General features: G+C 42.3%; 16 non-coding genes and 56 pseudogenes across 16 annotated transcripts; 69 read left to right on the top strand and 3 right to left on the bottom strand.

Annotated features, from left to right (window-relative positions):
* Positions 1-7,211: 7,211 nt before the first annotated feature.
* Positions 7,212-7,326, bottom strand: LOC136742592 (U5 spliceosomal RNA). The gene has a single exon (XR_010814963.1). It is a non-coding gene; the product is annotated as a U5 spliceosomal RNA (small nuclear RNA).
* Positions 7,327-50,498: 43,172 nt separating this feature from the next.
* LOC136742588 (U5 spliceosomal RNA) lies at positions 50,499-50,613 on the bottom strand. The gene has a single exon (XR_010814960.1). It is a non-coding gene; the product is annotated as a U5 spliceosomal RNA (small nuclear RNA).
* A 30,485-nt stretch (positions 50,614-81,098) lies between these two features.
* LOC136742384 (uncharacterized) lies at positions 81,099-81,217 on the top strand (annotated as a pseudogene).
* Positions 81,218-81,436: 219 nt separating this feature from the next.
* On the top strand, positions 81,437-81,555 carry LOC136742436 (uncharacterized; annotated as a pseudogene).
* Positions 81,556-81,773: 218 nt separating this feature from the next.
* On the top strand, positions 81,774-81,892 carry LOC136742552 (uncharacterized; annotated as a pseudogene).
* Positions 81,893-82,101: 209 nt separating this feature from the next.
* On the top strand, positions 82,102-82,220 carry LOC136742430 (uncharacterized; annotated as a pseudogene).
* Positions 82,221-82,429: 209 nt separating this feature from the next.
* Positions 82,430-82,548, top strand: LOC136742540 (uncharacterized; annotated as a pseudogene).
* A 216-nt stretch (positions 82,549-82,764) lies between these two features.
* On the top strand, positions 82,765-82,883 carry LOC136742492 (uncharacterized; annotated as a pseudogene).
* Positions 82,884-83,109: 226 nt separating this feature from the next.
* On the top strand, positions 83,110-83,228 carry LOC136742467 (uncharacterized; annotated as a pseudogene).
* Positions 83,229-83,438: 210 nt separating this feature from the next.
* Positions 83,439-83,557, top strand: LOC136742356 (uncharacterized; annotated as a pseudogene).
* Positions 83,558-83,765: 208 nt separating this feature from the next.
* On the top strand, positions 83,766-83,884 carry LOC136742476 (uncharacterized; annotated as a pseudogene).
* Positions 83,885-84,093: 209 nt separating this feature from the next.
* Positions 84,094-84,212, top strand: LOC136742547 (uncharacterized; annotated as a pseudogene).
* Positions 84,213-84,433: 221 nt separating this feature from the next.
* LOC136742364 (uncharacterized) lies at positions 84,434-84,552 on the top strand (annotated as a pseudogene).
* A 215-nt stretch (positions 84,553-84,767) lies between these two features.
* LOC136742451 (uncharacterized) lies at positions 84,768-84,886 on the top strand (annotated as a pseudogene).
* A 225-nt stretch (positions 84,887-85,111) lies between these two features.
* LOC136742317 (5S ribosomal RNA) lies at positions 85,112-85,230 on the top strand. Its single transcript, XR_010814910.1, has one exon. It is a non-coding gene; the product is annotated as a 5S ribosomal RNA (ribosomal RNA).
* Positions 85,231-85,786: 556 nt separating this feature from the next.
* Positions 85,787-85,905, top strand: LOC136742433 (uncharacterized; annotated as a pseudogene).
* Positions 85,906-86,120: 215 nt separating this feature from the next.
* On the top strand, positions 86,121-86,239 carry LOC136742542 (uncharacterized; annotated as a pseudogene).
* A 212-nt stretch (positions 86,240-86,451) lies between these two features.
* On the top strand, positions 86,452-86,570 carry LOC136742549 (uncharacterized; annotated as a pseudogene).
* Positions 86,571-86,784: 214 nt separating this feature from the next.
* Positions 86,785-86,903, top strand: LOC136742613 (5S ribosomal RNA). Its single transcript, XR_010814984.1, has one exon. It is a non-coding gene; the product is annotated as a 5S ribosomal RNA (ribosomal RNA).
* A 211-nt stretch (positions 86,904-87,114) lies between these two features.
* LOC136742458 (uncharacterized) lies at positions 87,115-87,233 on the top strand (annotated as a pseudogene).
* A 214-nt stretch (positions 87,234-87,447) lies between these two features.
* Positions 87,448-87,566, top strand: LOC136742341 (5S ribosomal RNA). The gene has a single exon (XR_010814933.1). It is a non-coding gene; the product is annotated as a 5S ribosomal RNA (ribosomal RNA).
* A 222-nt stretch (positions 87,567-87,788) lies between these two features.
* Positions 87,789-87,907, top strand: LOC136742407 (uncharacterized; annotated as a pseudogene).
* Positions 87,908-88,133: 226 nt separating this feature from the next.
* LOC136742519 (uncharacterized) lies at positions 88,134-88,252 on the top strand (annotated as a pseudogene).
* Positions 88,253-88,471: 219 nt separating this feature from the next.
* LOC136742383 (uncharacterized) lies at positions 88,472-88,590 on the top strand (annotated as a pseudogene).
* Positions 88,591-88,800: 210 nt separating this feature from the next.
* LOC136742377 (uncharacterized) lies at positions 88,801-88,919 on the top strand (annotated as a pseudogene).
* A 208-nt stretch (positions 88,920-89,127) lies between these two features.
* LOC136742456 (uncharacterized) lies at positions 89,128-89,246 on the top strand (annotated as a pseudogene).
* A 545-nt stretch (positions 89,247-89,791) lies between these two features.
* On the top strand, positions 89,792-89,910 carry LOC136742504 (uncharacterized; annotated as a pseudogene).
* Positions 89,911-90,466: 556 nt separating this feature from the next.
* Positions 90,467-90,585, top strand: LOC136742363 (uncharacterized; annotated as a pseudogene).
* Positions 90,586-90,800: 215 nt separating this feature from the next.
* On the top strand, positions 90,801-90,919 carry LOC136742502 (uncharacterized; annotated as a pseudogene).
* Positions 90,920-91,131: 212 nt separating this feature from the next.
* On the top strand, positions 91,132-91,250 carry LOC136742576 (uncharacterized; annotated as a pseudogene).
* Positions 91,251-91,465: 215 nt separating this feature from the next.
* LOC136742602 (5S ribosomal RNA) lies at positions 91,466-91,584 on the top strand. Its single transcript, XR_010814973.1, has one exon. It is a non-coding gene; the product is annotated as a 5S ribosomal RNA (ribosomal RNA).
* A 210-nt stretch (positions 91,585-91,794) lies between these two features.
* On the top strand, positions 91,795-91,913 carry LOC136742465 (uncharacterized; annotated as a pseudogene).
* Positions 91,914-92,134: 221 nt separating this feature from the next.
* Positions 92,135-92,253, top strand: LOC136742464 (uncharacterized; annotated as a pseudogene).
* Positions 92,254-92,473: 220 nt separating this feature from the next.
* Positions 92,474-92,592, top strand: LOC136742457 (uncharacterized; annotated as a pseudogene).
* Positions 92,593-92,815: 223 nt separating this feature from the next.
* Positions 92,816-92,934, top strand: LOC136742376 (uncharacterized; annotated as a pseudogene).
* Positions 92,935-93,155: 221 nt separating this feature from the next.
* On the top strand, positions 93,156-93,274 carry LOC136742391 (uncharacterized; annotated as a pseudogene).
* A 226-nt stretch (positions 93,275-93,500) lies between these two features.
* LOC136742586 (5S ribosomal RNA) lies at positions 93,501-93,618 on the top strand. The gene has a single exon (XR_010814958.1). It is a non-coding gene; the product is annotated as a 5S ribosomal RNA (ribosomal RNA).
* Positions 93,619-93,834: 216 nt separating this feature from the next.
* LOC136742360 (uncharacterized) lies at positions 93,835-93,953 on the top strand (annotated as a pseudogene).
* A 219-nt stretch (positions 93,954-94,172) lies between these two features.
* LOC136742398 (uncharacterized) lies at positions 94,173-94,291 on the top strand (annotated as a pseudogene).
* Positions 94,292-94,506: 215 nt separating this feature from the next.
* LOC136742357 (5S ribosomal RNA) lies at positions 94,507-94,625 on the top strand. Its single transcript, XR_010814935.1, has one exon. It is a non-coding gene; the product is annotated as a 5S ribosomal RNA (ribosomal RNA).
* Positions 94,626-94,834: 209 nt separating this feature from the next.
* Positions 94,835-94,953, top strand: LOC136742362 (uncharacterized; annotated as a pseudogene).
* A 213-nt stretch (positions 94,954-95,166) lies between these two features.
* Positions 95,167-95,285, top strand: LOC136742434 (uncharacterized; annotated as a pseudogene).
* A 216-nt stretch (positions 95,286-95,501) lies between these two features.
* On the top strand, positions 95,502-95,620 carry LOC136742485 (5S ribosomal RNA). The gene has a single exon (XR_010814947.1). It is a non-coding gene; the product is annotated as a 5S ribosomal RNA (ribosomal RNA).
* A 210-nt stretch (positions 95,621-95,830) lies between these two features.
* On the top strand, positions 95,831-95,949 carry LOC136742517 (uncharacterized; annotated as a pseudogene).
* A 224-nt stretch (positions 95,950-96,173) lies between these two features.
* On the top strand, positions 96,174-96,292 carry LOC136742355 (uncharacterized; annotated as a pseudogene).
* Positions 96,293-96,852: 560 nt separating this feature from the next.
* LOC136742395 (uncharacterized) lies at positions 96,853-96,971 on the top strand (annotated as a pseudogene).
* Positions 96,972-97,182: 211 nt separating this feature from the next.
* LOC136742449 (uncharacterized) lies at positions 97,183-97,301 on the top strand (annotated as a pseudogene).
* A 224-nt stretch (positions 97,302-97,525) lies between these two features.
* Positions 97,526-97,644, top strand: LOC136742387 (uncharacterized; annotated as a pseudogene).
* Positions 97,645-97,853: 209 nt separating this feature from the next.
* LOC136742442 (uncharacterized) lies at positions 97,854-97,972 on the top strand (annotated as a pseudogene).
* Positions 97,973-98,542: 570 nt separating this feature from the next.
* LOC136742432 (5S ribosomal RNA) lies at positions 98,543-98,661 on the top strand. Its single transcript, XR_010814942.1, has one exon. It is a non-coding gene; the product is annotated as a 5S ribosomal RNA (ribosomal RNA).
* A 224-nt stretch (positions 98,662-98,885) lies between these two features.
* On the top strand, positions 98,886-99,004 carry LOC136742527 (uncharacterized; annotated as a pseudogene).
* A 215-nt stretch (positions 99,005-99,219) lies between these two features.
* LOC136742335 (5S ribosomal RNA) lies at positions 99,220-99,338 on the top strand. Its single transcript, XR_010814927.1, has one exon. It is a non-coding gene; the product is annotated as a 5S ribosomal RNA (ribosomal RNA).
* A 216-nt stretch (positions 99,339-99,554) lies between these two features.
* LOC136742583 (uncharacterized) lies at positions 99,555-99,673 on the top strand (annotated as a pseudogene).
* Positions 99,674-99,892: 219 nt separating this feature from the next.
* LOC136742439 (uncharacterized) lies at positions 99,893-100,010 on the top strand (annotated as a pseudogene).
* Positions 100,011-100,226: 216 nt separating this feature from the next.
* LOC136742573 (uncharacterized) lies at positions 100,227-100,345 on the top strand (annotated as a pseudogene).
* Positions 100,346-100,569: 224 nt separating this feature from the next.
* LOC136742526 (uncharacterized) lies at positions 100,570-100,688 on the top strand (annotated as a pseudogene).
* A 215-nt stretch (positions 100,689-100,903) lies between these two features.
* On the top strand, positions 100,904-101,022 carry LOC136742373 (uncharacterized; annotated as a pseudogene).
* A 220-nt stretch (positions 101,023-101,242) lies between these two features.
* Positions 101,243-101,361, top strand: LOC136742361 (uncharacterized; annotated as a pseudogene).
* Positions 101,362-101,917: 556 nt separating this feature from the next.
* LOC136742379 (uncharacterized) lies at positions 101,918-102,035 on the top strand (annotated as a pseudogene).
* A 218-nt stretch (positions 102,036-102,253) lies between these two features.
* Positions 102,254-102,372, top strand: LOC136742428 (uncharacterized; annotated as a pseudogene).
* A 219-nt stretch (positions 102,373-102,591) lies between these two features.
* On the top strand, positions 102,592-102,710 carry LOC136742550 (5S ribosomal RNA). Its single transcript, XR_010814953.1, has one exon. It is a non-coding gene; the product is annotated as a 5S ribosomal RNA (ribosomal RNA).
* A 210-nt stretch (positions 102,711-102,920) lies between these two features.
* On the top strand, positions 102,921-103,039 carry LOC136742535 (uncharacterized; annotated as a pseudogene).
* Positions 103,040-103,263: 224 nt separating this feature from the next.
* On the top strand, positions 103,264-103,382 carry LOC136742318 (5S ribosomal RNA). The gene has a single exon (XR_010814911.1). It is a non-coding gene; the product is annotated as a 5S ribosomal RNA (ribosomal RNA).
* A 224-nt stretch (positions 103,383-103,606) lies between these two features.
* Positions 103,607-103,725, top strand: LOC136742321 (5S ribosomal RNA). The gene has a single exon (XR_010814914.1). It is a non-coding gene; the product is annotated as a 5S ribosomal RNA (ribosomal RNA).
* A 221-nt stretch (positions 103,726-103,946) lies between these two features.
* LOC136742389 (uncharacterized) lies at positions 103,947-104,065 on the top strand (annotated as a pseudogene).
* A 215-nt stretch (positions 104,066-104,280) lies between these two features.
* On the top strand, positions 104,281-104,399 carry LOC136742561 (uncharacterized; annotated as a pseudogene).
* Positions 104,400-104,626: 227 nt separating this feature from the next.
* LOC136742507 (uncharacterized) lies at positions 104,627-104,745 on the top strand (annotated as a pseudogene).
* Positions 104,746-104,968: 223 nt separating this feature from the next.
* On the top strand, positions 104,969-105,087 carry LOC136742534 (uncharacterized; annotated as a pseudogene).
* A 216-nt stretch (positions 105,088-105,303) lies between these two features.
* LOC136742460 (uncharacterized) lies at positions 105,304-105,422 on the top strand (annotated as a pseudogene).
* Positions 105,423-105,636: 214 nt separating this feature from the next.
* Positions 105,637-105,755, top strand: LOC136742578 (uncharacterized; annotated as a pseudogene).
* Positions 105,756-112,249: 6,494 nt separating this feature from the next.
* LOC136742594 (U5 spliceosomal RNA) lies at positions 112,250-112,364 on the top strand. Its single transcript, XR_010814965.1, has one exon. It is a non-coding gene; the product is annotated as a U5 spliceosomal RNA (small nuclear RNA).
* Positions 112,365-134,105: 21,741 nt separating this feature from the next.
* Positions 134,106-134,220, bottom strand: LOC136742587 (U5 spliceosomal RNA). Its single transcript, XR_010814959.1, has one exon. It is a non-coding gene; the product is annotated as a U5 spliceosomal RNA (small nuclear RNA).
* Positions 134,221-141,088: the final 6,868 nt, after the last annotated feature.

The raw sequence follows: 141,088 nt of genomic DNA, 5'->3' as shown, positions 1-141,088 counted from the left end.
TAAGCACCTGATTTACTCTCCTCATTTCTTCACTGTCCCTTTTTAAATGTATGACCTCGCCTTCGAGTATCTCCATTTTTACAGTGCCCAAATCTTTCTCCCTGACTGTTTTGCAAAGACGCATTTCCAAAACATCCCGGTCCTTCAAAACTATCCTTTCATTTTCAACCGCTTTACATCTGTCATTTTGCAGACCTTTTACTTGGATCAGAGTTGTTTCCAATTCAACTTGACATTGTCTTAAATCATTTCCTAATTGCTCTCTCTGTTCAATTAAGTCCTCTTTTTCAGCATTCAACACAATGACTTGTTTTCCACAAGTATCTAGCTTTCCTTCAAATTCTAAAACCATTCCATGCCGTTTGGCTCTTTCTTCTTTCGCTTTAGCATACTTTTCTCCTAGCTTTTTCAGTTTTTCAAACTTGCTTATGATCCAGTTCACTACCCTTGAGCTCGCAAGTGCTAAGCTAGCCATAACTTTCATCACCTCTATCGACTCTTTTTCGAGTTGCGTCGTAGTGTCGTTTACCAACTGAGTTCGACGCGACTCTACTTCAAAGTCCAAACTGCCTAGGCGTCCAAGGAATTCAGGAATCTCTGTTCCTGGTACCTTAACAATCAATGCTTCACATGGGGACATTTGGGTAATCATTGTTTTGGCTATTCAGTAACAACCCAACAGAACAGTACTCGATTAATCACCTAATGACTCTAATGCCAACGCTTAGGATATCAACAATTTATCACAAGTAACTAAAACAGACTTAATCTTTTGTGACTTTGGATTTATGACTGATGTCAATCCATGCCATCTTTTGGAAATGCCGGTTGGCCTGGGTTCGTAGCTCTATGTCGGGATTTCGGCTCTCATCCACTTCAAAGAGTTTTTATCACCCACAGGCCCCTTTCTCCAGACATCTCATAGCAGAATAACAAACTATTTGGCCTCTTCTCGGTGCCATCCTCCCCAAAACTGTCACTTTGATGCAAACCAGTTCCAAGCTGATGAGCTAAGGAAATCTGATAACTTTGGGGGGGAGAGGTCTTCTTTAGATCCGTGCTTCAGCTCAGAGCCCAAATACTCTTATCCAAATACACCCAACATAACGCTACACACCACATCCCAAAGATGCTCTATTGGGTTGAGATCTGGTGACTGTGGGGGCCAGTTTAGTACAGTGAACTCATTGTCATGTTCAAGAAACCAATTTGAAATGATTCGACCTTTGTGACATGGTACATTATCCTGCAGGAAGTAGCCATCAGAGGATGGGTACATGGTGGTCATAAAGGGATGGACATGGTCAGAAACAACGGGCCGTGGCATTTAAACGATGCCCAATTGGCACTAAGGGGCCTAAAATGTGCCAAGAAAACATCCCCCACACCATTACATCCACCACCACCAGCCTGCACAGTGGTAACAAGGCATGATGGATCCATGTTCTCATTCTGTTTACGCCAAATTCTGACTCTGAAATCGAGACTCATCAGACCAGGCAACATTTTTCCAGTCTTCAACTGTCCAATTTTGGTGAGCTTGTGCAAATTGTAGCCTCTTTTTCCTATTTGTAGTGGAGATGAGTGGTACCCAGTGGGGTCTTCTGCTGTTGTAGCCCATCCGCCTCAAGGTTGTACGTGTTGTGGCTTCACAAATGCTTTGCTGCATACCTCGGTTGTAACGAGTGGTTATTTCAGTCAAAGTTGCTCTTCTATCAGCTTGAATCGAGTCGGCCCATTCTCCTCTGAGCTCTAGCATCAACAAGGCATTTTCGCCCACAGGACTGCCGCATACTGGATGTTTTTCCCTTTTCACACCATTCTTTGTAAACCCTAGAAATGGTTGTGCGTGAAAATCCCAGTAACTGAGCAGATTGTGAAATACTCAGACCGGCCCGTCTGGCACCAACAACCATGCCACGCTCAAAATTGCTTAAATCACCTTTCATTCCCATTCAGACATTCAGTTTGGAGTTCAGGAGATTGTCTTGACCAGGACCACACCCCTAAATGCATTGAAGCAACTGCCATGTGATTGGTTGGTTAGATAATTGCATTAATGAGAAATTGAACAGGTGTTCCTAATAATCCTTTAGGTGAGTGTATATGTATGTATGTATGTATGCATGTCCAATTGCTTTGACAATTCAAATGCACTGAATTGAGAGAGAGAGAGAGAGAGAGAGAGAGAGAGAGAGAGAGAGAGAGAGAGAGAGAGAGTTGTAGTCCAGACCACTGCAAAATTCCTGCTGAAGTGATCTGGATCACCACCCAATGGCCCAAGGACCACTGCAAACTTGGATTTCAATGTATTTGTGTAATCTGTGTTGCAATAGCACCTACCATGTTCCTTTGTGGTGATCTGGTTAATTCTGATCTGGGAAAACCACAATCCTGCAGGTTTAATAAGTCTCTCTACACATCAGTCCCTGAGTACCTTCAACCAATGGTCATTTTGACCAATTAAGCCCAAGATTTGAGTCAATTAAGTTGTCAAGGACTACCCAGTGAAGACGTGAACTCACGACTAGGTCACACTGTGAGCTCACCAGAGCAGACATTACACTGAGCTCACTGTGAGCTCACTTAGCGCTTTTCCAGCGACATGGTGACGGTGCTGGAGCCGGAGCCGCTGCCCGTAGCCGGTGGCTAACCCACCTCTATGTTACAAATGTTCCCTAAACACTTATTTTGCAAGATCAATAAAAATCCTTTAAGAAATTTAAACTTTTACTGACACACATAGTTAATAGCAATGTATTATAACTTTACCAAAAAAAATAATCTGTATATCTTTAATTGTTTAGACGTTATTAAGATATAATGCATCTTTCACATAGGGAACATTTGTAACATGTTAGGAAAAACAAACAAATGATTTGAAAATATTCATAATTACAGCATACAATTTGTCAGGCTTCATAAGAATGGTATTTATAACATACTCTGTAAAAATCAAGCAAATAGCATTTGTGGTTCACGAGAAAATATATATATATATAATCAAAGCTATCAGACTATAGCAGCCGGTGTATGAAGACACATACGATTATACAGCATTATTTGGCAGCTTCGCAAGACCTAATTTGAAACGTTGTTGGTAAGTTAGATAATTAGTGGGGACCCTCTATTTGCAGTTCTTCCCCTCCATAATTGCTAAAATAAAGTTTTACTGACATTTTATTGACCCTACCACTGCATAGGGCACATCTGTAACATGAACGCTACTGAATGGCACATACATTGAAAACTACGGAGAACTGAGACAAATCCACTTTACACTTCATAAATAATCTTAAAACGTTTCCAACCAAGGCAACACCCACTTGAAATACGTTCATTCTCATTTTTGGTAAACAAAAAGAGAGATTGTTACATATGTTCCCTATGATGCATCTACAGAGAGAGAGAGAGAGACAGACACTAACTCTCTCTCTCTCTCAGCTGGGAGTGTGTGGGAGGGGTCTGCAGTGAGCGGGAGTGCTGCTGAGAGCTCTGTCCTTTGGCTGCGTTTTTTTGTTGCTTTACTTTTTTCAGTTTGTTTATTTTGTCTTCTGTTTTCAGTGCTTTTCTTATTGTGGGGGAACAGGGGAGGGGAGGGGGGAGTACCGGTAGTTCTTCCCGGGTCGGGGGGTCGGACCCCCTGAATGCGTCTTTTGAAAAACTGACCCGACGCCATGGAGTCAAGATCGCTCCGGTGCAGTTCTGCCCCCTAGAGCAGTGTGTGTTAGCGGTTGGGGAGGTAGCAGGGTGTGAAAATATCAAGTCTGCTGCCATTGTTATCTTCTTAAAAACCACTGATCTGCTCAATCAGCTAGTGGCTAATGGCACAGTGTTAGACGACACTTTCACCCCGGTGTTGCCGCTCGCTGCTCCTGCCCGGAAGGTAACGCTGTCTAACGTCCCTCCGTTCATCCGCACCGGCTCGGGCAGCTGATGTCCGGCATTAAGAGGGTCCCGCTGGGCTGCAAAGCCCCGCAACTGAAACACGTCGTGTCCTTCCGAAGGCAGCTGTATATGATCCTCAATAACATCAATGAGGATCTTAATGTCTCCGAAGTTGGATCTCTCTTGCTGCCACCACCACGAAGATTGCTCTTTAGTAATGTTGGAAAGTCAAAGACAGCAACCGTCAGGGTTCTTGCATATGACGTATTCGTGCTGCACCTCTCTGCAAGGATCCAGGACAGTTTGTCAATGTAAACTCCAGTGCCTGGGAATATTTCCACCTAAAAGACAATGGTAAATAAAAAACAAGTTTATCCCCAAACTATTCTTATATTATGTTAAGTGGAATACATTATCAGTAAGGCTGTGATTTTGTTACAGAAATGTGTTATTAAAGACCACAGTATGTCTCAATTCTAAGTTTATTAATTTACAGACATAATAAAGTCAGTGAATCTGTGACACCCATAATTCAATTACATTCTTATTATCAACTATAACTATGAATATAACTGATAATGTAGCATCATTAGATTGTTTACAACCAATATTTGTTTTCAATATATATATTTTTACCTTGTCTTTGTAATATTGTAGACCAAGAGTGTTATACCTGTTTTGGTGATTCTTTGTCAGATTCAGAACAATTTGCTGTGGGGCTGTCAGAACCACTTGATGGTGACACACTTTTGTCTTCATTGCTGATAAATGTGGCTTTTGTTACAATTTTTTTCAGATTGTCCAAAAGGTCTGGAATCTCTGGAGAAAAAAACCTTAGTATTAAATGATAATCATTTCTAGTAATATATTTAATACAAAGTGAAAACAAAACCATCAATGCCTGCAATTATACTTGAGAGACTTGCTCTATGTTATTGGCAAACTGACCTTTTTGTGGGTCATTAACATTAGCTACGAAAAAAATAAAAGAGATAAAATACAAGAATTACCAGGTCTAATGTAATGCATATAGTCATTAATGTAGGATTATGAAGTTATGTTGAAAAACTTTATTTAATAATCAGTATTATTAAACTATTAGACAGTGCACATTAAGAGTCTGTATTGTGGTTCTAGATTACTTCAGTATGATCAACTATAATACATTACTCTGGAATCTAAATTACTGAAGAATAACATTTATCAAGGTAAGGAATTATTTGCTATAAATAAAAAAACTTACCATCAACCATACGGTTTCGAAGACATTGGTTTTCATTTTTAAGTCTTGTGTTTTCCTTTTCGAGCTGCTTAACTTTTTGCTGTAGCTCAACTTCACTGGACTCTTTAAATGTCTGTAGAATATGACGGGATCTAATTCTTGAAGCTCCATCGGTTTTCTCTTATTTTGTGCTGTATTCAGAGAGAAAAAGAGTTTAAAATGAATATATATATATATATATATATATATATATATATATATATATATATATATATAATGAAAATGATTTAAAAAAAACAATCCTGCAATACATTTATTTAATATTTGCAGTAATTATCTCACCGGTAACTGTGGTTCATCAAGGTCACTATCATCTGAAATTTGAAGTTTTTTGTTTGGTTTAGGTACTGTCTTCATTTTAGGACAGGGCATTTTTGTTAGGTCATTAAGTTTTCTTCTTAGTTCGCCTTCTTTTCCTAAAATAAAAATAAAATAAATAAAACCCTGCATTATGTCCACAGATATTTGGGGATTATATTTATTTGTCATAAAAATACTGTGCTTTGACCATACAAATTAAGATGAACAGCCAACACTGAATCAAAACTGAAGTTAAATTATATCTGGTTTAATTTATTTTGTGATTTGGGGGATTTTATTGTAAAGCACAACACACAATAAATCGTTCTTACAAATGCCAGTCAAGTATGACGAGTTTTAGCGCCCTCACCACCACCTACCATGTTATAAGAGTATGTTAGAAGTACAACACATTAATAACTTAAACATTCATTTCAAATATACTGTGATTGTATATATCAAATAGCATGTAAAGACTTTAATGTTTTTTTTTAAATAAACATTGTTACCAGTCATAATGATCTGCGCTTCATGGACAGGCCATCCACCTTTTGGAGGTTTGTTCGTGTCTCTCCACTCTGCTCTGAAGTTTCGAGTCGTCTCTTCGTCATCATCAGCAATGCTGAATAAATCAAAATTGCGAAAGCAAGCAGTGGGAATCACGCTGTAAGAGTCTTTGTCGACCCCACTTTCCCACTTCACCAACGCGTGCATCACCGCCAAACTACCTTCACCTTCTCGTCCGTTTTTTCTGCGCGTTTTTCCCCCGACAACTCACGGCACAAAAAACAGTCCCGCTCTGCATTCTGGTACTTGGCGTTCTTAATAACACCAACAGGGTGTAATCGCATAGACCACTCGAGTATAAAGTACTACATATCCCATCAGTTACTGTTTTTTTTCATCTTCTGAAACTGCAATTTAGCACTTTCAACTGTTTCTTAGTGATTCCTAGAATTACTAACCGGTATTGTAGTCAATGTGTTTATAACCTTTTTTGTTTAACGATTTGTGTGTTATCCTATGTGATCCCATGGTCTTTGATTTGGTCACGGAAGTGATTTGTCTTTGATTTGTTGATCTAGAGTTGAATTTTAATTAGTTTTTCCCTTTTGTATAATTAGTGTAGTGCTACATTTAGTCTTTGTTTTTAAATAAATTTGACAATTTATATCTTTGGAATTGGTGTCTGCGTCCAATTATTACAGAAATTGAGTTCTACAAGACTCCAGGATTCGTGATAAGGTGATACTATGAATTCACTTCTTTAATTGAAATTTAAAAGTGTACCTTATGCTACATACATATATATATATATATATATATATATATATATATATGTATGTATGTATGTATGTATGTATGTCCAATTGCTTTGACAATACAAATGAATAGAATTGAGAGGGAGAGAGAGAGAGAGACAGACAGACAGACTGACAAACAGAAAAACAGACAGACACAGACACACACACACACAGAGCCAGCCAGCCAGCCAGCTCAGCGATGACATCACGAGCCTCTCTCAGCTGACTGCTATGACATCACAGAGCACGTACATTCCGTTGCTTGCCGTCTGTCAACCACTCAGTCACTGCCAGCCAGACTGGCTGGCTGGCTGGATGGGGGGGGCTGCTTGCTGCTGCTGCGTACCTTAGCAAGCTTATTTGCTTGACCGGCCTTCCTACTCCTCTGCCCACATGCCCACCTATGCCCGATCTGCTGTTCACCTGGATCACAGCTCCGCCCCAACAAGGCAGATCCTCCCAAAAATGGTACAAACTCACCCACGATCCCCTCCACGGAAAGCTTTAGCAAAAGGCAAAAGCGTTATACGTAATGAAGAGGAACCCGAGTCCAAGACGCATCCGACCAGCCATACATATTTGTGTGTATTAAAGATCACATTTTCTTACATTTAGTTTTTCTGTACTTTATTACATCTTATTGTGATTTATAAATGTATTGTTTCTTTTCCATATGTATGTATGTATGTATGTGTGTGTGTGTGTGTCTGTCTCTGTGTGAAAGTGAGTGTGTGTGTCTGTACGTGTGTGTGCCTGTCTCTGTGTGAAAGTGAGTGTGTGTGTGTGTGTGTGTGTATGTCTGTCTGTGAAAGTGTGTGTGTGTGGGTGTGAGTGTCTGTCTGTCTGTCTGTCATGTAACTCGCACATCTGTGAGGGCACCATTTTTGCAGAAGAGATGTACACATTTTGGAGCAACATATGCTGCCATCCAGACATCATCTTTTCCAGTGACGTCCCTGCATTTTCAAACAGATCACATTTTATTACATTTTGTTTATCTGTACTTTATTACATCTTATTGTGATTTATACTTGTAATGTTTCTTTTCCATATATATGTATGTACAGTGGGGGAAAAAAGTATTTGATCCCCTGCTGATTTTGTACGTTTGCCCACTGACAAAGAAATGATCAGTCTATAATTTTAATGGTAGGTGTATTTTAACAGTGAGAGACAGAATAACAGCCAAAAAATCCAGAAAAATGCATTTCAAAAAAGTTATACATTGATTTGCATGTTAATGAGGGAAATAAGTATTTGACCCATTTTCAATGCCCTGGCTTAGGGAAGGAGGTTCTCACCCATGATTTGACGGTACATGGCCCCGTCCATCGTCCCTTTGATGCGGTGCAGTTGTCCTGTCCCCTTAGCAGAAAAACAGCCCCAAAGCATAATGTTTCCACCTCCTTGTTTGATGGTGGGAATGGTGTTCTTGGGGTCATTCCTCCTCCTCCAAACACGGCGAGTTGAGTTGATGGCAAACAGCTTGATTTTGGTCTCATCTGAGACCACTTTCACCCAGTTCTCCTCTGAATCATTCAGATGTTCATTGGCAAACTTCAGACGGGCCTGTACATGTGCTTTCTTGAGCAGGGGGACCTTGCGGGGGCGCTGCAGGATTTCAGTCCTTCATGGCGTAGTGTGTTACCAATTGTTTTCTTGGTGACTATGGTCCCAGCTACCTTGAGATCATTAACAAGATCCTCCCATGTAGTTCTGGGCTGATTCCTCACCGTTCTCATGATCATTGAAACTCCACGAGGTGAGATGTTGCATGGAGCCCCAGACTGAGGGAGACTGACAGTTATTTTGTGTTTCTTCCATTTGCGAATAATCGCACCAACTGTTGTCACCTTCTCACCAAGCTGCTTGGTGATGGTCTTGTAGCCCATTCCAGCCTTGTGTAGGTCTACAATCTTGTCCCTGACATCCTTGGACAGCTCTTTGGTCTTGGCCATGGTGGAGAGTTTGGAATCTGATTGATTGATTGCTTCTGTGGACAGGTGTCTTTTATACAGGTAACGAGCTGAGATTAGGAGCACTCCCTTTAAGAGAGTGCTCCTAATCTCAGCTCGTTACCTGTATGAAAGACACCTGGGAGCCAGAAATCTTGCTGATTGATAGGGGATCAAATACTTATTTCCCTCATTAACATGCAAATCAATTTATAACTTTTTTGAAATGCGTTTTTCTGGATTTTGTTGTTGTTATTCTGTCTCTCACTGCTAAAATACACCTACCATTAAAATTATAGACTGATCATTTCTTTGTCAGTGGGCAAACGTACAAAATCAGCAGGGGATCAAATACTTTTTTCCCTCACTGTATGTATGTATGTATGTATGTATGTAAGTGTGTGTGTGTCTGTCTCTGTGTGAAAGTGTGTGTGTGTGTGTGTGTGTGTGTGTGTGTGTGTGCGTGTGTCTGTCTGTGAAAGTGTGTGTGTGTTGTGTGTGTGTGTGTGTGTGCGTGTGTCTGTCTGTGAAAGTGTGTGTGTGTGTGTGGGTGTGACAGTGTGTATGAGTGTCTGTCTGTCATGTAACTCGCACATCTGTGAGGGCACCATTTTTGCAGAAAGAGATGTACACATTTTGGAGCAACATATGCTGCCATCCAGACATCGTCTTTTCCAGGGACGTACCTGCATTTTTCAGCAGGATAACGCCAAACCACATTCTGCCCAGATTTCAAGCGCATGGTTGCATAGGCAGAGAGTGCGGGTGCTAGCATGGCCTGCCTGCAGTCCTGACCTGTCTCCGAATTGAGAATGTGTGGCGCACTATGAAGTGCAAATTAAGACAACGAAGGCCCTGTGCAGTTGCGCAGCTGAGGAAATGCATAATGGATGAATGGGGGGAAATCCCACTTGCTAAACTTAACCAAGTGGTGTCTTCAGTGCCCAAGTGCTTAATAAGTGTTATTAAAAGAAAAGGTGATGTTACATAGTGGTAAACAGTCGACTGTCCCAACTTTCTTGGTTTCTTTTCACTGCTAATGAGATGCTGTAGAGTGAGTTTTCATGAGCTCTAATCGTATTGATGAATTCATGCAGCATTTGTAATTGAATTTCAAAAAGAAATCCTTGCTGTCTGGCCTGTGTGTATGAGATGTACTCTGTCAATCTTTGGCTAACAACTGAAACATTGGTAGAACAGAAATGGCAACATAAAAAAGAAAAGTACATTTTAAAAGAGCACATTAAATAGGATGAATATACAGTTTTTTACAATCACTTTGTCATTCATTTCAGAACCTTGATGTCATTTTTCAAAACTAGACACAAAACTCAAAACGGTCATCACTTGTAACACAGGCTGTCCAATGTTCAAAACATTGTATTGTGCATTCATATCTTTAAAGAAACCTTGCACTTGCAGACTTGTTGGTTCAAATAACTCATTTATCATGAAATACCATAGTAACATAGTAACACAGAAGATACCGATAGTTTCACTGTGTAGTTGTTCGTACAATCATTAAATATTGTAGTACAAAATATGTGATACATGTTTTATTATGGTACTACACATAAATACATCACTGTAAAAGGACTAGTAGAGAGAATACTACAGACACAGTGGAATCATTGAACAAAATCTGAAATGTATTGATGCAATACAATCAAATCACACCATAGGTTTCTTTGAAGCCATGCAACAATAATTAGCTACAAGAAAGAACAAAACTACAGTAAAATGTCAACTGCAGTGTTCCTCACCTGGCTTAGTGTAAAACAAAGGATTGATTACTGTACTTCTGAATTTCCATCAGCCCTGTGTTCAGGTTCAGGTTCTCACAACCATTTTTCACAAGAGGCATCTTGAAACTGAACATACCTGAACATACTCAGTCATCAGCTGCTTCACTCTGTCTGCATTTCTTTCAAAAGGCACACTATACTCTGTGCTACACATTGGTATGCAGTATACAGTCATTTGACAATTGAGAGTAGCCTAATGTTTAGTGCATGCTGAAGACTTGCCGCTTCTCAGTACGGAAATTTCTGATGATTGAGGCCACAGTTGATCCTGAGTTGATTCTGAGGTTTGATTGAATCATTGTAGCTGCCTCAGTCATGGTCATGCCATGATTTACAACATGCTCTACAACTATTTCTCGGATTTCACTGGACACTATTTGCTGTTGCTGCCGCTGTCTGGTCCGTGGCCTTGTCCTCTACCACGTTCCCCCAACACCTCTCAAATGAGGCCCATGGCTGCCTCTCTGGTGAGGCCTAAGCCCTCCTCTATGACGAGGCCCACGACCACCTCTCAGAAGGGGTGCATGTCCCCTTCCATTCCTTTGACCACCACGTCTTCCTCCTCCCACTGCTTGACCTCTATTGTGACCTGGATGACTTGCCGGCTCCATGTTATCACTGTGTTGCTGGGGTGGATAGCACTCATTTCACTCGATACTCGTACCACAATGTGAAATCAATCATCAATAACCAGTTGGCAGTATTGGAAAAGCAATTACAAGGGCCTGCATACATACAGTAATGTCAAATCTGATGTGGAAGAACAATCATCTTCAACCAGGTTGGAGCGTTAGTTGCAATGCCTTTAATACACGCAGCGTGGAGAGGAACAGTGACTCAAGTAGATCCCAAAGTCGCTCTGCCTTCATTTTAACAGTCAGAGCTTTTATACACAAAAATCAAAGAGCTGGTTATAATCAGAAAGTCATTACTATGTTATCTTAAAAGTTAGCTAAGCAGAATTTATATCATTATAGGACAGAGTTCATAGATCAACACATGGATTAGGGAGCAGGCACTTCAATCATACTGTTTGACATTGTCTCCAAGATTCTCATCGTAAATAACAAACAGAAATCAAACTACCTTCTGGCCTGACCTTCTAGCTTGACCTTATCTTTCTTAAGTATACAAGAGAGAAAAACAGGTATTAGAGAAAGAATTTCTAACTTTCCTTCCACACTGAAAACATGGTGTGGAAAAGTGCTACATGATGATGAATGATGATGAAATATTACATCCATAGATAATGTAGTCCAACTGGTTCATGCTCCTCGGTTATTGGTGTCAATGGATCTCATTATCCTGAAACTTTCATGATCGAAACATGGAATATTGTTTGTCAGTTTCCATAAAATTATGCATTAAGAGTAATGCAACAGTCACTTATCATTTTGAGCAGCTGTATCAATTGATAATTAGATCATTGTAATGAAATGAATAGACAGTGATCTCAGATGTAATGTGTGAATTGCATTTTGAAATGGTAATACTTTGATGTTAAGTTGTGTCATTTTAGTTCAATGAACAAATGATCTGAGGTTGATGTGTATTGTATCCAAGCAATTGTAAAAAAGTGTTAGAGTTTTGAAAAATGTGCATTTTGATCATCGGGTGTGAGTTTAGTGTCTAGAGTTTTGAAAAATGACATCAAGGTTCTGAAATGAGTGCCAAAGTGATTGTAAAAAAGTGTAATATCAGGGGACAGTGGCTATTAGTGATCTGGCCTTCCGTGGCCTCTGTATTAATGTAACAGGTCACATTGTATGTGTACACTGATACTTGATAGTATAATATATTACAAGTAAAAAACATACATAGGTATCATAGAAGTATTTTGCAGAAATGATTATGGATAGTTATCAAAATGGAGAGGAAATGCTAAATCCAGTCTCCCCAGGCTGAGCTTCTATTGCTGCACCTGCTAAGTGGCTGCTGGCCCCACTATATGGATAGAGCCACACCAAGTACAAGAGTCTCCCCATTGCTATTTATATCTCCCTATCCAATCTTTAATACGTGTCAGGGTGGGGTGCCTATTCCCCTGCATGCTTTGAAACCTATAGCACCTGGGACGCACACTTGGGATCCGGTTCCTCTGCCCCTCACATACACATGAGGAATCCTAGGTGCTCAATACGTCATACTGTCTCGTTCATCTCATGTGTAAACTATGGACAAATACATGACTAAACGTGTTTAGTTGCTTTTCCCAGAATGCTTTGCACGATATGCAAATAACGGGGACTATGATTGGCTCCCTGACATTACCCACACTGCGACTGATGCTACCCATTTCACTACCCAACAAAGACCCATAATATGCGTGTGTCTGTCTGTCTGTCTGTCTGTCTGTGTGTGAAAGTGTGTGTGTGTCTGTCTGTCTGTCTGTCATGTAACTTGCACATCTGTGAGGGCACCACTAATGCCGAAAGAGATGTACACATATTGTTTATTTTCCATATATATGTATGTATGTATGTATGCATGTCCAATTGCTTTGACAATACAAATGAATTGAATTGAGAGGGAGAGAGAGAGAGAGAGAGACAGACAGACAGACAGACAGAGAGACACACATACACACACACACACACACACACACAGAGAGCCAGCCAGCCAGCCAGCTCAGCGATGACATGACGAGCCTCTCTCAGCTTACTGCTATGACAGCACAGAGCACGTACATTCCGTTTAACAAATCGTTAAACAAAAAAGGTTATAAACACATTGACTACAATACCGGTTAGTAAGACGAAGGTGAGTCTCTCGTTAGTATTATTAGTCAGACATTAAATAACTACGCAGGTTAGTATTTATGTCGGGTAACTTCTCGTTATATATATATCAGTCTCATTTACGTTTAGGTGCCGAGAAAGATCCTATTTGTTACCACAATTTCCCTTAACTGATTATTATTCAATGATTAAGGATAGGCAGGGCCACCAATAATCTAATGTCTATTAACTTGTGTCAATTTCAGACTAAACAGTTAAACAGGAATGAGAAGATATTTCTCGGGGTTGACAGATTTTATTTCTAAAATTATCAACAAAACAGTTTAATGCAACACACATTTATATTTAAGAAAACTAAATGATATTACACATTCTAGAGTTATGAATCACAGATTAACATTTCTAATTGATTTCTCAAATGTCATGAATCACAAACTCCAAACTGTTAAACTTATGTGAACTTCGTCGCAGAGAGGCCTCTCTGCCTTCGGGCTCAGATAACAGCACACGGCACGAGGTCTGTGTGGTTTGGAACAAAGGCAGTCTGGTTCGGCTTTGTCCAAGAACTTCCACTCAGTCGATGCACCTGTAAGTTGGGGTTTCGGGAATGTAGAGTCTTTTCCAAACAGATTTTCCACTGGTTTGAATGCTCCAAGGTTGTGCACAAAATCTTCTTTGTAAGCAGGGTTCCACCGTAGTTACTTGAAGACAAAGTCTTTGAGGAAAGCAGGGCCCTGTTTATTCCAAGGGTCAAGTTTCTTAAGACTCAAATAGCTATTTAAGTGACTGACACTTTCGTATTCAGTCGACTTAGTCAATTGTCCAGCTGTAAAACTCCACTGATCAGGTGGGTCTGTAAAGTTATTTATTTAATAAATTCCTTTAAAAGAATTCTTCGTACGGCTCAATCTCCTTCTCCCAGTTTAACTCTTCTGTTGCCGGCAAAGACTTGGTTGGTTTCTGATTCCGGTTCTGGCAACAGAGCTACAGGTTGAGCTGTGGCAGCGAGTTTCTGGTTCAGGTGAGAGAAAGAGAGAGAGAAAGACTGTCCGCTGTTCCTTAAAGTCTGTCAGATCAGTAGGTGATTGGTCCCTGAGTTCTTGAGATTGGATTTCGGTTTCAGCCCCCAGTGTCCTATTGGAGGGGGGCTTGATTTATGACTGATGTCAATCCATGCCATCTTTTGGAAATGCCGGTTGGCCCGGGTTCGTAGCTCTATGTCGGGATTTCGGCTCTCGTCCACTTCAAAGAGTTTTTATCACCTACAGGCCCCTTTCTCCAGACATCTCATAGCAGAATTCCAAACTATTTGGCCTCTTCTCGGTGCCATCCTCCCCAAAACTGTCACTTTGATGCAAACCAGTTCCAAGCTGATGAGCTAAGGAAATCTGATAACTTTGGGGGGGGGAGAGGTCTTCTTTAGATCCGTGCTTCAGCTCAGAGCCCAAATGCTCTTATCCAAATACACCCAACATAACGCTACATATGTATGTATGTATGTATATATGTGTAGAAGGAAAATTAGAAATTATTTTCTTACACCTGTTTTTCTCTCTTGTATACTTAAGAAAGATACGGTCAAACTAGAAGGTCAGCCCAGAAGATAGTTTGATTTCTGTTTGTTATTTACGATGAGAACCTTGGAGACAATGTCAAACGGTATGACCTACGAGCCTGTTCCCTAAAACCATGTGTTGACCTATGAACTCTGTTCTATAATGATATATGTTCTGCTTAGTTAGCCTTTAAGATAACATAGTAATGACTTTCTAGCATGTATGGATGTTTGTATGTATGTATATATATATATATATATATATATATATATATATATATATATATATATATATATATATGTATGTATGTATGTATGTATGTATGTCCAATTGCTTTGACAATACAAATGAATTGAATTGAGAGGAAGAGAGAGAGAGAGAGAGAGAGAGAGAGAGAGAGACAGACAGACAGACAGACAGCTCAGCGATGACATCACGAGCCTCTCTCAGCTGACTGCTATGACATCACAGAGCACGTACATTCCGTTGCTTGCCGTCTGTCAACCACTCAGTCACTGCTAGCCAGACTGGCTGGCTGGCTGGATGGGGGGGCTGCTTGCTGCTGCTGCGTACCTTAGCAAGCTTATTTGCTTGACCGGCCTTCCTACTCCTCTGCCCACATGCCCACCTATGCCCGATCTGCTGTTCACCTGGATCACAGCTCCGCCCCAACAAGGCAGATCTTCCCAAAAATGGTACAAACTGATCCACGTTCCCCTCCACGGAAAGCTTTAGCCCAAAATAAGGGACACATTCTGTAACAACATAATGGATGCCCACCCAACCTGTGACAAAACTTAGAAAAAAGAAAAACGGTCAGTCCTCCTGGGGGAGGGACACACAGCCACCCTGGCTGCCCAATATGTCAGCGCCTACCACAGCCTGAGGGACACAGTGACACACGAGCACCGGCTGTAAATATAATGTAAATGCTCATTTGTAATGCATGTCATTGTATTTCAAAAAAGGAATCTGGAAATAGTAAACCAATTTTCTTTATTTGTATGTATTTAAGATCACATTTTATTACATTTTCTTTTTCTGTACTTGATAACATCTTATTGTGATTCAAAATTCTATTATTTATTTTCCGTATGTATGTATGTATGTATGTATGTATGTATGTATGTATGTATGTATGTATGTATGGAAGGAAAGTTAGAAATTCTTTTCTCACACCTGTTTTTCTCTCTTGTATACTTAAGAAAGATTAGGTCAAGCTAGAAGGTCAGGCCAGAAGGTAGTTTGAATTTTGTTTGTTATTCACGATGAGAACCTTGGAGACAATGTCAAACGGTATGATGGCAGCATCACTTACAATTTTGACAGCCGGAAGTCCCGCCCTCCCTACGTACCATAGACCGGAAGGCCCACCTCACCTTCCGGTTACCCCCACCTTTGAACCGGAACTTCTCTCTCCTTCCCATCACCCCCAGGGTTACCCTTTTACCCTCCCTTGTCAGCCATCTTGGATGATATCGGCCATATTGGATGTCAGCCATTTGTAAGGTCATAGGTCATCTGGTAAGATGGGAGCCATTTTGTTACCATTTGTAAGGTCATAGGTCATTTGGTAAGATGGTAGCCATTTTGCTAGGGTGACATCCATCATGGTGAGGGTCCGAGTGTACCTCACCCTGCTTGTGTGGAGGTGTAATGTTTTATAGCATAAACTGTGTTTTTAAGGTTATATTGTCTTATGATACTGTTTTAGTAAATTAAAAAATACAAGTTTTAAATACACACATATATATTGGACTTGGTCATGATAGGGATGGTGTTTCCAAAAGAACTCTGGAGAACTTTTTGAACAGCTGTAAAAGCAGGTACACCAGGACGTGGATCTTTATACAGCATTCTCTTGAGCATGTTGGGGAGGGCATCCACTGTTTTCACAATATCCTCAACCAGCAATGTCACATTAGGATTACCAGTGTCATACAAATCACCAAACTTGTGAGCTATTAGAGTGAGGATGGCATCTTCAAGCAGAGATTCCTCAAACATACGTATACATAAACCCACGGCAGCAGGAGTTTTCTTTCTCTGGAAAAAATATATATAATGTCTTATTGCAAAACAAATTTGTAAAACATCTTATAAGGCTTGTTATTTATAACCTTCTCAATTAATTGTATCACTTACTCATCTACACTTTCCAACAAGTCACTTAACCATCTCGAAGGTAGAGTGCATGTTTCTAAGCTATGCAAAAGAGATTTCACTTCTTTCTCAGTCTGTCTGGTGATGCATAGCCCACATAGGGCACGTGCAACACATAACACAACATTTAGAAAGTGGGTGACACTTATTTTGTTACATATAAGAGCGACACTACTCCAGACACTCCCTTGCTCGTGATCTAAAGTTAGACAGAGATGCTGTGCTTGGCTGGGGTCACCTATCAGACAGGCCTCACACTTATCAACTAATTCACGGCCAATACAATGTTGTAACACTAGCGCAATAATGCCCTTTATGGTGTGTGTCATCACTAGTGTTACATGATCATCATAGTTTTTACAATTATATCTCGGAACTTCCCTGTCTGAATCAAAACTCTTGTGGGTTCTAGCAAGGCAAGAACAGAAGCATGCAATGTTCAATCTTGTTCGGGGTCTTAAAGAGTTGACAGAGGAATCCATATCACTGGTGTCTGGTACTCCACTATTCTAATGAAGAGAAAAGAAAATAACACTTAAAACTGTAATGTGTGTCGGTCAGTAAAGAAGTACACAACTATACACAGTTGTAGGACCTCTATATTTACCTCTCTTTCCATTGATGGTCCAACTCCATCATCAGTGTCTGAGGTTTTATCCTCCCTGCCATGTTCATGGTCCTTGTCATCATCTTCAGACTCATCACCAGTGTTGACACCTTCGTCTTCATCAGACATTGGGAGAGCATCCCTGGGGCTCGGAGGAGGAGCGCTGACACTATTCTTTTGATAAACATACAAAGAAGAAAACATGCATTTAAATTCACTTTGCATTGAAATGTATATATACACACATACGGCCTAACAGCATGTAAACACCGGCATACGTTTAAAATTAATAATAATATTCTAAACACGTTTTTAAAGTAAAATAAAGTGTTACCTCTTTTGGGTCCCTGTCTTCCGACCATCTTAATTTTGTGTTAGGTGCCCCCGCATCTTCATCAGCAGCGTGGTCGCTAGGGGGTGTCTTCTTAGCTGGTGTAGCCATAGTGCGCTATGGGGGTTTCCACCAGTTACCGCAGACCTGTTCTGTCCCGAACGGGTGACATGTTTTCTGTGTTTACCAGCATGCTCTTTATACTGTAAATGGTGGCCGGCGGCTCTACAGAGGAGGCGGGGTGTGGGTGGGGTTGGGGGCGTGTGTGGGGACACGTGGGTAAATGGGGGGCAGTGGCTCTACAGAGGAGGAGGAGTGTGGGCGGAGTTGGGTGCGTGTATGGGTGCCACGTGGGTACAGTCATTTGTACCCATTAGGCTCGTGTCCATAACAAATATGTGATAACAATTTATCTCTCCAAATGGTCACCTCACCCAGTGTGTACACGTTGTTTTGAACGTGAGACCATGACCATAGCACGCATAGATACAGATGTCTGTTGGAGATCAACTTTATCGGAGTGAAATAGACACCCCAACATACCGCCCCAACTGAATTCTGTAATAAGAACAACATTTTTGGCGGTTTCCTGGTATGTTATGTGGAATACAATTTTGTGTGATTCTTAGAAAAATTATGAAATATCATTTTGCCCCCCCATAAATAAGCCGCTCCAAGCAGTTAATTTTACACATCCAATATAATATATGAAGGGACACACTCTTCATAATGGCATCTGACTGGGGTCCATTTGATGAGGAAGAGCTAGTAAATGCGTTATCATGTATTGATGGTAAGAATGTTTTTTATAGTAATAGAGTTGGGTTTAAAAGTGTTAGTATATCATGCATAGTTCATGGTTTGTATAATTTAAGGTGAGAGAGAACCGAGATATTACAGCACAGAATAACAGAGCCGAGACTGTCGGGCCGAGCACCCCGCAGGGGACCACGGAGAGTGGAACTCACAACCCCCAACGCCTACGTCCCGAACAGCGCCTTCCAAACCGCAGGAGACACGTGTTCTGAAGGTGGGCCAAAGCAATGTGTTTAATGGCCAGTTTTATTCAGATTTCATGGTATGCCATAGAACAAGTTGTTACATATTATGAATTAATTACATCTTCTAAAACATAATATCGTGTACATTTATGTGACCAATGTTTGTTTTTTGATTTGACAGTTGTTTAACCCACATAACTACACACTCCCCCACCCACCCCAAGTCACAGAGCAAACTTTGAATGGAGGTGTGTAACATTCACCGTTTTTACCAATGTTATTAATAATAATAATAATAATAATATATTTTGTATTTGTTCGAAATGTAGTGAAAAGTCACTGTATAAAGTGTAATTGACATGTTTGTTTTATTATAGCTAAAAATGCGGCACAGCCTGCATTGCCCTGCTTGAGAGGCTTGTCAAGTGGAAAACAGGTGAAGAGATCCGATCGTGCTGATAAAGGGAGGTCCGTTCTACAGCGGGGGAGACAGCCACCAGTCACACAAAGGGGAAACACAGCGCCCAGAAAAGCCCTGAGTAAGACAAACCGGGTGGCACACGACACCACCGATGTGGGGGTGCAATGTGTGAAAGTGAACCGACCGAGCTCCGCTACTGTAAAAAGAGGTAAACGGGGTAAAAGCACGGTTAAAGCCACCACTAGTGGGGATACTGAGATGAAATGTGATCAATCACCCTGTGTTGACATACAGACCCCTGGTGATTGTAGGACCCTGGTGTTTAGCAAGATATGCAGTCAGCTTGTGGAGGCGTTAAACACCGCTCAGTGCATAATACATGTTTTGACAAATTTGTTAAAACAAATAGGGAATTGCCCCGTTTCTGATGAGAGTTTGATGAATCTGTAATTCACACTGTGAATCAATCAGTCTCTGCAAGATCGAGAAGGGTTGTTACAAAAAACAACCAATTCTGAAAACAACAATTGACAAACAATGAAAAAGGAGAAGCACAAAATCTGTCAGTCTGCTTGTGTAATTAGGGGGGTAATGCGAAATAAAATTAATGCTGCGAAAAGAATGCTGCGTAGGCTTAAATTTAGAACAAATGTGTCACAATTAGCACGGTCACAGACACTGTTGCACACTCTCCAGACGGGAGGCCATCCGGTAAACTTGGAAATTCAGGAATATATAGATCAGGATGTATCTAAGGAACTAGCATCGGTAGCTAATAACAATGATAATCAGATCGGGGGTGGTGATGCTGCAATGTTAGAGATGAATAATGAAAATGATGAACAAATGGCTGAGGGTGGCGTTGGCGGGGACCCTCCTCGGGGGTTTTTGGAGATTATTCGTCGCTATGACCGAGAAATTAATAGGTTTCGGGGTATGGAGTTTTATGAAGAATTCAGGTTTGTGAACCTGGATCTGGTACAATCTTATATGAATGCTGTCTGTATTGTGCATGGAGCTGTGCAAGGATTGCTAAATGAAATATCACACAATGTGGGTCCTAATGATTTTGTACAGCTGAGACCGAGCTCGGGGTCATTAAATAATCCTTTCTAATCGAGGAGGCGAAATGTGGGGGAGCTGGACGCTGCAGATTTCTTAGAGAGCATAGCTAATTTACTACAAAGTCACAACAAAATTCTATCACATTTGAGTTTGCGAATAACGGTCACTGTGATTAGAAATATGCAAGGTGGTGGTGGTGCGCGGAGGCGCTTAAAAGGTATTTTATTTAGTAAAATAATAGACATAAACCAAGGTAACAATTTATGTTTTGCTGCCAGTGTGTACCGCCTGTGGAAGGGTAAAGAATGCAGAGATTCCGAAATGTTAGATGGTGCCAAACGAATGCATAGCCAGCTAGGGTTTTCAATTCAGAAAAAAAAAATGTTTTTCAGATATTCAGGCATTTGAAAGACTATTGGGGGTCATTATCAAAGTATTGTACCATGAAAACGGATGGGAATATTTTACTACGGGGCCTACACCTATAAATTCTAAGTATCCGTTGCTCTTATCCTGTATCAAGTGTTGCTCATTGCTTCGCTGTCCTCGTCCTGTACCCTCAGTGTTTTCAGAGCCCGTTCTTGATCTTGTAGAAATATATTGCAGAAGAGCAGAACTACAATCACACTTTTTCAATGCTATTGCTTTTTTCTACCTCCCTGGTGAGGTACCAATGCGGGAAGTTTGAGAGAGTATTTCTAAAATGTGTATGATCCAATACACACAGTTATTTAAAAAGCTGACGTCTTGTACATGCTCACCAGAACCAAGCCTAATTAAATAACACATTTAATATAAAATAAGTACATGTGCAGTAGCCACTTGGACAATTACAGATCCCCAGGTCAAAACACAACAGAAAGACATGGAAGATCGTATTTTCAAATCACACCTGTGGCCCCCCTAACTGTAATTTGGTATTAGTGGGTCAAAGGATTTATTTAGTTCAAGTCATAATAAGATTATATTTTGAAAGGAAACACTACAGGATGTAATATTTAAAATGACTGTGAGTACCTTTCATTAACATTGTTTTAAAGGCTGGGACCAATATGGTGGAATATCTCCAACACACGGACATTGAGAGACTCGACCCCTTTGTGCTGCTGCTCAGAGACCAACTCTCAGTTGTCTCTGAGTAGGCTATGGATCAACTTCCTTTCCTAATATGAAGGAGACAATGGATACAAAACCTATAGGCAACTATGAAAAACAGGTGATTATTGTTATTCTTCTCATTATAAACTACTTAATACATCTCTCCCATAAAGTACAACAGGATAGTGGTGACGTCATTCAGGATTGGATTGCCATTGGTCAAAAGCCCTCTGAGAGAAATTGTGTGGCGACACTCCACACTCTTAGAAGAAATTGTTCTGCACAGAACCATAAAGGGTTCCTCGAGTAATCGCTCTGGTGGATCCCTTTATGGCTCTATGTAGAACCCCTTCAGTTAGTAGACCCTGCTTGATATGATACTTTACAATTTTTACATTCTGCCTTTGTTGTTTATATTATCAAAATGCATCCAAATGCTACTTCGTTTGTGCCTGTCACTCATCTTGTTTTCTGACCCGTAATTAAAGATGAACTTTTCGCCACACTGCTCGGCCGCACCACTCGCACTGACTGAATGTTGTGTTGAGGTGTGTGTGCTGCACCAAACGGGAGCACCGGGACAATGTCATCATACGCAGCACATCAACACAACATTCATACTTTTATTCTGTCTTGTATTCATTTATAAGAAATAAAAACATAAGAACAGACATCCTTTCTCAGACGGGACCCGGCACATTCGCGAACGACATCACTATTCTGTCCCTGTGCGCCGTGTTGATCTGGGTCCTGCTCCCAGGTCTGCCACCTCCCCTCCTGTCTGCTGAAGTCCACTTTCCAATGTGGGAGGTCTCTGCGGCTCGTATCAGACGCTCCCTCCTCTCCTCTCCCAGGGCAGGGTGATTAAGTGGGGACGCGTGTGAAGAGTGCAGGTGGACCCAGGTGAGTTGTGCGGTGGTGATTGGCTCAAAGAAACACAAATAATAAGGCACACGTGCAAACAATCAAAATAATACTAAGTGAATAACAAATTAAACAATAAAGTGAAAGATAATCACCACACAAAATAATGGCAATATAGAACCAAACAAAATACACAAGCCATATTGCATAAAGTGAAGTGAAATATAAATATAATAAGTAATGGTGATTAAGGAGCTAATTAACACCGTCCGTGACATTTACATTGGTTGGGTGTGTGGATACCAGTAATTATTTTTGTTTTATTGAAATACAAAATAATTCTATTTTTCCGAAGTGCTGAACTTTAATACAGTCTAGAAAGATTAATATTTTTTGTCTTGGGCTATATTATTATTACCATAGTTTTTCTATTGTATAAGTATCTTGGAGTAGGGGCATCTCACCTGTCCTGTAAGATTTGGGAGGGTAGGAATAGTGTAGTTATTTTCTCTGTTTACTTGTTGTGTGCCCCATTACTGTTAGTTCAGGTAGCCACTGTGAATTTAAATCCTGAACCCTACTTTGCCAAATAAGGTCACAGCTTTACTTTGGTATGTAAAAAAAAAAAGAAATAAGAAAGAAAAGAAAACGCAGGATAGGCACATACCTCAAATTTGGCACATACCCCCTGTGGCCCCCCTAACTGGCACCGTGGACAAAACACTGTCAGCACCCCCCCCACCACTAACATCATGGACAATACACCCCCCCGATGATGGCCCCGCTACGATTACAACTGGCCCCAGCCATGCCCCCCGAGATGAAAGGGGCTAGAACCACCGCTGAATGGCTTGTTAGTGAGTTTGACTTAGGATCATGTTTTTAGTTGTTTAATATCTGCAATATGAATAGCCTACAATCATTACACATAAGTTTGATTTAAAATAACTAATTAAAGGTTAGATATACTGTATAACTTTGAATACTATTCTATACGGAGACATTATGTATTCTTACCATGGCAACTTCGATATTCTTGTTTCTATTAACTTTTGCATGTAAAGATTACATATTGTGGTTATGGGATACTTCGTTGCATTTTTTGGCATGTTGTTGTTTTCTTTTATGTGTGACTTTTAACTTTATACCCTATAGGATCCAATAACTTTAAACAGTATAACAATAATAATATTATAAGAGAAGACCAGCTAATGTATTGTTTACATGCAAAACCTTGGAAAAACATACTATTGTAAGCAAATGTAAACTATGAGGAAATATAATATTTGCACCCACAGTATAATGGACTGGGGGATAATCAGTATTTAAAAACTTTAAACTTTCAATATTTCCTTAAGTGACATTACGTGTACATCTAGATTGGTGATTGTTTCGTTACTCTGTAGTATTTCCTTCTTTGCGTCATCCTGCCGAGCTCATGAATTCTTGCCAAGGATGTTTTTCCTTGACTCCTTTGTCTCCGCAGTGAGGCTGACTGGGACGAAGTATGGCTGTGGAGATGGGGGTGTGGGGCCTGCACGGTCATGGTCTCGCAATACCAGCCCCAGTCCAAGAGGATACTGTATATTTTCTGTGACATCTTCCGAGGAACAGTGCCTTCATTGAAACTGTGGCGACATAGAAACTAAAGCAATCTTCTGTCCTGTCTCGAAGCAGTACAAGGAGAAGCTGACATGGGAGACGTCAAACAGCAGTTAGATTATTTATTATTATTTGTAAACCTAATAAACTGCCTGGCTTGAAATGTCTCTATGGTGACATAGTGAAAAAAGGTGTTACGAGTTGGACGCCATGGCATAACAAACTGAAAAAAACAGTTTTCGGCTAGAGAACATTTGACAGTACCTGATATTATGGCAACTGCCCTGTTTTGGAAATTACAACATTTAATATCTTTGGTTTATATTTACAATAGGGCTATTTTGAAACATTAAGGCAGATTGCATGCTTCTCCTGAAACCTCCGAAGTTTTCCTGTCCTGTCTTCCTGTCATGCGATATGTTTTTATTGTATATTGTTCAGCTCGGCTACTCTTTCTGATTAGCCAGCTATGTATTATATTGTATTTTTCTCATTGGGTCTGTGACCCGCTCCTATTGGATCAGGGGTCCACTGCCATGATATTGCGCGGAGGCCGCACAAGTGCTTGATTGCCTACACCAGACATTGTGCAAGTAGATTACGGCCTCGCTCCTAGCTGCACTAGTAGAGCAGCCGGCCTTGTTCTTGTAAGTGGAGGGCATAAGAGTTAACCTCTGTAGCCCCGCTTTGTATATGCTGATAGCAGACAGCTCCCGGTAGAGCGTGACTATGGTCCTCGCTCCTGGACGGCTCAGGTGCGGCCCTACGGGATCCCTGAGGTAACTGTCTGGAGTTGTGTTGCCTAGGCACCCTTGCGGTGCACCTCGTGGCAGGCTCCCTTATCAGCTCGCTGCCTCCGCCCCTGCGACGGCTTTGTTATACAGCAACCCCTCCCCCTTGGGCAGTGCTTCCGACTTGAAAGATAACGATAGGTTGCGTATGCAATACAGTACACACAAACCATTATTTGAATAGGCACACAAAGCGCCAACTAAGCATGAATGATAGTATAAATGAAAAACACTTGTGGCTTTTGCTTTTTCATGTACAGGGCATAGCAGTTTGCAATAAAGTTTATTCATACATGTAGTAAACACACATACACACAGGCATCCAAATGTGTAAAGTATGCTTCCAACAAGGCCGACTTCATCTCCGCCTTCGCCTCCCACCACTCTCTGGATTTCCTCGCTCTCACTGAGACATGGATCTCCCCGGAGAACTCATCCACCCCTGCTGCCTTATCCTCTGTGTTTGTCCTGTCCCACTCCCCCTGTCTTACTGGGTGGGGGGGGAATAGGGCTCCTGCTCTCCCCTTCTCTGCTATTCTCTGTGCCACCCCCCTCTCTCTCCTCTATCGCCTCCAACAGCTTTGAATTCCCTCTCACCTCTTTCTTCTAGTTCTCTACTGTCCTCCTGGTCCACTTACCACCTTCCTGGATGAACTCGACTTTCTTCTCTCCTCCCTCCCCTCGCTGTCCTCACCTACCATCCTCTCCAAACCCTCCCACTCTGCCGGATTTCTTCCTCTCTTTTACTCCTTTAACTTCTCTCTCTCCGTCTCCACCCACTCACAGAGCAGGCTGCCAGTTAGACCTCATCTTGTCTAGAGGCTGTTCCCCTTCGCAACTCTTCGTGACACCCCTGGACATCTCAGACTCAGAATCACCACCGAGACGGCTCTCCTGGCAGTCACTGACTCCCCCCGGTGTGCTCGGGCGGCCTCCCTCTCCTCAGTCCTCATCCTCCTTGATCTCTCTGCAGCATTTGACACTGTCGATCACTCCATCCTCCTCTCCTACCTCGCTGACCTCGGTATCTCTGGAACTGCTCTCACCTGGATCTCCTCCTACCTCAACGACTGGACCTACCAAGTGACATGGCAAGGTTCCTCATCCACCCCCCAACCTCTCCTCATAGACGTACCCCAAGGCTCCATCCTGGGCCCGCTCCTGTTCTCTCTCTACACTCGCTCCCTGGGCCCCCTCATCGCATCCCATGGTTTCTCCTACCACTTCTATGCAGATGATGCCCAGATCTTCCTGTCTTTTCCCTCTTCTGACCCTCTCATCCCTTCTCGCATCTCTTCCTGTTTGTCTGCTATCTCCGCCTGGATGCAGTCACACCACCTCAAGCTCAACCTCTCTAAATCGGATCTCCTCTTTTTCCCCCACTCTTCCTCACCTTCTGCTGATCTCCCCATCTCAATCCCCTTGGAATCCACCACACTTTCTCCTGCTTCTTCCGCTAAAAATCTAGGAGTCATTCTTGATCCTGCGCTCTCCTACACCCAGCACATCACCACACTGACAGGCACCTGCAGATTCTTCCTGAGCAACATACGCCGAATCCGTCCCTTCCGCACCAACTTCTTGACTCAGCTGCTCGTCCAGTCACTGGTCCTCTCCCGCCTGGACTACTGCAACTCCCTCCTGGCCGGCCTGCCTGCAACTACTACCCGCCGCTCCAGCTCATCCAGAACTCTGCGGCTCGCCTGGTAATCTCTTTCCCTCGCACACACTACTCCACTGCTCCGCTCCCGCCACTGGCTCCCGATACCGACACAATATTATTTTTATTTTTTTTATTTCTTGGCAGACGCCCTTATCCAGGGCGACTTATAAAATAAGTGCAATACAAAGTGCAAGAATACAGTTAAATACAAGGCATCAAACATTACAGATTCAAATTTACATTAAACAAAGCAATTCAAGATATAATACATTTTACAACTTCCAATTTATACAGTTAAGTGCAGTAAGTGCGGACATACATCCTGGAAAGTAAAGCTAAGTGCTGTCAAGATGTAAGGTACAGTCAAGGGTTACAGGAAAGGGAGCAAGGAGGAAAATCAATCAATAATCCAAGAAGCATGACAAAATGCTATGAAGTGCTATCTAACGGGGATTAAAGGGACTAATATTACAAGTACTGTCTGAAAAGATGTCTTGAGTTAGCGCCGGAAGGATATATTAGTTGTAATATTAGTCCCTTTACTCTCCTGTAAGGTAGCACTTCACAACATTTTACCATGCTTCTTGCCTTGTATTACTAATACTTGTATTATTGATTTCCCCCTTGCTCCCTTTCCCGTAGCCCTTGACTGGGACCTAACATCTTGACAGCACTTAGCTTTCACTTTCCAGGATGTATGACTTTACTTATTGTATTTACTTGTGTAAATTGGAAGTTGTAAAATGTATTATGTTTTGAATTGCCTTGTATAATGTAAATTTGAATTTGTAATGTTTGATGCCTTGTACTGAATTGTATTCTTGCACTTTGTATTGCGCTTCTATTTTGTAAGTCGCCCTGGATAAGAGCGTCTGCCAAGAAATAAAAATAATACTAATAATGTGTATTCCCGAACATACAGTGAGGGGAAAAAAGTATTTGATCCCCTGCTGATTTTGTACGTTTGCCCACTGACAAAAAAATGATCAGTCTATAATTTTAATGGTAGGTGTATTTTAACAGTGAGAGACAGAATAACAACAAAAAAATCCAGAAAAACGCATTTCAAAAAAGTTATAAATTGATTTGCATGTTAATGAGGGAAATAAGTATTTGATCCCCTATCAATCAGCAAGATTTCTGGCTCCCAGGTGTCTTTAATACAGGTAATGAGCTGAGGTTAGGAGCACTCTCTTAAAGGGAGCACTCTCTTAAACGTACAAAATCAGCAGGGAATCAAATACTTTTTTCCCTCACTGTAACCCATTATCAATACAAATCAGGGGAATGTTTTTTTTTTCTTTCTCTCAATGTTCTAACACTCCTCAAACAACAAAAATGCAGTAGAAGAAAAGACATTTGTGCTAGGAAAAAGAACAGAAAAAATTAGGCTACATCTCACCTTCTTTGTGGGTCTGGCCATAAGACTTCATCCACATCACATGCGATGTTGTCTTGAGCCAGGCAGCATGGAAAGTATCGCTTGGAGTGCCATATCCAGGCCTGGCATGACCCCTGATCGATGTCTCCACAAGCCTCCTCCATTGCCTGTAGAAGGGGTATGCGTTGGTGGGGCTGGCGATCATACACCTTCCAACGTCATACAGAGAAGAATTCTTCAATAGGATTCAAGAACGCAGATTATGGGGGCGATTGAGTTTGATGAAAAGTGGGTGACCTGTGAACCAATTGCGGACCACAGCAGCCCGGTGGAAACTAACATTGTCCCAGATGATAACGTACCTGGGCTTTTCTGGCACCCAGTCATTAGGGATTAGTCTGTTTGTGGAGGGTGTCCAGAAATGTGATGATGTGTGCAGTGTTGTATGGGCCAAGGATTGCATGATGGTGAAGGACCGCACACATTGTTACGTTGCCACCACGTTGTCCTGGGATGTTGATGATTGCACGGTGTCCGATGATATTTCTGCCGTGGCCGCTTGTTTTTGCAAGATTGAAACCTGCCTCGTCCACATATATTAGCTCACGATGCACTGAATCTGCTTCTAGCTCCATGACAAAACAATGTAGCACAGTATGAAAAGACAGGGATCAGTCAATATGATGTAGCACCGTGCACTTCCAGATCCAGTACCAATGATAGGATAGTATAGCTTACGTGCAGATATTCATATCTCAGTTGTTTTACACGGTCTGAGTTTTGTTCGAAAGGAACTCTGTATAGCTGCTTCATCCCAATTCTATTAAGTTTCAGTAGACGAGAGAGTGCCGAGAGACTCACTCTGTTGATGTTGTGGAATGTGTGTTATCTGCCATTATGTGGTCCTGCAGTTCTCTGAGTGTGATGCAGTTATTTTATATTTACAATGTGCGTTTCCTGCTCTGGGGTGAACAGTCGACCAGATACTGGTTTTCTTGCAGTTCTCTAAAAACATTTGAATGGTTTTATAGTTTTTCCCAATTGCATACACACTATTATACCACAATACTCCTAAACTGTTAACACAATGCCCATAATAAAAAGTCACATCTGCTAAACACACACAGGGGAAAATTCTGGCCTAAAAACTATATACACAGCCCTCAAAATCAAAGAATTGGGTCAGAATCACACACACATACATCATATCTGTTTCTCACACTGAGCATTAAGAATACACTGTGTTTAGAAAAATAAAACTCTCTCCTCAAAATGGAAGATTCATGTAGGAAAACAAAAAGAATCCATCAACACAGACAGTAAAGAACTTTATATTATACAATGTTTGATCCTGGCCAGTCGTGGCACAGTGGTGTGTTGCCTTACAGCTCTAGGGGTCCCAGGTTCAAGACCCAGCTTGGGTTGCCTGTCTGTATGGAGTTTGCATGTTTTCCCCGGGTACATGTGGGTTTCCTCCCACCGTCCAACGACATGTGGGTTAGCTTAATTGGCCATACTAAATTGCCCTGTATGTGTGTGTGTGTGTTGCCCAGTGCTGGCCTGGCATCCTGCCCTGGGTGTGTTCCTGCCTTGCACCCTATGCGTGCTAGGATCAGCTCCAGCTTCCCTGCGACCCTAAGTGGTTTTGAAAATGGATGGATGCATGGATGATCCTGCCTACCCAAAAATTATCAATGTATTTATATATAACAAGCAACAAAATGCAATGACTGATAGCAGCCCACATGGTTATGTTTCCACCCCTTTGGCCAGGGACCTGCTCGCTGGCCAATGATGTTCCTTCCCCAGCACCGCCTCTTGAATCCTACCTCGTCCACATAGATGAACTCAATGTGGTCATCGCTGGCATCAAGCTTGAGTATTCTCTGACCATGTAGGAACAGTGATTAGAACATGGTGCATTACTGCACTTCCTGGACCTCTGTCTCTTCCAAGTGCACAATAGTACTGGAAACAGTTTCATACTCACTTGCATGTAAAAGTAGCACATCTCTTTCACACGATCAGAGTTCCTCTCAAATGGTACACGATATATTTGCTTCATGCTCATCCTGTGCCTTCTCAGCAAACGATCAATAGTGGATATTGAAACATGGTCTATGTTCTGAAACATCCCATTATCCTCTATTATACACGTTTGGATTTCTCTGAGTCTAATCGCATTATTTGCCATGTGCCGTGTGGGTTTTCTCCAGGCTCTGCAGTTTCCTCCCACTGTCCAAAGACATGCAGTTTAGGTTATGTTAAATTGCTGTGTATATGTTGCCCAGCGATGGCCTGGCATCCTGTCCTGGTTGTATTCCTGCCTTGTGCCCTATCACTGCCGGGATCGGCTCTGGCTGCCCCGCGACCCTCACAGGAATTGTGTGTTTTGAAAATGGATGGATGGGTTTGCAGACGTGAAGTGTGTTGTAGTACATTAGCACTTTGAGTTTTGTCTGATGACTCATGTATTGCACAAAAGGTACAGGTGTTTTCTCAATGACAATTGTGCCAACACATTGAGAGTTGCGAGTAATGTTTTGCAACATGAGTGAACTGGACTCACCAATTGAGTTGAAGCAAGGTGAAGGTGTGCATAGTCCTGCAGAAGTGGTTCTGGGATGTTAGCTTGAACCTCGGATCACTCTGTGCATGCTTTCGGTCACAGTGTATAAACGACTGAGAAACTGTAGTGAGAGATCCTTCTCATTATGAAAGTACAGTACATATTACTGTACCAGTAAGACTACAGCACTTACCGGTTTCCATCTCAAAATATCCCAATTATACCTGCAACAGTATAACAGCTCATATTTGATTGAACCCATTGCTCACTTGTTAAATACATTGCCTAAAAGTGTTAATTATTTCAGAGATAGTACTTCAAGAATCACTGTTAGTGTTTAAGCATTCAGAAAAACCTGAAAATTGTCACGAGTGGCAGTGAACAGTGGGTCCAGGGGTGTCGCAAATGGGAAACCCCACCATGCTCTCCCTGGCTTCACCATCAGGATTTATTTTGCCTGGGGCCCCCACATACCCTAGAATCACCTCTGACTGGGTCGCATGAAGTCTCGCTACGCCATCCCAACTGAGTTACGCGAGGTGGGGACTCGCTCCCACTCACTTATTTCCCCCTGCAGGTAAGGTCCCAGGACAGACGTCACCAGTAAATAAGAAAGGTCTTATTCTAGTCCATTAAATAAAATTCACCATGTACAATACAACAGGGGCAACTAGCAGGGCACGAAATCTGACCGTTCTCTCAATGTTTTTTTTACAATTAAAATTGCCTTTAATCACCTGGGCAAAAATAAAAATACAGAAACCTATACAAAAGCTGAAAATATAATAAACTATACTAAATTCCCAAATAAAACTAAGCCCAGACAATACCCCCTATATTCACAATCAAAAAACGTATGTATGAAACGATGGAGAATGGCGAGAGAATGGTCTCAATTACACAGTCCCAACCCGGCTCGGCCTCCGGTTCCGTCCCAGGCTAGAGATCCTCACAAACGAGCAGCTCGTCCGCACAAGCAGCCCCAATCCAGGACAAAGAGCAGTCTCAGGAGGAGGACACGCTCGCTCACTGGCAAGTGCTGCGATCACAAGCTCACAGGGATATTGAGCGCGTCCCTCTCACCCGTCCGCTATGTGCTTCTCCCTCCGGCTGCTGGTCCGGAGCCCCAAAGTGCCGTCTATCGCCGAGAAGCTGGAAACCGCAGAGCCAAGAAGGCAAGTCCAGGAATACAGTCTTGTAGAAGCCAAGTCAATGTCTCTGGCCAGTAATAGTCCCTTAGATCCTCTTGTCGCTGTCGAGTCACTGCGTCCAGCGGCTAATGTTTCTCCAGGCAGCTCCCGATCTGCAGGGACCCGCTCCGACCCTGCGAGGAGTTAGTGCCTACCGGCTGGCACCCTCACAGCCGATATCCTCTCCTCTGTAACCCGTCCCGCAGTCACTGTCCCTGCTGGTGCTCCGCCGTGCCCCTTTGTTCTGGCAGGGCAGCCTTTATCTCCAGCTGAGTGTCCACAGGTGTAGTGGCCATGAGGGAAGGCGGCCGCTGCTCAGTGATACAGGTGCGCCGCATCGGGGATCAAAGCTTCTGCCTGTTCAATAATAGTGAATATCAATTAAAGTCAATCAATCACTGAATACAATCAATGAAAACAAACAATTTGAGAACACGACTCAATCAGTGAATAATTAAAATTAAATCAAATAAACAATAATAACAGTATAAGTGCAATAAAGAATCACATGGAGCCTTGGTACAGTCTGTGATTAATGCAACACTGTGGAGTAGTGCTTAGGGCTCTGGACTCATATTGTGGGTTTTGGGTTCAAATCCCAGGTGGGGCAGTGCTGTTGTACCCTTGAGCAAGGTACTTCACTTAGATTGCTCCAGTAAAATACCCAGTTGTATAGACCAACTCTGCCTCCTCCAGAACCGCTCCTTCTCATCCCTGGCACCTAAATGGTGGAACGACCTGCCCACCGAAGTCAAAACAGCAGAGTCCTTGACCTCATTCCGGCACTTACTCAAGACGCATCTCTTCCGACAGCACTTGTAATATTAGTCCTCTATCCCTGCTAGATAGCACTTCACAGTTGTATTATGCTTCTCGCGTTCTTGATTGTTTTCCTCCTTGCTCCCTTTCCCGTAGCCCTTGACTGTGACCCTACATCTTGACAGCACTTAGCTTTCACTGTCAAGGATGTAGGATGTCACTTACTGTACTTGTGTAAATTGTAAATTGAAAATTGTAAAATGTATTATTTTGAATTGCTGTTTTAGCTAAATTTAATTTGTAATGATTGATTGCCTTGTAGGAGGAGTAGAATTAGACACACGGAAAGGAACATAGAAACTCGCTGCCTAAATCCCACTGCTATTCATAAATTCACTACCCTGTTGCCAAATGCTAGCTTTATCAAAAGAAGGATCTGCAGATGAATTATTAAATAATTTCAACAATACACTAAGCACTGCTTTAGTAGCCCCATTAAGGACACGACAAATAAAAACCAACAAAACACTCACCGTGGTTTGACGAACACACTCGCTCACTTAAAACAGAATGCCGTAGATGTGAGCGTAAATGGAGAGAATCAAAACTAGAGGTCTTCACATGGCATGGAATGACAGTATAATAAGATACAAGCAGGCCCTGTCCTCTGCTAGGTCTGCCTACTACTCCAATTTAATAGAGACGCATAAGAATAAGCCGCGTTTTCTTTCTAATACAATAGCGACACTTACTAACCAGAAGGTAAAGCCTTCAGAGGTCATCCCCCCCAATTTCACCTGTAGTGACTTCATGGATCATTTCAATAGCAAAGTTAACAGCATTAGAAAACAGATAGAACAGGAAATGAAAACAACAACCTGCGCACTAGACCCTATACGCACTAAACTGCTAAAACAATCTCTGCCATGAATTATTCACAGAATACACAATATTATCAATGTCTCTTTATTCTCAGGATCTGTTCCTGAATCATTTAAAATAGCTGTAATTAAACCACTTCTTAAGAAACCCAGTGTCGACCCTAACCAACTTAAACACTATCGACCTATCTCAAACCTTCCCTTCCTTTCTAAGGTTCTAGAGAAAGTAGTTGAAAACCAACTGCAAGCTTTTTTAACCGATAATCATCTTTATGAAGAATTTCAATCAGGCTTCCGTTCCGGCCTTAGTACAGAAACGGCCCTGTTAAAAGTATTGAATGACGTGTTTCAGTCCTCCAATGTAGGGCACACCAGTGTTATTATTTTATTAGACTTAAGTGCGGCTTTTGACACAATCGACCACAAAATCTTGATACACCGCTTAGAAAACCGTATTGGCCTATCTCGCAATGTGCTTTCATGGTTTAAATCATATCTGTCAAACAGACTCCAATATGCACAGATTAACGAGAACCACTCAAATTTAACTGAGGTTAAGTACGGAGTCCCACAGGGCTCAGTCCTCGGACCTATACTTTTTTCATTGTACATGCTCCCTTTAGGTGATATCATTCGACGACATAATATTAACTTTCACAGTTACGCAGACGACACACAATTATATCTGTCAGTAAATCCTAACAACACCATAGACCTAGAAAAACGAATCTGTTGTCTGTCTGAGATTAAAACATGGATGAGAAAAAAAATTCTTATGCTTAATTCTGACAAAACAGAAGTCATAATTTTAGGAGACAAAAATCGAACTGTTCATCATTCACTAACAAAACTGAGTAATGATAACTTTAATTTCTCCCCTAAGGGGATGGCATGAAACCTGGGTGTCATCTGTGATCATAATCTATCTTTTGAATCACACATTCAGAATGTGTCGAGATCTTCCTTCCTCCAGCTTAGAAACATTGCTAGACTAAAACAATTCCTCTCGTTACAGGACACTGAGAAATTGATACACGCATTTGTTACATCTAGATTGGACTACTGTAATGCCATTCTGTCAGGCAGCACAAACAGAGCTATTTGTGCACTTCAGTCCAAAATGCTGCTGCAAGAATCCTAACAAAAACATAAAAACATGAACACATCACTCCAGTATTGGCTTCTCTTCACTGGCTGCCCGTGCACTACAGGATAGACTTTAAAGTGCTCTTATTAACATTTAAAGCACTAAAGGGACTGGCACCTCCCTACCCGTCTGATGAGGCACAACCCATCCCAGAAGCACCTCACAATGGAGGGTCAACGGGGCATCCACACCCAAGGTTTGATGAGCCATCGCAACCCAAAGCCTATTGATGGTCCAAACCCTCCACCCCCGATGGCCAGCGAGAGGCCTCCTCCACAGGGAAGACCACAGCCAGCAGCACCGATAAAGAACTTTCTGATCTCCTTGCTGCTGTAATAAGTATACTGCCTGGAGGGGAGGCAACCATTAGGCCTAGGCCCTAGGCCGTGGACCCCCAGAGATTCATTTTCTCCTACATGCCATCCTTAGGAGTTTTCTTGTTTTTCTCTCCTCCGTTCCTAAATGCTTTATTTACTTAAATGTTCACTCACTTTATTCTAGATCATGTAAAATGTTTACAGGTCTATATTTGATTTTATTGTATTTATGTTTTTTATTTTGCTGTACGTTTGTTGTATGTTTACCAGTCTGTAAAGCACTCTGTGGCTACCCTGCGAAGGGCGCTATACAAATAAAAATGGATTGATTGATTGATTGTACTTCACTGTATTTTTGCAGTTATGTTGTAAGTCGCCCTGGATAAGGGCGTCTGCCAAGAAATAAAAATATTAATAATAATAATAATAATAATAATAATAATAATAATAATAATAATAATAATAATAAATGTAAGTCGCCCTGGATAAGAGCGTCTGCTAAATGACAAATAATGTAATGTAAACTCTGCCACCTACTGTTTGACATGTTAAATAGATAAATTCTGTGATCAAATTGCATTTCAACGATACAAACCAAGACCAGTTAGGGGAATTAAGAATTAAATATTTGAGACCCAAAGAAAGTAGAGATTAACTTTAAAGCTTTCCTTTTATACAAGTTAAAATGGTATTTCCACAACACAGTCCTAAATTCCTGTCATTTCTTTGGGGATTGTGTGCTGGAAATATATCACATTGACCATTTATAATGTGCTCTTTTTAGGGGTTTTAACAACTGGTACAGAAAACATTGTCAATAATGTATAATATCCTTACAAAAATGAATTATCTATAGCTGTACTTTAAGATTTACTTGCTTATTTATTTGGTGATCCTATTTTTTAACCCAGAAACATTGTGGAAATATCTCAGGTTCATGTTTAACTTACAGTTTCTCTGCTGTTCCTATGGATGTTTTACACCATCCCCCTTAAAGTATTCTTTATTTATTAATATGCTGTAAATGCATTGTTTGCTAGGGCTGTTAAGAGGGACATGAAGTCTTTGAAAATTGATATGTTTCACTGACTATTCAAAATGTATCAACACTATTTTCCTGGAAATTACACACAATTAAAGGTGAAAAATGCACGTTACTGAGACTAATGTGTTAATATATTTCTATATTGGATAATAATAATCATAGTAATGCCGTAAACTAGGTATTTTGAATAGATGAGTAATGCATTACATGCATTTGCTGGCAGTTTGTAATAGCAGGACTTTCTTTATGTTTGTACACTTATGTCCTCATTACTGGCATATTCCACTGAGGAGCTGTTTCCAATTGTCAACGGTGACTGTTGGGGTAAAATTGCCTCCTATGTATTGTATATACCCACTGTATAACTGTTAGAAAATATAGGAAACTTTCCAGTAAGTTACTAGTTAGGAACTGTGAGTTATTCATAACTTTACTTATTATCTATGTCTTATGCACACTGCTGAAATAGCTTGCAGAACTGCTTGTAATCCAAGCAGCTGTGGCAGACACAAAACATGTTGTTCGTACAGTATGTGCTACATTTTCCCCTTCCCGAAACACAAATATATTATGGGTTACACACATCCTCGGACAATAACATTCCCACGAGGCATGACATGTGTACCTGCTTGTGGGAACACTGCAAAATCAGTACTATTATGGTGTGTAACTACATATCGGGACTGCCCCGTAACTATCACTGAAGATGTTTGTTAGACTGTATAAAGGCTGTGTGAAACTTTAAATAAACTGAAGATAAACGAACGGACTACTTCTGTGTCTGTGCATTTTTCTTCCCGAGCGCTCGTCTCCTGCTGAAAAGTCTCCCCTGTAGCTGAAACGCTGACTGGCCTGACTGCCCGATTCACTGGGATCCGAAGGGCTGCTTCAACTGAAGCGTTGTACCTTAACAGTGACCTTGACAGATTTCCCTTCAAATAACCGAGATGTTAGATAGAGTCAGAGGGACATTAGTTATAGAATCAATAGCAAACTGTGATCACAATATGGTCATCTTTGAGGCATTCTTTCTAGAAACAAGGCCCAAGTCTAAAGCAATGGTCTACAATTTTAGAAAAGCAAACCTTGAAGGTATGAGGCGACACTTGGAAGAGGTAGACTGGAGCACACTGGATCAGATTCAGTTGAAAATGGATGGGTATATTTAAGAATATACTACTTGAGGCTCAGGAGAAATTTATACCAAAACTTAGCAAATTGAGGACCAAAAAACATTGGCCAAAATGGTTTAATGGAAGTATGCAAAAAAATTTGAAGAGAGAGAAAATGTGGTATAGCGCATACAAAAGGGATAGAGACTAAACAAAATACAAAGAATATGGTGAACTGCAAATAGATCTTAAGAAAGGGATCAGGAAAGCAAAGAGGGAAATAAAAAGAAACATAGCTCTATAACGAATGCAAAGAGCTTTTTTCAATACTACAACAGCAAGAGGTCAATAAAGGATGAAGTGAAACAGATAGAGGGCAAAAATTGAAGTATTTTGGAAAATGAACAAGATATGGGGTGGGGGTGTGTGGGGTTTCGGCCCAGGGTTGTGTCCTTGAGGACCTTTGCGAAGATCCTCACATCCGTCTTGTTGAGGTGGATGTGGTCATACAGGTGATGTGGCTGGATGTCTCAGTGGTGTGCCAGGTGGACGTTGGGGAGGAGGGCACATCTTCGGGACACTTCTGCGTTGATGGCCTGGATGATGTGCAGGGGCACGTCTGTGTGGGGCAGCAGTGTGGAGATGGTGATTTTGGCAGTTGGGAATTCCTCTGTGGCTTTCGTTGCCACCTGTCTCAGGGCTGAGGCCACATCGCCCCTGCGGGCACTCAGGTCGTTAGTGCCGGTGTGGATGAGGATGTGTTTGACCTGGCACAGCCTCCTCTTGGAGAGCAGCTCCAGGGCTCTCTGTGCTGTCGGGCACCAAAGCTTTTTCACTTTTCACCCAGGGAAGAGGCACCTCTCATCCTGGAACTTCCCATTGGAGTCGCTCAGAATGACCACCTCTGTGTTGACCTGCCACTCCGGGTTTGCGTCGGGAGTGGTGGGGGCAGCGGGTGTATTTTGGGGGAGTGGCGTTTCAGGGGGTTGTGTATTAGTGGCAGGTCTGGTGATAGTGGGTGTGTCAGGAGTGGTGGGGAGTGTGGGTGGATCAGTGGGTGCGTCAGGGGTTGGAGGTGTTGTGGGTTCAGTGCAGTGCAGTCTCTGTGCTCCAGTGATGTGTAGCTCCTCTCTTAGCTCCTCCAGCTGGCTCTGCAGGCTCCTTAGCTGGCTGTGCTGGGGTGTCCTGGTCAGCTCCTCCCTCGCTCTGCGCAGCTCCGTCCTCAGGGTTTGTCTCTGCTCCTCCAGGTCTCTCACTGCTGCTCTCAGCTCATGGATCTCAGCCTTGTGCTGCATCTTTAGTCTGTGCATCTCATCCCGGAGCTGATCGCACAAGGAGGTCTGGGCCAGGGTGCTCAGGGTCTGCTCCCTGAACTCCGCAAACTCCAGCTCCAGCACTGATAGGCATTCCTTTAGTGTTTTAATGTTGCTGGAGAGTTTGGGTAGACAGGGGGGCAGTCTGTGGGAGATGGGGCACTGTCTGGCTCCGTGTGGCTGGGGGCAGACTGCAGGGTGGCTGGCTCTGGCACGTTTCTCTACCTCAGTCTGCTGCTTTGAGGTGTGGAAGCCGAGAGATAATTGGTCCAGGCTACTCTCGCTGCCCTGCACCATGATGGTCCCGTTGTGGTATACATTAAAAGTGAGCATCACACAGTCTGTGTCTTTCTCTACCAGCACTGAGATCTGCCTGCCTCTGCTAATGCCCCTCTTGTTGTTATTGGGGTATGTCTGGCACAGGGTTTTGTGAAAGGCGGTGTAGAACAGTAGATTGTTCTTGACCCTGTTTTCTCCTTTACCGGTGTAGTCCAGGATGAGGGTCTCAGGAGATGCTCTCATCACCGCTTGTTTGTAGTCCTTCTTAGCCTGTGCAGAGCGAATGTCTTCAGGGTATCGGATTTCAAAAGGCAGCTCTGCAGTCAGACTGCTGTTCGATAGATTTGTATCAGTCTCAGTGGCAGTTGGGCTCTCTCCTACTGTCACTCTATTCAAATCGGAGCTCTGCATTTTCATTGGCTGAGTCAACTACTGAGAATGCTTATTTATTTTATTAATATATATTGTTTTGTTTAATAATTTGTCTCTATAGGTGAAAGGTCTTACCTCCAATTCTTGTCTTCAGCTTTTCTTTTCTCACTTTTCTTCCAGAACTGTCTCTCTGCTTTCTTCTTTTTGTGTTTTTCTTAAAATTATTATTTTTTGAATACTTTTTCTTCTGAATTTCTATTCCATGTCTTCTGTGTATGTTTATAGTGCTATATATTCATTTGTAAATGACAAATTAAATCTGCTTATGTATAAAAACAAATGTTTTTAGGAGCTCATATTCCTCTCTCTCTCTCTCTATTTCTCTCTCTCCCTCTCAATTCAATTCATTTGTATTGTCAAAGCAATTGGACATACATACATATACATATATATATATATATATATATATATATATATATTTACACACACATACATACATATATACATATACACGGAAAATGAATAATAGAATTATGAATCATGTAATCAAGTACAGAAAAAGAAAATGTAATAAAATGTGATCTTTAATCTTTATTCTTTAATATCTTTAATACATACAAATAAAGAAAATAGGTTTACTATTTCCAGATTCCTTTTTTGAAATACAACGACATGCATTACAAACGAGTATTTACATTATATTTACAGCCGGTGCTCGTGTGTCACTGTGTCCCTCAGGCTGTGGTAGGCGCTGACATATTGGGCAGCCAGGGTGACTGTGTGTCCCTCCCCCAGGAGGACTGAGTGTTTTTCTTTTTTCTCAGTTTTGTCACAGGTTGGGTGGGCATCCATTATGTTGTTACAGAATGTGTCCCTTATTTTGGGCTAAAGTTTTCCGTGGAGGGGAACGTGGATCAGTTTGTACCATTTTTGGGAGGATCTGCCTTGTTGGGGCGGAGCTGTGATCCAGGTGAACAGCAGATCGGGCATAGGTGGGCATGTGGGCAGAGGAGTAGGAAGGCCGGTCAAGCAAATAAGCTAGCTAAGGTACGCAGCAGCAGCAAGCAGCCCCCCCATCCAGACAGCCAGCCAGTCTGGCTGGCAGTGACTAGTGGTTGACAGACGGCAAGCAACGGAATGTACGTGCTCTGTGATGTCATAGCAGTCAGCTGAGAGAGGCTCGTGATGTCATGGCTGAGCTGGCTGGCTGGCTGGCTGGCGGGCTGGCTGGCTCTGTGTGTGTGTGTGTTTGTGTGTGTGTCTGTTTTTCTGTTTGTCAATCTGTCTGTCTGTCTCTCTCTCTCCCTCTCAATTCATTTGTATTGTCAAAGCAATTGGACATACATACATTCATACATATATATATATATATATATATATATATATACATACATACATACATGCTAGAAAGTCATTACTATGTTATCTTAAAGGCTAACTAAGCAGAACATATATCATTATAGAACAGAGTTCATAGGTCTACACATGGTATTAGGGAACAGGCACATAGGTCATTCTGTTTGACATTGTCCTGACCTTCTAGCTTGACCTTATCTTTCTTAAGTATACAAGAAAGAAAAACAGTTGTGAGAAAAGAATTTCTAACTTTCCTTCCACACATACATACATACATACATACATACATACATACAAACCAGAGGCATGCAAAAAAATATAAAGAGGAAGAAAATGTTGTATAGCACATACAAAAGGGATGGTGATGAAACAAAATACATAGAATATGTTGAGCTGCAAAGAGATCTTAAGAAAGGGATCAGGAAAGCAAAGAGGGAAATAGAAAGAAACATAGCTCTTGGAGCTACAACCAATGCAATGAGCTTTTTTCAAAATTACAACAGCAAGCGGTCAATTAAGGAGGAGGTGAAACAGATAAAGGGCAAAAATGGAGGTATCTTGGAAAACGAACAAGATGTGGCAAATATTCTAAATGAGTATTTCACAGAGGTTTTTACAAAAGAAAAAACAGATGACATTCCACAGGTTGACAATCAGTCCAGTCAAACCCTAAGAGAGATGAGGATAAATAAGGAGGAGGTACTAAAGGAACTAGCAGAATTAAAATCAAACAAATCACCTGGGCCAGATGGGATATTTCCAACAGTACTTAAAGAAATGAGGGAAATTATGTATAGGCCGCTAACTCGATTATTCCAAATGACACTTAGAACAGGGGATGTTCCCACTGACTGGAAGACAGCAAATTTCATACCAATCCACAAGAAAGGGGACAAAACTGAGCCAGGAAATTACAGACCAATCAGTCTCACCTGCATCACCTGTAAAATGTTGGAAAAAATGATTAGACAGAAAATAGAGGAGCATCTCAATGAAAACCATATTCTTGGAGATAGTCAACATGGGTTTAGACGAGGCAGATCATGTCTTACTAACTTAATACATTTTTTTGAACATGCAACTGCAGCTGTAGATCACGTGAAAGCATATGATATGATATACTTAGATTTCCAAAAAGCTTTTGATAAGGTTCCACACCAAAGACTGATCCTCAAATTGGAAGCTGTAGGCATTCAGGGTCATGTAAGTAGATGGATTATGAACTGGTTGATGTATAGGAAACAGATTAGAGGAGTCACTTCTAACTGGAGTGAGGTTGTTAGTGGAGTTCCACAGGGATCAGTACTAGGGCCTTTGCTTTTTCTAATCTATATTAATGATCTGGACTCTGGGATACTTAGCAACCTTGTCAAATTTGCAGATGATACTAAAATAGGTGGCTTAGCAGATACAATCTTGGCAGCACATGCTATTCAGAGGAACTTAGATAAATTCAGTTGTGGGCTGACACCTGGCAAATGAAATTCAATGTGGACAAGTGCAAGGTAATACATGCAGGAAACAAAAATGTCCACTATAATTACACTATGGGAGGTACAGATCTAGATGAAGTAATGCATGAGAAAGACCTAGGAATCTATGTGGATTCACTTTCTCCATCCAAACAATGTGGGGAAGCAATACAAAAGGCATACAGAATGCTAGGGTATATCGTCAAAAGTGTAGAATTTAAAACAAGGGAAGTAATGTTAAGACTGTACAATGCGCTAGACCTCATCTGGAATACTGTGTACAGTTCTGGGCACCACACTTCAAGAAGGATATTGCTGCTTTAGAGGCAGTTCAGAGGAGAGCAACCAGACTTATTCCAGGTCTGAAGGGAAAGTCCTACTCGGAGAGACTGAGGGAACTGAACCTTTTCACCCTGGAACAGAGGAGATTACGTGGGGACTTGATCCAAGTCTTCAAAATCATGAAAGGTTCCTCAAACCAGAGGAGCTTTTCCAGATCAGCAGGGACACACGCACCAGGGGACACAAATGGAAATTGGGCTTCAAGGCATTCAAGATGGAAAGTGGTAGAAGCTGAAAGTTTGGGAACATTTAAAAATAGACTGGATAGGATCCATGGATCACTTAGATATTAATGGACACCAAACGAGCATGATGGGTCGAATGGCCTCCTCTCGTTTGTAAACTTTCTTATGTTCTTATGTTCTTATGAATGTTCCCTAAGCATGTTTCAAATGTTCCCTAATTTATGTTACAAATGTGCCTTAGCACCTCTCTCTCTCTCTCTCTCTCTCTCTCTCTCTCTCTCTGTAGATGCATCATAGGGAACATATGTAACAGTCTCTCTTTTTGTTTACCAAAAATGAGAGTGAACGTATTTCAAGTGGGTGTTGCCTTGGTTGGAAACGTTTTAAGATTATTTACGAAGTGTAAAGTGGATTTGTCTCAGTTCTCCGTAGTTTTCAATGTATGTGCCATTCAGTAGCGTTAATGTTACAGATGTGCCCTATGCAGTGGTAGGGTCAATAAAATGTCAGTAAAACTTTATTTTAGCAATTATGGAGGGGAAGAACTGCAAATAGAGGGTCCCCACTAATTATCTAACTTACCAACAACGTTTCAAATTAAGTCTTGCGAAGCTGCCAAATAATGCTGTATAATCGTATGTGTCTTCATACACCGGCTGCTATAGTCTGATAGCTTTGATTATATATATATATTTTCTCGTGAACCACAAATGCTATTTGCTTGATTTTTACAGAGTATGTTATAAATACCATTCTTATGAAGCCTGACAAATTGTATGATTATGAATATTTTCAAATCATTTGTTTGTTTTTCCTAACATGTTACAAATGTTCCCTATGTGAAAGATGCATTATATCTTAATAACGTCTAAACAATTAAAGATATACAGATTATTATTTTCGGTAAAGTTATAACACATTGCTATTAACTATGTGTGTCAGTAAAAGTTTAAAAAATCCTAACAATTTTTTATTGATCCTGCAAAATAAGTGTTTAGGGAACATTTGTAACATAGTTAGGGTTAGCCACTGGGTAAGGGTTACATCTTCAGCAGTAAGTTTATTCATGTTAATTATTCTCATCAATGTTAAAGAACAATAAGTTCTATTATGTGTGTCGATAAAATGCTGATATTCCATAACGTTTGCTTGTGTATTCTGCAAAACACATATTTAGGGAACATTTGTAACATTAGGGTTACGATTTGCCATAGACGCGGAATGAGTTTGATTGTGATGTTAAATGGGGTTTAAAGACGCAGTCGCCTCAGTGCTGATTACTATTGCTGTGTTTCTCCACTTCTACTCCATGCTTGGGAACGCCCACATCCAGTGACGTCAAAACCGGTGGAAAAGCGGGCCGGTTCAAAAAAGATCAGCTGGATCCCAGGCCGAGCAGCAGCTCCGGCTCCAGCACCGGCACCATGTCGCTGGAAAAGCGCTAAGTGAGCTCACAGTGTGGCTGCAATTTGAAATATTTGATTGATATCATTTATGGCCAGATTTAGTCCTGAGATGTCAGGCTGATACTGTGAGCTGAGGAAAGAGTTGATGATGTTGGTTATTTCTGTAGAACTGATTGCTTTGTTCAATTCCTCTGTGCTGGTTGGAGCCCATCTGTATGTTTAATTAAGGTTGTACAGCTTACCGGGCTGTGTCTGTGTGTTGCTGGCCTGACTTCTGCTTTTCAGAATCGATTTGCAATGGTCATTTTGACCAATTAAGCCCAAGAATTGAGTCAATTAAGTTGTCAAGGACTACCCAGTGAAGACGTGAACTCACGACTAGGTCACACTGTGAGCTCACCAGAGCAGACATTACACTGAGCTCACTGTGAGCTCACTTAGCGCTTTTCCAGCGACATGGTGCCGGTGCTGGAGCCGGAGCTGCTGCTAATTAAAGCTGCTGCTTTGTTCCCTAAACACCTATTTTGCAGGATCAATAAAAAATTATTAGGATTTTTTAAACTTTTACTGACACACATAGTTAATAGCAATGTGTTATAACTTTACCGAAAATAATAATCTGTATATCTTTAATTGTTTAGACGTTATTAAGATATAATGCATCTTTCACATAGGGAACATTTGTAACATGTTAGGAAAAACAAACAAATGATTTGAAAATATTCATAATTACAGCATACAATTTGTCAGGCTTCATAACAATGGTATTTATAACATACTCTGTAAAAATCAAGCAAATAGCATTTGTGGTTCACGAGAAAATATGTATATATAATCAAAGCTATCAGACTATAGCAGCCGGTGTATGAAGACACATACGATTATACAGCATTATTTGGCAGCTTCGCAAGACCTAATTTGAAACGTTGTTGGTAAGTTAGATAATTAGTGGGGACCCTCTATTTGCAGTTCTTCCCCTCCATAATTGCTAAAATAAAGTTTTACTGACATTTTATTGACCCTACCACTGCATAGGGCACATCTGTAACATGAACGCTACTGAATGGCACATACATTGAAAACTACGGAGAACTGAGACAAATCCACTTTACACTTCATAAATAATCTTAAAACGTTTCCAACCAAGGCAACACCCACTTGAAATACGTTCATTCTCATTTTTGGTAAACAAAAAGAGAGATTGTTACATATGTTCCCTATGATGCATCTACAGAGAGAGAGAGACAGACAGACACTAACTCTCTCTCTCTCTCTCTCTCTCTCTCTCTCTCAGCTGGGAGTGTGTGGGAGGGGTCTGCAGTGAGCGGGAGTGCTGCTGAGAGCTCTGTCCTTTGGCTGCGTTTTTTTGTTGCTTTACTTTTTTCAGTTTGTTTATTTTGTCTTCTGTTTTCAGTGCTTTTCTTATTGTGGGGGAACAGGGGAGGGGAGGGGGGAGTACCGGTAGTTCTTCCCGGGTCGGGGGGTCGGACCCCCTGAATGCGTCTTTTGAAAAACTGACCCGACGCCATGGAGTCAAGATCGCTCCGGTGCAGTTCTGCCCCCTAGAGCAGTGTGTGTTAGCGGTTGGGGAGGTAGCAGGGTGTGAAAATATCAAGTCTGCTGCCATTGTTATCTTCTTAAAAACCACTGATCTGCTCAATCAGCTAGTGGCTAATGGCACAGTGTTAGACGACACTTTCACCCCGGTGTTGCCGCTCGCTGCTCCTGCCCGGAAGGTAACGCTGTCTAACGTCCCTCCGTTCATCCGCACCGGCTCGGGCAGCTGATGTCCGGCATTAAGAGGGTCCCGCTGGGCTGCAAAGCCCCGCAACTGAAACACGTCGTGTCCTTCCGAAGGCAGCTGTATATGATCCTCAATAACATCAATGAGGATCTTAATGTCATTTTTAAATTTAAGATCGACAATACCGACTACGTCGTGTTCGCTACTTCGGAGTCCATGAAGTGTTTCAGGTGTGGGAGCGAGGGGCATGTCGTGAGGAACTGTCCCGAGCAGGACAGGGAGCGGGAGGAGGAGCGGGGCGACGCGGGGAGGAATAGAGACACCGGCCCGCAGCCACAGATGCAGCGGGCAGACAGAGATCGAGCCCCGGCGGAGGAGACAGTCGCCGGTCGGACCGATGGTACCACTGATGCCGTGACGGGGGAAGAGCTGCCCGGAGGCGATGACGCACAGCTGGGGGACGGGGTCGAGGCAGCGGGGGATAGTGACGACCGAGACGCCGGGGGGAGATGGTGTTGAGGCGGTGCACGGGGCGCTGGTTAGTGACGAGGAACAACCTCAGCAGCCAGCAGACGGGCGGACAGACACACAGGGTGTAGCCGAGGAGGAGGCAGGGCCAGGCTCGGCGGTACAAGCCGAGGCGCCGGGTGGAAAAAACGCACTAAGAAGGTGCTGGGAGGGAGCACGGACGGTGTTGGTAAATAGTGGCAGTAAAAGAAGTGGTGGCACAGTAGTGAAGCTGGGGTAGCGAGCGGCTTGGTGGGGAAAGGTCCGGCTACACGCTGGAGCATCGCGGCTCGGAGTGACAGTGAGGGCGGCTTCACGGATTCCTCTCTCGCCTCCTCGTCCTCGGTGAGTCAGAGCTGCAGTGAAGGATATCAGGAGGTTTTTAGAGAAAACGAAGGGAAAGAGGTCTGTTGTAGTGGAGCAGTTTTTCCCAGATCGTGCACGCCTGCTGGCCTCTATTAAGTTTTTACAGAAACCCTGACCTATCAATTTGTACAACACTCACTGAAAACCATGGTTGGGGTCAATTCCTGTTTTTCAATTCCAATTCCTCCTACAAATCAATTCAAAATTGCAATTACTTTTTGCATTCACAGAATATTCTTTATTGGAATTGAATTGAAAAGGGAATTAAAAATTGAATTGGAATTGACCCCAACCCTGTTGAAAACAAAACAAAAAATACAGATCTGGTTCTTCAAATCTTCACTCTGGTTTCATTCTGTGTCGTAGTTCATTTATCTTGCTGTTAATTGCACCACCAATTACACTCTTTGGGGTACTGGGCAATTTTTTCAAGGTAGCCCCTAAAAAACATGTATCACATAGATTTAATGACTTGCACATAGATATATAAAAATCTTTTAATAAACATACCACATATCTTTGAGAAGGGTTCATTAGTTACATATTGCCACAGTAAATCAACATTTTTGTGTGTGGGTGTATTTAAACGTTTTGGTGTATGCTCTTAAACTTGTCTTACACTAGTTCATAGTAAAATCTGTACTTGGCGAAGCAGCTATGCAAAGGCAGTCTTTTCTCCATTAATACCTTGCTTAAGCATTACATTGATGTGGCACAACTGGACTGAAATGTGAAGTATTTGCTCAAAAGTCAAATTTAAATGAGACATGAAAGTTTATATTGTCAAGGATCCCATGGCACTATTCATTATTATTATGTATTAATATGTCTGAAGCATTAATCCAAGGTGATTTACAAGGTGTTGTTGAAAGAGTGACGTGGCTGAATTCTAAGTCAGGCTTCCCTCAATCAGGTCTAACAAATTTGTTATGACTCCACCTTTACTGCTGTGTAGTAATCTGCTGGTACAAAATGGCTGCACCCCAGAGGGTGGTGGGTGAAGTGAGTCTGTAGAGCACTTTGGGATCTTTCCAGCTGCTACATGTAAGGTATTATTATTTATTAATAAATTAACTCTAGTCTCTGAAACTAAAACAAAGGCCAAAGGAACATTTCAAATGCTAACCCTTTGTGTTCTATACAGTTAAAAAGGAGAGTTAGAAATTTTGTACAACAGCATTTACATACCATATATGGCTTCCACCTTTAAGCGATCCAGAGGTGTCTTTTTCTCCGAAGTTGGATCTCTCTTGCTGCCACCACCACGAAGATTGCTCTTTAATAATGTTGGAAAGTCAAAGACAGCAACCGTCAGGGTTCTTGCATATGACGTATTCGTGCTGCACCTCTCTGCAAGGATCCAGGACAGTTTGTCAATGTAAACTCCAGTGCCTGGGAACTTTTCCACCTAAAAGACAATGGTAAATAAAAAACAAGTTTATCCCCAAACTATTCTTATATTATGTTAAGTGGAATACATTATCAGTAAGGCTGTGATTTTGTTACAGAAATGTGTTATTAAAGACCACAGTATGTCTCAATTCTAAGTTTATTAATTTACAGACATAATAAAGTCAGTGAATCTGTGACACCCATAATTCAATTACATTCTTATTATCAACTATAACTATGAATATAACTGATAATGTAGCATCATTAGATTGTTTACAACCAATATTTGTTTTCAATATATATATTTTTACCTTGTCTTTGTAATATTGTAGACCAAGAGTGTTATACCTGTTTTGGTGATTCTTTGTCAGATTCAGAACAATTTGCTGTGGGGCTGTCAGAACCACTTGATGGTGACACACTTTTGTCTTCATTGCTGATAAATGTGGCTTTTGTTACAATTTTTTTCAGATTGTCCAAAAGGTCTGGAATCTCTGGAGAAAAAAACCTTAGTATTAAATGATAATCATTTCTAGTAATATATTTAATACAAAGTGAAAACAAAACCATCAATGCCTGCAATTATACTTGAGAGACTTGCTCTATGTTATTGGCAAACTGACCTTTTTGTGGGTCATTAACATTAGCTACGAAAAAAATAAAAAAGATAAAATACAAGAATTACCAGGTCTAATGTAATGCATATAGTCATTAATGTAGGATTATGAAGTTATGTTGAAAAACTTTATTTAATAATCAGTATTATTAAACTATTAGACAGTGCACATTAAGAGTCTGTATTGTGGTTCTAGATTACTTCAGTATGATCAACTATAATACATTACTCTGGAATCTAAATTACTGAAGAATAACATTTATCAAGGTAAGGAATTATTTGCTATAAATAAAAAAACTTACCATCAACCATACGGTTTCGAAGACATTGGTTTTCATTTTTAAGTCTTGTGTTTTCCTTTTCGAGCTGCTTAACTTTTTGCTGTAGCTCAACTTCACTGGACTCTTTAAATGTCTGTAGAATATGACGGGATCTAATTCTTGAAGCTCCATCGGTTTTCTTTCTTATTTTGTGCTGTATTCAGAGAGGAAAAGAGTTTAAAATGAAAATATATATATATATATGAATATGATTAAAAAAAAACAATCCTGCAATACATTTATTTAATATTTGCAGTAATTATCTCACCGGTAACTGTGGTTCATCAAGGTCACTATCATCTGAAATTTGAAGTTTTTTGTTTGGTTTAGGTAATCTCTTCATTTTAGGACAGGGCATTTTTGTTAGGTCATTAAGTTTTCTTCTTAGTTCGCCTTCTTTTCCTAAAATAAAAATAAAATAAATAAAACCCTGCATTATGTCCACAGATATTTGGGGATTATATTTATTTGTCATAAAAATACTGTGCTTTGACCATACAAATTAAGATGAACAGCCAACACTGAATCAAAACTGAAGTTAAATTATATCTGGTTTAATTTATTTTGTGATTTGGGGGATTTTATTGTAAAGCACAACACACAATAAATCGTTCTTACAAATGCCAGTCAAATATGATGAGTTTTAGCGCCCTCACCACCACCTACCATGTTATAAGAGTATGTTAGAAGTACAACACATTAATAACTTAAACATTCATTTCAAATATACTGTGATTGTATATATCAAATAGCATGTAAAGACTTTAATGTTTTTTTTTTAAATAAACATTGTTACCAGTCATAATGATCTGCGCTTCATGGACAGGCCATCCACCTTTTGGAGGTTTGTTCGTGTCTCTCCACTCTGCTCTGAAGTTTCGAGTCGTCTCTTCGTCATCATCAGCAATGCTGAATAAATCAAAATTGTGAAAGCAAGCAGTGGGAATCACGCTGTAAGAGTCTTTGTCGACCCCGCTTTCCCACTTCACCAACGCGTGCATCACCGCCATACTACCTTCACCTTCTTGTCCGTTTTTTCTGCACCTTTTTCCCCCGACAAGTCACGGCACAAAAAACAGTCCCGCTCTGCATTCTGGTACTTGGCGTTCTTAATAACACCAACAGGGTGTAATCGCATAGACCACTCGAGTATAAAGTACTACATATCCCATCAGTTACAGTTTTTTTTCATCTTTTGAAACTGCAATTTAGCACTTTCAACTGTTTCTTAGTGATTCCTAGAATTACTAACCGGTATTGTAGTCAATGTGTTTATAACCTTTTTTGTTTAACGATTTGTGTGTTATCCTATGGGATCCCATGGTCTTTGATTTGGTCACGGAAGTGATTTGTCTTTGATTTGTTGATCTAGAGTTGAATTTTAATTAGTTTTTCCCTTTTGTATAATTAGTGTAGTGCTACATTTAGTCTTTGTTTTTAAATAAATTTGACAATTTATATCTTTGGAATTGGTGTCTGCGTCCAATTATTACAGAAATTGAGTTCTACAAGACTCCAGGATTCGTGATAAGGTGATCCTATGAATTCACTTCTTTAATTGAAATGTATAAGTGTACCTTACGCTACATATATGTATGTATGTATGTATGTATGTCCAATTGCTTTGACAATACAAATGAATTGAATTGAGAGGGAGAGAGAGAGAGAGAGAGACAGACAGACAGACTGACAAACAGAAAAACAGACAGACACAGACACACACACACACAGAGCCAGCCAGCCAGCCAGCTCAGCGATGACATCACGAGCCTCTCTCAGCTGACTGCTATGACATCACAGAGCACGTACATTCCGTTGCTTGCCGTCTGTCAACCACTCAGTCACTGCCAGCCAGACTGGCTGGCTGGCTGGATGGGGGGGCTGCTTGCTGCTGCTGCGTACCTTAGCAAGCTTATTTGCTTGACCGGCCTTCCTACTCCTCTGCCCACATGCCCACCTATGCCCGATCTGCTGTTCACCTGGATCACAGCTCCGCCCCAACAAGGCAGAGCCCCCCAAGAATGGTACAAACTCACCCACGATCCCCTCCACGGAAAGCTTTAGCAAAAGGCAAAAGCGTTATACGTAATGAAGAGGAACCCGAGTCCAAGACGCATCCGACCAGCCATACATATTTGTGTGTATTAAAGATCACATTTTCTTACATTTAGTTTTTCTGTACTTTATTACATCTTATTGTGATTTATAAAAGTATTGTTTCTTTTCCATATGTATGTATGTATGTGTGTGTGTGTGTGTGTGTGTGTGTGTGTCTGTCTCTGTGTGAAAGTTAGTGTGTGTGGGTGTGACAGTGTGTGTGAGTGTCTGTCTGTCTGTCTGTCATGTAACTCGCACATCTGTGAGGGCACCATTTTTGCAGAAGAGATGTACACATTTTGGAGCAACATATGCTGCCATCCAGACATCATCTTTTCCAGTGACGTCCCTGCATTTTCAAACAGATCACATTTTATTACACTTTGTTTATCTGTACTTTATTACATCTTATTGTGATTTATACTTGTAATGTTTCTTTTCCATATATATGTATGTACAGTGGGGGAAAAAAGTAATTGATCCCCTGCTGATTTTGTACGTTTGCCCACTGACAAAGAAATGATCAGTCTATAATTTTAATGGTAGGTGTATTTTAGCAGTGAGAGACAGAATAACAACAAGAAAATCCAGAAAAATGCATTTCAAAAAAGTTATAAATTGATTTGCATGTTAATGAGGGAAATAAGTATTTGACCCATTTTCAATGCCCTGGCTTAGGGAAGGAGGTTCTCACCCATGATTTGATGGTACATGGCCCCATCCATCGTCCCTTTGATGCGGTGCAGTTGTCCTGTCCCCTTAGCAGAAAAACAGCCCCAAAGCATAATGTTTCCACCTCCATGTTTGATGGTGGGAATGGTGTTCTTGAGGTCATTCCTCCTCCTCCAAACACGGCGAGTTGAGTTGATGGCAAAGAGCTTGATTTTGGTCTCATCTGAGACCACTTTCACCCAGTTCTCCTCTGAATCATTCAGATGTTCATTGGCAAACTTCAGACGGGTCTGTACATGTGCTTTCTTGAGCAGGGGGACCTTGCGGGCGCTGCAGGATTTCAGTCCTTCACGGCATAGTGTGTTACCAATTGTTTTCTTGGTGACTATGGTCCCAGCTACCTTGAGATCATTAACAAGATCCTCCCATGTAGTTCTGGGCTGATTCCTCACCGTTCTCATGATCATTGAAACTCCACGAGGTGAGATCTTGCATGGAGCCCCAGACTGAGGGAGACTGACAGTTATTTTGTGTTTCTTCCATTTGCGAATAATCGCACCAACTGTTGTCACCTTCTCACCAAGCTGCTTGGTGATGGTCTTGTAGCCCATTCCAGCCTTGTGTAGGTCTACAATCTTGTCCCTGACATCCTTGGACAGCTCTTTGGCCATGGTGGAGAGTTTGGAATCTGATTGATTGATTGCTTCTGTGGACAAGTGTCTTTTATACAGGTAACGAGCTGAGATTAGGAGCACTCCCTTTAAGAGAGTGCTCCTAATCTCAGCTCGTTACCTGTATGAAAGACACCTGGGAGCCAGAAATCTTGCTGATTGATAGGGGATCAAATACTTATTTCCCTCATTAACATGCAAATCAATTTATAACTTTTTTGAAATGCGTTTTTCTGGATTTTCTTGTTGTTATTCTGTCTCTCACTGCTAAAATACACCTACCATTGAAATTATAGACTGATCATTTCTTTGTCAGTGGGCAAACGTACAAAATCAGCAGGGGATCAAATACTTTTTTCCCTCACTGTATGTATGTATGTATGTATGTATGTAAGTTTGTGTGTGTGTGTCTGTCTGTGAAAGTGATTGTGTGTGAAAGTGTGTGTGTCTGTCTGTCTGTCTGTGAAAGTGTGTGTGTGTGTGTGTGTGTGTGCGTGTGTCTGTCTGTGAAAGTGTGTGTTTGTGTGTGTATGGGTGTGACAGTGTGTATGAGTGTCTGTCATGTAACTCGCACATCTGTGAGGGCACCATTTTTGCAGAAAGAGATGTACACATTTTGGAGCAACATATGCTGCCATCGAGACATCATCTTTTCCAGGGACGTCCCTGCATTTTTCAGCAGGATAACGCCAAACCACATTCTGCCCAGATTACAAGCGCATGGTTGCGTAGGCAGAGAGTGCGGGTGCTAGCATGGCCTGCCTGCAGTCCTGACCTGTCTCCGAATTGAGAATGTGTGGCGCACTATGAAGTGCAAATTAAGACAACGAAGGCCCTGTGCAGTTGCGCAGCTGAGGAAATGCATAATGGATGAATGGGGGGAAATCCCACTTGCTAAACTTAACCAAGTGGTGTCTTCAGTGCCCAAGTGCTTAATAAGTGTTATTAAAAGAAAAGGTGATGTTACATAGTGGTAAACAGTCGACTGTCCCAACTTTCTTGATTTCTTTTCACTGCTAATGAGATGCTGTAGAGTGAGTTAGTTATATTGCTTTCAGGAGCTCTAATCGTATTGATGAGTTCATGCAGCATTTGTAATTGAATTTCAAAAAGAAATCTTTGCTGTCTGGCCTGTGTGTATGAGATGTACTCTGTCAATCTTTGGCTAACAACTGAAACATTGGTAGAACAGAAATGGCAACATAAAAAAGAAAAGTACATTTTAAAAGAGCACATTAAATAGGATGAATATACAGTTTTTTACAATCACTTTGTCACTAATTTCAGAACCTTGATGTCATTTTTCAAAACTCTAGACACAAAACTCAAAACGGTCATCACTTGTAACACAGGCTGTCCAATGTTCAAAACATTGCATTGTGCATTCATATCTTTAAAGAAACCTAGCACTTGCAGACTTGTTGGTTCAAATAACTCATTTATCATGAAATACCATAGTAACATAGTAACACAGAAGATACCGATAGTTTCACTGTGTAGTTGTTCGTACAATCATTAAATATTGTAGTACAAAATATGTGATACATGTTTCATTATGGTACTACACATAAATACATCACTGTAAAAGGACTAGTAGAGAGAATACTACAGACACAGTGGAATCATTGAACAAAATCTGAAATGTATTGATGCAATACAATCAAATCACACCATAGGTTTCTTTGAATCCATGCAAAAATAATTAGCTACAAAAACGAACAAAACTACAGTAAAATGTCAACTGCAGTGTTCCTCACCTGGCTTAGTGTAAAAAGCAAAACAAAGGATTGATTACTGTACTTCTAAATTTCCATCAGCCCTGTGTTCAGGTTCAGGTTCTCACAACCATTTTTCACAAGAGGCATCTTGAAACTGAACATACCTGAACATACTCAGTCATCAGCTGCTTCACTCTGCATTTCTTTCAAAAGGCACACTATACTCTGTGCTACACATTGGTATGCAGTATACAGTCATTTGACAATTGAGAGTAGCCTAATGTTTAGTGCATGCTGAAGACTTGCCGCTTCTCAGTACGGACATTTCTGATGATTGAGGCCACAGTTGATCCTGAGTTGATTCTGAGGTTTGATTGAATCATTGTAGCTGCCTCAGTCATGGTCATGCCATGATTTACAACATGTTCTACAACTATTTCTCGGATTTCACTGGACACTATTTGCTGTTGCTGCCGCTGTCTGGTCCGTGGCCTTGTCCTCTACCACGTTCCCCCAACACCTCTCAAATGAGGCCCATGGCTGCCTCTCTGGTGAGGCCTAAGCCCTCCTCTATGACGAGGCCCACGACCACCTCTCAGAAGGGGTGCATGTCCCCTTCCATTCCTTTGACCACCACGTCTTCCTCCTCCCACTGCTTGACCTCTATTGTGACCTGGATGACCTGCCGGCTCCATGTTATCACTGTGTTGCTCGGGTGGATAGCACTCATTTCACTCGATACTCGTACCACAATGTGAAATCAATCATCAATAACCAGTTGGCAGTATTGGAAAAGCAATTACAAGGGCCTGCATACATACAGTAATGTCATATCTGATGTGGAAGAACAATCATCTTCAACCAGGTTGGAGCGTTAGTTGCAAAGCCTTTAATACACGCAGCGTGGAGAGGAACAGTGACTCAAGAAGATCCCAAAGTCGCTCTGCCTTCATTTTAACAGTCAGAGCTTTTATTCACAAAAATCAAAGAGCTGGTTATAATCAGAAAGTAATTACTATGTTATCTTAAAAGTTAGCTAAGCAGAATTTATATCATTATAGGACAGAGTTCATAGATCAACACATGGATTAGGGAGCAGGCACTTCAATCATACTGTTTGACATTGTCTCCAAGATTCTCATCATAAATAACAAGCAGAAATCAAACTACCTTCTGGCCTGACCTTCTAGCTTGACCTTATCTTTCTTAAGTATACAAGAGAGAAAAACAGGTATTAGAGAAAGAATTTCTAACTTTCCTTACACACTGAAAACATGGTGTGGAAAAGTGCTACATGATGATGAATGATGATGAAATATTACATCCATAGATAATGTAGTCCAACTGGTTCATGCTCCTCGGTTATTGGTGTCAATGGATCTCATTATCCTGAAACTTTCATGATCGAAACATGGAATACTGTTCGTCAGTTTCCATAAAACTATGAATTAAGAGTAATGCAACAGTCACTTATCATTTTGAGCAGCTGTATCAATTGATAGTTAGATCTTTGTAATGAAATGAATAGACAGTGATCTCAGATGTAATGTGTGAATTGCATTTTGAAATGGTAATACTTTGACGTTAAGTTGTATCATTTTAGTTCAATGAACAAATGATCTGAGGTTGATGTGTATTGTATCCAAGCAATTGAAAAATGTGCATTTTGATCATCGGGTGTGAGTTTAGTGTCTAGAGTTTTGAAAAATGACATCAAGGTTCTGAAATGAGTGCCAAAGTGATTGTAAAAAAGTGTAATATCAGGGGACAGTGGCTATTAGTGATCTGGCCTTCCGTGGCCTCTGTATTAATGTAACAGGTCACATTGTATGTGTACACTGATACTTGATAGTATAATATAGTACAAGTAAAAAACATACATAGGTATCATAGAAGTATTTTGCAGAAATGATTATGGATACTTATCAAAATGGAGAGGAAATGCTAAATCCAGTCTCCCCAGGCTGAGCTTCTATTGCTGCACCTGCTAAGTGGCTGCTGGCCCCACTATATGGATAGAGCCACACCAAGTACAAGAGTCTCCCCATTGCTATTTATATCTCCCTATCCAGTCTTCTATACGTGTCAGGTATACAAGTGTGTGTGTGTGTGTGTGTGTGTGTGTGTCTGTCTGTCTGTCTGTCATGTAACTTGCACATCTGTTAGGGCACCATTAATGCAGAGATGTACACATATTGTTTATTTTCCATATATATGTATGTATGTATGTATGCATGTCCAATTGCTTTGACAATACAAATGCACTGAATTGAGACAGAGAGAGAGAGAGAGAGAGAGAGGTGCTAAGGCACATTTGTAACATAAATTAGGGAACATTTGAAACATGCTTAGGGAACATTCATAAGAACATAAGAACATAAGAACATAAGAAAGTTTACAAACGAGAGGAGGCCATTCGACCCATCATGCTCGTTTGGTGTCCATTAATATCTAAGTGATCCATGGATCCTATCCAGTCTATTTTTAAATGTTCCCAAACTTTCAGCTTCTACCACTTTCCATCTTGAATGCCTTGAAGCCCAATTTCCATTTGTTGTCCCCTGGTGCGTGTGTCCCTGCTGATCTGGAAAAGCTCCTCTGGTTTGAGGAACCTTTCATGATTTTGAAGACTTGGATCAAGTCCCCACGTAATCTCCTCTGTTCCAGGGTGAAAAGGTTCAGTTCCCTCAGTCTCTCCGAGTAGGACTTTCCCTTCAGACCTGGAATAAGTCTGGTTGCTCTCCTCTGAACTGTCTCTAAAGCAGCAATATCCTTCTTGAAGTGTGGTGCCCAGAACTGTACACAGTATTCCAGATGAGGTCTAGCGCATTGTACAGTCTTAACATTACTTAAATTCTACACTTTTGACGATATACCCTAGCATTCTGTATGCCTTTTGTATTGCTTCCCCACATTGTTTGGATGGAGAAAGTGAATCCACATAGATTCCTAGGTCTTTCTCATGCATTACTTCATCTAGATCTGTACCTCCCATAGTGTAATTATAGTGGACATTTTTGTTTTACTGCATGTATTACCTTGCACTTGTCCACATTGAATTTCATTTGCCAGGTGTCAGCCCACAACTGAATTTATCTAAGTTCCTCTGAATAGCATGTGCTGCCAAGATTGTATCTGCTAAGCCACCTATTTTAGTATCATCTGCAAATTTGACAAGGTTGCTAAGTATCCCAGAGTCCAGATCATTAATATAGATTAGAAAAAGCAAAGGCCCTAGTACTGATCCCTGTGGAACTCCACTAACAACCTCACTCCAGTTAGAAGTGACTCCTCTAATCTGTTTCCTATACATCAACCAGTTCATAATCCATCTACTTACATGACCCTGAATGCCTACAGCTTCCAATTTGAGGATCAGTCTTTGGTGTGGAACCTTATCAAAAGCTTTTTGGAAATCTAAGTATATCATATCATATGCTTTCACGTGATCTACAGCTGCAGTTGCATGTTCAAAAAAATGTATTAAGTTAGTAAGACATGATCTGCCTCGTCTAAACCCATGTTGACTATCTCCAAGAATATGGTTTTCATTGAGATGCTCCTCTATTTTCTGTCTAATCATTTTTTCCAACATTTTACAGGTGATGCAGGTGAGACTGATTGGTCTGTAATTTCCTGGCTCAGTTTTGTCCCCTTTCTTGTGGATTGGTATGAAATTTGCTGTCTTCCAGTCAGTGGGAACATCCCCTGTTCTAAGTGTCATTTGAAATAATCGAGTTAACGGCCTATACATAATTTCCCTCATTTCTTTAAGTACTGTTGGAAATATCCCATCTGGCCCAGGTGATTTGTTTGATTTTAATTCTGCTAGTCCCTTTAGTACCTCCTCCTCATTTATCCTGATCTCTCTTAGGGTTTGACTGGATTGATTGTCAACCTGTGGCATGTCATCTGTTTTTTCTTTTGTAAAAACCTCTGTGAAATACTCATTTAGAATATTTGCCACATCTTGTTCGTTTTCCAAGATACCTCCATTTTTGCCCTTTATCTGTTTCACCTCCTCCTTAATTGACCGCTTGCTGTTGTAATTTTGAAAAAAGCTCATTGCAATGGTTGTAGCTCCAAGAGCTATGTTTCTTTCTATTTCCCTCTTTGCTTTCCTGATCCCTTTCTTAAGATCTCTTTGCAGCTCAACATATTCTATGTATTTTGTTTCATCACCATCCCTTTTGTATGTGCTATACAACATTTTCTTCCTCTTTATATTTTTTTGCATGCCTCTGGTTTGTATGTATGTATGTATGTATGTATGTATGTATGTATGTGTGGAAGGAAAGTTAGAAATTCTTTTCTCACAACTGTTTTTCTCTCTTGTATACTTAAGAAAGATAAGGTCAAGCTAGAAGGTCAGGAGGCCATAAGGTAGTTTGATTTCTCTTTGTTATTTACAATGAGAACCTTGGAGACAATGTCAAACAGAATGACCTACGTGCCTGTTCCCTAATACCATGTATAGACCTATGAACTCTGTTCGATAATGATATATGTTCTGCTTAGTTAGCCTTTAAGATAACATAGTAATGACTTTCTAGCATGTATGTATGTATATATATATATATATACATATATATATATATGAATGTATGTATGTCCAATTGCTTTTGACAATACAAATGAATTGAGAGGGAGAGAGAGAGAGAGAGACAGACAGACAGACTGACAAACAGAAAAACAGACACACACACAAACACACACACACACAGAGCCAGCCAGCCCGCCAGCCAGCCAGTCAGCCAGCCAGCTCAGCGATGACATCACGAGCCTCTCTCAGCTGACTGCTATGACATCACAGAGCACGTACATTCCGTTGCTTGCCGTCTGTCAACCACTCAGTCACTGCCAGCCAGACTGGCTGGCTGGCTGGATGTGGGGGCTGCTTGCTGCTGCTGCGTACCTTAGCAAGCTTATTTGCTTGACCGGCCTTCCTACTCCTCTGCCCACATGCCCACCTATGCCTCTACTCCAAGATACTTATACAATAGAAAAACTATGGTAATAATAATATAGCCCAAGACAAAAAATTAATCTTTCTAGACTGTATTAAAGTTCAGCACTTCGGAAAAATAGAATTATTTTGTATTTCAATAAAACAAAAATTATTACTGGTATCCACACACCCAACCAATGTAAATGTCACGGACGGTGTTAATTAGCTCCTTAATCACCATTACTTATTATATTTATATTTCACTTCACTTTATGCAATATGGCTTGTGTATTTTGTTTGGTTCTATATTGCCATTATTTTGTGTGTTGATTATCTTTCACTTTATTGTTTAATTTGTTATTCACTTAGTATTATTTTGATTGTTTGCACGCGTGCCTTATTATTTTTGTTTCTTCTTTCTTTCACAACTCACCTGGGTCCACCTGCACTCTTCACACGCGTCCCCACTTAATCACCCTGCCCTGGGAGAGGAGAGGATTATATGCTGTAGTCCACTTTCCAATGTGGGAGGTCTCTGCGGCTCATATCTCATTCAATTATTTATTCATTTATCCTACATCAAGTTTATTTATTTTCCCACGTTTCATTCAATCACCATCAGAAGCTCTCTGTGCTAAAAGTGGCAGCACATTTGTCTCACACACATCAAACTCACCTTTTCCTGCTTCCCAAGCCTTATCAACTTACTCAGACCCTCGTCAACTTACTCAAACCCTCTTCAACTTTGGTTAACATTGCTCTGCATTCTAACAGCTATTCTTTCTCCTATTCTTAATTTCTTACAAGAAATGTATTCAGGTTTTTTTATCAATATGTTTTATTTATATTTATACAGATGTCACTCCATTATTCGTTTATTGAAGTCATATATGTACCTAACAAAATATTAGCCAATAGGCCATTGATCTCAATAATGATTCCCATAATCCTAGGACACCTTCTCTTTTACTCTTCCTTTCCATTCTTCCTTTTCTCCTGTAAAGCATTTTATATTACTTGAGCTTACTTATTCTATAGTTGTAATCTTATACTTCTGCGGTATCTTACCCTTTTCCTACATCACTCATCTTAAAACCATGGTCTACTTTGACTTTCATTTCAGGTATTATATGCTAGGCACCAATAACCAAACATTTTCTGAAAGACTGTAACATGTCACCAGACTGTTTACATTCTCCTGCTTTCACAGGCTGTCAGGGCTGCACCAGGCTCTCTTCTAGCCTTTCGTTTCCTTGAATTTGACTTTTGACAGAGCTTGTCCATAACATGATGTTTAACAAACAAATTCTGGTTCTTCTTGTGGAGACACCATGACTATTTATGTATTACTATTATTATCCATCTGTTTATTCAATGTATATTTTGGATTACTTTTCTTATAATAGTCTTTCTTTCTGATTTCTGATGCTTGAGGCACTCTGTATAGAGCCAAAGATCCTCATGAATATGATAAATCTGTTGTTACATTTTTAAATATAATTCTAAAATGATTGCCAAAACATAGACATTTACCTTATATCACCTTCAAACTATACATATTCATAAACACACAAAGCACATACACATTGATATCTAAAGATAATTCAGATATCCGATCTGTGGCATGTTTTATTGACCCTGCAGTGTCTCAAACAGCCCTTATAACTTATTATTTAAGCTTATGATTATTTAGAATAAAATGTCAAATAATCCCACTCGATTATTTCATTATTTCACTATCTCAGTTTTCTTGATCCATTGTGAAAAAGTTCTGTTATTTCCTCCTCATCTGTAGAGGCTACATTAGCCCACTCCCCGGTCTGATATTCTCGTAGTAACTGTATCCAAATGTTGGGCGGACATTTAGCCTTCACGATGATGTGTACATCGTGCGGGTGAAGGAGGTGAATAACCATCTTTTCATCTAGAATATCCCAAAAAGTTGTGTTACCCTGGTTTGGTTTTAATTTTGGGAGGGACGCCCATATCATTTCTTTTTCTCCTGGGGAGAAGGGGACATGGGTTTTAGTCGTATAGACTATTGATTGACCTTCCTCTTTACTCTGTCTAGTTTTGACTTGCATGGGTGCAGCTGGGACCGTTTTCAGAGCGGTCAGATCTGGATACAATGTATTATTATAACCAAAATCAGTGATTGATTTATATTCCGGATTATATGGGGGAGGAGCGCTAGCAAAACCTCCTTTTTCATATTCCCATGCTTTGCGATCTAAATCATCCCAATCGGGCCTGTCGTCCTCGGAGTGATCTGTGTCGCGACGCGCTCCTAACACGGCAGCACATCGCGCACCTACACCTTCACCTTTTCTGACCACTTTTCTTGCCCTTCTAATTTGCCTTGTAGTTCTATTAATTCTATCGTATTTTTCACAACTTCTTCTCTCAATTCACATTACTGTTTATGATGATCTTCCATTTCTGTTATTTTCTTTTCTTGATTCTCACCAACCTGACACAATATCACAATTCCTTTCTCTGTCTTATCTGGTTGTTGTTGCTTCCACCAGTCCCGGTGCTCCTTCGGAGACCAGTCTTTCTCCCAACTTCCTTCCAACATTTTCTTCTCTACATTCTGTTTTTTTATTTCTCAAAAAACCAATAATGCTGGTGTCACTCACTGTGACGATTTATCTGAAATATTACATTATTATATATTATTTTATGTATATATATTATAATAAAAACAAACACTCCAGTAAGGTACGGACACCCGTACATGACACTGGCTAAGGTAAGGGAACCCATAAACAACCATAAGCACCCCCGGACCTAGGACAGACTGTAACTTGCTAACTTGCTAACTTGCTAACTGTTTTGTTTGCTTCACATCGTTTGCTGCTAGTTGCATGCCAAACGAGTTCGTTCTGTCCAAAATATAAGCTTTTTTCTTCTAATAAACTCAATAAAAATACAGTGCACTAGCAACTATTTCCCTTTCAAAAGTTGTAGTCCCGTTTCAGTTAAAACAAAATGTGTTCTTCAAACAAAGAAAATACTTGTGTTTCTTTTCCCTCTTTACCTGCTCTTATCACAAAGCTTCTCAACACAATCTCAGGTGCAGGTGCACTCTGCGCTATCCTTTGCCCGAGCTTTGTCCAGGAAAACTCACTGTAGCCATCTTAGTTCAACACGGGCTCTCCTTACCTGCGAGTCACACGGGTCCAGTTCACTTTGCAAGTGAACAGTCTCTTCTCAGAAACAATAAGGAAACTTGGAAAGAAACACAATCCCAGGTCGGTGTTAAAAAAAAGTTCTTTGTTTTCATATTAAAAGAAAACATTTGTATTTTCTCTGCACACTTCACAGCTCCAATTAGCACACTCAACTAATCCCTGCCCCCCTCAGAACCGTCACTAAAGAAAGGTACTCACAGTCATTTTAAATATGACATCCTGTAGTGTTTGTTTTCAAAATATGATCTTATTATCACTTGAACCAAATAAATCCTTTGACCCACTAATACCAAATTACAGTTATGGGGGCCACAGATGTGATTTGAAAATACGATCTTCCATGTCTTTCTGTTGTGTTTTGACCTGGGGATCTGTAATTGTCCAAGTGGCTACTGCACATGTACTTATTTAATATTAAATGTGTTATTTAATTAGGCTTGGTTCTGGTGAGCATGTACAAGACGTCAGCTTTTTAAATAACTGTGTGTATTGGATCATACACATTTTAGAAATACTCTCTCAAACTTCCCGCATTGGTACCTCACCAGGGAGGTAGAAAACAGCAATAGCATTGAAAAAGTGTGATTGTAGTTCTGCTCTTCTGCAATATATTTCTACAATATCTTTAACATCTTCTTTAACATTGTTTTAAAGGCTGGGACCAATATGGTGGAATATCTCCAACACACGGACATTGAGAGACTCGACCCCTTTGTGCTGCTGCTCAGAGACCAACTCTCAGTTGTCTCTGAGTAGGCTATGGATCAACTTCCTTTCCTAATATGAAGGAGACCATGGATACAAAACCTATGAAAAACAGGTGATTATTGTTATTCTTCTCATTATAAACTACTTAATACATCTCTCCCATAAAGTACAACAGGATAGTGGTGACGTCATTCAGGATTGGATTGCCATTGGTCAAAAGCCCTCTGAGAGAAATTGTGTGGCGACACTCCACACTCTTAGAAGAAATTGTTCTGCACAGAACCATAAAGGGTTCCTCGAGTAATCGCTCTGGTGGATCCCTTTATGGTTCTATGTAGAACCCCTTCAAAGGGGTTACATGAAGAACCCCCAAACATAGCGTTCTACACAGAACCATTCGTTTTAAAATGTTATATATAGAACCCATTCAAAAGGGGGACACGTGCTATACCTGAATTTGTTTTCCAAATACAATCTTTAAAAAATGTATGAGTTCATATATACAAACACACATACACAACGTAGAAATCGCACTACTAGTGAAGTAACTTCATTTACATTATATGCCACAACTCCTCAATTTGGAACGCAAAAACAAGACATCTGATGTAAAAGTGTAAACTAATTACGAACAGCACTTTTGATTTTTATCTTCAATTCAGGGGCTACTTATTCGAACAGTAAACTGTATTCTCTCTTCAGAGTGACTGGAATGTTTTTGCCTACATTCAACTTAAATATGAAAGTTTCCAAAAACAGCATAGTTTTCTTTAAGGCTATTCAATGCCAAACACAAAATTCTCTCTGCTTTCAGTGCTTGTCCTTCAGCACAATTACACAGGTTCATGATGTTCTCATTTCAATACATTGTTTTCTTATTTAAACTATTTGACTTTGAGCTTACATTGAGAATAAAATCACTTTTGCAAGTAAAACCTGGCCAAGAAAGGAAGCAGCACTACAATAAAACAATACACAGAATACAAAGCAGTTCCTTCAAAAGTGAAAGTGATAAAGAGTGATGTCTGTCAGTAAATTACGTTGAGATACATATTGGTTATTTTGAATTAGGAGTCCAACTTCAATAACTTCTATTAACAAGCCAAAATACAGATCAGAATTACGGGTAATTGAAAATAATATGTAGCGCCTAGGTAAGCTTGGATGTGTTCAGAGAAACACTAAAAACGGACCTTCCTCACACCCGTCTTGTTGAGGTGGACGTGGTCATACAGGTGATGTGGCTGGATGTCTCAGTGGTGTGCCAGGTGGACGTTGGGGAGGAGGGCACATCTTCGGGATACTTCTGCGTTGATGGCCTGGATGATGTGCAGGGGCACGTCTGTGCGGGGCAGCAGTGTGGAGATGGTGATTTTGGCAGTTTGGAATTCCTCTGTGGCTTTCTTTGCCACCTGTCTCAGGGCTGAGGCCACATCGCCCCTGCGGGCACTCAGGTCGTTAGTGCCGGTGTGGATGAGGATGTGTTTGACCTGGCACAGCCTCCTCTTGGAGAGCAGCTCCAGGGCTCTCTGTGCTGTCGGGCACCAAAGCTTTTTCACTTTTCACCCAGGGAAGAGGCGCCTCTCATCCAGGAACTTCCCATTGGAGTCGCTCAGAATGACCACCTCTGTGTTGACCTGCCACTCCGGGTTTTGCGTCGGGAGTGGTGGGGGCAGCGGGTGTGTTTTAGGGGAGTGGCGTTTCAGGGGTTTGTGTATTAGTGGCAGGTCTGGTGATAGTGGGGGTGTCAGGAGTGGTGGGGAGTGTGGGTGGATCAGTGGGTGCGTCAGTGGGTGCGTCAGGGGTTGTAGGTGTTGTGGGGTCAGTGCAGTGCAGTCTCTGTGCTCCTCTCTTAGCTTCTCCAGCTGGCTCTGCAGGCTCCTCAGCTGGCTGTGCTGGGGTGTCCTGGTCAGCTCCTCCCTCGCTCTGTGCAGCTCCGTCCTCAGGGTTTGGCTCTGCTCCTCCTGGTCTCTCACTGCTGCTCTCAGCTTATGGATCTCAGCCTTGTGGTGCATCTTTAGTCCCTGAACTCCGCAAACTTCAGCTCCAGCACTGATAGGCATTCCTTTAGTGTTTTAATGTTGCTGGAGAGTTTTGGGGAGACAGGGGGGCAGTCTGTGGGAGATGGGGCACTGTCTGGCTCCGTGTGGCTGGGGGCAGACTGCAGGGTGGCCGGCTCTGGCTCGTGTTTCTCTACCTCAGTCTGCTGCTTTGAGGTGTGGAAGCCGAGAGATAATTGGTCCAGGCTGCTCTCGCTGCCCTGCACCATGATGGTCCCGTTGTGGTATACATTAAAAGTGAGCATCACACTGTCTGTGTCTTTCTCTACCAGCACTGAGATCTGCCTGCCTCTGCTAATGCCCCTCTTGTTGTTATTGGGGTATGTCTGGCACAGGGTTTTGTGAAAGGCGGTGGGGTACTGGGTGTAGAACAGTAGATTGTTCTTGACCCTGTTTTCTCCTTTACCGGTGTAGTCTAGGATGAGGGTCTCAGGAGATGCTCTCATCACAGCTTGTTTGTAGTCCTTCTTAGCCTGTGCAGAGCGAATGTCTTCAGGGTATCGGATTTCAAAAGGCAGCTCTGCAGTCAGACTGCTGTTCGATAGATTTGTATCAGTCTCAGTGGCAGTTGGGCTCTCTCCTACTGTCACTCTATTCAAATTGGAGCTCTGCATTTTCATTGGCTGAGTCAACTACTGAGAATGCTTATTTATTTTATTAATACATATTTTTTTGTTTAATTATTTGTCTCTATAGGTGAAAGGTCTTACCTCCAATTCTTGTCTTCAGCTTTTCTTTTCTGACTTTTCTTCCTGAACTGTCTCTCTGCTTTCTTCTTTTTGTGTTTCTCTTAAAATTATTATTTTTTGAATACTTTTTCTTCTGAATTTCTATTCCATGTCTTCTGTGTATGTTTATAGTGCTATATATTCATTTGTAAATGACAAATTAAATCCGCTTATGTATAAAAACAAATGTTTTTTAGGAGCTCATATTCCTCTCTCTCTCTCTCTCTCTCTCTCTCTCTCTCTCTCTCTCTCTCTCTCTTTCTCTCTCTCCCTCTCAATTCAATTCATTTGTATTGTCAAAGCAATTGGACATACATACATATACATACATACATACATACATACATACATACATACATACATACATCTACACGGAAAATAAATAATAGAATTATGAATCACAATAAGATGTAATGAAGTACAGAAAATGAAAATGTAAAAAAATGTGATCTTTAATACATACAAATAAAGAAAATAGGTTTACTATTTCCAGATTCCTTTTTTGAAATACAATGACATGCATAACAAACAAGTATTTACATTATATTTACAGCCGGTGCTCGTGTGTCACTGTGTCCCTCAGGCTGTGGTAGGCGCTGACATATTGGGCAGCCAGGGTGGCTGTGTGTCCCTCCCCCAGGAGGACTGGCGTTTTTCTTTTTTCTCAGTTTTGTCACAGGTTGGGTGGGCATCCATTATGTTGTTACAGAATTTGTCCCTTATTTTGGGCTAAAGCTTTCCGTGGAGGGGAACGTGGATCAGTTTGTACCATTTTTGGGAGAATCTGCCTTGTTGGGGCGGAGCTGTGACCAGGTGAACAGCAGATCGGGCATAGGTGGGCATGTGGGCAGAGGAGTTGGAAGGCCGGTCAAGCAAATAAGCTTGCTAAGGTACGCAGCAGCAGCAAGCATCCCCCACATCCAGCCAGCCAGCCAGTCTGGCTGGCGGTGACTGAGTGGTTGTCAGACGGCAAGCAACGGAATGTACGTGCTCTGTGATGTCATAGCAGTCAGCTGAGAGAGGCTCGTGATGTCATCGCTGAGCTGGCTGGCTGGCTGGCTCTGTGTGTGTGTGTGTATGTCTGTGTGTGTGTGTGTGTGTCTGTTTGTCTGTTTTTCAGTCTGTCTGTCTCTCTCTCTCTCTCTCTCTCTCTCTCTCTCTCTCTCTCCCTCTCAATTCAATTCATTTGTATTGTCAAAGCAATTGGACATACATACATGCATACATGCTAGAAAGTCATTACTATGTTATCTTAAAGGCTAACTAAGCAGAACATATATCATTATAGAACAGAGTCCATAGGTCTACACATGGTTTTAGGGAACAGGCACGTAGGTCATACCGTTTGACATTGTTTCCAAGGTTATCATCGTAAATAACAAACAGAAATCAAACTAGCTTCTGGCCTGACCTTCTAGCTTGACTCTATCTTTCCGCCTTATATACTTGGTGAATAATTGAGGAAGTAGCACCAAGTGACCACATTAGGCTGCCTGAGGGTTTCTGGGGAGTGTAGTTGTCTAGGGTCGGTTTTCTTCCCTAGAGTGCAGACCTTGCAGCAGACCTGGCCTGACATGTCTGCCATGTATGACCCTGCCCCTTGGTTTGTCCCACATCCTCCCCCCCAGCTGCGACCCCATAGGTCGAGCGACAGCCGCAAAAAAGGATGCACCCGGGACAGCCCATCAACATTCCCCATGGCCTTCCCTGGCCTGTGCTGCAGGGTGAAATGAAAATGTTGGAGACTCAAAAACCACCTCATCACACGGGCATTCCTGTCTTTCGAACGATGCATCCAAGTGAGGGGGGCATGGTCAGTGATCAGGGTGAAGTGCCTGCCCAACAAATAGTATCGAAGACTGTCCAAAGCCCACTTCACTGCCAAACATTCTTCTTCAACTACCAAATAATTTATTTCATTGGATTCCAACTTTCTGCTAAGGAACAACACCGGGTGTTCGTGATCACCCATTCTTTGGGACAAAACCACTCCGATCCCCACCTCAGAGGCGTCCGTCTGGACTATAAATTCTTTCTGAAAGTCAGGTACCATTAAAACGGGGTTGCGGCAGAGCGCCTCCTGTAGGCTCCGGAAAGCCCGGTTTGCTGTATCACCCCATCTAACCATATTGGGTTCTGTAGCCTTAGTCATATCAGTCAGAGGGGCCGCTAAGGTAGCATAGTTGGGAATAAACCTCCGGTAATACCCAGTTAACCCTAAAAATGCCCTAACCTGCTTTTTATTGACAGGCCTAGGCCAAGAGTTTATGGCTTCAACCTTGGATATTTGGGGTTTCACCATACCCCTCCCTACTGTATAGCCCAAGTATTTGGCCTCTTCCAACCCCAAATTGCATTTGGTTGGATTAGCCATCAGGCCTGCTGCATGTATTGAATCCAATACCGCTTGGAGCTGAGACAAATGTGATTCCCAATCTGGACTGTGAATGACCACATCATCTAAATATGCTGCCGCATACGTCCTGTGTGGTCTAAGTATGTGGTCCATCAACCTTTGAAAGGTGGCAGGAGCACCATGCAGGCCAAAGGGCATCACTGTGTAGTGAAACAGACCATCTGGGGTTGCAAAGGCTGTTTTTTCTTTGGCACCCGGGGTCAAGGGAATCTGCCAGTAGCCCTTGGCTAAGTCAATAGTTGAAATATAGCGAGCATTCCCAATATTCTCTAACAATTCATCTACTCGGGGCATTGGGTATGCATCAAACTTTGAAATTTCATTAACCTTTCTAAAATCATTACAGAATCTCCAGGAGCCATCAGGTTTGGAAACCATGACTATAGGGCTGGACCACTCACTGTGGGATTCTTCAATAACCCCTGCCTCCAGCATTTCCTTAACCTCATTTCTAATAGTGTTCCTGCGAGCTTCTGGTACCCTGTAAGGCCTCATATTTACCTTCTTTCCTGGGAGAGACACAATGTTGTGAGAGACTAAATGGGTACGCCCCGGTATGCCTGAGAAAACTTCCCTATTACGTATTATCAAGTCGTTCACCTCCTTCAACTGGTCAGGTGACAAGGCAGCTGCAATATTCACCTTCGGTGTCCCTAGTGGCTGAGGGGGGTAAGTCAACATCAACACTTCCCTGTCCTTCCAGGCTTTTATTAAGTTGACATGATATATTTGTTCTGGGGGTCGGCGGCCGGGTTGCTGAACCTTATAGTTCACTTCCCGTATTCGCTCTATAATCTCATAAGGTCCCATCCACGTAGCCAGAAATTTACATTCTACAGTGGGAACCAACACCAACACCCTATCACCAGGCTGGAACACCCTCAGTGTAGCCTGACGATTATAGGCGAATTGTTGGTGTTCCTGTGCCTGCCTTAGGTGCTCTCTCACAATGGGAGTGACTGTGGCTATTCTCTCTTGCATAGCATTGATGTGCTCGACTACACTCCGGAAAGGAGTGGACTCGTGTTCCCACGTTTCACGGGCTATGTCTAATATCCCCCTGGGGTGCCTCCCATATAACAGTTCAAAAGGCGAAAAGCCCAGGGAAGCCTGTGGGACTTCCCTAATGGCAGACATCAAGTAGGGCAGCATGAATTCCCAATTTTTCCCATCCTTATCGATTACCTTTCTTAGCATGGACTTCAGGGTCCTATTAAATCTCTCAACCAACCCATCTGTTTGTGGGTGGTAGACTGATGTTCTCAACTGCTTAACCTGCAACAATTTACACAGATCGGTCATAACCTTAGACATAAAGGGTGTGCCCTGATCTGTTAATATCTCCCTCGGTATCCCCACCCTACTACACATCAACATTAGCTCTTTTGCAATACCTTTTGAAGCCATGGTCCGCAGTGGAATGGCTTCTGTGTACCTGGTGGCATAATCCAAAATAACCAGTATATACTGATGCCCTCTGGCTGATTTCGGGAGAGGTCCCACCACATCCATAGCTATCCTAGCAAAGGGGGTCTCTATGATGGGCTTCTGAAGGCTGGTTTAGGAGCATGTAGTTGACATTCAGGACATGAGCTACAATGTTCTGTCACGTCTGCATGTACGCCTGGCCAGTAAAACCTCCTCAGGAGTCTATCCTTGGTTTTGTCCATCCCCAGATGTCCCCCCAGGATATGCCCATGTGCCAGATTGAGAACTGTTCGTCTGAATGGGGTGGGAACTAGCAATTGCTCCACAATGTCCACCCCTATCTTATTTACACGGTACAATAGGTCATTTTTTACCATAAAATAAGGATAAGCTGTTGGCGGGTCTGCAGTAGTCATAGGGGTCCCATTTACTACCTTCACATTTTCTTTAGCATAGTGTAGAGTGAGATCTCGCACCTGTGCGCTGCCAAAATCAGTGGGGAGTCCCTCTAACACTGACACTTCTACATTGTCAGCTTCAGGGGTCTCTATGAATGGATTCTCACCCACCCTGCTAGTGCTGGGTTCCTCACCCTCCATAGGGTCATCTACGTCACTACATTCCACCCCTATGTTTTCAGTTTAATTTTCCCCAACCAAAACCTTCACTGTCGACTCAACTGGAACCAGGTCTACTTTTAGCTCTAGTTGTGGGATCGAGGCAACTTCTGGCTTACAGTTTTCAGTGAGCATTTCCAATTTACTATGTTTTCTATCTAGTTTTCCAAAATTAGGAAAATATCGTCCCAGTATCACATCATATGGCATGTTGGGTACCACACCGACTTCGTAATCTAGTTTCCCGGCCTCTGTCTGTATGTTTACAAGGGCTGTGGGATAGGGGCGTGTGTCACCATGTGTGCATGTGATACTGAGCTCCTGATGTCTATCCAGCTTGTTGGTCGCTACTAATTTTTCTGTGACCAGTGTAACCATACTGCCAGAGTCGAGTAGAGCAGCCACTTCTTTCTCATCGACTATCACTGTACACATGTGTTTTGGATTAGGTACTCCGCCTATGAAAACATCCGTCCCAACAGGGCAGGCATAAAATACCGGTTTCTCTTTCCCCATATCACACACATTACATTGCATTGGTTCCTCTCTACCTGGGCAGTGGGCCGCAATATGTCCTACTTTGTCACAATTGTAGCAGACAATTGGTTGTGATGGTGACCCCCTATAACCCTTAGTCTCGGCTTTAGGCCCCACCTTTGCCCCCCCCAGTCTTGCTCTTTTCTTCCAACCCAGCGCGTCATGTTTCCCAGAGTACTTTGGAACCATCTTACCCGGTCCGCTGGTTCGTCATGGCCTGGGGAACGAGTTTTTAACCTCCGGTACATGCTCTGCTGCTCCGGCTGTATAGAACCGCTCTACAATGGCCACCAAGGTGTCAGCGGACAGCACCTCATTCTGGCCAACCCAGCGTCGAACGTCCTTGGGCAAACAGCGTTGGTAGTTGTCAAGGACTATGGCCTCCACCACCTCGGCTGATGAATGGACCTCTGGCTGTAGCCATTTCCTGGCCAGATGGATCATATCAAACATCTGCGTTCGGATTGGTTGTCCTGGTTGGTAGGCCCACTGCTGAAACCGATGTGCCCTCACTGCGGTGGTCACGCCCAATCGGGTCATTATCTCCGCTTTCAATTTATCATAGTCCTGGGCGTCCTTCAGCTCCAGATCAAAGTACGCTTTCTGTGCATCCCCTGCCAGATAAGGTGCCACAAGCCCTTCCCAGGAATCTTTTGGCCATCCCTCTTTCCGCTGTCCTCTCAAAGGTCATAAGGAAGGCCTCAACATCGTCCTGTTTTGTCATTTTCTGCAGAAAGTGATTGGTGCGGGGAGTGGAATGGGTTGCAGCCCCCTGTGGCCCAATCCTGGTTGCAAGTGCTTCAACACTCTCTTTCAGCTCTTTAGTCACCTTTTCCTGCTCTTCTCTAAACATTTTATTTGTATCATGCTGGACCTGCTGTGCTTCCTGATGCATCCGCATAGCATCCTGGTGAGCCACCTGCTGCACCCTGGTCGCTTCCTGTTGGGCTATTACAGCCTGTAGTTTTTTTTTTTTTGGGATAAAAAAATTCACTCAGCCAGTCTGGGTTTCATGAGGTGCTGCCCGCATTCTACACCAAATGTGACAAAACGCCTTGGCTGTACACATGTGCGGGTCTTCTCTGTGATCTTCTTAGGAGTAAAAACCAGTCATGACCCAGGGAGGAGGTTGCAAATACAGGGCTGTGCCTGTATGTTTACTTCAAACAAAACAAATCTGAAAACAAAACCTAACTCACACTGGAGTTGTAACTAATCTTACATAATCATTCTATTTTAAACAAAGTCTGGAATAAATAAGTCTTGGCTTTCTCCTTATGAGCTACCTCTGTTTTCCAGATAACTCACCCTATTGTCTCTCACTTCTCTCTCTCTCAGGCCTGCCTTATATACCTGGTGAATAATTGAGGAAGTAACACCAAGTGACCACATTAGGTGCTAGAATGGCTGCCTGAGGGTTTCTGGGGAGTGTAGTTGCCTAGGGTCGGTATTCTACCCTAGAGTACACACCTTGCAGCAGACCTGGCCTGACATATCTGCCATGTATGACCCTGCCCCTTGGTTTGTCACAATACATACATACATACATACTGAAAATAAATAATAGAATTATGAATCTCAATATAATGTAATGAAGTACAGAAAAAGAAAATGTAATAAAATGTGATCTTTAATACATTCAAATAAAGAAAATAGGTTTACTATTTCCAGATTCCTTTTTGAAATACAATGACATGCATTACAAACGAGTATTTACATTATATTTACAGCCGGTGCTCGTGTGTCACTGTGTCCCTCAGGCTGTGGTAGGCGCTGACATATTGGGCAGCCAGGGTGGCTGTGTGTCCCTCCACCAGGAGGACTGAGCGTTTTTCTTTTTTCTCAGTTTTGTCACAGGTTGGGTGGGCATTCGTTATGTTGTTACAGAATGTGTCCCTTATTTTGGGCTAAAGCTTTCCGTGGAGGGGAACGTGGATCAGTTTGTACCATTTTTGGGAGGATCTGCCTTGTTGGGGCGGAGCTGTGATCCAGGTGAACAGTAGATCGGGCTTAGGTGGGCATTTGGGAATAGGAGTAGGAAGGCCGGTCAGGCAAATTAGCTTGCTAAGATACGCAGCAGCAGCAAGCAGCCCCCCCATCCAGCCAGCCAGCCAGTCTGGCTGGCAGTGACTGAGTGGTTGACAGACGGCAAGCAACGGAATGTACGTGCTCTGTGATGTCATAGCAGTCAGCTGAGAGAGGCTCGTGATGTCATGGCTGAGCTGGCTGGCTGTCTGGCTGGCTGGCTCTGTGTGTGTGTGTGTGTGTGTGTGTGCGTGTGTCTGTCTGTCTGTCAATTCATTTCAATTCAATTCAAAGGTGCTTTATTGGCATGATCTATCACAATATTGCCAAAGCAGATACAAATGTTCTATCAATCAAGACAAAACATTGCAATACAAGATTCAGTGGAACAAATATAGTACACATTGAAATAAAATTAAGTAGGATATAAACCATATTTGTTGTTTGTATCAAAATTTGTGTCATGACATCAGAAAAATCACTGTTTTTATTTTGTTTTGCAAATGGAGTGCCACAGGCTGGTGTCTACACACTGTCTCGCAGGCTGTGGCAGGTGGATACATATTGCGCTGCTAAGAAGGCAGTGCGCTCCTCCTCTCCCAGCAGGACGGGGAGTTTGCAGCAATCGGGGATCATGCTGAACTCAGGGATATGCATTTTTAATATTTTAAAGTATGTCTCCCTGATTTTTGTGTATTTAGGGCAGGACAGCAGGAAATGCGCCTGTGTTTCGACCTCCCCTAGGTCACACTGGCTGCACAGCCGCTCTTCTCTGGCAACCCAGAATTTTCTGTAGCGGCCTTTTTCAATGGCGAGGCTGTGGTCACTGAGCCTGTATTTAGTTAGATTTTGTCTCTCTTTTATATTTTGGATTTTTAAGTATTCAGCCAATGTAATGTTTCTATTCAGGGCCCGGTAGCATTCCAATTTGTTTTGTAATTCTAATTCGTGTCTCTAATCTTTTGTGTATTTGCTTTTCAGGTACATGTCAATTTTCCCAATTGTTGTTGTTTTGGTCATTGTGTGTTCGGGCTCTGTGAGCCGTGGGGGCGTTTCTGTGTACGTGTAAGATGTTTTTATTAAATTCTAGGTGGAATATTTCCATGGGGCTTTTGTCCCAATTGTTGTTATTGAGGTTCATGAGGGGACCCCACACTTCGCTCCCATATAGCAGGATTGGTTGGATGATGGAGTTTAATATTTTAATCCAAATAGTTATTGGTATTGTTGTTTTCCCAAATTGTGTCTTTATGGCATAAAATGCCCGGCGTGCCTTGTCTTTTAATGCGTTTATAGCCAGGCTGAAGCTCCCTGACGCACTGATGGTCAGGCCAAGGTAGTTGTATCTGGTGCAGTGCTCTAATCCAGTGCTGCCCAGAGTGAAGCGGTACCTGTTTCCCTGAGATGGGGCTTTTTTCTGGAAAACCATAACTCTGGTCTTGTCCAGATTGACTGCCAGGGCCCATTTCTGACAGTACTGCTCTAGCAGCGCCAGGTTCTGCTGAAGCCCCTGCTCTGTGGGCGACAGCAGCACCAGGTCGTCTGCGTAGAGCAGGAACTTGATCTCTGTGTCATGGAGAGTTAGGCTGCGGGCGTCAGACTGCTCCAACACTGTGGCCAACTCGATGATGTAGATGTTGAACAGTGTTGGACTCAGACTGCAGCCCTGTCTCACTCCCCGCCCCTGAGTGAAGAACTCTGTTCTTGAGTTGCCAATTTGAACTCCGCATTTGTTTTCAGAATACATTGATTTAATGATGTCATAAACTTTACCCCCTACACCACTCTGTAGAAGTTTATAAAATAATCCCTTGTGCCAGATTGAGTCAAATGCCTTTCTAAAGTCTACAAAACAGGCAAATATTTTTCCTTTATTGTTTTGGGTATATTTATTTATGAGGGTGTGTAGAGTGTAAATATGATCGGTTGTGCGGTGTTTTGGTAGGAAGCCAATCTGACTCTTATTCAGGACACTGTGCTTGGTAAGGAAGGCCAGTATCTGGGCGTTGATGATACTGCAGAACACCTTCCCCAGGTTACTGCTCACACAGCTGCCCCAGTAGTTATTGGGGTCTAATTTGTCTCCACTTTTAAAAATCGGGGTGATCAATCCTTGATTCCCGACCTCAGGGAAACACCCGGCTCTCAGCACCAGGTTAAAGAGTTTGAGCAGAGCCTCCTGCAGCTGCGGGCTGCTGTGCTTCAGCATCTCAGGGCTGATGCTGTCGGGGCTGCTGGCTTTCCTGGGTTTGAGGATTTTGAGTTGATGTTTTAGTTCCTGTATTGTAAATGGGTTATCTAAGGGATTTTGGTTATTCTTAATGATTTCTTCCAATTTATTTAGGTTTTTTAATATTTTAACCTGTTCTGGCTTTGGATTGTTTTCAACATTTTGGTAAAGTTTTTCAAAGTGTGTTTTCCAGATTTCTCCATTTTGAATTGGTATTTCATTTTTTGTTTTTGGGGTATTTATTCTGCCCATATAGTGGTCTTTTTTCTTACTGAGGAGTTGCTTGTAGTGCCGCAGGGCCTGGCAGTAGCTGAGGCGAGCCTCCTGGTTGTCGGGCTCTCTGTGTTTAGTGTTGGAGAGATGTCTCAGGTGTTTCCTAGAAGTTTCACACTCCTGGTCACACCACTGTTCTTTTTTTCTTTTAGACGATTTCATATTTTGGTTTTTAATTGTTTTAATGTTTGATTTTAAAGCCAGTCTCTCAAATATTTCATTCAGTGTTTTGGTGGCTGAGTTTATTCCGTTTTGGTTTATTTGATAGTGTGAGGATTGATATCTGTCTAACATGTTTTCAATCTCATCACTATTCAGGGCTCTTGTGTAGTTCTCTGTGCTGGGCTCTGACCATCTCTAACTGGGTGGCAGGGAGACCAGTTTTGTGGGAAGTTTGGCTCTGACTTGTGGCTGCGCTGATCTTTTTAGGTAAAGTGTTATTTGGCTGTGGTCTGATAGTGGAGATTGTTGTCTGACTATAAACGCATTGTTGGCTTGTGGGTCCAGGTCAGTTATGGCGTAGTCCACCACACTGCTGCCCAGAGCCGAGCAGTATGTGAATCTCCCCAGAGAGTACCCCCTGGTCCTGCCATTGATGATATATAGACCCAGGCTTTTACATAGGCGCACTACCTGCTTCCTGCTCTTGTTTACCACGCTGTCGTGGCTGTGTCAGTGTGGAGGTGTGTGTGTGGCACAGCGGGGAGTCTCCGAACAGGTGTGTGTTCCCCTCTGTATTGATGTAGTCCATCTCTCTGCCAGTCCTGGCATTGAGATCGCCACACAGCAGTACAGAGCCCAGGGTCTGGAAGTGGCAGATTTCGTTTTGAAGCTCATGAAAGCCTTCCTCATTATAGTAGGGGGAGTCTGCGGGTGGCATATAAATTGCACATAGGTATATATCTGTGTTATTTTGTAGGGTGTCTTTTCTGATTTTCATCCACAGGTGTGTGTCTCCTCTCTGTACTGGGCATAGGGCTGCTCGGAGCTCCTCCCTGTACCACACGATAATCCCCCACGAGGCCCTGCCACACCTGACTTTGGGTTTTTTATAGGAGGGCACAATCAGCTCCCTGTATCCATTGTATCCATCCAGTGTATAGACATATCTGCACAGCACCAAGTCTCTACAAGAATGAAAACATCTGAACTATTTACAGTGTTGATCAGTTCAGGGCCTGTGCTCTTTATTCCAAAAGTTGAGGAGCGTAAACCCTGCATATTCCAACTGCTTATTTTAAAGGACATGTTAATATATTTTATTATACTTGTCTCTTCTACATAAGAAAGTTTAATTTGTGGTCTACAACTGATATTATATTACTATTAATAATTATATATGGATATACATAATAATCACTCAAAGATTTTATCTTTGCATCAAAATATCAGAATAATTAAATCACATTTTTTCTTACTCTCCATCTCCACAACCATATATATGTGTGTTGAGGCTCAGTTAACTCAGCAGTGTGGTACAGATGACACTGAGGAGTTGCCTTATCTGGGCCAGCTGGGCAGCATCGGGCCTCCAGGCTCTGGAAGCCGCTGCTGCGTGGCTGTGTGGCTGTGCTGGTCCCCGGCTGTCCGCTCTGCTGTGCTGGACGGGCCCTCTGGGGATGGGGGGGTGGGGAATGGGGCCGCGGGGTCTCAGGGGCTGGGGCTGGGGTGGAGCCGGTGGCTGGGGATGTGGCCGGGGGCTGGGGGGTTTGCTCCTGGTCTCGAGGTGGGGGTGTGTGGGGTTTCGGCCCAGGGTTGTGTCCTTGAGGACCTTTGAGATGATCCTCACACCCGTCTTGTTGAGGTGGACGTGGTCATACAGGTGATGTGGCTGGATGTCTCAGTGGTGTGCCAGGTGGACGTTGGGGAGGAGGGCACATCTTCGGGACACTTCTGCGTTGATGGCCTGGATGATGTGCAGGGGCACGTCTGTGTGGGGCAGCAGTGTGGAGATGGAAATTTTGGCAGTTGGGAATTCCTCTGTGGCTTTCGTTGCTACCTGTCTCAGGGCTGAGGCCACATCGCCCCTGCGGGCACTCAGGTCGTTAGTGCCGGTGTGGATGAGGATGTGTTTGACTTGGCAAAGCCTCCTCTTGGAGAGCAGCTCCAGGGCTCTCTGTGCTGTGGAGCACCAAAGCTTTTTCACTTTTCGCCCAGGGAAGAGGCGCCTCTCAACCAGGAACTTCCCATTGGATTCGCTCAGAATGACCACCTCTGCGTTGACCTGCCACTCCGGGTTTGCGTCGGGAGTGGTGGGGGCAGCGGGTGTGTTTTGGGGGAGTGGCGTTTCAGGGGGTTGTGTATTAGTGGCAGGTCTGGTGATAGTGGGTGTGTCAGGAGTGGTGGGGAGTGTGGGTGGATCAGTGGGTGCGTCAGGGGTTGGAGGTGTTGTGGGGTCAGTGCAGTGCAGTCTCTGTGCTCCAGTGATGTGTAGCTCCTCTCTTAGCTCCTCCAGCTGGCTCTGCAGGCTCCTTAGCTGGCTGTGCTGGGGTGTCCTGGTCAGCTCCTCCCTCGCTCTGCGCAGCTCCGTCCTCAGGGTTTGGCTCTGCTCCTCCAGGTCTCTCACTGCTGCTCTCAGCTCATGGATCTCAGCCTTGTGCTGCATCTTTAGTCTGTGCATCTCATCCCGGAGCTGATCGCACAAGGAGGTCTGGGCCAGGGTGCTCAAGGTCTGCTCCCTGAACTCCGCAAACTCCAGCTCCAGCACTGATAGGCATTCCTTTAGTGTTTTAATGTTGCTGGAGAGTTTTGGGGAGACAGGGGGGCAGTCTGTGGGAGATGGGGCACTGTCTGGCTCCGTGTGGCTGGGGGCAGACTGCAGGGTGGCCGGCTCTGGCTCTTGTTTCTCTACCTCAGTCTGCTGCTTTGAGGTGTGGAAGCCGAGAGCTAATTGGTCCAGGCTGCTCTCGCTGCCCTGCACCATGATGGTCCCGTTGTGGTATACATTAAAAGTGAGCATCACACTGTCTGTGTCTTTCTCTACCAGCACTGAGATCTGCCTGCCTCTGCTAATGCCCCTCTTGTTGTTATTGGGGTATGTCTGGCACAGGGTTTTGTGAAAGGCGGTGTAGAACAGTAGATTGTTCTTGACCCTGTTTTCTCCTTTACCGGTGTAGTCTAGGATGAGGGTCTAAGGAGATGCTCTCATCACAGCTTGTTTGTAGTCCTTCTTAGCCTGTGCAGAGCGAATTTCTTCAGGGTATCGGATTTCAAAAGGCAGCTCTGCAGTCAGACTGCTGTTCGATAGATTTGTATCAGTCTCAGTGGCAGTTGGGCTCTCTCCTACTGTCACTCTATTCAAATCGGAGCTCTGCATTTTCATTGGCTGAGTCAACTACTGAGAATGCTTATTTATTTTATTAATACATATTGTTTTGTTTAATTATTTGTCTCTATAGGTGAAAGGTCTTACCTCCAATTCTTGTCTTCAGATTTTCTTTTCTGACTTTTCTTCCTGAACTGTCTCTCTGCTTTCTTCTTTTTGTGTTTCTCTTAAAATTATTATTTTTTGAATACTTTTTCTTCTGAATTTCTATTCCATGTCTTCTGTGTATGTTTATAGTGCTATATATTCATTTGTAAATCACTAATTAAATCCGCTTATGTATAAAAACAAATGTTTTTTAGGAGCTCATATTCCTCTCTCTCTCTCTCTCTCTCTCTCTCTCAATTCATTTCATTTGTATTGTCAAAGCAATTGGACATACATACACATACATACATATACACTCACCTAAAGGATTATTAGGAACACCTGTTCAATTTCTCATTAATGCAATTATCTAATCAACCAATCACATGGCAGTTGCTTCAATGCATTTAGGGGTGTGGTCCTGGTCAAGACAATCTCCTGAACTCCAAACTGAATGTCTGAATGGGAATGAAAGGTGATTTAAGCAATTTTGAGCGTGGCATGGTTGTTGGTGCCAGACGGGCCGGTCTGAGTATTTCACAATCTGCTCAGTTACTGGGATTTTCACGCACAACCATTTCTAGGGTTTACAAAGAATGGTGTGAAAAGGGAAAAACATCCAGTATGCGGCAGTCCTTTGGGCGAAAATGCCTTGTTGATGCTAGAGGTCAGAGGAGAGTGGGCCGACTGATTCAAGCTGATAGAAGAGCAACTTTGACTGAAATAACCACTCGTTACAAACAAGGTATGCAGCAAAGCATTTGTGAAGCCACAACACGTACAACCTTGAGGCGGATGGGCTACAACAGCAGAAGACCCCACCGGGTACCACTCATCTCCACTACAAATAGGAAAAAGAGGTGAGACATTCAGATGGTAGAGTCAGAATTTGGCGTAAACAGAATGAGAACATGGATCCATCATGTCTTGTTACCACTGTGCAGGCTGGTGGTGGTGGTGTAATGGTGTGGGGGATGTCTTCTTGGCACACTTTAGGCCCCTTAGTGCCAATTGGGCATCGTTTAAATGCTACGGCCTACCTGAGCATTGTTTCTGACCATGTCCATCCCTTTTTGACCACCATGTACCCATCCTCTGATGGCTACTTCCAGCAGGATAATGCACCATGTCACAAAGGTCAAATCATTTCAAATTGGTTTCTTGAACATGACAATGAGTTCACTGTACTAAACTGGCCCCCACAGTCACCAGATCTCAACCCAATAGAGCATCTTTGGGATGTGGTGGAACGGGAGCTTCGTGCCCTGGATGTGCATCCCACAAATCTCCATCAACTGCAAGATGCTATCCTATCAATATGGGCCAACATTTCTAAAGAATGCTTTCAGCACCTTGTTGAAGCAATGCCACGTAGAATTAAAGCAGTTCTGAAGGCGAAAGGGGGTCAAACACAGTATTAGAATGGTGTTCCTAATAATCCTTTAGGTGAGTTCATCGTAGCTCTTAATACTCTCTTTCTGTCTGGAGGAGATATACACTCACCTAAAGGATTATTAGGAACACCTGTTCAATTTCTCATTAATGCAATTATCTAACCAACCAATCACATGGCAGTTGCTTCAATGCATTTAGGGGTGTGGTCCTGGTCAAGACAATCTCCTGAACTCCAAACTGAATGTCTGAATGGGAAAGAAAGGTGATTTAAACAATTTTGAGCGTGGCATGGTTGTTGGTGCCAGACGGGCCGGTCTGAGTATTTCACAATCTGCTCAATTACTGGGATTTTCACGCACAACCATTTCTAGGGTTTACAAAGAATGGTGTGAAAAGGGAAAAACATCCAGTATGCGGCAGTCCTGTGGGCGAAAATGCCTTGTTGATGCTAGAGCTCAGAGGAGAATGGGCCGACTGATTCAAGCTGATAGAAGAGCAACTTTGACTGAAATAACCACTCGTTACAACCGAGGTATGCAGCAAAGCATTTGTGAAGCCACAACACGTACAACCTTGAGGTGGATGGACTACAACAGCAGAAGACCCCACCGGGTACCACTCATCTCCACTACAAATAGGAAAAAGGGGCTACAATTTGCACAAGCTCACCAAAATTGGACAGTTGAAGACTGGAAAAATGTTGCCTGGTCTGATGAGTCTCGATTTCTGTTGAGACATTCAGATGGTAGAGTCAGAATTTGGCGTAAACAGAATGAGAACATGGATCCATCATGCCTTGTTACCACTGTGCAGGCTGGTGGTGGTGGTGTAATGGTGTGGGGGATGTTTTCTTGGCACACTTTAGGCCCCTTAGTGCTAATTGGGCATCGTTTAAATGCCACGGCCTACCTGAGCATTGTTTCTGACCATGTCCATCCCTTTATGACCACCATGTACCCATCCTCTGATGGCTACTTCCAGCAGGATAATGCACCATGTCACAAAGGTCGAATCATTTCAAATTGGTTTCTTGAACATGACAATGAGTTCACTGTACTAAACTGGCCCCCACAGTCACCAGATCTCAACCCAATAGAGCATCTTTGGGATGTGGTGGAACGGGAGCTTCGTGCCCTGGATGTGCATCCCACAACTGCAAGATGCTATCCTATCAATATGGGCCAACATTTCTAAAGAATGCTTTCAGCACCTTGTTGAATCAATGCCACGTAGAATTAAGGCATTTCTGAAGGTGAAAGGGGGTCAAACACAGTATTAGTATGGTGTTCCTAATAATCCTTTAGGTGAGTGTAATTGAAGTATTGTACACGTACCCGGCTACTTTCAACACCCATTGCTGCACTGATATTTTTCCCTCCATTTTTCTTTATCCATTTTTTTTTTGCTGGAAGTTCCGTCAATACCCGTCAGTCTTTAAGAGACATCATGCAGCCAGGCCTCTTGGCTTGTGGCCACACCGTCCTGAACGCGCCCGATCTCGTCAGATCTCGGAAACTAAACGGGGCAGGGCCTGGTCAGTACTTGGATGGGAGATCTCCTGGAAATACCAGGTGCTGCCAGCTTTTAACGTCTCCTGGGGAACTTCATCGTAGCTCTTAATACTCTCTTTCTGTCTGGAGAAGACATAATTGAAGAATTGTACACGTACCCGGCTACTTTCAACACCCTTTCCTGCACTGATATTTTTCCCTCCATTTTTCTATTTTTTTTTTTTTTTTTTTGCTGGAAATTCCGTCAATACCCGCAAGCCTTTAAGAGACATCATGCAGCCAGGCATCTCGGCTTGCGGCCACACCATCTTGAACGCGCCCGATCTCGTCAGATCTCGGAAGCTAAACGGGGCAGGACCTGGTCAGTACTTAAATGTGAGACCTCCTGGAAATACCAGGTGCTGCCAGCATTTTACGTCTCCTGGGGAACTTCATCGTAGCTCTTAATACTCTCTTTCTGTCTGGAGAAGATATAATTGAAGAATTGTACACGTACCCGGCTACTTTCAACACCCTTTCCTGCACTGATATTTTTCCCTCCATTTTTCTTTTTTTTTTTTTTTTTCTTGCTGGAAATTCCGTCAATACCCGCCAGCCTTTAAGAGACATCATGCAGCCAGACATCTCGGCTTGCGGCCACACCGTCCTGAACGCGCCCTATCTTGTCAGATCTCGGAAGCTAAACGGGGCAGGACCTGGTCGGTACATGAATGTGAGACCTCCTGGAAATACCTGGTGCTGCAAGCTTTTACGTCTCCTGGGTAACTTTATCGTAGCTCTTAATACTCTCTATCTGTCTGGAGGAGATATAATTGAAGTATTGTACACGTACCCGGCTACTTTCAACACCCTGTCCTGCACTGATATTTTTCCCTCTATTTTTCTATTTTTTTTTTGCTGGCAGTTCCGTTGATACCCGCCAGCCTTTAAGAGACATCATGCAGCCAGGCCTCTTGGCTTGAGGCCACACCGTCCTGAAGACGCCCGATCTTGTAAGATCTCGGAAGCTAAACGGGGCAGGACCTGGTCAGTACTTGGATGGGAGACCTCCTGGAAATACCTGGTGCTGCAAGCTTTTACGTCTCCTGGGTAACTTTATCGTAGCTCTTAATTCTCTCATTCAGTCTGGAGGAGATATAATTGAAGAATTGTACATGTACCCGGCTACTTTCAACACCCTGTCCTGCACTGATATTTTTCCCTCTATTTTTCTTTTTTTTTTTTGCTGGCAGTTCCGTTGATACCCGCCAGCCTTTAAGAGACATCATGCAACCAGGCCTCTTGGCATGAGGCCACACCGTCCTGAAGACGCAAGATCTCGTCAGATCTCGGAAGAAAAACTGGGCAGGGCCTGGTCAGTAATTGGATGGGTGACCTCCTGGAAATACCAGGTGCTGCAAGCTTTTTACATCTCCTGGGTAACTTTATCGTAGCTCTTAATACTCTCTATCTGTCTGGAGGAGATATAATTGAAGAATTGTACACGTACCCGGCTACCTTCAACACGCTTTGCTGCACTGATATTTTTCCCTCCATTTTTCTTTTTTCTTTTGTTTTTTGCTGGAAGTTCCATCAATACCCTCCAGCCTTTAAGAGACATCATGCAGCCAGGCCTCTTGGCTAGAGGCCACACCGTCCTGAAGACGCAAGATCTCGTCAGATCTCGGAAGCTAAACGGGGCAGGGCCTGGTCAGTACTTGGATGGGAGACCTCCTAGAAATACCAGGTGCTGCAAGCTTTTTACGTCTCCTGGGTAACTTCATCGTAGCTCTTAATACTCTCTTTCTGTCTCCAGGAGATATAATTGAAGAATTGTACACGTACCCGGCTACTTTCAAAACCCATTACTGCACTGATATTTTTCCCTCCATTTTTCTTTTTCTTTTTTTTTTTTTTTTTTTTTTGCTGGAAGTTCCGTCAATACCCGCCAGCCATTAAGAGACATCATGCAGCCAGGCGTCTCGGCTTGCGGCCACACCGTCCTGAACGCGCCCGATCTCGTCAGATCTCGGAATTTAAACGGGGCAGGGCCTGGTCAGTACTCTTATGGGTTACCATCTGGAAATACGAGGTGCTGCAAACTTTTTACGTCTCCTGGGAAACTTCATCGTAGCTCTTAATACTCTCTATCTGTCTGGAGGAGATATAATTGAGAAATTGTACACGTACCCGGCTACTTTCATCGTCCTTTGCTGCACTGGTATTTTTCCCTCTATTTTTTTTTTTTTTTTTTTCTGGCAGTTCCGTCAATACCCGCCAGCCTTTAAGAGACATCATGCAGCCAGGCGTCTCGGCTTGCGGCCACACCATCCTGAACGCGCCCGATCTCGTCAGATCTCGGAAGCTAAACGGGGCAGGACCTGGTCAGTACTTGAATGTGAGACCTCCTGGAAATACCTGGTGCTGCAAGCTTTTACGTCTCCTGGGTAACTTCATCGTAGCTCTTAATACTCTCTTTCTGTCTGGAGGAGATATAATTCAAGTATTGTACACGTACCCGGCTACTTTCAACACCCTTTGCTGCACTGGTATTTCTCCCTCCATTTCTCTTTTTTTTTTTGCTGGCAGTTCCGTCAATACCCGCCAGCCTTTAAGAGACATCATGCAGCCAGGCATCTTGGCTTGCGGCCACACCGTCCTGAACGCGTCCGATCTCGTAAGATCTCGGAAACTGAGTGTGGCAGGGCCTGGTCAGTACTTGGATGGGAGACCTCCTGGAAATACCTGGTGCTGCAAGCTTTTACGTCTCCTGGGTAACTTTATCGTAGCTCTTAATTCTCTCATTCAGTCTGGAGGAGATATAATTGAAGAATTGTACATGTACCCGGCTACTTTCAACACCCTGTCCTGCACTGATATTTTTCCCTCTATTTTTCTTTTTTTTTTTTGCTGGCAGTTCCGTTGATACCCGCCAGCCTTTAAGAGACATCATGCAGCCAGGCCTCTTGGCTTGAGGCCACACCGTCCTGAAGACGCAAGATCTCGTCAGATCTCGGAAGAAATACTGGGCAGGGCCTGGTCAGTAATTGGATGGGTGACCTCCTGGAAATACCAGGTGCTGCAAGCTTTTTACATCTCCTGGGTAACTTCAGCGTAGCTCTTAATACTCTCATTCAGTCTGGAGGAGATATAATTGAAGAATTGTACATGTACCCGGCTACTTTCAACACCCTGTCCTGCACTGATATTTTTCCCTCCATTTTTCTATTTATTTATTTTTTATTTTTTGCTGGAAGTTCCGTCAATACCCGCCAGCCTTTAAGAGACATCATGCAGCCAGACATCTCGGCTTGCGGCCACACCGTCCTGAACGCGCCCGATCTCGTCAGATCTCGGAAGCTAAACGGGGCAGGACCTGGTCAGTACTTGAATGTGAGACCTCCTGGAAATACCTGGTGCTGCAAGCTTTTACGTCTCCTGGGTAACTTTATCGTAGCTCTTAATACTCTCTATCTGTCTGGAGGAGATATAATTGAAGAATTGTACACGTACCCGGCTACCTTCAACACGCTTTGCTGCACTGATATTTTTCCCTCCATTTTTCTTTTTTCTTTTGTTTTTTGCTGGAAGTTCCATCAATACCCTCCAGCCTTTAAGAGACATCATGCAGCCAGGCCTCTTGGCTTGAGGCCACACCGTCCTGAAGATGCAAGATCTCGTCAGATCTCGGAAGCTAAACGGGGCAGGGCCTGGTCAGTACTTGGATGGGAGACCTCCTGGAAATACCTGGTGCTGCAAGCTTTTACATCTCCTGGGTAACTTTATCGTAGCTCTTAATACTCTCTTTCTGTCTGGAGGAGATATAATTGAAGAATTGTACACGTACCCGGCTACTTTCAAAACCCATTACTGCACTGATATTTTTCCCTCCATTTTTCTTTTTCTTTTTTTTTTTTTTTTTTTTTTGCTGGAAGTTCCGTCAATACCCGCCAGCCATTAAGAGACATCATGCAGCCAGGCGTCTCGGCTTGCGGCCACACCATCCTGAACGCGCCCGATCTCGTCAGATCTCGGAAGCTAAACGGGGCAGGGCCTGGTCAGTACTTGGATCGGAGACCTCCTGGAAATACCAGGTGCTGCAAGCTTTTTACGTCTGCTGGATAAGTTTATCGTAGCTCTTAATACTCTCTTTCTGTCTGGAGGAGATATAATTGAAGTATTGTACACGTACCCGGCTACTTTCAACACCCATTGCTGCACTGATATTTTTCCCTCCATTTTTCTTTTTCTTTATTATTTTTTCTGGAAGTTCCGTCAATATCCGCCAGCCTTTAAGAGACATCATGCAACCAGGCCTCTCGGCTTGCGGACACACAGTCCTGAACGAGCCCGATCTCGGAAGATCTCGGAAACTAAACGGGGCAGGACCTGGTCAGTACTTGGATGGGAGATCTTCTGGAAATACCAGGTGCTGCCAACTTTTTACGTCTCCTGGGAAACTTCATCGTAGCTCTTAATACTCTCTTTCTGTCTGGAGAATATATAATTGAAGAATTGTACACGTACCCGGCTACTTTCAAAACCCTGTCTTGCACTGATATTTTTCCCTCCATTTTTCTATTTATTTATTTTTTATTTTTTGCTGGAAGTTCCGTCAATACCCGCCAGCCTTTAAGAGACATCATGCAGCCAGACATCTCGGCTTGCGGCCACACCGTCCTGAACGCGCCCGATCTCGTCAGATCTCGGAAGCTAAACGGGGCAGGACCTGGTCAGTACTTGAATTTGAGACCTCCTGGAAATACCTGGTGCTGCAAGCTTTTACGTCTCCTGGGTAACTTTATCGTAGCTCTTAATACTCTCTATCTGTCTGGAGGAGATATAATTGAAGAATTGTACACGTACCCGGCTACCTTCAACACGCTTTGCTGCACTGATATTTTTCCCTCCATTTTTCTTTTTTCTTTTGTTTTTTGCTGGAAGTTCCATCAATACCCTCCAGCCTTTAAGAGACATCATGCAGCCAGGCCTCTTGGCTTGAGGCCACACCGTCCTGAAGACGCAAGATCTCGTCAGATCTCGGAAGCTAAACGGGGCAGGGCCTGGTCAGTACTTGGATGGCTGACCTCCTAGAAATACCAGGTGCTGCAAGATTTTTACGTCTCCTGGGTAACTTCATCGTAGCTCTTAATACTCTCTTTCTGTCTCCAGGAGATATAATTGAAGAATTGTACACGTACCCGGCTACTTTCAACACCCTTTCCTGCACTGATATTTTTCCCTCCATTTTTCTATTTTTTTTTTTTGCTGGAAATTCCGTCAATACCCGCCAGCCTTTAAGTGACATCATGCAGCCAGGCGTCTCGGCTTGCGGCCACGACATCCTGAACTCGCCCGATCTCGTCAGATCTTGGAAGCTAAACGGGGCAGTACCTGGTCGGTACATGAATGTGAGACCTCCTGGAAATACCTGGTGCTGCAAGCTTTTACGTCTCCTGGGTAACTTTATCGTAGCTCTTAATACTCTCTATCTGTCTGGAGGAGATATAATTGAAGTACTGTACACGTACCCAGCTACTGTCAACACCCTTTGCTGCACTGATATTTTTCCATCCATTTTTCTTTTTTTTTTTTTTTTTGCTGGAAGTTCCGTCAATACCCGCCAACCTTTAAGAGACATCATGCAGCCAGGCCTCTCGGCTTGCGGCCACACCGTCCTGAATGCGCCCGATCTCGTCAGATCTCGGAAGCTAAACGGGGCAGGGCCTGGTCAGTACTTGGATGGGAGACCTCCTAGAAATACCAGGTGCTGCAAGCCTTTTACGTCTCCTGGGTAACTTCATCGTAGCTCTTAATACTCTCTATCTGTCTCCAGGAGATATAATTGAAGAATTGTACACGTACTAGGCTACTTTCAACACCCTTTGCTGCACTGGTATATTTCCCTCTATTTTTCGTTTTTTTTTTTTGCTGGCAGTTCCGTCAATACCCGTCAGCCTTTAAGAGACATCATGCAGCCAGGCATCTCGGCTTGCGGCCACACCATCCTGAACGCGCCCGATCTCGTCAGATCTCGGAAGCTGAACGGGGCAGGACCTGGTCAGTACATGAATGTGAGACCTCCTGGAAATACCTGGTGCTGCAAGCTTTTACGTCTCCTGGGTAACTTTATCGTAGCTCTTAATACTCTCTATCTGTCTGGAGGAGATATAATTGAAGTATTGTACACGTACCCAGCTACTGTCAACATCCTTTGCTGCACTGATATTTTTCCATCCATTTTTCTTTTTTTTTTTTTTTTTGCTGGAAGTTCCGTCAATACCCGCCAACCTTTAAGAGACTTCATGCAGCCAGGCCTCTTGGCTTGCGGCCACACCGTCCTGAACGCGCCCGATCTTGTAAGATCTCGGAAGCTAAACGGGGCAGGACCTGGTCAGTACTTGGATGGGAGACCTCCTGGAAATACCTGGTGCTGCAAGCTTTTACGTCTCCTGGGTAACTTTATCGTAGCTCTTAATTCTCTCTTTCTGTCTGGAGGAGATATAATTGAAGAATTGAACACGTATCCGGCTACTTTCAACACCCTTTGCTGCACTGATATTTTTCCCTCCATTTTTCTATTTTTTTTTTTTTTTTTTTTTTTGCTGGAAGTTCCGTCAATACTTGCCAGCCTTTAAGAGACATCATGCAGCCAGGCCTCTTGGCTTGCGGCCACACCGTCCTGAACGCGCCTGATCTCATCATATCTCGGAAGCTAAACGGGGCAGGGCCTGGTCAGTACTTGGATGGCTGACCTCCTAGAAATACCAGGTGCTGCAAGCTTTTTACGTCTCCTGGGTAACTTCATCGTAGCTCTTAATACTCTCTTTCTGTCTGGAGGAGATATAATTGAAGAATTGTACACGTACCCGGCTACTTTCAAAACCCATTACTGCACTGATATTTTTCCCTCCATTTTTCTTTTTCTTTTTTTTTTTTTTTTTTTTTTGCTGGAAGTTCCGTCAATACCCGCCAGCCATTAAGAGACATCATGCAGCCAGGCCTCTCGGCTTGCGGCCACACCGTCCTGAACGCGCCCGATCTCGTCAGATCTCAGAATTTAAACGGGGCAGGGCCTGGTCAGTACTTTTATGGGTTACCTTCTGGAAATACGAGGTGCTGCAAACTTTTTACGTCTCCTGGGTAACTTCATCGTAGCTCTTAATTCTCTCTTTCTGTCTGGAGGAGATATAATTGAAGAATTGTACATGTACCCGGCTACTTTCAACAGCCTTTGCTGCACTGATATTTTTCCCTCCATTTTTCTTTTTTTTTTTTTTTTTTCTTGCTGGAAGTTCCGTCAATACCCGCCAGCCTTTAAGAGACATCATGCAGCCAGGCCTCTTGGCTTGCGGCCACATTGTCCTGAACGCGCCTGATCTCGTTAGATCTCGGAAGCTAAACGGGGCAGGGCCTGATCAGTACTTGGATGGGAGACCTCCAGGAAATACCTGGTGCTGCAAGCTTTTTACGTCTCCTGGGAAACTTCATCGTAGCTCTTAATACTCTCTATCTGTCTGGAGGTGTTATAATTGAGAAATTGTACACGTACCCGGCTACTTTCATCAGCCTTTGCTGCACTGGTATTTTTCCCTCTATTTTTTTTTTTTTTTTTTGCTGGCAGTTCCGTCAATACCCGCCAGCCTTTAAGAGACATCATGCAGCCAGGCGTCTTGGCTTGCGGCCACACCATCCTGAACGCGCCCGATCTCGTCAGATCTCGGAAGCTAAACGGGGCAGGACCTGGTCAGTACTTGAATGTGAGACCTCCTGGAAATACCTGGTGCTGCAGGCTTTTACGTCTCTTGGGTAACTTCATCGTAGCTCTTAATACTCTCTTTCTGTCTAGAGGAGATATAATTCAAGTATTGTACACGTACCCGGCTACTTTCAACACCCTTTGCTGCACTGGTATTTCTCCCTCCATTTCTCTTTTTTTTTTTGCTGGCAGTTCCGTCAATACCCGCCAGCCTTTAAGAGACATCATGCAGCCAGGCATCTCGGCTTGCGGCCACACCGTCCTGAACGCGCCCGATCTCGTAAGATCTCGGAAACTGAGTGGGGCAGGGCCTGGTCAGTACTTGTATGGGAGACTTCCTGGAAATACCAGGTGCTGCAAGCTTTTTACGTCTGCTGGGTAAGTTTATCGTAGCTCTTAATACTCTCTTTCTGTCTGGAGGAGATATAATTGAAGTATTGTACACGTACCCGGCTACTTTCAACACCCATTGCTGCACTGATATTTTTCCCTCCATTTTTCTTTTTCTTTATTATTTTTTCTGGAAGTTCCGTCAATATCCGCCAGCCTTTAAGAGACATCATGCAACCTGGCCTCTCGGCTTGCGGACACACAGTCCTGAACAAACCCGATCTCGGAAGATCTCGGAAACTAAACGGGGCAGGACCTGGTCAGTACTTGGATGGGAGATCTTCTGGAAATACCAGGTGCTGCCAACTTTTTACGTCTCCTGGGAAACTTCATCGTAGCTCTTAATACTCTCTTTCTGTCTGGAGAATATATAATTGAAGAATTGTACACGTACCCGGCTACTTTCAAAACCCTTTGCTGCACTGGTATTTTTCCCTCTATTTTTCTTTTTTTTTTTTGCTGGCAGTTCCGTTGATACCCGCCAGCCTTTAAGAGACATCATGCAGCCAGGCCTCTTGGCTTGAGGCCACACCGTCCTGAAGACGCAAGATCTCGTCAGATCTCGGAAGAAAAACTGGGCAGGGCCTGGTCAGTAATTGGATGGGTGACCTCCTGGAAATACCAGGTGCTGCAAGCTTTTTACATCTCCTGGGTAACTTCAGCGTAGCTCTTAATACTCTCATTCAGTCTGGAGGAGATATAATTGAAGTATTGTACACATACCCGGCTACTTTCAACACCCATTGCTGCACTGATATTTTTCCCTCCATTTTTCTTTTTCTTTATTATTTTTTCTGGAAGTTCCGTCAATATCCGCCAGCCTTTAAGAGACATCATGCAACCAGGCCTCTCGGCTTGCGGACACACAGTCCTGAACGAGCCCGATCTCGGAAGATCTCGGAAACTAAACGGGGCAGGACCTGGTCAGTACTTGGATGGGAGATCTTCTGGAAATACCAGGTGCTGCCAACTTTTTACGTCTCCTGGGAAACTTCATCGTAGCTCTTAATACTCTCTTTCTGTCTGGAGAATATATAATTGAAGAAATGTACACGTACCCGGCTACTTTCAAAACCCTGTCCTGCACTGATATTTGTCCCTCCATTTTTCTATTTATTTATTTTTTATATTTTGCTGGAAGTTCCGTCAATACCCGCCAGCCTTTAAGAGACATCATGCAGCCAGACATCTCGGCTTGCGGCCACACCGTCCTGAACGCGCCCGATCTCGTCAGATCTCGGAAGCTAAACGGGGCAGGACCTGGTCAGTACTTGAATGTGAGACCTCCTGGAAATACCTGGTGCTGCAAGCTTTTACGTCTCCTGGGTAACTTTATCGTAGCTCTTAATACTCTCTATCTGTCTGGAGGAGATATAATTGAAGAATTGTACACGTACCCGGCTACCTTCAACACGCTTTGCTGCACTGATATTTTTCCCTCCATTTTTCTTTTTTCTTTTGTTTTTTGCTGGAAGTTCCATCAATACCCTCCAGCCTTTAAGAGACATCATGCAGCCAGGCCTCTTGGCTTGAGGCCACACCGTCCTGAAGACGCAAGATCTCGTCAGATCTCGGAAGCTAAACGGGGCAGGGCCTGGTCAGTACTTGGATGGCTGACCTCCTAGAAATACCAGGTGCTGCAAGCTTTTTACGTCTCCTGGGTAACTTCATCGTAGCTCTTAATACTCTCTTTCTGTCTCCAGGAGATATAATTGAAGAATTGTACACGTACCCGGCTACTTTCAACACCCTTTCCTGCACTGATATTTTTCCCTCCATTTTTCTATTTTTTTTTTTTGCTGGAAATTCCGTCAATACCCGCCAGCCTTTAAGAGACATCATGCAGCCAGGCGTCTCGGCTTGCGGCCACGACATCCTGAACTCGCCCGATCTCGTCAGATCTTGGAAGCTAAACGGGGCAGGACCTGGTCGGTACATGAATGTGAGACCTCCTGGAAATACCTGGTGCTGCAAGCTTTTACGTCTCCTGGGTAACTTTATCGTAGCTCTTAATACTCTCTATCTGTCTGGAGGAGATATAATTGAAGTATTGTACACGTACCCAGCTACTGTCAACACCCTTTGCTGCACTGATATTTTTCCATCCATTTTTCTTTTTTTTTTTTTTTTTTGCTGGAAGTTCCGTCAATACCCGCCAACCTTTAAGAGACATCATGCAGCCAGGCCTCTCGGCTTGCGGCCACACCGTCCTGAATGCGCCCGATCTCGTCAGATCTCGGAAGCTAAACGGGGCAGGGCCTGGTCAGTACTTGGATGGGAGACCTCCTAGAAATACCAGGTGCTGCAAGCCTTTTACGTCTCCTGGGTAACTTCATCGTAGCTCTTAATACTCTCTATCTGTCTCCAGGAGATATAATTGAAGAATTGTACACGTACTAGGCTACTTTCAACACCCTTTGCTGCACTGGTATATTTCCCTCTATTTTTCGTTTTTTTTTTTGCTGGCAGTTCCGTCAATACCCGCCAGCCTTTAAGAGACATCATGCAGCCAGGCATCTTGGCTTGCGGCCACACCGTCCTGAACGCGCCCGATCTCGTCAGATCTCGGAATTTAAACGGGGCAGGGCCTGGTCAGTACTCTTATGGGTTACCTTCTGGAAATACGAGGTGCTGCAAACTTTTTACGTCTCCTGGGTAACTTCATCGTAGCTCTTAATTCTCTCTTTCTGTCTGGAGGAGATATAATTGAAGAATTGTACACGTACCCGGCTACTTTCAACACCCTTTGCTGCACTGATATTTTTCCATCCATTTTTCTATTTTTTTTTTTTTTTTTTTTTGCTGGAAGTTCCGTCAATACTTGCCAGCCTTTAAGAGACATCATGCAGCCAGGTCTCTTGGCTTGCGGCCACACCGTCCTGAACGCGCCCGATCTCGTCAGATCTCGGAATTTAAACGGGGCAGGGCCTGGTCAGTACTCTTATGGGTTACCTTCTGGAAATACGAGGTGCTGCAAACTTTTTACGTCTCCTGGGTAACTTCATCGTAGCTCTTAATTCTCTCTTTCTGTCTGGAGGAGATATAATTGAAGAATTGTACATGTACCCGGCTACTTTCAACAGCCTTTGCTGCACTGATATTTTTCCCTCCATTTTTCTTTTTTTTTTTTTTTTTTTTTTGCTGGAAGTTCCGTCAATACCCGCCAGCCTTTAAGAGACATCATGCAGCAAGGCATCTCGGCTTGCGGCCACACCATCCTGAACGCGCCCGATCTCGTCAGATCTCGGAAGCTGAACGGGGCAGGACCTGGTCAGTACATGAATGTGAGACCTCCTGGAAATACCTGGTGCTGCAAGCTTTTACGTCTCCTGGGTAACTTTATCGTAGCTCTTAATACTCTCTATCTGTCTGGAGGAGATATAATTGAAGTATTGTACACGTACCCAGCTACTGTCAACATCCTTTGCTGCACTGATATTTTTCCATCCATTTTTCTTTTTTTTTTTTTTTTTTTTTTTTTTGCTGGAAGTTCCGTCAATACCCGCCAACCTTTAAGAGACATTATGCAGCCAGGCCTCTCGGCTTGCGGCCACACCGTCCTGAACGCGCCCGATCTTGTAAGGTCTCGGAAGCTAAACGGGGCAGGACCTGGTCAGTACTTGGATGGGAGACCTCCTGGAAATACCTGGTGCTGCAAGCTTTTACGTCTCCTGGGTAACTTTATCGTAGCTCTTAATTTTCTCTTTCTGTCTGGAGGAGATATAATTGAAGAATTGTACACGTACCCGGCTACTTTCAACACCCTTTGCTGCACTGATATTTTTCCCTCCATTTTTCTATTTTTTTTTTTTTTTTTTTTTTGCTGGAAGTTCCGTCAATACTTGCCAGCCTTTAAGAGACATCATGCAGCCAGGCCTCTTGGCTTGCGGCCACACCGTCCTGAACGCGCCTGATCTCATCATATCTCGGAAGCTAAACAGGGCAGGGCCTGGTCAGTACTTGGATGGCTGACCTCCTAGAAATACCAGGTGCTGCAAGCTTTTTACGTCTCCTGGGTAACTTCATCGTAGCTCTTAATACTCTCTTTCTGTCTGGAGGAGATATAATTGAAGAATTGTACACGTACCCGGCTACTTTCAAAACCCATTACTGCACTGATATTTTTCCCTCCATTTTTCTTTTTCTTTTTTTTTTTTTTTTTTTTTTGCTGGAAGTTCCGTCAATACCCGCCAGCCATTAAGAGACATCATGCAGCCAAGCCTCTTGGCTTGCGGCCACACCGTCCTGAACGCGCCCGATCTCATCAGATCTCGGAAGCTAACGGGGCAGGGCCTGGTCAGTACTTGGATGGGTGACCTCCTGGAAATACCAGGTGCTGCAAGCTTTTTACGTCTCCTGGGTAACTTCATCATAGCTCTTAATACTCTCTTTCAGTCTGTAGGAGATATTATTGAAGAATTGTACACGTACCCGGCTACTTTCAAAACCCTTTGCTGCACTGATATTTTTCCCTCCATTTTTCTTTTTTCTTTTTTTTTTTGCTGGAAGTTCCGTCAATACCCGCCAACCTTTAAGAGACATCATGCAGCCAGGCCTTTCGGCTTGTGGCCACACCGTCCTGAATGCGCCCGATCTCGTCAGATCTCGGAAGCTAAACGGGGCAGCGCCTGGTCAGTACTTGGATGGGAGACCTCCTAGAAATACCAGGTGCTGCAAGCTTTTTACGTCTCCTGGGTAACTTCATCGTAGCTCTTAATACTCTCTTTCTGTCTCCAGGAGATATAATTGAAGAATTGTACACGTACCCGGCTACTTTCAACACCCTTTCCTGTACTGATATTTTTCCCTCCATTTTTCTATTTTTTTTTTTTTTTTTTTGCTGGAAATTCCGTCAATACCCGCCAGCCTTTAAGAGACATCATGCAGCCAGGCATCTCGGCTTGCGGCCACACCATCCTGAACGCGCCCGATCTCGTCAGATCTCGGAAGCTAAACGGGGCAGGACCTGGTCAGTACATGAATGTGAGACCTCCTGGAAATACCTGGTGCTGCAAGCTTTTACGTCTCCTGGGTAACTTTATCGTAGCTCTTAATACTCTCTATCTGTCTGGAGGAGATATAATTGAAGTATTGTACACGCACACAGCTACTGTCAACAACATTTGCTGCACTGATATTTTTCCATCCATTTTTCTTTTTTTTTTTTTTTTTTGCTGGAAGTTCCGTCAATACCCGCCAACCTTTAAGAGACATCATGCAGCCAGGCCTCTCGGCTTGCGGCCACACCGTCCTGAATGCGCCCGATCTCGTCAGATCTCGGAAGCTAAACGGGGCAGGGCCTGGTCAGTACTTGGATGGGAGACCTCCTAGAAATACCAGGTGCTGCAAGCTTTTTACGTCTCCTGGGTAACTTCATCGTAGCTCTTAATACTCTCTTTCTGTCTCCAGGAGATATAATTGAAGAATTGTACACGTACCCGGCTACTTTCAACACCCTTTGCTGCACTGGTATATTTCCCTCTATTTTTCTTTTTTTTTTTGCTGGCAGTTCCGTCAATACCCGCCAGCTTTTAAGAGACATCATGCAGCCAGACATCACGGCTTGCGGCCACACCGTCCTGAACGCGCCCGATCTCGTCAGATCTCGGAAGCTAAACGGGGCAGGACCTGGTCAGTACTTGAATGTGAGACCTCCTGGAAATACCTGGTGCTGCAAGCTTTTACGTCTCCTGGGTAACTTTATCGTAGCTCTTAATACTCTCTATCTGTCTGGAGGAGATATAATTGAAGTATTGTACACGTACCCGGCTACTTTCAACACCCATTGCTGCACTGATATTTTTCCCTCCATTTTTCTTTTTTTTTTTTTTTTTCTGGAAGTTCTGTCAATACCCGCCAGCCATTAAGAGACATCATGCAGCCAGGCCTCTTGGCTTGCGGCCACACCGTCCTGAACGCGCCCGATCTCGTCAGATCTCGGAATTTAAACGGGGCAGGGCCTGGTCAGTACTTTTATGGGTGACCTTCTGGAAATACGAGGTGCTGCAAACTTTTTACGTCTCCTGGGTAACTTCATCGTAGCTCTTAATTCTCTCTTTCTGTCTGGAGGAGATATAATTGAAGTATTGTACACGTACCCAGCTACTGTCAACACCATTTGCTGCACTGATATTTTTCCATCCATTTTTCTTTTTTTTTTTTTTTTTTGCTGGAAGTTCCGTCAATACCCGCCAACCTTTAAGAGACATCATGCAGCCAGGCCTTTCGGCTTGTGGCCACACCGTCCTGAATGCGCCCGATCTCGTCAGATCTCGGAAGCTAAACGGGGCAGGGCCTGGTCAGTACTTGGATGGGAGACCTCCTAGAAATACCAGGTGCTGCAAGCTTTTTACGTCTCCTGGGTAACTTCATCGTAGCTCTTAATACTCTCTTTCTGTCTCCAGGAGATATAATTGAAGAATTGCACACGTACCCGGCTACTTTCAACACCCTTTGCTGCACTGGTATATTTCCCTCTATTTTTCTTTTTTTTTTTTGCTGGCAGTTCCGTCAATACCCGCCAGCCTTTAAGAGACATCATGCAGCCAGGCATCTTGGCTTGCGTCCACACCATCCTGAACGCGCCCGATCTCGTCAGATCTCGGAAGCTAAACGGGGCAGGACCTGGTCAGTACATGAATGTGAGACCTCCTGGAAATACCTAGTGCTGCAAGCTTTTACGTCTCCTGGGTAACTTTATCGTAGCTCTTAATACTCTCTCTCTGTCTGGAGGAGATATAATTGAAGTATTGTACACGTATCCAGCTACTGTCAACACCCTTTGCTGCACTGATATTTTTCCATCCATTTTTCTTTTTTCTTTTTATATATTTTTTTTTTGCTGGAAGTTCCGTCAATACCCGCCAACCTTTAAGAGACATCATGCAGCCAGGCCTTTCGGCTTGTGGCCACACCGTCCTGAATGCGCCCGATCTCGTCAGATCTCGGAAGCTAAACGGGGCAGGGCCTGGTCAGTACATGGATGGGAGACCTCCTGGAAATACCTAGTGCTGCAAGCTTTTACGTCTCCTGGGTAACTTTATCGTAGCTCTTAATACTCTCTCTCTGTCTGGAGGAGATATAATTGAAGTATTGTACACGTATCCAGCTACTGTCAACACCCTTTGCTGCACTGATATTTTTCCATCCATTTTTCTTTTTTTTTTTTTTTTTTTTTTTTTTTTGCTGGAAGTTCCATCAATACCCTCCAGCCTTTAAGAGACATCATGCAGCCAGGCCTCTTGGCTTGAGGCCACACCGTCCTGAAGACGTAAGATCTCAGAAGAAAAACTGGGCAGGGCCTGGTCAGTAATTGGATGGCTGACCTCCTGGAAATACCAGGTGCTGAAAGCTTTTTACATCTCCTGGGTAACTTCAGCGTAGCTCTTAATACTCTCATTCAGTCTGGAGGAGATATAATTGAAGAATTGTACATGTACCCGGCTACTTTCAACACCCTGTCCTGCACTGATATTTTTCCCTCCATTTTTCTTTTTTTTTTTTGCTGGCAGTTCCGTCAATACCCGCCAGCCTTTAAGAGACATCATGCAGCCAGGCCTTTCGGCTTGTGGCCACACCGTCCTGTGGCCACACCGTCCTGAATGCGCCCGATCTCGTCAGATCTTGGAAGCTAAACGGGGCAGGGCCTGGTCAGTACTTGGATGGGAGACCTCCTAGAAATACCAGGTGCTGCAAGCTTTTTACGTCTCCTGGGTAACTTCATCGTAGCTCTTAATACTCTCTTTCTGTCTCCAGGAGATATAATTGAAGAATTGTACACGTACCCGGCTACTTTCAACACCCTTTGCTGCACTGGTATATTTCCCTCTATTTTTCTTTTTTTTTTTTTGCTGGCAGTTCCGTCAATACCCGCCAGCCTTTAAGAGACATCATGCAGCCAGGCATCTTGGCTTGCGGCCACACCATCCTGAACGCGCCCGATCTCGTCAGATCTCGGAAGCTAAACGGGGCAGGACCTGGTCAGTACATGAATGTGAGACCTCCTGGAAATACCTAGTGCTGCAAGCTTTTACGTCTCCTGGGTAACTTTATCGTAGCTCTTAATACTCTCTCTCTGTCTGGAGGAGATATAATTGAAGTATTGTACACGTATCCAGCTACTGTCAACACCCTTTGCTGCACTGATATTTTTCCATCCATTTTTCTTTTTTCTTTTTATATATTTTTTTTTTGCTGGAAGTTCCGTCAATACCCGCCAACCTTTAAGAGACATCATGCAGCCAGGCCTTTCGGCTTGTGGCCACACCGTCCTGAATGCGCCCGATCTCGTCAGATCTCGGAAGCTAAACGGGGCAGGGCCTGGTCAGTACATGGATGGGAGACCTCCTAGAAATACCAGGTACTGCAATCTTTTTACGTCTCCTGGGTAACTTCATCGTAGCTCTTAATACTCTCTTTCTGTCTCCAGGAGATATAATTGAAGAATTGTACACGTACCCGGCTACTTTCAACACCCTTTGCTGCACTGGTATATTTCCCTCTATTTTTTTTTTTTTTTTTGCTGGCAGTTCCGTCAATACCCGCCAGCCTTTAAGAGACATCACGCAGCCAGGCATCTCGGCTTGCGGCCACACCGTCCTGAACGCGCCCAATCTCGTAAGATCTCGGAAGCTAAACGGGGCAGGACCTGGTCAGTACTTGAATGTGAGACCTCCTGGAAATACCTGGTGCTGCAAGCTTTTTACATCTCCTGGGTAACTTCAGCGTAGCTCTTAATACTCTCATTCAGTCTGGAGGAGATATAATTGAAGAATTGTACATGTACCCGGCTACTTTCAACACCCTGTCCTGCACTGATATTTTTCCCTCCATTTTTCTAATTATTAATTTTTTATTTTTTGCTGGAAGTTCCGTCAATACCCGCCAGCCTTTAAGAGACATCATGCAGCCCGGCCTCTTGGCTTGCGGCCACACCGTCCTGAACGCGCCCGATCTTGCCCGATCTTGCCCGATCTTGTCAGATCTCGGAAGCTATACGGGGCAGGACCTGGTCAGTACTTAAATGTGAGACCTCCTGGAAATACCAGGTGCTGCCAGCTTTTTACGTCTCCTGGGAAACTTCATCGTAGCTCTTAATACTTTCTTTCAGTCTGGAGAAGATATAATTGAAGAATTGTACACGTACCTGGCTACTTTCAACACCCTTTGCTGCACTGGTATTTTTCCCTCTATTTTTCTTTTTTTTTTTCGCTGGCAGTTCCGTCAATACCCGCCAGCCTTTAAGAGACATCATGCAGCCAGGCATCTCTGCTTGCGGCCACACCATCCTGAACGCGCCCGATCTCGTCAGATCTCGGAAGCTAAACGGGGCAGGGCCTGGTCAGTACTTTGATGGGAGACCTCCTGGAAATACCTGGTGCTGCAAGCTTTTACGTCTCCTGGGTAACTTTATCGTAGCTCTTAATACTCTCTCTCTGTCTGGAGGAGATATAATTGAAGTATTGTTCACGTATCCAGCTACTGTCAATACCCTTTGCTGCACTGATATTTTTCCATCCATTTTTCTTTTTTCTTTTTTTATTTTTTTTTCTTGCTGGAAGTTCCGTCAATACCCGCCAGCCTTAAAGAGACATCATGCAGCCAGGCATCTTGGCTTGCGGCCACACCATCCTGAACTCGCCCGATCTCGACAGATCTTGGAAGCTAAACGGGGCAGGACCTGGTCAGTACATGAATGTGAGACCTCCTGGAAATACCTGGTGCTGCAAGCTTTTACGTCTCCTGGGTAACTTTATCGTAGCTCTTAATACTCTCTATCTGTCTGGAGGAGATATAATTGAAGTATTGTACACGTACCCAGCTACTGTAAACACCCTTTGCTGCACTGATATTTTTCCATCCATTTTTCTTTTTTTTTTTTTTTTTTGCTGGAAGTTCCGTCAATACCCGCCAATCTTTAAGAGACATCATGCAGCCAGGCCTCTTGGATTGCGGCCACACTGTCCTGAATGCACCCGATCTCATCAGATCTCGGAAGCTAAACGGGGCAGGGTCTGGTCAGTACTTGGATGGGAGACCTCCTAGAAATACCAGGTGCTGCAAGCCTTTTACGTCTCCTGGGTAACTTCATCGTAGCTCTTAATACTCTCTTTCTGTCTCCAGGAGATATAATTGAAGAATTGTACACGTACCCGGCTACCTTCAACACGCTTTGCTGCACTGATATGTTTCCCTCCATTTTTCTTTTTTCTTTTGTTTTTTGCTGGAAGTTCCATCAATACCCTCCAGCCTTTAAGAGACATCATGCAGCCAGGCCTCTTGGCTTGAGACCACACCGTCCTGAAGACGCAAGATCTCGTCAGATCTCGGAAGAAAAACTGGGCAGGGCCTGGTCAGTAATTGGATGGGTGACCTCCTGGAAATACCAGGTGCTGAAAGCTTTTTACATCTCCTGGGTAACTTCAGCGTAGCTCCTAATACTCTCTATCTGTCTGGAGGAGATATAATTGAAGTATTGTACACGTACCCGGCTACTTTCAACAGCCTTTGCTGCACTGATATTTTTCCGTCCATTTTCCATATTTTTTTTTTTTTTTTTTGCTGGAAGTTCCGTCAATACCCGCCAGCCTTTAAGAGACATCATGCAGCCAGGCCTCTTGGCTTGCGGCCTCACCGTCCTGAACGCGCCCGATCTGATCAGATCTCTGAAGCTAACGGGGCAGGGCCTGGTCAGTACTTGGATGGGTGACCTCCTGGAAATACCAGGTGCTGCAAGCTTTTTACGTCTCCTGGGTAACTTCATCATAGCTCTTAATACTCTCTTTCAGTCTGTAGGAGATATTATTGAAGAATTGTACACGTACCCGGCTACTTTCAAAACCCTTTGCTGCACTGATATTTTTCCCTCCATTTTTCTTTTTTCTTTTTTTTTTTGCTGGAAGTTCCGTCAATACCCGCCAGCCTTGAAGAGACATCATGCAGCCAGGCATCTCGGCTTGCGGCCACACCATCCTGAACGCGCTTGATCTCGTGAGATCTCGGAAGCTAAACGAGGCAGGACCTGGTCAGTACATGAATGTGAGACCTCCTGGAAATACCTAGTGCTGCAAGCTTTTACGTCTCCTGGGTAACTTTATTGTAGCTCTTAATACTCTCTCTCTGTCTGGAGGAGATATAATTGAAGTATTGTACACGTATCCAGCTACTGTCAACACCCTTTGCTGCACTGATATTTTTCCATCCATTTTTCTTTTTTCTTTTTTTATATTTTTTTTTTGCTGGAAGTTCCGTCAATACCCGCCAACCTTTAAGAGACATCATGCAGCCAGGCATCTCGGCTTGCGGCCACACCATCCTGAACTCGCCCGATCTCGACAGATCTTGGAAGCTAAACGGGGCAGGACCTGGTCAGTACATGAATGTGAGACCTCCTGGAAATACCTGGTGCTGCAAGCTTTTACGTCTCCTGGGTAACTTTATCGTAGCTCTTAATACTCTCTATCTGTCTGGAGGAGATATAATTGAAGTATTGTACACGTACCCAGCTACTGTAAACACCCTTTGCTGCACTGATATTTTTCCATCCATTTTTCTTTTTTTTTTTTTTTTTTGCTGGAAGTTCCGTCAATACCCGCCAACCTTTAAGAGACATCATGCAGCCAGGCCTCTTGGATTGCGGCCACACTGTCCTGAATGCACCCGATCTCGTCAGATCTCGGAAGCTAAACGGACCAGGGCCTGGTCAGTACTTGGATGGGAGACCTCCTAGAAATACCAGGTGCTGCAAGCCTTTTACGTCTCCTGGGTAACTTCATCGTAGCTCTTAATACTCTCTTTCTGTCTCCAGGAGATATAATTGAAGAATTGTACACGTACCCGGCTACTTTCAACACCCTTTCCTGCACTGATATTTTTCCCTCCATTTTTCTATTTTTTTTTTTTTTTTTTTTGCTGGAAATTCCGTCAATACCCGCCAGCCTTTAAGAGACATCATGCAGCCAGACATCTCGGCTTGCGGCCACACCGTCCTGAACGCGCCCGATCTCGTCAGATCTCGGAAGCTAAACGGGGCAGGACCTGGTCAGTACTTGAATGTGAGACCTCCTGGAAATACCTGGTGCTGCAAGCTTTTACGTCTCCTGGGTAACTTTATCGTAGCTCTTAATACTCTCTATCTGTCTGCAGGAGATATAATTGAAGAATTGTACACGTACCCGGCTACCTTCAACACGCTTTGCTGCACTGATATTTTTCCCTCCATTTTTCTTTTTTCTTTTGTTTTTTCCTGGAAGTTCCATCAATACCCTCCAGCCTTTAAGAGACATCATGCAGCCAGGCCTCTTGGCTTGAGGCCACACCGTCCTGAAGACGCAAGATCTCGTCAGATCTCGGAAGAAAAACTGGGCAGGGCCTCGTCAGTAATTGGATGGGTGACCTCCTGGAAATACCAGGTGCTGAAAGCTTTTTACGTCGACCTGGGTAACTTCATCGTAGCTCTTAATACTCTCTTTCTGTCTCCAGGAGATATAATTGAAGAATTGTACACGTACCCGGCTACTTTCAACACCCTTTCCTGCACTGATATTTTTCCCTCCATTTTTCTATTTTTTTTTTTTTTTTTTTTTGCTGGAAGTTCCGTCAATACCCGCCAACCTTTAAGAGACATCATGCAGCCAGGCCTTTCGGCTTGTGGCCACACCGTCCTGAACGCGCCCGATCTCGTCAGATCTCGGAAGCTATCGGGGCAGGGCCTGGTCAGTACTTGGATGGGAGACCTCCTGGAAATACCTGGTGCTGCAAGCTTTTACGTCTCCTGGGTAACTTTATCGTAGCTCTTAATTCTCTCTTTCTGTCTGGAGGAGATTTAATTGAAGAATTGTACACGTACCCAGCTACTGTCAACACCCTTTGCTGCACTGATATTTTTCCATCCATTTTTCTTTTTTTTTTTTTTTTTTTTTGCTGGAAATTCCGTCAATACCCGCCAGCCTTTAAGAGACATCATGCAGCCAGGCCTTTCGGCTTGTGGCCACACCGTCCTGAACGCGCCCGATCTTGTCAGATCTCGGAAGCTAAACGGGGCAGGACCTGGTCAGTACTTGAATGTGAGACCTCCTGGAAATACCAGGTGCTGCAAGCTTTTACGTCTCCTGGGTAACTTTATCGTAGCTCTTAATACTCTCTTTCAGTCTGCAGGAGATATAATTGAAGAATTGTACACGTACCCGGCTACTTTCAACACCCTTTCCTGCACTGATATTTTTCCCTCCATTTTTCTATTTTTTTTTTTTTTTTTTTTGCTGGAAGTTCCGTCAATACCCGCCAACCTTTAAGAGACATCATGCAGCCAGCCCTTTCGGCTTGTGGCCACACCGCCCTGAATGCGCCCGATCTCGTCAGATCTCGGAAGCTAAACGGGGCAGGGCCTGGTCAGTACTTGGATGGGAGACCTCCTAGAAATACCAGGTGCTGCAAGCTTTTTACGTCTGCTGGGTAACTTCATCGTAGCTCTTAATACTCTCTTTCTGTCTCCAGGAGATATAATTGAAGAATTGTACACGTACCCGGCTACTTTCAACACCCTTTGCTGCACTGGTATATTTCCCTCTATTTTTCTTTTTTTTTTTTGCTGGCAGTTCCGTCAATACCCGCCAGCCTTTAAGAGACATCATGCAGCCAGGCATCTCGGCTTGCGGCCACACCATCCTGAACGCGCCCGATCTCGTCAGATCTCAGAAGCTAAACGGGGCAGGACCTGGTCAGTACATGACTGTGAGACCTCCTGGAAATACCTAGTGCTGCAAGCTTTTACGTCTCCTGGGTAACTTTATCGTAGCTCTTAATACTCTCTCTCTGTCTGGAGGAGATATAATTGAAGTATTGTACACGTATCCAGCTACTGTCAACACCCTTTGCTGCACTGATATTTTTCCATCCATTTTTCTTTTTTCTTTTTTTCTTTTTTTTTTTTGCTGGAAGTTCCGTCAATACCCGCCAACCTTTAAGAGACATCATGCTGCCAGGCCTTTCGGCTTGTGGCCACACCGTCCTGAATGCGCCCGATTTCGTCAGATCTCGGAAGCTAAACGGGGCAGGGCCTGGTCAGTACTTGGATGGGAGACCTCCTAGAAATACCAGGTGCTGCAAGCTTTTTACGTCTCCTGGGTAACTTCATCGTAGCTCTTAATACTCTCTTTCTGTCTGGAGGAGATATAATTGAAGAATTGTACACGTACCCGGCTACTTTCAACACCCTTTCCTGCACTGATATTTTTCCATCCATTTTTTTATTTTAATTTTAATTTTATTTTTCTGCTGGAAGTTCCGTCAATACCCGCCAGCCTTTAAGAGACATTATGCAGCCAGGTTTCTTGGCTTGCGGCCACACCGTCCTTAACGCGCCCGATCTCGTCAGATCTCGGAAGATAAACGGGGCAGGGCCTGGTCAGTACTTGGATGGGAGACCTCCTAGAAATACCAGGTGCTGCAAGCTCTTTACGTCTCCTGGGTAACTTCATCGTAGCTCTTAATACTCTCTTTCAGTCTGCAGGAGATATAATTGAAGAATTGTACACGTACCCGGCTACTTTCAACACCCTTTCCTACACTGATATTTTTCCCTCCATTTTTCTATTTTTTTTTTTTTTTTTTTTTGCTGGAAGTTCCGTCAATACCCGCCAGCCTTTAAGATACATCATGCAGCCAGGCCTCTTGGTTTGCGGCCACACCGTCTTGAACGCGCCCGATCTCAACAGATCTTGGAAGCTAAACGGGGCAAGGCCTGGTCAGTACTTGGATGGGTGACCTCCTGGAAATACCAGGTGCTGCAAGCTTTTTACGTCTCCTGGGTAACTTCATTGTAGCTCTTAATACTCTCATTCAGTCTGGAGGAGATATAATTGAAGAATTGTACACGTACCCGGCTACTTTCAACATCCTTTGTTGCACTGATATTTTTCCCTCCATTTTTCTTTTTTCTTTTTTATTTTGCTGGAAGTTCCGTCAATACCCTCCAGCCTTTAAGAGACATCATGCAGCCAGGCCTCTTGCTTGCGACCACACCGTCCTGAGCGCGACCGATCTCATCAGATCCCGGAAGCTAAACGGGGCAGGACCTGGTCAGTACTTGAATGTGAGACCTCCTGGAAATACCTAGTGCTGCAAGCTTTTACGTCTCCTGGGTAACTTTATCGTAGCTCTTAATACTCTCTATCTGTCTGGAGGAGATATAATTGAAGTATTGTACACGTACCCAGCTACTGTCAACACCCTTTGCTGCACTGATATTTTTCCATCCATTTTTCTTTTTTTTTTTTTTTTTTTTTTTTTTTTTTGCTGGAAGTTCCGTCAATACCCGCCAACCTTTAAGAGACATCATGCAGCCAGGCCTCTCGGCTTGCGGCCACACCGTCCTAAACGCCCCCAATCTCGTCAGATCTCGGATGCTAAACGGGGCAGGGCCTGGTCAGTACTTGGATTGTTGACCTCCTGGAAATACCAGGTGCTGCAAGCTTTTTACGTCTCCTGGGTAACTTCATCGTAGCTCTTAATACTCTCTTTCAGTCTGGAGGAGATATAATTGAAGAATTGTACACGTACCCGGCTACTTTCAACACCCTTTGCTGCACTGATATTTTTGCCTCCGTTTTTCTTTTTTTTTTTTTTTTTTTTTTTTTGCTAGAAGTTCCGTCAATACCCGCCAGCCTTTAAGAGACATCATGCAGCCAGGCCTCTCGGCTTGCGGCCACACCGTCCTAAACGCCCCCAATCTCGTCAGATCTCGGAAACTAAACGGGGCAGGACCTGGTCAGTACTTGGATGGGAGAACTCCTGGAAGTACCAGGTGCTGCAAGCTGTTTACGTCACCTGGGGAACTTCGTCGTAGCTTTTAATACTCTCTTTCTGTCTGGAGGAGATTTAATTGAAGAATTGTACACGTACCCGGCTACTTTCAATACCCTTTACTGCACAGATATTTTTCCCTCCATTTTTCTTTTTTCATTTTTTTTTTGCTGGAAGTTCTGTCAATACCCTCCAGCCATTAAGAGACATCATGCAGCCAGGCCTCTTGGCTTTCGGCCACACCGTCCTGAACGCGCCCGATCTCGTCAGACCTTGGAAACTAAACGGGCCAGGGCCTGGTTAGTACTTGGATGGGTGACCTCCTGGAAATACCAGGTGATGCAAGCTTTTTACGTATCCTGTGTAACTTCATCGTAGCTCTTAATACTCTCTTTCAGTCTGGAGGAGATATAATTGAAGAATTGTACACGTACCCGGCTACTTTCAACACCATTTGCTGCACTGATATTTTTCCCTCCGTTTTTCTTTTTTTTTTTTTTTTGCTGGAAGTTCCATCAATACCCTCCAGCCTTTAAGAGACATCATACAGCCAGGCCTCTTGCCATGCAACCACACCGTCCTGAACGCGCCCCATCTCGTCAGATCTCGGAAGCTAAACGGGGCAGGGCCTGGTCATTACTTGAATGTGGGACCTCCTGGAAATACCTGGTGCTGCAAGCTTTTTACGTCTCCTGGGTAACTTTATCGTAGCTCTTAACACTCTCTTTCTGTCTGGAGGAGATATAATTGAAGTATTGTACACTTTGTCTTAGGGACAGTCTGGCTAGCAGTGACTGAGTGGTTGACAGACGACAAGCAACGGAATGTACGTGCTCTGTGATGTCATAGCAGTCAGCTGAGAGAGGCTCGTGATGTCATCGCTGAGCTGTCTGTCTGTCTGTCTGTCTCTCTCTCTCTCTTTCTCTCTCTCTCTCTCTCTCTCTCTCTCTCTTCCTCTCAATTCAATTCATTTGTATTGTCAAAGCAATTGGACATACATACATACATATATATATATATATATATATATATACATACATACATCCATCCATACATGCTAGAAAGTCATTACTATGTTATCTTAAAGGCTAACTAAGCAGAACATATATCATTATAGAACAGAGTTCATAGGTCAACACATGGTTTTAGGGAACAGGCACGTAGGTCATACCGTTTGACATTGTCTCCAAGGTTCTCATCGTAAATAACAAACAGAAATCAAACTATCTTCTGGGCTGACCTTCTAGCTTGACCGTATCTTTCTTAAGTATACAAGAGAGAAAAACAGGTGTAAGAAAATAATTTCTAATTTTCCTTCTACACATATATACATACATACATACATATGTAGCGTTATGTTGGGTGTATTTGGATAAGAGCATTTGGGCTCTGAGCTGAAGCACTGATCTAAAGAAGACCTCTCCCCCCCCAAAGTTATCAGATTTCCTTAGCTCATCAGCTTGGAACTGGTTTGCATCAAAGTGACAGTTTTGGGGAGGATGGCACCGAGAAGAGGCCAAATAGTTTGGAATTCTGCTATGAGATGTCTGGAGAAAGGGGCCTGTAGGTGATAAAAACTCTTTGAAGTGGATGAGAGCCGAAATCCCGACATAGAGCTACGAACCCAGGCCAACCGGCATTTCCAAAAGATGGCATGGATTGACATCAGTCATAAATAAAGCCTCCCTCCAATAGGACACTGGGGGCTGAAACTGAAATCCAATCTCAAGAACTCAGGGACCAATCACCTACTGATCTGACAGACTATAAGGAACAGCGGACAGTCTTTCTCTCTCTCTCTCTCTCACCTGAACCAGAAACTCGCTGCCACAGCTCAACCTGTAGCTCTGTTGCCAGAACCGGAATCAGAAACCAACCAAGTCTTTGCCGGCAACAGAAGAGTTAAACTGGGAGAAGGAGATTGAGCCGTACGAAGAATTCTTTTAAAGGACTTTATTAAATAAATAACTTCACAGACCCACCTGATCAGTGGAGTTTTACAGCTGGACAATTGACTAAGTCGACTGAATACGAAAGTGTCAGTCACTTAAATAGCTATTTGAGTCTTAAGAAACTTGACCCTTGGAACAAACAGGGCCCTGCTTTCCTCAAAGACTTCGTCTTCAAGTAACTACGGTGGAACCATGCTTACAAAGAAGATTTTGTGCACAACCTTGGAGCCTTCAAACCAGTGGAAAATCTGTTTGGAAAAGACTCTACATTCGCGAAACCCCAACTTCCAGGTGCATCGACTGAGTGGAAGTTCTTGGACAAAGCCGAACCGGACTGCCTTTGTTCCAAACCACACGGACCTTGTGCCGTGTGCTGTTATCTGAGCCCGAAGCCAGACAGGCCTCTCTGCGACGAAGTTCACATAAGTTTAACAGTTTGGAGTTTGTGATTCATGACATTTGAGAAATCAATTAGAAATGTTAATCTGTGATTCATAACTCTAGAATGTGTAATATCATTTAGTTTTCTTAAATATAAATGTGAGTTGCATTAAACTGTTTTGTTGATAATTTTAGAAATAAAATCTGTCAACGCCGAGAAATATCTTCTCATTCCTGTTTAACTGTTTAGTCTGAAATTGACACAAGTTAATAGACATTAGATTATTGGTGGCCCTGCCTATCCTTAATCATTGAATAATAATCAGTTAAGGGAAATTGTGGTAACAAATAGGATCTTTCTCGGCACCTAAACGTAAATGAGACTGATATATATATAACGAGAAGTTACCTGACATAAATACTAACCTGCGTAGTTATTTAATGTCTGACTAATAATACTAACGAGAGACTCACCTTCGTCTTACTAACCGGTATTGTAGTCAATGTGTTTATAACCTTTTTTGTTTAACGATTTGTTAAACGGAATGTACGTGCTCTGTGATGTCATAGCAGTAAGCTGAGAGAGGCTCGTCATGTCATCGCTGAGCTGGCTGGCTGGCTCTCTGTGTGTGTGTGTGTGTGTGTGTGTGTGTCTCTGTCTGTCTGTCTGTCTGTCTCTCTCTCTCTCTCTTACTCTCTCTCTCTCCCTCTCAATTCAATTCATTTGTATTGTCAAAGCAATTGGACATGCATACATACATACATACATATATATGGAAAATAAACAATATGTGTACATCTCTTTCTGCATTAGTGGTGCCCTCACAGATGTGCAAGTTACATGACAGACAGACAGACAGACACACACACACTTTCACACACAGACAGACAGACACAGACACACACAGAAACACACACACATACTTTGACAGACAGACAGACAGACACACGCATATTATGGGTCTTTGTTGGGTAGTGAAATGGGTAGCATCAGTCGCAGTGTGGGTAATGTCAGGGAGCCAATCATAGTCCCCGTTATTTGCATATCGCAAAGCATTCTGGGAAAAGCAACTAAACACGTTTAGTCATGTATTTGTCCATAGTTTACACATGAGATGAAAGAGACAGTATGACGTATTGAGCACCTGGGATTCCTCATGTGTATGTGAGGGGCAGAGGAACCGGATCCCAAGTGTGCGTCCCAGGTGCTATAGGTTTCAAAGCATGCAGGGGAATAGGCACCCCACCCTGACACTTATAGAAGACTGGATAGGGAGATATAAATAGCAATGGGGAGACTCTTGTACTTGGTGTGGCTCTATCCATATAGTGGGGCCAGCAGGTGCAGCAATAGAAGCTCAGCCTGGGGAGACTGGATTTAGCATTTCCTCTCCATTTTGATAACTATCCATAATCATTTCTGCAAAATACTTCTATGATACCTATGTATGTTTTTTACTTGTACTATATTATACTATCAAGTATAAGTGTACACATACAATGTGACCTGTTACATTAATACAGAGGCCACGGAAGGCCAGATCACTAATAGCCACTGTCCCCTGATATTACACTTTTTTACAATCACTTTGGCACTCATTTCAGAACCTTGATGTCATTTTTCAAAACTCTAGACACTAAACTCACACCCGATGATCAAAATGCACATTTTTCAAAACTCTAACACTTTTTTACAATTGCTTGGATACAATACACATCAACCTCAGATCATTTGTTCATTGAACTAAAATGACACAACTTAACATCAAAGTATTACCATTTCAAAATGCAATTCACACATTACATCTGAGATCACTGTCTATTCATTTCATTACAAAGATCTAACTATCAATTGATACAGCTGCTCAAAATGATAAGTGACTGTTGCATTATTCTTAATGCATAATTTTATGGAAACTGACAAACAATATTCCATGTTTCGATCATGAAAGTTTCAGGATAATGAGATCCATTGACATCAATAAACGAGGAGCATGAACCAGTTGGACTACATTATCTATGGATGTAATATTTCATCATCATTCATCATCATGTAGCACTTTTCCACACCATGTTTGCAGTGTGGAAGGAAAGTTAGAATTTTTTTCTCTAATACCTGTTTTTCTCTCTTGTATACTTAAGAAAGATAAGGTCAAGCTAGAAGGTCAGGCCAGAAGGTAGTTTGATTTCTGTTTGTTATTTACGATGAGAATCTTGGAGACAATGTCAAACAGTATGATTGAAGTGCCTGCTCCCTAATCCATGTGTTGATCTATGAACTCTGTCCTATAATGATATAAATTCTGCTTAGCTAACTTTTAAGATAACATAGTAATGACTTTCTGATTATAACCAGCTCTTTGATTTTTGTGTATAAAAGCTCTGACTGTTAAAATGAAGGCAGAGCGACTTTGGGATCTACTTGAGTCACTGTTCCTCTCCACGCTGCGTGTATTAAAGGCATTGCAACTAACGCTCCAACCTGGTTGAAGATGATTGTTCTTCCACATCAGATTTGACATTACTGTATGTATGCAGGCCCTTGTAATTGCTTTTCCAATACTGCCAACTGGTTATTGATGATTGATTTCACATTGTGGTACGAGTATCGAGTGAAATGAGTGCTATCCACCCCAGCAACACAGTGATAACATGGAGCCGGCAAGTCATCCAGGTCACAATAGAGGTCAAGCAGTGGGAGGAGGAAGACGTGGTGGTCAAAGGAATGGAAGGGGACATGCACCCCTTCTGAGAGGTGGTCGTGGGCCTCGTCATAGAGGAGGGCTTAGGCCTCACCAGAGAGGCAGCCATGGGCCTCATTTGAGAGGTGTTGGGGGAACGTGGTAGAGGACAAGGCCACGGACCAGACAGCGGCAGCAACAGCAAATAGTGTCCAGTGAAATCCGAGAAATAGTTGTAGAGCATGTTGTAAATCATGGCATGACCATGACTGAGGCAGCTACAATGATTCAATCAAACCTCAGAATCAACTCAGGATCAACTGTGGCCTCAATCATCAGAAATTTCCGTACTGAGAAGCGGCAAGTCTTCAGCATGCACTAAACATTAGGCTACTCTCAACTGTCAAATGACTGTATACTGCATACCAATGTGTAGCACAGAGTATAGTGTGCCTTTTGAAAGAAATGCAGACAGAGTGAAGCAGCTGATGACTGAGTATGTTCAGGTATGTTCAGTTTCAAGATGCCTCTTGTGAAAAATGGTTGTGAGAACCTGAACCTGAACACAGGGCTGATGGAAATTCAGAAGTACAGTAATCAATCCTTTGTTTTACACTAAGCCAGGTGAGGAACACTGCAGTTGACATTTTACTGTAGTTTTGTTCTTTTTTGTAGCTAATTATTGTTGCATGGCTTCAAAGAAACCTATGGTGTGATTTGATTGTATTGCATCAATACATTTCAGATTTTGTTCAATGATTCCACTGTGTCTGTAGTATTCTCTCTACTAGTCCTTTTACAGTGATGTATTTATGTGTAGTACCATAATGAAACATGTATCACATATTTTGTACTACAATATTTAATGATTGTACGAACAACTACACAGTGAAACTATCGGTATCTTCTGTGTGGGTGATCTAAATAAATGTTACTATGGTATTTCATGATAAATGAATTATTTGAACCAACAAGTCTGCAAGTGCAAGGTTTCTTTAAAGATATGAATGCACAATGCAATGTTTTGAACATTGGACAGCCTGTGTTACAAGTGATGACCGTTTTGAGTTTTGTGTCTAGAGTTTTGAAAAATGACATCAAGGTTCTGAAATTAGTGACAAAGTGATTGTAAAAAACTGTATATTCATCCTATTTAATGTGCTCTTTTAAAATGTACTTTTCTTTTTTATGTTGCCATTTCTGTTCTACCAATGTTTCAGTTGTTAGCCAAAGATTGACAGAGTACATCTCATACACACAGGCCAGACAGCAAGGATTTCTTTTTGAAATTCAATTACAAATGCTGCATGAACTCATCAATACGATTAGAGCTCCTGAAAGCAATATAACTAACTCACTCTACAGCATCTCATTAGCAGTGAAAAGAAACCAAGAAAGTTGGGACAGTCGACTGTTTACCACTATGTAACATCACCTTTTCTTTTAATAACACTTATTAAGCACTTGGGCACTGAAGACACCACTTGGTTAAGTTTAGCAAGTGGGATTTCCCCCCATTCATCCATTATGCATTTCCTCAGCTGCGCAACTGCACAGGGCCTTCGTTGTCTTAATTTGCACTTCATAGTGCGCCACACATTCTCAATTCGGAGACAGGTCAGGACTGCAGGCAGGCCATGCTAGCACCCGCACTCTCTGCCTACGCAACCATGCGCTTGTAATCTGGGCAGAATGTGGTTTGGCGTTATCCTGCTGAAAAATGCAGGGATGTCCCTGGAAAAGACGATGTCTGGATGGCAGCATATGTTGCTCCAAAATGTGTACATCTCTTTCTGCAAAAATGGTGCCCTCACAGATGTGCGTGTTACATGACAGACAGACACTCATACACACTGTCACACCCACACACACACACACACTTTCACAGACAGACACACGCACACACACTCACTTTCACACAGAGACAGACACACAAACACAGAGACAGACACACACACACTCACTTTCACACAGAGACACACAAACACATACACTCACACAGACACACACACACATACATACATACATACATACATATATAAGGAAAAGAAACAATACATTTAAAAATCACAAAAAGATGTAATAAAGTACAGAAAATCTAAATGTAATAAAATGTGATCTTTAATACACACAAATATGTATGGCTGGTCGGATGCGTCTTGGACTCGGGTTCCTCTTCATTACGTATAATGCTTTTGCCTTTTGCTATAGCTTTCCGTGGAGGGGATCGTGGGTGAGTTTGTACCATTCTTGGGAGGCTCTGCCTTGTTGGGGCGGAGCTGTGATCCAGGTGAACAGCAGATCGGACATAGGTGGGCATGTGGGCGGAGGAGGAAGGCCGGTCAAGCAAATAAGCTTGCTAAGGTACGCAGCAGCAGCAAGCAGCCCCACCATCCAGTCAGCCAGCCAGTCTGGCTGGCAGTGACTGAGTGGTTGACAGACGGCAAGCAACGGAATGTACGTGCTCTGTGATGTCATAGGAGTCACCTGAGAGAGATGTTTGTGATGTCATCGCTGAGCTGGCTGGCTCTGTGTGTCTTGCTGGCTGTGTGTGTGTGTGTGAGAGAGAGAGAGACTTTTTGACTTTTATCAGACTTCATTGCCTGTTTGCAACACGCAATAATTCATACAAAAGAAAATAAATAAATAAATAAAAAATAGTGTTCCCCTTTGTTTGTCTCCCCCCAACAAGCATTAACTCCGCCACTGATCTGTACACTTTTAAAGAAAGCAACCCAATACACACAACAAAACAACCATCAAATACTAAACCCTATAAATGAATTACATAATAAAAACCAACTCCCCGTCATACAATTCACAAAGAGCATCATTAATACACCAGACCTGTTCAAAACTCTCCAAATCATTCATCAGCCTGTAATAGTTAAACTCTAGTCTGACTCTGCACTTGACCAGCATGGCAAACACTCTCACTGCATCCTCACTGCCCTCCCCACACACTCTGTTCTTCCTAGTCTTATAGACGGCCATTTTAGCCTGGCCCAGCAAGAAGTTTACCAGCTGGTCCACATGTTTGGTCTTTCTGGTGTATCGCGCCCCTAAAATAAAAACCTTTGTGTTAAAAATCAGGTTAAGATCAGTAAAAAGACGAGTTAAAAGACTAAAAATGGGTGACAACCGAGAGCAAGTGCTGAAACAGTGAAACACGGTCTCTCTCTGAGCACAGAATGGGCAGGCGTCGGACACAGCAGGGTTAAGAACAGTAATAAAAGAATTGACAGCAATAATGGTGTGTAACACCCTCCACTGCAGATTGCCAGCTCTCTTATTGAGGGGGGCTTGTACAGGCTTCTCCAGGCGGGCGCAGTGTCTTCCCCCAGCCCCAGCCTGTAAAGTAATTTTAGGAATCACAAAGAAACAGTTGAAAGTGCTAAATAAGTATTTTGATGCACCATATTAATTTAGGAAATTTACATGTTGTTTTTCATCAGCTTCTGTATCTGATGGCTCCACATCACTGGCTGGATTGACAGCAACGACACTCTAAAAAAAGAAGTGTTAAGTTTGAGCATTCAGGACTTGTTTTGAAGATCCTGAATATCACTGGTCCACAATTTATCTGTGAAACTATGGGTTAATCTCCATATACAAAATACTTTTCACACACACTTTAAATTTACAACTAAATTTACATGTTGATGTCTTTCGTCAGCTTCTGTATTTGATGGCTCAATATAACTGGTTGCATTAACAGCAACGGCACACTACAAGAAAATAACATTATATTTAAACATTCAGGACTGGTTTAGCATCACCTCGAATATCCCTAGCCCTTGAGGTCGATTGTTATTGTGGTCTTCAAGACCAGTGCTTCTCAACCTTAGTCCTGGAGGAGGCCCACTGTCTGCTGATTTTCATTACAACAACATTGTAGGTTATATCAGTGACTGTGGTCCTAAAGTACCCCTATGCCTGCTGTTTTTTTTCCAGTTGAGCTCTTAATTACCTAATTGGCTTAACTGAAGCCATTTAACCCTTTTCCCAGGTCTTTGGTTGTTGATGAGTTACAAAGAGCTGGATTGTGGCCCGCCATGACTGGAAGTGAAGAACACTCACTCTAGGCCTTTAACTTAATGTTCATATGTAGGGGCCTATCCATCTGATTTGTTTTTGCACATTTATTAACAGAAAAATTGATGGTACGTGAAATCATCTGAGCTGAAAAATATAATGTTCCACCAATAATAAAGTAAATGTATTAATTAAAATTATAGAGATAATAGAATGTTCACAGATTATTAGTTCAGAAAATAAAATATTTTTTTATATCTTAAATAGAATTAACACTCAAATCAGTTGTAGGGTAAACAAGGTCTATTTTTTGGATTGATTTTATAATTATACATGTATGGCTGCATGAAGCTTACCTGAGAATCTGATATTTTAGTAACTTTGTTGCTTCTTGTTGGGTAGTCCACGTTTGCCGCCGTTCTTTTTCTGTAAATGTAAATCAAAAGGCAATAATTACATACTGTAATTAAAATACAAAAAGTATAAACATTGTATTATTATTTTTGTATCCTGTTTCACCATCTCGATGCTGTTCTTTTTGGAATTGCATATCTAGGTTTACATAAATACTGTTTATAAGATTGTAAACTCATCATCCAAATTTCTTCATTTGCCAAACTTTATGTAGTGCGCTTGCAGTTTCAGAAGAAGAAAAAAAACTGTAACAGATGGGATATGTAGTACTTTATACTCGAGTGGTCTATGCGATTACACCCTGTTGGTGTTATTAAGAACGCCAAGTACCAGAATGCAGAGCGGGACTGTTTTTTGTGCCGTGACTTGTCGGGGGAAAAAGGCGCAGAAAAAACGGACGAGAAGGTGAAGGTAGTATGGCGGTGATGCACGCGTTGGTGAAGTGGGAAAGCGGGGTCGACAAAGACTCTTACAGCGTGATTCCCACTGCTTGCTTTCGCAATTTTGATTTATTCAGCATTGCTGATGATGACGAAGAGACGACTCGAAACTTCAGAGCAGAGTGGAGAGACACGAACAAACCTCCAAAAGGTGGATGGCCTGTCCATGAAGCGCAGATCATTATGACTGGTAACAATGTTTATTAAAAAAAAAAACATTAAAGTCTTTACATGCTATTTGATATATACAATCACAGTATATTTGAAATGAATGTTTAAGTTATTAATGTGTTGTACTTCTAACATACTCTTATAACATGGTAGGTGGTGGTGAGGGCGCTAAAAACTCGTCATACTTGACTGGCATTTGTAAGAACGATTTATTGTGTGTTGTGCTTTACAATAAAATCCCCCAAATCACAAAATAAATTAAACCAGATATAATTTAACTTCAGTTTTGATTCAGTGTTGGCTGTTCATCTTAATTTGTATGGTCAAAGCACAGTATTTTTATGACAAATAAATATAATCCCCAAATATCTGTGGACATAATGCAGGGTTTTATTTATTTTATTTTTATTTTAGGAAAAGAAGGCGAACTAAGAAGAAAACTTAATGACCTAACAAAAATGCCCTGTCCTAAAATGAAGAGAGTACCTAAACCAAACAAAAAACTTCAAATTTCAGATGATAGTGACCTTGATGAACCACAGTTACCGGTGAGATAATTACTGCAAATATTAAATAAATGTATTGCAGGATTGTTTTTCTTTAATCATATTCATATATATATATTTTTTCATTTTAAACTCTTTTCCTCTCTGAATACAGCACAAAATAAGAAAGAAAACCGATGGAGCTTCAAGAATTAGATCCCGTCATATTCTACAGACATTTAAAGAGTCCAGTGAAGTTGAGCTACAGCAAAACGTTAAGCAGCTCGAAAAGGAAAACACAAGACTTAAAAATGAAAACCAATGTCTTCGAAACCGTATGGTTGATGGTAAGTTTTTTTATTTATAGCAAATAATTCCTTACCTTGATAAATGTTATTCTTCAGTAATTTAGATTCCAGAGTAATGTATTATAGTTGATCATACTGAAGTAATCTAGAACCACAATACAGACTCTTAATGTGCACTGTCTAATAGTTTAATAATACTGATTATTAAATAAAGTTTTTCAACATAACTTCATAATCCTACATTAATGACTATATGCATTACATTAGACCTGGTAATTCTTGTATTTTATCTCTTTTATTTTTTTGTAGCTAATGTTAATGACCCACAAAAAGGTCAGTTTGCCAATAACATAGAGCAAGTCTCTCAAGTATAATTGCAGGCATTGATGGTTTTGTTTTCACTTTGTATTAAATATATTACTAGAAATGATTATCATTTAATACTAAGATTTTTTCTCCAGAGATTCCAGACCTTTTGGACAATCTGAAAAAAATTGTAACAAAAGCCACATTTATCAGCAATGAAGACAAAAGTGTGTCACCATCAAGTGGTTCTGACAGCCCCACAGCAAATTGTTCTGAATCTGACAAAGAATCACCAAAACAGGTATAACACTCTTGGTCTACAATATTACAAAGACAAGGTAAAAATATATATATTGAAAACAAATATTGGTTGTAAACAATCTAATGATGCTACATTATCAGTTATATTCATAGTTATAGTTGATAATAAGAATGTAATTGAATTATGGGTGTCACAGATTCACTGACTTTATTATGTCTGTAAATTAATAAACTTAGAATTGAGACATACTGTGGTCTTTAATAACACATTTCTGTAACAAAATCACAGCCTTACTGATAATGTATTCCACTTAACACAATATAAGAATAGTTTGGGGATAAACTTGTTTTTTATTTACCATTGTCTTTTAGGTGGAAATATTCCCAGGCACTGGAGTTTACATTGACAAACTGTCCTGGATCCTTGCAGAGAGGTGCAGCACGAATACGTCATATGCAAGAACCCTGACGGTTGCTGTCTTTGACTTTCCAACATTACTAAAGAGCAATCTTCGTGGTGGTGGCAGCAAGAGAGATCCAACTTCGGAGACATTAAGATCCTCATTGATGTTATTGAGGATCATATACAGCTGCCTTCGGAAGGACACGACGTGTTTCAGTTGCGGGGCTTTGCAGCCCAGCGGGACCCTCTTAATGCCGGACATCAGCTGCCCGAGCCGGTGCGGATGAACGGAGGGACGTTAGACAGCGTTACCTTCCGGGCAGGAGCAGCGAGCGGCAACACCGGGGTGAAAGTGTCGTCTAACACTGTGCCATTAGCCACTAGCTGATTGAGCAGATCAGTGGTTTTTAAGAAGATAACAATGGCAGCAGACTTGATATTTTCACACCCTGCTACCTCCCCAACCGCTAACACACACTGCTCTAGGGGGCAGAACTGCACCGGAGCGATCTTGACTCCATGGCGTCGGGTCAGTTTTTCTTATCAAAGACGCATTCAGGGGGTCCGACCCCCCGACCCGGGAAGAACTACCGGTACTCCCCCCTCCCCTCCCCTGTTCCCCCACAATAAGAAAAGCACTGAAAACAGAAGACAAAATAATGTCAGTAAAACTTTATTTTAGCAATTATGGAGGGGAAGAACTGCAAATAGCGGGTCCCCACTAATTATCTAACTTACCAACAACGTTTAAAATTAGGTCTTGCGAAGCTGCCAAATAATGCTGTATAATCGTATGTGTCTTCATACACCGGCTGCTATAGTCTGATAGCTTTGATTATATATACATATTTTCTCGTGAACCACAAATGCTATTTGCTTGATTTTTACAGAGTATGTTATAAATACCATTGTTATGAAGCCTGACAAATTGTATGCTGTAATTATGAATATTTTCAAATCATTTGTTTGTTTTTCCTAACATGTTACAAATGTTCCCTATGTGAAAGATGCATTATATCTTAATAACGTCTAAACAATTAAAGATATACAGATTATTATTTTCGGTAAAGTTATAACACATTGCTATTAACTATGTGTGTCAGTAAAAGTTTAAAAAATCCTAATAATTTTTTATTGATCCTGCAAAATAGGTGTTTAGGGAACATTTGTAACATTAGGGTTACGATTTGCCATGGACGCGGAATGAGTTTGATTGCGATGTTAAATGGGGTTTAAAGACGCAGTCGCCTCGGTGCTGATTACTATTGCTGTGTTTCTCCACTTCTACTCCATGCTTGGGAACGCCCACATCCAGTGACGTCAAAACCGGTGGAAAAGCGGGCCGGTTCAAAAAAGATCAGCTGGATCCCAGGCCGAGCAGCAGCTCCGGCTCCAGCACCGGCACCATGTCGCTGGAAAAGCGCTAAGTGAGCTCACAGTGAGCTCAGTGTAATGTCTGCTCTGGTGAGCTCACAGTGTGACCTAGTCGTGAGTTCACGTCTTCACTGGGTAGTCCTTGACAACTTAATTGACTCAAATCTTGGGCTTAATTGGTCAAAATGACCATTGGTTGAAGGTACTCAGGGACTGATGTGTAGAGAGACTTATTAAACCTGCAGGATTGTGGTTTTCCCAGATCAGAATTAACCAGATCACCACAAAGGAACATGGTAGGTGCTATTGCAACACAGATTACACAAATACATTGAAATCCAAGTTTGCAGTGGTCCTTGGGCCATTGTGTGGTGATCCAGATCACTTCAGCAGGAATTTTGCAGTGGTCTGGACTACAACTCTCTCTCTCTCTCTCTCTCTCTCTCTCTCTCTCTCTCTCTCTCTCTCAATTCAGTGCATTTGAATTGTCAAAGCAATTGGACATGCATACATACATACATACATATACACTCACCTAAAGGATTATTAGGAACACCTGTTCAATTTCTCATTAATGCAATTATCTAACCAACCAATCACAGGGCAGTTGCTTCAATGCATTTAGGGTTGTGGTCCTGGTCAAGACAATCTCCTGAACTCCAAACTGAATGTCTGAATGGGAATGAAAGGTGATTTAAGCAATTTTGAGCGTGGCATGGTTGTTGGTGCCAGACGGGCCGGTCTGAGTATTTCACAATCTGCTCAGTTACTGGGATTTTCACGCACAACCATTTCTAGGGTTTACAAAGAATGGTGTGAAAAGGGAAAAACATCCAGTATGCGGCAGTCCTGTGGGCGAAAATGCCTTGTTGATGCTAGAGCTCAGAGGAGAATGGGCCGACTCGATTCAAGCTGATAGAAGAGCAACTTTGACTGAAATAACCACTCGCTACAACCGAGGTATGCAGCAAAGCATTTGTGATGCCACAACACGTACAACCTTGAGGCGGATGGGCTACAACAGCAGAAGACCCCACTGGGTACCACTCATCTCCACTACAAATAGGAAAAAGAGGCTACAATTTGCACAAGCTCACCAAAATTGGACAGTTGAAGACTGGAAAAATGTTGCCTGGTCTGATGAGTCTCGATTTCAGAGTCAGAATTTGGCGTAAACAGAATGAGAACATGGATCCATCATGCCTTGTTACCACTGTGCAGGCTGGTGGTGGTGGTGTAATGGTGTGGGGGATGTTTTCTTGGCACACTTTAGGCCCCTTAGTGCCAATTGGGCATCGTTTAAATGCCACGGCCCGTTGTTTCTGACCATGTCCATCCCTTTATGACCACCATGTACCCATCCTCTGATGGCTACTTCCAGCAGGATAATGCACCATGTCACAAAGGTCGAATCATTTCAAATTGGTTTCTTGAACATGACAATGAGTTCACTGTACTAAACTGGCCCCCACAGTCACCAGATCTCAACCCAATAGAGCATCTTTGGGATGTGGTGTGTAACGTTATGTTGGGTGTATTTGGATAAGAGTATTTGGGCTCTGAGCTGAAGCACGGATCTAAAGAAGACCTCTCCCCCCCAAAGTTATCAGATTTCCTTAGCTCATCAGCTTGGAACTGGTTTGCATCAAAGTGACAGTTTTGGGGAGGATGGCACCGAGAAGAGGCCAAATAGTTTGTTATTCTGCTATGAGATGTCTGGAGAAAGGGGCCTGTGGGTGATAAAAACTCTTTGAAGTGGATGAGAGCCGAAATCCCGACATAGAGCTTCGAACCCAGGCCAACCGGCATTTCCAAAAGATGGCATGGATTGACATCAGTCATAAATCAAGCCCCCCTCCAATAGGACACTGGGGGCTGAAACCGAAATCCAATCTCAAGAACTCAGGAACCAATCACCTATTGATCTGACAGACTATAAAGGACAAACACGGCCTTTCTTTCTCTCTCTCTCTCACCTGAACCAGTAACTCGCTGCCACAGCTCAACCTGTAGCTCTGTTGCCCGAACCGGAACCAGAAACCAACCAAGTCTTTGCCGGCAACAGAAGAGTTAAACTGGGAGAAGGAGATTGAGCCGTACAAAGAATTCTTTTAAAGGACTTTATTAAATAAAGAACTTTACAGACCCACCTGATCAGTGGAGTTTTACAGCTGGACAAATGACTAAGTCGACTGAATACGAAAGTGTCAGTCATTTAAATAGCTATTTGAGTCTTAAGAAACTTGACCCTTGGAACAAACAGGGCCCTGCTTTCCTCAAAGACTTTGTCTTCAAGTAACTACGGTGGAAACCTGCTTACAAAGAAGATTTTGTGCACAACCTTGGAGCCTTCAAACCAGTGGAAAATCTGTTTGGAAACGACTCTACTTTCGCGAAACCCCAACTTCCAGGTGCATCGACTGAGTGGAAGTTCTTGGACAAAGCCGAACCGGACTGCCTTTGTTCCAAACCACACGGACCTCGTGCCGTGTGCTGTTATCTGAGCCCGAAGCCAGAGAGGCCTCTCTGCGACGAAGTTCAGATAAGTTTAACAGTTTGGAGTTCATGATTCATGACATTTGAGAAATCAATTAGAAATGTTAATCTGTGATTCATAACTCTAGAATGTGTAATATCATTTAGTTTTCTTAAATATAAATGTGTGTTGCATTAAACTGTTTTGTTGATAATTTTAGAAATAAAATCTGTCAACGCCGAGAAATATCTTCTCATTCCTGTTTAACTGTTTAGTCTGAAATTGACACAAGTTAATAGACACCAGATTATAGGTGGCCCTGCCTATCCTTAATCATTGAATAATAATCAGTTAAGGGAAATTGTGGTAACAAGTAATGATAGGATCTTTCTCTCCACCTAAACGTTAATGAGACTGATATATATATAACGAGAAGTTACCTGACATAAATACTAACCTGCGTAGTTATTTAATGTCTGACTAATAATACTAACAAGAGACTCACCTTCATCTTACTAACTGGTATTGTAGTCAATGTGTTTATAACCTCTTTTGTTTAACGATTTGTGTTACCATATGCGATCCCATGGTCTTTGATTTGGTCACGGAAGTGATTTGTCTTTGATTTGTTGATCTAGAGTTGAATTTTAATTAGTTTTTCCCTTTTGTATAATTAGTGTAGTGCTACATTTAGTCTTTGTTTTTGAATAAATTTGACAATTTATATCTTTGGAATTGGTGTCTGCGTCCAATTATTCAAGAAATTGAGTTCTACAAGATTCCAGGATTCGTGATAAGGTGATATTATAAATTCACTTCTTTAATTGAATTTTATAAGTGTACCTTACGCTACACCTTTGACCACCACGTCTTCCTCCTCCCACTGCTTGACCTCTATTGTGACCTGGATCACCTGCCGGCTCCATGTTATCGCTGTGTTGTTGAGGTGGATAGCACGCATTTCACTCGATATTCGTACCACAATGTGAAATCAATCATCAATAACCAGTTGGCAGTATTGGAAAAGCAATTACAAGGGCCTGCATACATACAGTAATGTCAAATCTGATGTGGAAGAACAATTCCTTTATCCCTCTGTTCTCCACCAGGGTTGTGCTGATCGCCTCGATTGGCAAGTTTGCAGTGTGAGGAGTGGATCCATGTCGTCGTTCCTAGGCACTTCACAGCTGTGTGGGTGGTCAGGAGCACCTGGTAGGGCCCTGTCCACCTGGGCTGTTGGGAGGACTTTCTCTTGTGTGCTTTGATATACACAGTCACCTTGCTGGAAGGGGTGGTAAACCTGCTGGGATGGTTCAGTCTGGGCGGCTTTCATCTGTGAATGGACAGCTTCGAAAGCACGTGTTAGTCCCATACAAAAAGACAACATAGCATCATCCATCAAGTGGATGTCCATTTCCCTTACAGACAATGGAGGAGTGATGGAGAGTCTCATAAGTCATCCCATAATAATCTCACACGGAGAAAGACCTGTTTTTCTCAATTTGCTGACGATTTCATTGTCATTAGGACTATAGGAAGGGGATCTGGACGTTTGAGTCCTGTTTGTTTGCATATATTAGACAGCTTATTCTTTAATATCCCATTTTGTTTCTCTACTGCTCCAGCTGACTGAGCCTGATGGGGCAGTGAAAATGTTGTTTACCTCGCAGGGCTTTGCATAGTTCCTGCACTATTGTCCCAGTGAAGTGAGTGTTCCTATCACTGGAAATTTCCCTGGAATGCGAAATCTACATATAACATCCCTTAACTGTATTTTTGCTACTTTTACTACTTCAGCCTTCCTACGGGATAGGCTTCAACCCATTTAGAACACCTATATATTATTACAAGTATATATTCATATCCACAACATTTAAGCTTTTGAACACAATCTATTTGCATATTGCAGGATTATGAGCTTGACAAATGTGGCAAGTTCTACAATATTGCTAAGCTGTTACTATAAAACCTGGGGCAAACCAATTTAAAAGACTGATGCACACATCCCCCCTTTGCCCGTGTGGCCAACACCATGCGCCACATGGGCAAACCAGGGAAAGAGTGCCTGTGAGGCAACCAATGCATTAGCAAATGTTTGAGCTCTCTTATGGAAGGTGCAGTGGCCAGTTGCAATTTCCTGGAGCTTTTACAGTGCATCTCAAATTAAATTTCATCCAGCCCCAGGTCATAAAAGTCAAACCCTAGTTACGACATACATAACACATACATTTTGTTGCTTCAAAGAGAATACAAAAGTCAGCAAAACATTATTTTTTACAAATTCAGTTTGTAAACTGTATTGTACATATATTTGTTGCGTTTTGATTTATAAACATTATACATTGTACAAATCTTAAGTGAAGGGCAATGGACTGATTCTGACTTCATGGCTGTCATTCTATTCATTTGAATAATGTGACATCTCCACTAATAGTACATTATAAATTAAACTATCAATAGAAGAATATGTGCTACTGCGGACGTCATCTGAGCAGTTTCACAATATATTGTAGATTCCTATAATCTGGAAAACCTTTAATTATAGTATTTTAACTTATTTCTCCACTGAGTCAAGCATCACTTCAGCGTAGTGGACCTCAGCATTGGTCTGTTCAAGTTGCTGTGAGGCTGTCTTTAAAGCCGCGCCCTCGGCCTACTGTGTCTCAACAAGAACACCAGCATCTTCTCCATATGGGTCAGACATCGGTTCCTTCAGGACACGATTCATAATATGCATATCTGCCATGTGGAATAAATCAGTCTGAAGACACAATGTGTGGTTCACACAACATCAGAGATCGTCCTTATAAAAGGCATCTCTATCACATTAGTTGACATTCGCACAATCTATAAGGTTTCTAGTAAAGGGACAATTCAAAATAATAATAATCTTGATTCCAATTTATCTCATTTATCAAATTATTTCAGTACAGCACTCAGCTGTCGTCAGCAGCATCATATCTCCTGTGTTTATTGAATCAGCTTTACTTCCTAGTGTAGATACTCTTTTTGTGTGGAGTTGTCAAAGTTTCAAAACAATGTGCTTATCTTTGTCCTTTTATCTAACTTAAATACCTGAGAACATTACAATAACGATTACAGCAGCTCCTTCAACACCATAGTTAATAGTAGTTGGGTAAATGATGGCAGTTATTAATCTTTGTTTCTCAATTCATTTTTTACCAATAAACCATAATTTGAAATTATTTCCATACTCCTATTATTCCTATTTTCATTATTATTAGTTTTATGCGGTTGTCATCTAGTATGTGATGTATTCGTCTGTATCAACATCAATATTATTATCATTATTAATACAAGCAGTGTAAATTACCATTCATTACACTCTTGCTCTGTTTGTAATAAGTTATGAACCCTTACACATACTTACAGTCTCTGCCTTGTCTCTGACTTCTCTCTCTCTCTCTCTCTCTCATCTCAGGCTGCTTGTCTGCTCAGGCGAACAGGGGGAGCAGAGGAGCACATACGGCCCTTGCCCCCTGCCCCCCTCTTCCTAATTGATAGGGTATTTCTGTTTGTGAAAGGACTATTTCCAAACAGTTTTATAACTTGCCATGACTATGTTTCATTAAATTAGTTATGTTACACCTTTAGTTATACCTGTAGTAACTTCATTATTTTCCCTCATATTCCAGTCAATCACCATCAGAGTCTCTCGTGGCAGTACATTTGTCTCACACAGAACAAACTCTCCTTTCTCAACCGCTTTCAATTTTGGATAACATCGCACTGCATCCCAACAGCTGTTCTTTCTCCTATTCCTAATTTCTTACAAGAAAATGCAAGTTATATTTGATCGATTTGTATTATTACTATTTATATACATTTCACTACATTATTGTAGTTAATGAATGTATTTAATCTTTGGAAAATAAGCCTTTTCATTGATCTCAATAATGATGTCCAGGTACTTCAGGAAAGCACATTTTCAAAAAATGTGTCCAGTCAATGATTTCCCCAACTAAGAACCTGCGTGGGCACTAAGACTGTCCTCCTGCGCGGCTCATGTCTTTATTGTGTCACTTCCTCCTATTGAAGTCCAATCTACACCAGTACAGGTTCAGAAGAGCTGTTCCCGAATCCAGATTGAACTGATCAATAGTTAATTTCTTACCTACACATTGTATTTAGGGATCTATTTCTAGGGATTTAAAAACTCTTCATTGTGGAACTCATAGCTTCCAAATGAGCACATCGTTAATTTCCTGGAGTATCTGGTTATCTATTTATCAATATGTAAGAAACCTTCACCGAATGTTTGTGGTTGCCTCGGATTCCTATTTCTAAATTTGGCTCTAATTCCATTTCTAACATGTTACTTTTAACTTCTGTATTCGTAAGACCTATTTAAATAACTTAATTTTGTATTATTATTTCTGTTTGCAATAGCATTCTGTGTACAGTTAAATGCTGACTTTCTTGTAGGTCTGTTATTACAACATATTTAACTGGCGTTTTTTAGCTATCATTCTGTAACTATTTGTGACTTATGACTCTCTTAGTCATATTCTGGACTATACAGTACATGAAAAAGTCAAAATATGGACATTTACCTTGCGCAAACTGAAAACGTACAAACATACAAAGAGACACATATTAATTTATATCCATAGTAAATTCAGATACCATGGTTTTGGTTGGCATGTTATATTGACCTGCAGTGTCTCAAACTACCCTTATCTAGTAATTTTCCTTCAGTATCTTGAGGACTGTCATTTATACTGAAAAACATATATATATATTTTTAATTTGTCTTCGGGGCATTCAGATTGAATTATGCCTGTTGTCTTTTCTTTCTTTTCTCTAACAAATGTTTTAAGATAGCTAGCTTTGGTTTCTCATTTCTTAATGCTTTGTATTCCTATTTTGCAAAACCGTTTTTAGGTGCTCAAGTCTATCTGAATCAAAAGTCCCATCTTCTGGAAACCTTAATTTTCTGTCACCTATTGTCCAGTCAAACGCACCGCTTCACTCCATAGTTATCATACATGTACCTTACATGTGTACCTTTAAGTGGCGGGTCGCCCGTCTTACTAGAGCTGTTCCCACACAGTAACACGTTTTCCCATTTTCTATGTATCGTTTTGTACACAACAACCAAGGCGTGCAAGCCCGCAAAATAACAATAAACGACAGGGGAGAAAACATAGCAAAAAACAAGAAAACACAAATAATACTAAATCCTATATAGGAATAACAACAAACATGCTTTTCAATGTTTGCATTTATAGAACTTGTATATAACTTAATGACTTTTCTTCATTTACCATAAACACTATAAACTTCTATAAACTATAAACACGTTATTTTATATTATCACCGGCGTATCAGATATTGAACAATTAATTAGCGCTCCTTTTTTTTTTTTTCTAATAGTAGGTCAAACCTACGCTGCAGTTTACAAACACACTTAAGCCTGCGGGAACCCAGACAGGAAAACACAGTCCTGTTCCTTCACAAACAAGAAGACACAGTCAAGTCTATGGTAACCCTAAGAAACCATGCTCCTCGGTTATTGGTGTCAATGGATCTCATTATCCTTCCGTGACCAAATCAAAGACCATGGGATCGCATATGGTAACACAAATCGTTAAACAAAAGAGGTTATAAACACATTGACTACAATACCAGTTAGTAAGATGAAGGTGAGTCTCTTGTTAGTATTATTAGTCAGACATTAAATAACTACGCAGGTTAGTATTTATGTCAGGTAACTTCTCGTTATATATATATCAGTCTCATTAACGTTTAGGTGGAGAGAAAGATCCTATCATTACTTGTTACCACAATTTCCCTTAACTGATTATTATTCAATGATTAAGGATAGGCAGGGCCACCTATAATCTGGTGTCTATTAACTTGTGTCAATTTCAGACTAAACAGTTAAACAGGAATGAGAAGATATTTCTCGGCGTTGACAGATTTTATTTCTAAAATTATCAACAAAACAGTTTAATGCAACACACATTTATATTTAAGAAAACTAAATGATATTACACATTCTAGAGTTATGAATCACAGATTAACATTTCTAATTGATTTCTCAAATGTCATGAATCATGAACTCCAAACTGTTAAACTTATCTGAACTTCGTCGCAGAGAGGCCTCTCTGCCTTCGGGCTCAGATAACAGCACACGGCACGAGGTCCGTGTGGTTTGGAACAAAGGCAGTCCGGTTCGGCTTTGTCCAAGAACTTCCACTCAGTCGATGCACCTGGAAGTTGGGGTTTCGCGAAAGTAGAGTCGTTTCCAAACAGATTTTCCACTGGTTTGAAGGCTCCAAGGTTGTGCACAAAATCTTCTTTGTAAGCAGGTTTCCACCGTAGTTACTTGAAGACAAAGTCTTTGAGGAAAGCAGGGCCCTGTTTGTTCCAAGGGTCAAGTTTCTTAAGACTCAAATAGCTATTTAAATGACTGACACTTTCGTATTCAGTCGACTTAGTCATTTGTCCAGCTGTAAAACTCCACTGATCAGGTGGGTCTGTAAAGTTCTTTATTTAATAAAGTCCTTTAAAAGAATTCTTTGTACGGCTCAATCTCCTTCTCCCAGTTTAACTCTTCTGTTGCCGGCAAAGACTTGGTTGGTTTCTGGTTCCGGTTCGGGCAACAGAGCTACAGGTTGAGCTGTGGCAGCGAGTTACTGGTTCAGGTGAGAGAGAGAGAGAAAGAAAGGCCGTGTTTGTCCTTTATAGTCTGTCAGATCAATAGGTGATTGGTTCCTGAGTTCTTGAGATTGGATTTCGGTTTCAGCCCCCAGTGTCCTATTGGAGGGGGGCTTGATTTATGACTGATGTCAATCCATGCCATCTTTTGGAAATGCCGGTTGGCACGGGTTCGTAGCTCTGTGTCGGGATTTCGGCTCTCGTCCATTTCAAAGAGTTTTTATTTCCTACAGGCCCCCTTCCCCAGACATCTCACAGCAGGGATTCCAAGCTATTTGGCCCATTCTTGGTGCCATCCTCCCAAGACTGTCACTTTGATGTAAACCAGTTCACATGCTGATGAGTTAAGGAAATCTGATAAATTTGGGGGGGAGAGGTCTTCTTTAGATCAGTGCTTCAGCTCAGAGCTAAAATGCTCTTATCAGAATACACCCAACATAACGCTACACTGGTTAATTCTGTTCTGGGAAAACCACAATCCTGCAGGTTTAATAAGTCTCTCTACACATCAGTCCCTGAGTACCTTCAACCAATGGTCATTTTGACCAATTAAGCCCAAGAATTGAGTCAATTAAGTTGTCATGGACTACCCAGTGAAGACGTGAACTCACGACTAGGTCACACTGTGAGCTCACCAGAGCAGACATTACACTGAGCTCACTGTGAGCTCACTTAGCGCTTTTCCAGCGACATGGTGCCGGTGCTGGAGCCGGAGCTGCTGCTCGGCCTGGGATCCAGCTGATCTTTTTTGAACCGGCCCGCTTTTCCACCGGTTTTGACGTCACTGGATGTGGGCGTTCCCAAGCATGGAGTAGAAGTGGAGAAACACAGCAATAGTAATCAGCACCGAGGCGACTGCGTCTTTAAACCCCATTTAACATCACAATCAAACTCATTCCGCGTCTATGGCAAATCGTAACCCTAATGTTACAAATGTTCCCTAAACACCTATTTTGCAGGATCAATAAAAAATTATTAGGATTTTTTAAACTTTTACTGACACACATAGTTAATAGCAATGTGTTATAACTTTACCGAAAATAATAATCTGTATATCTTTAATTGTTTAGACGTTATTAAGATATAATGCATCTTTCACATAGGGAACATTTGTAACATGTTAGGAAAAACAAACAAATGATTTGAAAATATTCATAATTACAGCATACAATTTGTCAGGCTTCATAACAATGGTATTTATAACATACTCTGTAAAAATCAAGCAAATAGCATTTGTGGTTCACGAGACAAAATATATACACTCACCTAAAGGATTATTAGGAACACCTGTTCAATTTCTCATTAATGCAATTATCTAACCAACCAATCACATGGCAGTTGCTTCAATGCATTTAGGGGTGTGGTCCTGGTCAAGACAATCTCTTGATATCCAAACTGAATGTCTGAATGGGAAAGAAAGGTAATTTAAGCAATTTTGAGCGTGGCATGGTTGTTGGTGCCAGACGGGCCGGTCTGAGTATTTCACAATCTGCTCAGTTACTGGGATTTTCACGCACAACCATTTCTAGGGTTTACAAAGAATGGTGTGAAAAGGGAAAAACATCCAGTATGCGGCAGTCCTGTGGGCGAAAATGCCTTGTTGATGCTAGAGGTCAGAGGAGAATGGGCCGACTGATTCAAGCTGATAGAAGAGCAACTTTGACTGAAATAACCACTCGTTACAACCGAGGTATGCAGCAAAGCATTTGTGAAGCCACAACACGTACAACCTTGAGGCGGATGGGCTACAACAGCAGAAGACCCCACCGGGTACCACTCATCTCCACTACAAATAGGAAAAAGAGGCTACAATTTGCACAAGCTTACCAAAATTGGACAGTTGAAGACTGGAAAAATGTTGCCTGGTCTGATGAGTCTCGATTTCTGTTGAGACATTCAGATGGTAGAGTCAGAATTTGGCGTAAACAGAATGAGAACATGGATCCATCATGCCTTGTTACCACTGTGCAGGCTGGTGGTGGTGGTGTAATGGTGTGGGGGATGTTTTCTTGGCACACTTTAGGCCCCTTAGTGCCAATTGGGCATCGTTTAAATGCCACGGCCTACCTGAGCATTGTTTCTGACCATGTCCATCCCTTTATGACCACCATGTACCCATCCTCTGATGGCTACTTCCAGCAGGATAATGTACCATGTCACAAAGGTCGAATCATTTCAAATTGGTTTCTTGAACATGACAATGAGTTCACTGTACTAAACTGGCCCCCATAGTCACCAGATCTCAACCCAATAGAGCATCTTTGGGATGTGGTGGAACGGGAGCTTCGTGCCCTGGATGTGCATCCCACAAATCTCCATCAACTGCAAGATACTATCCTATCAATATGGGCCAACATTTCTAAAGAATGCTTTCAGCACCTTGTTGAATCAATGCCACGTAGAATTAAGGCAGTTCTGAAGGCGAAAGGGGGTCAAACACAGTATTAGTATGGTGTTCCTAATAATCCTTTAGGTGAGTGTATATATATATAATCAAAGCTATCAGACTATAGCAGCCGGTGTATGAAGACACATACGATTATACAGCATTATTTGGCAGCTTCGCAAGACCTAATTTGAAACGTTGTTGGTAAGTTAGATAATTAGTGGGGACCCTCTATTTGCAGTTCTTCCCCTCCATAATTGCTAAAATAAAGTTTTACTGACATTTTATTGACCCTACCACTGCATAGGGCACATCTGTAACATGAACGCTACTGAATGGCACATACATTGAAAACTACGGAGAACTGAGACAAATCCACTTTACACTTCGTAAATAATCTTAAAACGTTTCCAACCAAGGCAACACCCACTTGAAATACGTTCATTCTCATTTTTGGTAAACAAAAAGAGAGATTGTTACATATGTTCCCTATGATGCATCTACAGAGAGAGAGAGACAGACAGACACTAACTCTCTCTCTCTCTCTCTCTCTCTCTCTCTCTCTCTCTCTCTCAGCTGGGAGTGTGTGGGAGGGGTCTGCAGTGAGCGGGAGTGCTGCTGAGAGCTCTGTCCTTTGGCTGCGTTTTTTTGTTGCTTTACTTTTTTCAGTTTGTTTATTTTGTCTTCTGTTTTCAGTGCTTTTCTTATTGTGGGGGAACAGGGGAGGGGAGGGGGGAGTACCGGTAGTTCTTCCCGGGTCGGGGGGTCGGACCCCCTGAATGCGTCTTTTGAAAAACTGACCCGACGCCATGGAGTCAAGATCGCTCCGGTGCAGTTCTGCCCCCTAGAGCAGTGTGTGTTAGCGGTTGGGGAGGTAGCAGGGTGTGAAAATATCAAGTCTGCTGCCATTGTTATCTTCTTAAAAACCACTGATCTGCTCAATCAGCTAGTGGCTAATGGCACAGTGTTAGACGACACTTTCACCCCGGTGTTGCCGCTCGCTGCTCCTGCCCGGAAGGTAACGCTGTCTAACGTCCCTCCGTTCATCCGCACCGGCTCGGGCAGCTGATGTCCGGCATTAAGAGGGTCCCGCTGGGCTGCAAAGCCCCGCAACTGAAACACGTCGTGTCCTTCCGAAGGCAGCTGTATATGATCCTCAATAACATCAATGAGGATCTTAATGTCTCCGAAGTTGGATCTCTCTTGCTGCCACCACCACGAAGATTGCTCTTTAGTAATGTTGGAAAGTCAAAGACAGCAACCGTCAGGGTTCTTGCATATGACGTATTCGTGCTGCACCTCTCTGCAAGGATCCAGGACAGTTTGTCAATGTAAACTCCAGTGCCTGGGAATATTTCCACCTAAAAGACAATGGTAAATAAAAAACAAGTTTATCCCCAAACTATTCTTATATTATGTTAAGTGGAATACATTATCAGTAAGGCTGTGATTTTGTTACAGAAATGTGTTATTAAAGACCACAGTATGTCTCAATTCTAAGTTTATTAATTTACACACATAATAAAGTCAGTGAATCTGTGACACCCATAATTCAATTACATTCTTATTATCAACTATAACTATGAATATAACTGATAATGTAGCATCATTAGATTGTTTACAACCAATATTTGTTTTCAATATATATATTTTTACCTTGTCTTTGTAATATTGTAGACCAAGAGTGTTATACCTGTTTTGGTGATTCTTTGTCAGATTCAGAACAATTTGCTGTGGGGCTGTCAGAACCACTTGATGGTGACACACTTTTGTCTTCATTGCTGATAAATGTGGCTTTTGTTACAATTTTTTTCAGATTGTCCAAAAGGTCTGGAATCTCTGGAGAAAAAAACCTTAGTATTAAATGATAATCATTTCTAGTAATATATTTAATACAAAGTGAAAACAAAACCATCAATGCCTGCAATTATACTTGAGAGACTTGCTCTATGTTATTGGCAAACTGACCTTTTTGTGGGTCATTAACATTAGCTACAAAAAAAATAAAAAAGATAAAATACAAGAATTACCAGGTCTAATGTAATGCATATAGTCATTAATGTAGGATTATGAAGTTATGTTGAAAAACTTTATTTAATAATCAGTATTATTAAACTATTAGACAGTGCACATTAAGAGTCTGTATTGTGGTTCTAGATTACTTCAGTATGATCAACTATAATACATTACTCTGGAATCTAAATTACTGAAGAATAACATTTATCAAGGTAAGGAATTATTTGCTATAAATAAAAAAACTTACCATCAACCATACGGTTTCGAAGACATTGGTTTTCATTTTTAAGTCTTGTGTTTTCCTTTTCGAGCTGCTTAACTTTTTGCTGTAGCTCAACTTCACTGGACTCTTTAAATGTCTGTAGAATATGACGGGATCTAATTCTTGAAGCTCCATCGGTTTTCTTTCTTATTTTGTGCTGTATTCAGAGAGGAAAAGAGTTTAAAATGAAAATATATATATATATGAATATGATTAAAAAAAAACAATCCTGCAATACATTTATTTAATATTTGCAGTAATTATCTCACCGGTAACTGTGGTTCATCAAGGTCACTATCATCTGAAATTTGAAGTTTTTTGTTTGGTTTAGGTACTCTCTTCATTTTAGGACAGGGCATTTTTGTTAGGTCATTAAGTTTTCTTCTTAGTTCGCCTTCTTTTCCTAAAATAAAAATAAAATAAATAAAACCCTGCATTATGTCCACAGATATTTGGGGATTATATTTATTTGTCATAAAAATACTGTGCTTTGACCATACAAATTAAGATGAACAGCCAACACTGAATCAAAACTGAAGTTAAATTATATCTGGTTTAATTTATTTTGTGATTTGGGGGATTTTATTGTATAGCACAACACACAATAAATCGTTCTTACAAATGCCAGTCAAGTATGACGAGTTTTAGCGCCCTCACCACCACCTACCATGTTATAAGAGTATGTTAGAAGTACAACACATTAATAACTTAAACATTCATTTCAAATATACTGTGATTGTATATATCAAATAGCATGTAAAGACTTTAATGTTTTTTTTTTAAATAAACATTGTTACCAGTCATAATGATCTGCGCTTCATGGACAGGCCATCCACCTTTTGGAGGTTTGTTCGTGTCTCTCCACTCTGCTCTGAAGTTTCGAGTCGTCTCTTCGTCATCATCAGCAATGCTGAATAAATCAAAATTGCGAAAGCAAGCAGTGGGAATCACGCTGTAAGAGTCTTTGTCGACCCCGCTTTCCCACTTCACCAACGCGTGCATCACCGCCATACTACCTTCACCTTCTCGTCCGTTTTTTCTGCGCGTTTTTCCCCCGACAAGTCACGGCACAAAAAACAGTCCCGCTCTGCATTCTGGTACTTGGCGTTCTTAATAACACCAACAGGGTGTAATCGCATAGACCACTCGAGTATAAAGTACTACATATCCCATCAGTTACTGTTTTTTTTCATTTTCTGAAACTGCAATTTAGCACTTTCAACTGTTTCTTAGTGATTCCTAGAATTACTAACCGGTATTGTAGTCAATGCGTTTATAACCTTTTTTGTTTAACGATTTGTGTGTTATCCTATGTGATCCCATGGTCTTTGATTTGGTCACGGAAGTGATTTGTCTTTGATTTGTTGATCTAGAGTTGAATTTTAATTAGTTTTTCCCTTTTGTATAATTAGTGTAGTGCTACATTTAGTCTTAGTTTTTAAATAAATTTGACAATTTATATCTTTGGAATTGGTGTCTGCGTCCAATTATTACAGAAATTGAGTTCTACAAGACTCCAGGATTCGTGCTAAGGTGATACTATGAATTCACTTCTTTAATTGAAATGTATAAGTGTACCTTACGCTACATATATGTATGTATGTATGTATGTCCAATTGCTTTGACAATACAAATGAATTGAATTGAGAGGGAGAGAGAGAGAGAGAGAGAGAGAGAGAGACAGACAGACAGACAGACTGACAAACAGAAAAACAGACAGACACAGACACACACACACACAGAGCCAGCCAGCTCAGCGATGACATCACGAGCCTCTCTCAGCTGACTGCTATGACATCACAGAGCACGTACATTCCGTTGCTTGCCGTCTGTCAACCACTCAGTCACTGCCAGCCAGACTGGCTGGCTGGCTGGATGGGGGGGCTGCTTGCTGCTGCTGCGTACCTTAGCAAGCTTATTTGCTTGACCGGCCTTCCTACTCCTCTGCCCACATGCCCACCTATGCCCGATCTGCTGTTCACCTGGATCACAGCTCCGCCCCAACAAGGCAGAGCCCCCCAAGAATGGTACAAACTCACCCACGATCCCCTCCACGGAAAGCTTTAGCAAAAGGCAAAAGCGTTATACGTAATGAAGAGGAACCCGAGTCCAAGACGCATCCGACCAGCCATACATATTTGTGTGTATTAAAGATCACATTTTCTTACATTTAGTTTTTCTGTACTTTATTACATCTTATTGTGATTTATAAAAGTATTGTTTCTTTTCCATATGTATGTATGTATGTGTGTGTGTGTGTGTGTGTGTGTGTGTGTGTCTGTCTCTGTGTGAAAGTTAGTGTGTGTGTCTGTACGTGTGTGCCTGTCTCTGTGTGAAAGTGTGTGTGTGTGTGTGTGTGTGTGTGTGTGTGTGTGTGTGTGTGTGTGTGTGTGTATGTCTCTCTGTGAAAGTGTGTGTGTGGGTGTGACAGTGTGTGTGAGTGTCTGTCTGTCATGTAACTCGCACATCTGTGATGGCACCATTTTTGCAGAAGAGATGTACACATTTTGGAGCAACATATGCTGCCATCCAGACATCATCTTTTCCAGTGACGTCCCTGCATTTTCAAACAGATCACATTTTATTACACTTTGTTTATCTGTACCTTATTACATCTTATTGTGATTTATACTTGTAATGTTTCTTTTCCATATATATGTATGTACAGTGGGGGAAAAAAGTAATTGATCCCCTGCTGATTTTGTACGTTTGCCCACTGACAAAGAAATGATCAGTCTATAATTTTAATGGTAGGTGTATTTTAGCAGTGAGAGACAGAATAACAACAAGAAAATCCAGAAAAATGCATTTCAAAAAAGTTATAAATTGATTTGCATGTTAATGAGGGAAATAAGTATTTGACCCATTTTCAATGCCCTGGCTTAGGGAAGGAGGTTCTCACCCATGATTTGACGGTACATGGCCCCGTCCATCGTCCCTTTGATGCGGTGCAGTTGTCCTGTCCCCTTAGCAGAAAAACAGCCCCAAAGCATAATGTTTCCACCTCCATGTTTGATGGTGGGAATGGTGTTCTTGGGGTCATTCCTCCTCCTCCAAACACGGCGAGTTGAGTTGATGGCAAAGAGCTTGATTTTGGTCTCATCTGAGACCACTTTCACCCAGTTCTCCTCTGAATCATTCAGATGTTCATTGGCAAACTTCAGACGGGTCTGTACATGTGCTTTCTTGAGCAGGGGGACCTTGCGGGCGCTGCAGGATTTCAGTCCTTCACGGCATAGTGTGTTACCAATTGTTTTCTTGGTGACTATGGTCCCAGCTACCTTGAGATCATTAACAAGATCCTCCCATGTAGTTCTGGGCTGATTCCTCACCGTTCTCATGATCATTGAAACTCCACGAGGTGAGATCTTGCATGGAGCCCCAGACTGAGGGAGACTGACAGTTATTTTGTGTTTCTTCCATTTGCGAATAATCGCACCAACTGTTGTCACCCTCTCACCAAGCTGCTTGGTGATGGTCTTGTAGCCCATTCCAGCCTTGTGTAGGTCTACAATCTTGTCCCTGACATCCTTGGACAGCTCTTTGGCCATGGTGGAGAGTTTGGAATCTGATTGATTGATTGCTTCTGTGGACAGGTGTCTTTTATACAGGTAACGAGCTGAGATTAGGAGCACTCCCTTTAAGAGAGTGCTCCTAATCTCAGCTCGTTACCTGTATGAAAGACACCTGGGAGCCAGAAATCTTGCTGATTGATAGGGGATCAAATACTTATTTCCCTCATTAACATGCAAATCAATTTATAACTTTTTTGAAATGCGTTTTTCTGGATTTTCTTGTTGTTATTCTGTCTCTCACTGCTAAAATACACCTACCATTAAAATTATAGACTGATCATTTCTTTGTCAGTGGGCAAATGTACAAAATCAGCAGGGGATCAAATACTTTTTTCCCTCACTGTATGTATGTATGTATGTATGTATGTAAGTGTGTGTGTGTCTGTCTCTGTGTGAAAGTGTGTGTGTGTGTCTGTCTGTGAAAGTGATTGTGTGTGAAAGTGTGTGTGTCTGTCTGTCTGTCTGTGAAAGTGTGTGTGTGTGTGTGTGTGTGTGTGTGCGTGTGTCTGTCTGTCTGTGAAAGTGTGTGTTTGTGTGTGTATGGGTGTGACAGTGTGTATGAGTGTCTGTCATGTAACTCGCACATCTGTGAGGGCACCATTTTTGCAGAAAGAGATGTACACATTTTGGAGCAACATATGCTGCCATCCAGACATCGTCTTTTCCAGGGACGTACCTGCATTTTTCAGCAGGATAACGCCAAACCACATTCTGCCCAGATTTCAAGCGCATGGTTGCATAGGCAGAGAGTGCGGGTGCTAGCATGGCCTGCCTGCAGTCCTGACCTGTCTCCGAATTGAGAATGTGTGGCGCACTATGAAGTGCAAATTAAGACAACGAAGGCCCTGTGCAGTTGCGCAGCTGAGGAAATGCATAATGGATGAATGGGGGAAAATCCCGCTTGCTAAACTTAACCAAGTGGTGTCTTCAGTGCCCAAGTGCTTAATAAGTGTTATTAAAAGAAAAGGTGATGTTACATAGTGGTAAACAGTCGACTGTCCCAACTTTCTTGGTTTCTTTTCACTGCTAATGAGATGCTGTAGAGTGAGTTAGTTATATTGCTTTCAGGAGCTCTAATCGTATTGATGAGTTCATGCAGCATTTGTAATTGAATTTCAAAAAGAAATCTTTGCTGTCTGGCCTGTGTGTATGAGATGTACTCTGTCAATCTTTGGCTAACAACTGAAACATTGGTAGAACAGAAATGGCAACATAAAAAAGAAAAGTACATTTTAAAAGAGCACATTAAATAGGATGAATATACAGTTTTTTACAATCACTTTGTCACTCATTTCAGAACCTTGATGTCATTTTTCAAAACTAGACACAAAACTCAAAACGGTCATCACTTGTAACACAGGCTGTCCAATGTTCAAAACATTGCATTGTGCATTCATATCTTTAAAGAAACCTAGCACTTGCAGACTTGTTGGTTCAAATAACTCATTTATCATGAAATACCATAGTAACATAGTAACACAGAAGATACCGATAGTTTCACTGTGTAGTTGTTCGTACAATCATTAAATATTGTAGTACAAAATATGTGATACATGTTTCATTATGGTACTACACATAAATACATCACTGTAAAAGGACTAGTAGAGAGAATACTACAGACACAGTGGAATCATTGAACAAAATCTGAAATGTATTGATGCAATACAATCAAATCACACCATAGGTTTCTTTGAATCCATGCAACAATAATTAGCTACAAAAACGAACAAAACTACAGTAAAATGTCAACTGCAGTGTTCCTCACCTGGCTTAGTGTAAAAAGCAAAACAAAGGATTGATTACTGTACTTCTAAATTTCCATCAGCCCTGTGTTCAGGTTCAGGTTCTCACAACCATTTTTCACAAGAGGCATCTTGAAACTGAACATACCTGAACATACTCAGTCATCAGCTGCTTCACTCTGTCTGCATTTCTTTCAAAAGGCACACTATACTCTGTGCTACACATTGGTATGCAGTATACAGTCATTTGACAATTGAGAGTAGCCTAATGTTTAGTGCATGCTGAAGACTTGCTGCTTCTCAGTACGGACATTTCTGATGATTGAGGCCACAGTTGATCCTGAGTTGATTCTGAGGTTTGATTGAATCATTGTAGCTGCCTCAGTCATGGTCATGCCATGATTTACAACATGTTCTACAACTATTTCTCGGATTTCACTGGACACTATTTGCTGTTGCTGCCGCTGTCTGGTCCGTGGCCTTGTCCTCTACCACGTTCCCCCAACACCTCTCAAATGAGGCCCATGGCTGCCTCTCTGGTGAGGCCTAAGCCCTCCTCTATGACGAGGCCCACGACCACCTCTCAGAAGGGGTGCATGTCCCCTTCCATTCCTTTGACCACCACGTCTTCCTCCTCCCACTGCTTGACCTCTATTGTGACCTGGATGACCTGCCGGCTCCATGTTATCACTGTGTTGCTCGGGTGGATAGCACTCATTTCACTCGATACTCGTACCACAATGTGAAATCAATCATCAATAACCAGTTGGCAGTATTGGAAAAGCAATTACAAGGGCCTGCATACATACAGTAATGTCAAATCTGATGTGGAAGAACAATCATCTTCAACCAGGTTGGAGCGTTAGTTGCAATGCCTTTAATACACGCAGCGTGGAGAGGAACAGTGATTCAAGAAGATCCCAAAGTCGCTCTGCCTTCATTTTAACAGTCAGAGCTTTTATACACAAAAATCAAAGAGCTGGTTATAATCAGAAAGTCATTACTATGTTATCTTAAAAGTTAGCTAAGCAGAATTTATATCATTATAGGACAGAGTTCATAGATCAACACATGGATTAGGGAGCAGGCACTTCAATCATACTGTTTGACATTGTCTCCAAGATTCTCATCGTAAATAACAAGCAGAAATCAAACTACCTTCTGGCCTGACCTTCTAGCTTGACCTTATCTTTCTTAAGTATACAAGAGAGAAAAACAGGTATTAGAGAAAGAATTTCTAACTTTCCTTCCACACTGAAAACATGGTGTGGAAAAGTGCTACATGATGATGAATGATGATGAAATATTACATCCATAGATAATGTAGTCCAACTGGTTCATGCTCCTCGGTTATTGGTGTCAATGGATCTCATTATCCTGAAACTTTCATGATCGAAACATGGAATACTGTTCGTCAGTTTCCATAAAACTATGAATTAAGAGTAATGCAACAGTCACTTATCATTTTGAGCAGCTGTATCAATTGATAGTTAGATCTTTGTAATGAAATGAATAGACAGTGATCTCAGATGTAATGTGTGAATTGCATTTTGAAATGGTAATACTTTGACGTTAAGTTGTATCATTTTAGTTCAATGAACAAATGATCTGAGGTTGATGTGTATTGTATCCAAGCAATTGAAAAATGTGCATTTTGATCATCGGGTGTGAGTTTAGTGTCTAGAGTTTTGAAAAATGACATCAAGGTTCTGAAATGAGTGCCAAAGTGATTGTAAAAAAGTGTAATATCAGGGGACAGTGGCTATTACTGATCTGGCCTTCCGTGGCCTCTGTATTAATGTAACAGGTCACATTGTATGTGTACACTGATACTTGATAGTATAATATAGTACAAGTAAAAAACATACATAGGTATCATAGAAGTATTTTGCAGAAATGATTAAGGATAGTTATCAAAATGGAGAGGAAATGCTAAATCCAGTCTCCCCAGGCTGAGCTTCTATTGCTACACCTGCTAAGTGGCTGCTGGCCCCACTATATGGATAGAGCCACACCAAGTACAAGAGTCTCCCCATTGCTATTTATATCTCCCTATCCAGTCTTCTATACGTGTCAGGTATACAAGTGTGTGTGTGTGTGTGTGTGTGTGTCTGTCTGTCTGTCTGTCTGTGAAAGTGTGTGTGTGTGTGTGTGTGAAAGTGTGTGTGAGTGTCTGTCTGTCTGTCTGTCATGTAACTTGCACATCTGTTAGGGCACCATTAATGCAGAGATGTACACATATTGTTTATTTTCCATATATATGTATGTATGTATGTATGCATGTCCAATTGCTTTGACAATACAAATGCACTGAATTGAGACAGAGAGAGAGAGAGAGAGAGAGAGAGAGAGAGGTGCTAAGGCACATTTGTAACATAAATTAGGGAACATTTGAAACATGCTTAGGGAACATTCATAAGAACATAAGAACATAAGAAAGTTTACAAACGAGAGGAGGCCATTCGACCCATCATGCTCGTTTGGTGTCCATTAATATCTAAGTGATCCATGGATCCTATCCCGTCTATTTTTAAATGTTCCCAAACTTTCAGCTTCTACCACTTTCCATCTTGAATGCCTTGAAGCCCAATTTCCATTTGTTGTCCCCTGGTGCGTGTGTCCCTGCTGATCTGGAAAAGCTCCTCTAGTTTGAGGAACCTTTCATGATTTTGAAGACTTGGATCAAGTCCCCACGTAATCTCCTCTGTTCCAGGGTGAAAAGGTTCAGTTCCCTCAGTCTCTCCGAGTAGGACTTTCCCTTCAGACCTGGAATAAGTCTGGTTGCTCTCCTCTGAACTGTCTCTAAAGCAGCAATATCCTTCTTGAAGTGTGGTGCCCAGAACTGTACACAGTATTCCAGATGAGGTCTAGCGCATTGTACAGTCTTAACATTACTTCCCTTGTTTTAAATTCTACACTTTTGACGATATACCCTAGCATTCTGTATGCCTTTTGTATTGCTTCCCCACATTGTTTGGATGGAGAAAGTGAATCCACATAGATTCCTAGGTCTTTCTCATGCATTACTTCATCTATATCTGTACCTCCCATAGTGTAATTATAGTGGACATTTTTGTTTTACTGCATGTATTACCTTGCACTTGTCCACATTGAATTTCATTTGCCAGGTGTCAGCCCACAACTGAATTTATCTAAGTTCCTCTGAATAGCATGTGCTGCCAAGATTGTATCTGCTAAGCCACCTATTTTAGTATCATCTGCAAATTTGACAAGGTTGCTAAGTATCCCAGAGTCCAGATCATTAATATAGATTAGAAAAAGCAAAGGCCCTAGTACTGATCCCTGTGGAACTCCACTAACAACCTCACTCCAGTTAGAAGTGACTCCTCTAATATGTTTCCTATACATCAACCAGTTCATAATCCATCTACTTACATGACCCTGAATGCCTACAGCTTCCAATTTGAGGATCAGTCTTTGGTGTGGAACCTTATCAAAAGCTTTTTGGAAATCTAAGTATATCATATCATATGCTTTCACGTGATCTACAGCTGCAGTTGCATGTTCAAAAAAATGTATTAAGTTAGTAAGACATGATCTGCCTCGTCTAAACCCATGTTGACTATCTCCAAGAATATGGTTTTCATTGAGATGCTCCTCTATTTTCTGTCTAATCATTTTTTCCAACATTTTACAGGTGA

This window comes from Amia ocellicauda, unplaced genomic scaffold, assembly GCF_036373705.1.
Source record: "Amia ocellicauda isolate fAmiCal2 unplaced genomic scaffold, fAmiCal2.hap1 HAP1_SCAFFOLD_74, whole genome shotgun sequence".
NCBI classification, from domain to species: domain Eukaryota; kingdom Metazoa; phylum Chordata; class Actinopteri; order Amiiformes; family Amiidae; genus Amia; species Amia ocellicauda.
The sequence above is the reverse complement of the archived record's forward strand: the minus strand, read 5'-3'. Positions and strand labels throughout refer to the sequence as shown.